Source organism: Cavia porcellus, unplaced genomic scaffold (genome assembly GCF_034190915.1).
Source record: "Cavia porcellus strain 051 isolate PalLab524CR breed Dunkin Hartley unplaced genomic scaffold, mCavPor4.1 scaffold_5, whole genome shotgun sequence".
Taxonomy (NCBI): Eukaryota; Metazoa; Chordata; class Mammalia; order Rodentia; family Caviidae; genus Cavia; species Cavia porcellus.
In genome coordinates this window covers 4,909,358-5,052,499 of record NW_026947488.1, presented here as the reverse complement: position 1 = coordinate 5,052,499, position 143,142 = coordinate 4,909,358, and the positions used below count along the sequence as shown (strand labels likewise).

The window sequence follows — 143,142 nt, the reverse complement described above, 5'->3', positions numbered from 1 at the left end:
AGCATGTCTCTGGGTCCCTGCTTCCTTGGTCCCGGGAGAGCCTCATGGGTGACTAGCGGCTGGGAAAGGCTTCTCTGAGACGCATCAGCCCAGCGCAGCCCCAAGAGGAAGGAGGAGGTGGCCGTGGGCGAGCCAGCGAAGGAGGCATGGCCATGGGAAGGGTAAGCTCTGGGGGGCTGTGTGGCTGGAGCGAGGGCAGACGGCACAGACCCGAGGCCACGTCCACTCAGCTGGCCGTACTCTACCTGGGAGGGACCCAGCCTTGGAAGGGATGAGAAGGGGTCACATGTTGGAGGTCTCTTTTTTCCCCCAATTTGTATTTTTTTATTAGTATGTGCTTGTAGTATGATCACATTCTTCATGAAGAGGATATTTACATATGTATATCTAAGATTATAATATATATAATATCTTAATTATTTTTTTACCCCTTCCCTCTTTTCTCCATCTCTTGATTCCCTTCCTATTTGCAAAAGGTCTATCTGCTTACTTCTTACTATCTTTTAGTTTGCTCTTTATTTCTATCTTGGGCTTTTCACAAAAGAGAAGCCTCATGATTTAAGTTTGTATGTCGGGTTTATTTCATTTAACATTCTGCTCTCCAGTGCACCCATTTTCCTACAAATGACTCAAATTTATCATTCTTCAAGGGAGAGCGATGTGGGCGCATACACACCACGTTTTCTTTTTCCATTAATCTGTGGATGAACACACAGGCTGCTTCCAAAATGTAGCGCTTATGAACTGCGCCCCTCTAAACACGGGGTGCAAGGGTCACTGTTTCAGGAAGACTCCTAAAAGGAGAATAGCTAGGTGAAGCAGGATTTCTATTTTTAGTTTTTGAGGAACATTCATACTGATTTCCATAATGGTTGTACTAGTTCACATTCTTACAATGATATTGGAAGTGTTTTATTTTGCCCTCAACCTTGCCAGCATTTATTATTACTTGATTTTCTTTCTTTCTTTTCTGGTACTAGGGATGGTCTCTTGTCTGAGAAATGACGAGCAAAAAATTCTTTGTCTCATCGCTCTGTTGGTGTCTTCTTTTGCTGTGCAGAAGCTTTGAAGTTTGACATGGCCCTAATTTTGGATCCTTGGCATTGTTTCTCGTGCAGCTGGGTTCTGTGCAGAAAGTCCTTGCCTACATCTCTGACTTTAAGAATTTTATCTGCTTTATCTTCCAACAGATTCAGGTTTAACATTTCCGTCTTGACCCATTTTGGTTTTAGTTGAGTACATGATGAGAACTATGGATCTAGATTCAGTCTTCTGCACTGGTTTTCTAATTTTCCCAGCACCATTTAATTTTTAATTTTAAGTTTATTGGTTCAGTTTAGGTCCACAGAATGACCACATTCATCCTGCGGAATCTGTATCTGCCCGTGACATTTGCCGATTCCTCTCTTTTCCCGTTCTCTCCCCTATTTTCCAAACCCCTCCATGAAGCTCAGTTTTCTTTTCTTTTATCATTTTTCTCTTCCTTCCTTTCCCTTCCCCTCCCTACTTCTTTTTGAAGTTTCTTCCTATTTCACAATATCTATTGTACACTTACGTTCTTATTTACATTTTCAGTTTCTCACGCTAGAGAGGGAATTTGATATTTACACATGTGCGTCTGATTTATTTCACTTAGGATTATGGTTTCAAGGTCCATCCATTTGGCTATAAATCTCTCAATTTTATCTTGCTTTATGGCTGAGTAATACTCCATTATATAAAAATGAGCACTTTTAAAAAATCCATTCACTGGTTGATGAGCATTTGGGTTGCTTCAAAGATTTAGTTATTATAAACTATTTATAACCATTTAATTTAATAATTTAAAACCATTATAAACATGGGTGTGCATATATTGCTGTGGTGTGATGCTTTTAATTCTTCTGGGGAGATTCCCAGAATGGAATAGTTGGGTCAAGTGGGACCACTAATCCTAGCTTTTGAGAAACCTCTGCACTGATTTCCACAGTGGTTGCACCAGCTTACATTCCCACCGATGGTGGAGAAGGGTTCCTTTTTCCCTACAGCCCCACCAGCATTTGCTATTGGTTGATTTCTTGATGACAGCCATTCGTTCTGTAGTGAGACAGAATCTCGGCATTGTTTTAATCTGCATTTCTGAAATAACCATGGATGTTGAACATTTTTTCATGTTTTATTTGCCATTTTAACTGCATCTGAAAATGTTTATTCATCTCAGGTGCCCATTGGACGGGGTCTTTGACTTTGGAAGATCTGATATTTTTCGATTCTTCATATGTTTTAGATATTAGTTCTTTGACTGAAGAACAGCTGCCATAAATATTTTTTCCCATCCTGTGGGTTGTCTTTTTCTACTCTGTTGGTGATCTTTTTGTTTTTGTGCAAAAGCTTCTTAATAAGATGAGATGCCAGTTGTTGGTTCTTTGCGATATTCCTGTGCAATCTGATTTTGTTTAGAAAGTCTTTGCCTACATCTATGTCTTCCAGAGTTCTACCTATTCTATCTCCCAGCGGATTTAGTATTTCTGTTTTAATATTAGATCTTTGAGTCATTTTGATTTTCGTTTAGTACATGGTGAGAGACATGGGTCTATTTTTAGTTTTTGGCATATAAAAAGCCAGTTTTCCCAGCATCATTCATTAAAGATGCTGTCTTTCTTCCAGTGAAGGTGTTTGGCTCCTTTATCAAAGATCAGGTGGCTGAGTGCACTTGGAGTTGTTTCTGATTCTGCTAGCCTGGCTCATGGACCCTTAGGTCTGTTTTGTTACTAGGACTAGTCTCTTTTATCACAGTACCTCTGTGGCATAGTTAGAGATCGTGATGCCCCCTGACTTGCTTTTGTTGCTCAGCTGCTTTTGCTATTCTAGTTCTCTTTAGGCTCCAAGTGAATTTTAGGAACGTTTTCTCTAGTTCTATGAGCTGTGATAATGGTATTTTGATTGGGATTGCATTAAATCTGAATAGCAATTTTGGGAGTATGGCCACTTTCACTGTTAGTTCTTCCTATCCAAGAGGATGTCATTTTCTGACATCATCTTTGATCTCTTTTTCCAGAGCACTGTAGTTTTCAATGTAGTGATCTTTTACTTCCTTTGTTAGATCAGTTCTTAAATATCTCTCTTTTTGGATGCCATTGTGAAGTATGTCGTTTCTCTAATTTCTCTAGCAGTGAGTTTGTTATTTGTGTACAGGAATACTAAAGCTTTTTAAGTGCTGACTTAGTATTTAGCTATCCTACTGAATCTGGTTATTAAACCTAGAAGTTTTTTGGTGGAATGTTTAAGATCTTTTACTTAGACTATTATGTCATCTGCAAGTGGTGAGAATTTAACTTCTTCCTTTCCTATCATTGTTCCTTTTCTTTCTTTCTCTCGTCTAATTGGCCTGGTCAATGTTTCCAGAACTATGTTAAGTGGGAGTGATGGTGGAAATCCTTGTCTTGTTCTTACCTTAGAGTGAAAGCTTTCAGTTTGTGACCATTTACTATGATGGTGGCTCTTTGTCATAGATGGATTTTATGAGATTGAGATAAAGACCATCTATCTATTCCAATGTTCTGTAGCTTTTTCTTTTATCATGCATGGATGTTGGACTTTGTCAAATGTTTATCTGCATCTAAAGAGACGATGATGTGATTTTTGTCCTTTGATCTGTTGATATGGTGTATTACTTTTATTGATTTGCATATGTTGAACCATCCCTGCATTCCTGGAATGAATTCTGCTTGGTCATAGTGTGTAATCTTGATGATTTACTTCATTCTCTTTGTCAATATCTAGTTAAGGAGTTTTGCATCTGTGTTCATTTGCAATATATTCTTTTTGGTTGGATCTTTTTTTGGGTTTGCATATCAGGGTAATTCTTGCTTCCAGCAATCAGTTTGGGAGTATCGCTTCCTTTTCTATTTCATTGAAGCATTTGAGGAGTAATGGCATTATATCCTCTCTAAATTTCTTGTCAAACTCCCCTGTGTATTCCTCAAGGCCTGGGGATTTTGTTAGTTTTTTTATTACATTTTTAATTCCATTGACTGATATTGGGTTATTCAGAATTTTATATCTTCTAGATGCAGTTTGGTAGTTCATATATATCTAGGAATCTGTCCATTTCATCTATGTTTTCCATTTTATTAGAATAAAATTTCTTGAAGTAGTTATTGATGATCTGGATTTCTGCAGGATCTGTTGTGATTCACCCTTCTCATTCCTAATTGTGTGAATTTCAGGTTTTTCTTTCCCCTTTTCTTGGTAAGGCTGACTAAAGATTTGTTAATTTTATCTAATCTTTCAGCAAATCAACTCTTTAATCATTGATTCTTTGTATTGTTTTCTTAGGATCAGTTGCATTAATTTCTGCTCTGACATTTATAATTCCTTATCTTGTACAAACTTTGGGTTTGACTTGTTCTTTTTTTTAGAAGTTTGAGACTCAACATTAGGCTGTTCATTTGTGCTCATTCTTCTTGCTGATAAGGGTAAACGTCCCTCCCAGGACTGCTTTCATTGCATCCCATAAATTCTGGTATATCAGCATTATCATTTATTTTAGATACTGTTTAATTTCTTCTTTAATTTCATTTGTGACCATTTGTTGTTCAGTAAGGTGTTATTTAATTTCCATGTATTTATGGAGTTTTTGTGGTTTCTTTTGCCATGGATTCCAAGTTTCATTACTCTGTGGTCAGATAATATGCAAGTGCTAATTTCAATTTCTTTGCATTTATTTAAGCATTTCTATGGGCTAGAATGTGGTGTGTTTTGGAGAACGTCCTATGCCCAGTGCCATTTATTGAAGAGACTACTTTTCCTGCAGTGCCTGTTTTTGGCACCTTTGTTGAAGATCCAACAGCTGAATGTACCTGGGGGTGTTTCTGCATCTTCTCCTCTGTTCCACTGACCCACAATCCCACAGCTCTGTTTTTCTTACTTTTTTACAATGCCGTGCTGTTTTTATCACTATAGCTTTGCATTGTAACTTGAAGTCATGTACAATGACGCCTTCTGCTTTACTCTGCTTGCTCAGTACTGGTTTTGCTATTCTGGGTCTGTTCTGGTTCCACATGAATTTTAAGATTGTTTTCTCTAATTATATGAGAAATTCTGCTTTATATTTTAGTTGAGATTGCCTTAAATCTGTTTATTAGTTTTGGAATTATGACCATTTTGATCACATTTGTTCTCTCTGTCCAGGAACAAGAGATATCTTCTTATTTTCTGACATCCTCCTGGATCTCCTTTTTTGGGATATCATACTGAAGTTTCCATTGCAGAGATCTTTCATTTCCTCTTTATACTGGTTCCTAAGCATTAACTTTTCTTGATGCTATTGTGAATGGTATGTTTTCCTGTTTTCTTTCTTGGTGAGTTTGTCATTGGTGTACAAAATTACTGTTGATCTTTGTAGGCTGATTTTGCATCTTACTGTGCTACTGACGTGGTTATGAGTCCTGGAAGTCTGTTTGTGGAATTTTGGGGTCTTCAATGTAGAGGTTATGTCATAGGTAAATAATAACTTAACTTTTTGCCCTATACATGTCCCTTTTGCTTCTTTCTCCTGCCTGATTGCTCTGGCTAATGTTTTGAGAACTGTACTGAACAGGACTGATGACAGTGGACCCCTTTGTCCATGCTCCTGATTTTATAGGTAAACCTTTCAGGTTTTACCATTTAATATGATATTAGCCATTTGTTTGTTATATAGATGGCTCCTCTCAAACTGTACCCTTCTATATCTATTTTATTTCATGTTTTTATCTTGAATGGATGAAAGATTTTGTACAAGGCTTCTTCTGTGTCAGTTGAAATGATTATATGATTTTTGTCCTTGCATCTATTTATTGATGAAATGAATTTATTGATTCACATATGTTGAATCATTCTTGTGTTCCTGGGATGAGTCCTGTTTGTGCATGATGTGTGATCTTGAAAATTCATTGCATTCTGTTTGCCAGTATCTTGTTGAGGACTTTTGTACATATGTTCATTAAAGAGACTGGCCTATAGTTCTCTTCTTTGGTTGGATCTTTTTCTGGTTTTAGAATCAGGGTAGTGCTAGCTTGCAGGAATAACTTTGGGAGTACCCCTTCCTTTGCAATTTCATTGAAGAGTTTGGAGAATATTGGCATTAGATCTTCTGTAGTGTTCTCACAGAATTCAGTGGTTAAAACAATCAAGCCCTGGATTTTTTTGGGTATTTTTTGTTTCTTTTTTTTTTTCTTTTATTACTGCTTCAATTTCATTGCCTGTTATTGGGTCATTCCGAGTTTTTGTACCTTTTTGGTTCAGTTTTGGTAATTCATAGGTATCTATGAATCTATCCATTTCTTCTGAATTCTCCAATTTATTGGAGTCCAGGTTTTCAAAATAGTTACAATAATCTAGATTTTGACTTCACCTTTTTTCTTTCTCATTGTATTGATTTCAGTCTGTTCTTTCCTGTTTTTGCTAGGACTGGCTTAATGGCTTGGCTATGTTGTTTATTCTTTCTAAGGCCTCTCTATTCATTAGATTTACTTTTAGCGTCCATTTCATTAATTTGTGCTCTAATCTTTATAATTTCTGTCCTTGCAGTAGCTTTGGCTTTAGATTTTGCTAGTACCTTGAGAGGCATCATTAGGTTGTTTATTTGGACTCATTCTGGTTTTCTGCTATGGGCACTCACAGTTATAAACTTCCCTTTTAAGATGTTTTCATTGTTTCATTGTGTCCCATAGGTTTTACTATGTTGTACTGACACTTTTATTTGATTCTAGGAACTGCCTAATTTTTTCCTTGGTTTCTTCTGTGATCCATTTATTATTCAAAAGGGTATTGTTTAATTTCCATTCACTTATCTCATTTTTGTGGTTTCTTTTTTGTTGATTTCCGATTTCATTGCACTATGATTTGACAATATGCATGGGATAATTTCACTTCTTTTATATTTATGTAAGCATGTATTATGGGCTGGCGTGTGGTGCATCTGGAGACAGTTCCATGTGCTGTGCAGAGAATGTGGGTTTTGTGGTGGTTGATGAACACTATGTAGATTTCTATTAAATTCATTTGCTTGAAGGTTTGGTTCAACTTTGATGTTCCTTTGTTGACTTTTTTTGCCTGGTTGATCATTGGTGACAGTGGGGATTGAGACCTCCCTCTGGAATCGCGTTGATTCTTACCTGATCTTTTACCATTCAGTAATGTTTGTTTTATGAAGTTGGATGTGCTTGGTTGTGCTGGGTTTATAATTGTTATCTCCTCCAGTCGAGTTGTTCCCTTAACCGCTGTGTAGTGACCTTCTTTGACTCTTCAGATCAGTTTTGGCTTGAAGTCTACTTTATCTGAAAATAGGATAATTTCCCTGCTTTTTTTTTTTTTTTTTTAAGCATGCGGGGTGGTGGTGGTGTTCCTGTTGCAAGGAGTGTTATTTTCCATCATTTCATTTTTAAGTATAAATTTTTTTAGGTTAAATGTGTTTCTTGTATGTGACATATTGTAAGGTTTTATTTCCTGAGCCCTTCTGCCAACCTTTGTCTTTTGACTGGGGAGTAGAGACCACTTACTCTGTGAGCTATTACTGAATGGTTTTGGCTTTTTCCTGTCCTTGTGTAGTTTTCAATGGCTGATTTTCTTCTTCTCTCTGCTTGTTTACTCTGCCTAGTGTATTCATCCTATTAGACTTTTTCTTTTTGCATTGTAAACTCATTGTCTCTTTCTAGAATATTCTAGAGAATTTAAAAAAATATTAATTTTTATTAATACATATTGAAACAGAAAATGTTTATCATAGGGAATTTTTGCATAATATGAGTTGATTCTTTTTTCCTACTCCCCTCCCCTCCTTTTAATGCTTCCCTATTTACAAAAAGCTTTCTTTCCATTTTTCCCTTCCATTCTCTTTATTTATAATCTTTCTGCCTTCCCCTCCCCCTCCCTTGTTCTTCTTCCCATCGGCACCTGTCCTGCCCATTTCCCAATATCTATTCCTCTGTTTTGCTATTTATTGACCCTTTGGGTTTCTCAGGCATGAGAAACAACGTGATACTTAAACTTGTGTGTCAGATTTATTTCACTCAATATTATGGTCTTGAGGTGCATTTATTTACCTAAAAGTGACTCCAGTGTTCCCTCTTTATGGCAGCGTAGTGCTCCATTGTATATGTGTGTGTGTGTGTGTGTGTATATATATATATATATATGATACATCTAATTTATTCATGTATCTGTTGATGGGTATGTGGGCTGGTTCAAAGATGTACCTGTTATAAATTTTTCTCTAAAAGTGGGTACACATGTATCACTGTGGTGTGATGCTTTTCACTCTTCCCAGAAAATACCCAGAAGGAGTACAGCTGATCCCTTGGAACCTCTAGTTTCCGTTTTTTCAGGAATCTCCACACTGATTTCCACAGTGATTGTACCAATACACACTCTCATCAACACTGGAGAAGGATATCACCCCCCACCAGCTCACCAGCATTTGTTATTGGTTGATTTCTTGATAATAGCCATTGTTTCTGGAGGGAGATGGAATCTCAGTGTTGTTTTAATTTGCATTTCTGTAGTGGCCAGAGATGTTGAGCATTTTTCATATATTTATTTGTTGTTTGTACGTCTTTATTTGAGAAGTATCTATTCATTTCAGAAGCCCATTTTTGGATTGGGTTTTCAAATTTGTGGGGTCTGATTTTTTAAAGTTCTTTATGTATTCTAGATGTTAGTCCTTTGTCTGAAGAGTGGTTGGTAAAATTTTTGTCCTGTTCTGTGAGTTTTCTGCTCTCCTTTGGGGGTTTATTTACCTGTGCAAAACCTTTCTAGTTCAGTGTGATCCCAGTTGTTGCTTCTTTGTAATATTTCAGATTTTGTTCAAAAGTCTTTGCGGACACTCAAGTCTCTTAGAGTTTTGCCTGTTCTGTCTTCCAGCAGATTGTTTCTGTTTTCATACTTAGCTCTTTGACCCATTTTGATGTTAATTTAGTGCATAGAGATATGGGTGTAGGTACAGTCTCCAGCATGTGCAAAATCAGTTTTCTCTGCATTTAGTCAGAAGCTATCTTTCTTCCCGTAAAGGTGTTTAACTCCATTGTCAAAGATAAGGTGACCGACTGTGTTTGGAACTGTTTCTACGTCTTGTTTCATTCCTTTGATCCTTTCATCTGTTTCTGTGTCAGTACCATGCTGTTTTTATCATGGTGGCTTTGTAGTATAACTGCAAATTGGTGAGTGTGATGCCCCCTGACCCTGCCTTGCCCTTTTTGCCCAGAATTTCTTTTGCTATTATAAATCTCTTCTGGTTCTAGATGAATCTTAAGATTGTTTTCTATAGTTCTGTGAGGTATGCTATTGTTTTTTTTGTAGTACAGCAGCTATCATTTAAAGCTCTGTACCAGCCATAGTACTGTTTCACTTCTGTGACATATTTCTTGAATCTTTGCAGCATTCCTTTGAAGAAAGGAGCACCATCATCCTTTGTATCTTAGATGTGCTGTGACTTGGGCTCTAGGGGGGTAAATGGCTCCCCACAGTCATACACGGTCAGGGGCTGCAGCGAGACTTGTTTTAGTTCAGGATACTTGATTCTTAGCCCATGTATGACAAACCCAACTATCACATGCAATGTAGCCTCTTTAGAAATAGAGAAGCATAAGATTCTAACAACAACGGGCTGGGTTTTGGAAAAATGAAAAGAAATTTTACAGGCAAATTGAACATTTGGAGCATTGAAGTCAAAAACATGAAACAAAATTATAGGTTCCAGGAGTTAATAAACCACCTACCTTTGCAACATAGCACTATTTTCTTACAGCTGCTGATCGCTGAAAACACGAAGTTGTACTTTCAGGAAAGGGAGATAAAAGAAATCTCAGTTTCCCTGTTTATCAGGGGAGGGTGGGAGCGGCACTGTTAGTGCCAATCCGTGAGGCAGGGCTCAGTGAGCTGAGGAGAGTAAGTAAGTTTCTGCTGGTCTCCGGGCCTGGGGCTCTGAGGAAATGGTCACCAGAAGGGGCCTCATTTCATTCTGCATACTGCTAGGGGGAGCACCAGAAAAATAAATTTGGGGTCTCTGTCAAGTTTCCTTCCTAATGAATAAGACAGGCTTTGCAAAGTGGCCACTCTGTGCATGGACTTCAGCTCTTCTGCAGGCCAAGGGCACTGATGAAAGCAAGACAGAACATGAGATGAACTCAAGTGTGAGCCCAGAAATGACGAAATGGTGGCCCTTGTTTTCGGGGGTCCAGTGGGAATGCTAAATGGCTCTTAGGTGGGACGCCAGCGGGCTGCAAGAACTTTGCTCGTCTTTGCTTCTAGGACGTGGAAATCCCACATCTAGCTGAGCTCCCGGGTCTGACCTTGACCACCTGTTACTTTAACCTTCGTTCAGTGCTGTGGGCTCTAGCATGAGGGCTGGTGACAATTTCATCACAGGTGGCTTTGAGGCTCAGGCGAACTGTGACACGCAGCAGAGCTCAGCAGGGGCTGACGATTGCTAGGTGCCTCAGCCACCTCTTTGTCATGTAGTAAGGACCAGGTTCCCTGCAGTGGCCTCCCAGCACTGGGGTGGCTGCTTCCTGCTGGGAAACTGGGCAGGCACCCCCGGCTCCCCCATATTCTCACCTCCCTCCATCCTTTCTTCCCATCTCCCCTTCCTGGTCACCAACACCAGAGTCACCACATCCCTACTTAAAGTTCTCCTCTGGTCAGGTCTCGGTGTCCTTGGAGCACGGGAGCCAGGCTCCCATGATGGTGGTGGTTGGTGTGGGTAGTTTGTTCCCCTGTGGGGTCTGGGTTCCAGTTGGCACATGGTAACACACACCTATGCTGGCTCAGGCGCTATCACATTGCACCTGGTGGAAGAGGGGGCAGCATGCCCTGCCCACGGACACCTGGATGGTTGGTCTGGCTCCTGAAGCCTCAACCTGGACAGGCTGCTCACGTCATCACTGTCCTGTCCCAGGGGTGAGCTGAGCTCACACCTCCCCCACTGCACAGGTCCCAGCCCCATACATGTCGCTTTGAGTCTGGTCCTCCAGGGACCCTGGGTGAGCTCCTGGTGTAGCCACAGGAGGCCGGAGGCAGCGGCACCTGCCTCAGCATGACAGCCCTGCAGAGCCCTGGATGGACGCCCAGAGGCAGGATCATCTCCCAGCCAGCCATGGCAAACAGAAGTCTTTAGAATGAGGCTTTCTTTGTGGCTCATTAAATTCGCTTGCTTCTCAACATGGAAACTGCTTTTATTGTACTTTTTCTGATTATAAAAATGATACACGATCATTGTAAAGAATTTAAACCACAGAGGAAGCCATAAAGATGAAAATTAGAATCCCGTGGGTTCTCTCTGCGGAGGGGTCACATGTCGGTTCTGTCTTCTTACTGTGGCCAGGCACACGTGTGCCCCGCCGTATGACTAATTTCTCAGTGATCAGAACATTTCCTGAGTTCCTCTGGAACTTCTGTTCTGGAAATTGGTCTGTTTTTTGCCCAGCCATGCGATATGGGTATCTTTCTAAGTCAAAAAGCAGAGTGTTACATTGGCCCTTTAGACGACTGCCTTAAACTTCAGTACACGAACGTCCCATTACTTAGCTGGCCGGCTGCTGCTGTTGGAGATTTAATCATTCTTCGTTCATTGTCTGGCTTCGACAAACCACCCCGTACTCATAGATCGTGAATTGGTCTGGTTAGGTTGTCAGAAACATTCCTAGGTGATTAATGGCTGTATTAGCTTTGCCAAATTCATGTAGAAGTTTTGCTCTCTGGCGTGCTCACCAACAGGGCAGAGGGGCAGAGCGTCCTGCCTCTCCAATCCTCAAGAAGCCTGGCATGAGCAGGGTTCTTCCTCATCTCGAGCCTGGGAGAGGAAAAGACCGTTGCATTTCACCTGCTTCTCCTTCAATGGGCGGAGAGGGGAAGCATCACTTCCTCTTCTCCTTGGACACGGGCATCATTTCTTCTGGAAGTATTTTCCCCATTTTTCTCCCATCGGGCTCTTTCTCGTATTTTTGTGAAATGACTTGGTTGCTAACCTGATGAGTTAAGCCAAATGTCTTGTAGACTCTCAGCTTGACCCTTGGCATCCCTTCAAATAGAAGAAGCTCCTCCAGGACAACCCTCAGCAATGGGAGAACCAGGACACCAGGAGACCAGCGACACCCAGGAGAACCAACAGCAGCGCACTGGCTCCTCCCCAGTTCTCCCTGTTACGCTGGTCATCACCCTCAGGTGGGTGGTCTGTACTCAGCACTGTGGTGATTCAGCTCAGCTGGGGGTCACAAGTTGACCACCAATTGTGAATCCACCACAAGGAGTGAGCAGGCATTAGGTAACTGAGGTGCTTCCCAGGGAGGAGTGGAGCTGGCTCTTGTGGGAGCCCGGTTTGTTCTCAAGAGAAGGTCATTTTAGAAGAACAAGATTGGCCCCTCGGCCCTCTCACCAGGCAATGTCTTCCCAGGTGTCCCTGCCACTGTGATGTGATGTTAGCAGGCCCTCACCAGAGCAGAACCAGAACCCTTGAACCTCTAAAAATCTGATCAGAATAAACCTTTTTTTCTTCACGTGCTACCCTGCTTTGGGTGTCTTGTTGTATAACAGAAAATGGACCGATGAGGTTCCTTTGTTCAAGTTTGGTTACTTCCTTGTTTCTGGTCCATCTCTTCTTACAGGGACTGTGACCTCCTTGCTCATCATGGGAACTGAGTACCAAGAGCAGAGCCTGGGGATTTAAAGGAGCCACAGCCGGTCCTCTGCACCAGCTCTCACCCAGCTGAGACAGGGACCCATCAGCCTGTGCCTTTGTTTTCAGAGGCCCTGGGTAAGAATCTGCTTCCCTGTGCGTTTGCGTAACCGGCAGGATTCCAGGTCATGTGGCTGAAGGACGGAGGCCCCCTTTCTCTTGTCCTGGACTGAGGGACATGCTCAGCTTTTGGAGGCCTCGTCCTTGGTTTGTGGGCAGCAGTGGTGGTCAAGTCCCCCTCATGCCTCTGACCCCTTTTCTCCCCATTCTGCCTCTTCTTCGGCTCCTTCCTCTGCTTTGAAGGGCTCCTGTAATTGCGCTGCCTGCATTTGCATGATTTAGAATAGTTTTCCTATTTTAAAGCCAGCTGGTTAGTAACTCTAATTCTGTCTGCTAAATCCCTTTGAAGCTATTCCTAGATTAAAGTTAGATGGGATAATCAGAGGTCAGAAATCTTTGCGGGGGAAACTAAGAATTCTGCCCTCTAGCGATGGTGGTGCGTGCTTGTAATCCCAGCATTTGGGAGGCTGAGGCAGGAGGATTGCTGTGAATTCAAGGCCAACCTGGGCTATATAGTCAGTTAAGTGCTGATTTGAACTACATGGTGAGACTCTATCTCAAAAATAACAAACAAACAAATGAAATTTGCCTCCATATTTGCTTTCCATATTTACCCAGCGAGTGAATGGTGGGGCAGGCCCACGGCTCTGTCCTGTGACCCGGAGCCTGGGCTTGCTTATTGCATGTTCATGAGCTCGTGTTTACACCTGCCGTGATCATAGCAGTAGATACTGTAGCCCCCTCTTGATTTCAGTCTCCAAGCCCCCCGCTCCACCTCTGAGCTTTCCTCCTGACAGGTGCTTGGCTCATTCTAGACAAGAAATATTTAACTAGGTCATATTTCGTTTCTCCCAGACTCCTGGAGGGCCACACAGCATGGGCTAGAAATTGTCCCCCAACATGTCTTCCTTTGGTCTCGTAATAACCATCTCAAAGTTGTAGTTGGGTACGTGGTTACACAGAATAGAAAAAGAACTTTCCAACTATTTCACAGCTGGCTAGAGACTAATGACTAAATTCTGACCAAAGAGCCGTGAGCAGAAAGGCGTTGTGCGTTCTGCTGCTTCGGTGTCCGGCCTGTAGGAGGAGGGGCGTGCTCGCCTCCCACCCCTCATCCATCCTGGAAAGGGGTGGCACACTGTCCTGGACCACGTGGCCAGCACGTTAGCCAGGAGGAGCACAGCCAGCTAGACGAAGCTGGGTCTTTGTCTGTGGCTCCACCACCAACCCTGGGCTGCCTGCACTGTGCTGTTTCATAGAAGAAAAACAAACTTTCCTCTTTCTTAAACCACTATTACCTTGGGTCTCTATTACAAAAGCCAAGTTTTTTTTTTTTTAATCCCCAAAAGGCAATGCCCAGATTGTTGACATGTATACTCTTACACACCTTTAAGATACTATTAATACATATTCTGGATGTCACAGGATGCATCATGAAGACCAGTATACAAGGTAAAGTACCTCCTCTTTCCCGCTGTGTCCTATGGACTGAATCTCTGTATTTTTGTTCACCGATGCTGTCCTGATGGAGGAGTGGGAGCTCTAGGGAGTTGCCTGGTGTCCCTTGTTCACCCTCAAGCTCCAATTTTTCCAGCTTTTGTTGTTGGTTTTTCATGGCCCTGGTTTTCTAGGAGTATCAAAGTTGATGTGCCTCTGGCCTACAGTCCCCTGTAGCTTCCCTGATGGCAGAAGTGGTGAAGTTATATTTAACCTTCAGCCTCTGACACCAGCCGTGGGGCAGGAGCCCCGGCAGTGCTAGCAGGTTCTTTGGACATGGTTGCCTTATTACAACTAATCTAGGACCCCCTGACCCTGCTCTGCACCCCTACCCCTTTATTTTCATGTCTGTGTCACCTCTGTCCCATCTGAGTTCACCGTCTTGGCTTCCTCCTCTCTGGCCATCCATGAGGAAATTTGATAAGTCCTGCGGACTCCACCCATTGGCCACCTGCTTTCAGAAAGACAGGATTTTCAAAGTCTCAAGCACCAGGTGTTAAATGTGTATCAATTACTCAATGTTTTTAATTGCAAGATGAGCCCTGACACACAGGAATGTATGTAAGGACATATTACATGTATTATTTTAAAACGGTGATTAACACCAATTTTGGAAATCTAATTAAATGATTGAAAGCTACATTCTGCCTCTGTAATGTTTGACCAACAAAAGCATTTGTGGAAATTAGGTGTAATTCAACCACCTCATTATACAATTAGGTGCCTGATTTTGCCTGCAGGCGTTTGAGGTCATAGTTAGGGTTCCCCTTGGAGGTGCTGTGGCCTCCAGCACTGCTGGCCTCCCTGGGCACTGTCACCACGCCCATCTGTGCTCGCCACACTTGTGGTTGCCCCGCTCCACCTGTGAGGCCTTTGGCGCTGCTGTTCTCCAAATATTTTTGGTTCTGCTCTCAAGTATGTGGGGGGGGGCCTGCACTCCACTCCCCAGCCTCTCGGAGGGAGGTATCCCTAGTAACTAAGGTACCGTGGGCAGAAGGGACGTGTGCCGTTTCTGGGCAGATGCTTTCGGAGCCCCGTGGAATGCACCCTTTTCCTTTCCCTTTACCATGGCAACTGGAGATCTTTCCAGATGGTGGCTTCTCTATCAACCTTGGGTCTGGACATGAAGAAGATGCTTCAGCCTATTTATGGACATGCCGTGTCACCTAGAAACAGCCTTTGTGGCTCCCTGCCTCTGAGATGCAGCGGCTGTGTCATGCGAACCGCTCTGGTGGTGCACTCAGGGGTCCTGCCCCCAGATTTTCCTTTGGCCAGCATCTCAGAAGGGGACCTCTCTGTCCTCCTCCCCAAGCCACCTTTTACTGTGTTTCTTGCTGTTTGTTCCCCATACTGATCACCATCTGATGTTATTCTATGAGTCCATTTTGGGTGCATTTCATTAACTTGGAGGTGTTTTCTCGAGTTTGTCTTTCTCTTACTGCCCCAGGAATGCTGTGAAGGCCAGGACCTCGTGGAGTCGCTGCGCATGTGGGAACCTCCAAATGGCCAGCTGCCACACCCGGAGCCCCGTGCTGTGGTAATCACGTGTTATTAGTGTGCAGTGGGCCAGCGTCTCATGTGGAAAGAGAATGCGAGCTTCAAGGCTGCAGAGACAACTGGGTAGACACTGGGCAGATCATACATGATTAGGCACACGGCCTCAAGGGCACACAGGGGAGAAAATGTGTGTAAAGCTTCACATTTGCTTAAGAGCCTGCGTGCAGAACCTTGCATCCTCCGATGGCCACTTGAGGATGCGACGTCATCAGAGCTTGCGGATGGGTGCAGAGGGTGATTGCACGAAAAAATCCCAGCTATGGAGGAGTTTGAGCCAAGTGGCGATATAGAGGAGTCGGGCTGGGGGAAAGGGACTTTGAGGAAGAACACCTAATTTATTTCACTTGTATTTTCATTTTTCTATATGCACAATAGTGATATGTGATAAAAATCTGTCTAGTTAAGTCTCAAAGAGCTCTTTCAATAAGTAAAATTAAAAATCCTGAGTGATAAGAAGCCATTGTGTTATGGTTTAATTGGCAGCATATTTTTCTTTCACAGTAGAACAAAAAAGTGATGGTGCCCCTTGCAATTGCGTGTCTTGGGGCTGATGGAACGTGGTGTTTTTGTCTGGGATGGCACCGTCACAAAGCCATCTGCTGTGTCATTCAGTTCAGCTTTGGCTGAGCTTAAATAAGGTCTCTGGTCAGTGAGGAAGTTGAGTCATTTGGGTGCAGAGGGAACTGATTTTAAACTTGACTTGACCTGGACTGGAGAAGAGATAGGATTTTATCCCTGATATCGTTGGGGGCGGAGGGCTTGGCCGCCTGGAGCTTCTGCTCCTTGGCTGGGCCGGCACTTTCCAGGCCTCAGGCTTGTGTGTGTCACTTATTCTCTCTCTCTCTACACACACACACACACACACACACACACACACACACACACGCACGCACACACACACACCTGATTGTAATGGGTAGTGGAATTCTTAAAGATTTTCAATAATTATAGGCCCAGAAAATGTTTAACAAATGGTAGGTCTGCACACTCTTCACACTCTGCCCCAGCTCTCCAATGTCAAGGTTTTACATAACTGAAAAATACCAGAGGAGGGAAACTGATTTGCTCACACACAGTGACCTGTGCTCAGACCCACTCAGAGTTCACCAGGTTTTGCGCACACTCGTCTGCATGTGTGTGTGTACTTCTATGTCATTTTATCACGGATGGGGACCCCTAAGACCCAGGATGCCGAGTGGCAGAATCAACATGAACGCACCCAGTCCCATCCCTAACCCCAGCAGTCACAAACTGCTTTTCTCTCTGGTTTTGTCATTGTGAAGCTGTTACACACATTGAATCGTAGTGCACAAGACACTGGGCCTCACTGTAGATCGTGCCCTTTGGTTGGTGAGCAGGGTTCCACAGTCTGACTATTGACCTAACCACGCCTCTTGGAGGACACGGGGGCTGTTTCCAGTCATTGGCTATTGCATATCAAACATACGTTCATAGTCTGTGGAAACACACTTTTACTTTTCTGGGATATACGTGTGCATGTTTATGAAGGCGCGGTGTCCCGTAAGTATGTGTTTAATTTTGTAGCAAGCTGCCAAACTGGCTTTCAGGGTGACTGCCCATAGTACTCAGAGCAACAGCCGCTGGTTCCTAGGTTTGCCCGAAGCTCTCCCAGCACGGGGTGTGCGGCTTTGCTGATGTCTGTCGTGCTTACAGGTGTGCTTGACAGTTCTCTGTGCCTTTCATGTGGCCATCTTTTGGGGTGTGTCTGCTCATGCCTGCTACCGTTTCTGATTGGATTATGCTTCTTTATTGTTGAGTCTTGAGGGTTCTTTGTGTAGGCCCGTATGAGTCTCATCTCAGATACGGAGTTCGTGAATATTTTCTTCCAACTTATGATTTGTCTTTCATCTTAACAGGATCTTTTACAGAGCAAAAATTTTAAATTTTAATGGAGCCTAACTTAATGACTTTTATTGATGATATTTTTGAGGGCATATCTAAGAACTCTGCCTTAACCCTAAATTCCAAAATTTTTCTTAATTTTTCCTTAAAATTTTTGTAGTTTTTGTATTTAAATCTATAAGCTGTTTGAGTTATTTTTTTGTATAAGTCATGAGGTTTAGGGTCTCTTTGTGTCTCTGTCAGTCTCTGTCTGTCTGTCTCTTTCTCCCTACTGAATCTAATTGCTCCAGCATTATTTGTTGAAAAGATTTTTCTTCCTCCATTAAATTGGTTTTGAACCTTTGTCGAAACCAGCCAAGCATAGCTGTGTGGGCCGATTTCGGGGTTCTTTACTATTGATTCAGGTGTTTACCTTCATGAATACTGCACGATTTAATTACAGTTGCTATATAGTAACGCTTAAAATTAGATACTGTGGTTCGTTCAACTTTATTTTTCTTTTTCAAAATAATTTTATTATTGCAATAACTTTGGCTTTCTATGTACATTTTACAATAAAATTAATACTTTTCTTTAACTGGTGGTACATTTTTATTAAAAAGAGAACATACGAGTTTGCCGTGTCTAACTGTACTATCAAAGTCACATTAAGAGAAAAATATTACTATTACACTTAAAAAAATCTGTGTGCGAGCCACATTTAATGAGCTCGTAAATCAGCGGCCTGGCCCACACCTTCCTCTCCTGACGCTCAGCCTGGAAAGTCCGCGGGACCGGCTGTGTCTCCCTGGGGAAGCTCACTTATTTCTGCCCCTTGCTTGGTGCCGACTCAGTGGGGACCGACGGCCCCACAGCTGCCGTCTTGAGGATGGATGACCGCTGATGGGCTGGCCCAGATGTCCAGTTCTGCTCATCTGTGGGCTCCATGCGGCCTGGGGAAAAGTGGTCAGATGCTTGCGCAGCACAGCTGAGTGCTAGATGGACTGACAGACCGCAGCGGGCGGTGGGGACGGGGGAGAAGCCAGGAGGAAGCAGAGCCAAGAGCGAGCCAGGCATGCGGGAAGCGGTGGACTCTGATGGACAAACCAGCGGGTTTCTCTGGGTGGGAAGTGCGCTCGCATGTGTCCTCTGCCTTGGCAGCAGCCTGGAAAAAATGAGGAACTAGACGACCAGGCCCGGGAGCTGTCCTAGGTTCTGAACCGCCTCCTCCCTCAGGGACCCGAAGTCCGGGGTTGAGCTCCCTCTGCCGCAATGCCCTACTTCATCAGGAGCCATCATGCGACATGAGATGACCTTAAGGTGCATGGGACCTGGCACTGAATGGGGACACATCGCAGGACAGGAAATCTGCCCCCTCTGTAAGGCCCTGGGCCAAGGGCAGTCACGGGTCATCAACATCTTGCTGTTCCTAACCCCTTTCCACGGAGAGAGATGGCCTCACCTTGAGGTCTTCATGAGTAGGACTCCCAGGCTGGAACTGAGTAACACTGTTCTATTTCCATTGTGGTTTTTGATAGTAATTTTTCTACCCATGCCTCCCCCCCCCCCGCCCAGCCTGCTCCTATTATGTGGTAGAGGTTCAAATTGTCAGCCAGTGACTGATTGACTTGGATCTTTTGAAATTGTTCTTTGAGTTTTGATTTTTTTGGTTTTCCTCTGACTATGAAGTTAGTGAGCCCAGAGGCCAGGCTTCTGTTCTGTTCTTTATCATTTTGCTCTGTGGCCCAGAAGGTTCTCAAGTGCAAGGCCACAGCGTGTCCTCAGGAGCAAGTGAGCCAGGCAACAAGCACAGTTGGGAGAGTTGAGGTGGCTGGGTGGGGCGCAAGGTTTGCATCCAGGCCTGGAGGAAGCTGAGGCAGCTGGACAGCACGAGCCCTGCTGAGAGGCCACGCCAGGAACTTGGCTGGCTGTCCCTTCCTCGAAAGCTGCTTTGAGAGGTGACAGGCCACGCATGTGACTCCTCACACACATCCTCTCTTCCTTCCTTCCTTCCTGAGCTGGCCTTGCTGTTCCCCCTCTGCCGCTGGCCTGGCCCTACCTGACTCTGCAGACCTGGCACTCACCTGGGACTTCTCAATGCTAAGGAGGGGACCCTTGCCCAGGCCTGGGCCTGAGTATGCCTCAGGGGTCCCATGGCGGTGGGAGACCAGCGTGGAACCTGAGCGGATCACCCTCCTGATGCTGGGCAGCTGGAACATCGCTGCCGCTCGGATTCCAGTCTCTTTTGTTGGCCTTGCTGGGTGCTGAGGATTTTATTGCAACTTGGGCTGAAGATTTTCTTAAAAGAAAGTCCCCAACCAGGCTGGACGCATTAGTGTTGTCAGCACGACCGTTTGCCTCCTTCGGAGTGGAGGTCAACAAATAATTCTCAGCTTTGTTTAAAGCCTCTTTAATGGATTCTATAAAATGCTCTAATTATGAATGATTATCTACCAAAGTGCTCAGGTGCTTGTTAGGGCTTTTCTATACCCGTTTCGCTCTGTTCACACAGAGTTCAAGTTGTCTGATATGCTTAAGCAAGAGGAGGCATTTCTTTTATTTCCTTATTTTTTTAAAAAATAAAATCCTGTAATTTTGAGCATTTGTCAGGTAGGCCAGCGCTCTCTCTTTCTTTCTTTGGTCTGACGCAAGGAGTTTTTAACTTCACTCTCATTTGCTTCCATGTTGTCACCTAACAAGAAGCAAAAGCCACTGAATGAACGGAGTCTCTCAGGAGGGAGATTACAGATGGCCTCGGTATACACTGGGTGCTGGTGCACACGACCCCATTTGAGTTCCACCAGTGGGTACTGGAGGAGCCATGAGCCCAGGGTCTGTGCCTCTGCACCGGTGAACTGTTTGGGGCTGGACTGCCCTCAATTGTGGGGTCCCATGCATTGGAGGCCTTTCAACAGCAGCCGTGGTCTCTGCCCGTGCCCATCCCCTCCTCCACTGTCACAATCCAGATTGTCTCCAGACATTGCCCAGTGTCCCTGGGACAGCAAAATGGCCATTGGTTGGGAGCAGTTGACTAAGCTAGTGGTGGTGAAAGTTTGGCCCGTGTGTCACAGTGGGCTGTTCATATTATTGAAAGCTCCAAAAGCCATCACTGACTTACACCACTTTGCTGATGAGGAGGCTGAGGCTCAGGTGAACAGAGGGCTTGGCAGTGGCCCCACAGCTGGTGCATCGCAGGGCAAAAGCCTGCCGATTTGCTTGTCCGGCGGCCCACATAAACCTCTGTACCCAGCTAGTCCCCGGTGTCACCTCCCCTCTCCTGTGCTGGCTCCCCTGCCATCTTCCTGGTGCAGCCATCCTGGCGGGAGCTCCACTGAGCGTCATCTTCCAGACTCTGACTGCCACACTTCTGCCTCATCTTCAGGGTGTGCCCCTGGTCTGTGGGGTGAAGGGACCCCTCTGCTGCCCCATGCTGGTCCTGGGAGTTGCTCCTGCGCCCCCGTCACAGGCTGCCCGTTCCTGGGCTGGGGAAGTGTGGAGGGTTTGCTCTTGCAGGGCGACGAGATGGACCAAAATCCACTACGGCTCTGAGACATTGGCATCACCAGACCCACTGTAGCTCTGTTCGGTTCTGTTCACAAAGCAGAACCACAGTCTCAACCCACTGACACCTGTCTCTGGCACCAGTGTAGACACCAAACTGAAAATGTGCTGAGCTAAGAACCTTGACAGCCCCCATTCCTCAAACTGATCTTTTCCTGTACTCTTGCTGTGAGAGTTGATTTATGTAATGTCACCCTCAGGGCGAGGGGCAGAAGACGGGGTGAGTGTACTGTGTACGTGTGTATTTGTTTTAAGGGGGGGAGGATCCTTTCATCTAAGGTTTGACACTTGGAAATTGTTGGATTAAACAAAACATAACAAGAATGCTTTGCTGCAGGACTTCTCAGAGCCTTTACCTATAAGTGTCCTGTGGTTCCCCTGAGCAGGAAGGGTACATCATTTCCCGAGGTACGTTGACCACATCCTTTTCTTGTCATGGAGTGTCTCATCCCACTGTTCAAAGAATGTTCCTCGGGAAAAGTGTCACCTGCACGGGAAGTGCCTCTCACCCTGCTTTTTGGTGGCCAGTAAGAAAGTGGGTTACACGAGACACCAGCAGATCTTCTGTGTGTTGGATGTTTCTCAGCGGCTGGATGCTAAGCGGGGACCCCAGAGGAGAGTAAACATTTCTCAAGTGACTGGGTGCTCCCCAAGGCCTGTGGGCGAGCCGTGCAGCCCTGGTGTACCTGTGCGCGGTGGCAGCAGCCTCTGTGCCAGCGGGGCGGGCAAGGATGGGGCGGGGGGGGGGACCCGTGGGGAAGTGCCCACCCTGACCCTCACCTTCCTCAGGAGCTGGCGAGGAGAGATAGAGGGGAAAGAGCGTGGAGAGAGGAAGGAAAACAGAAGTTTCCATTTGTGCCCGATGGTTTTGTTTTTTTATCTGTTTGCAAATGTTCAGTGTAATGGTTTGAAACCCAGCCGTGGAGCTGCTGCCGCCCACACGCAGAGCTGCGTGCCACTGAGCTCTCGCAGGCAAAGCCACCTCGCCAGCGTCGGCCATTACCCCCGAGCCCACACCAGGGCAGGCTGCTACCACCCCCCGGGGTCCCCTGCTCCCCACCGCCCCTGCACCCCGACACCCACCGCCCTCCACACACACAGTTCTGCTTTTTTTAACTCTCCAGCACTCGATTTTCTCTAGAGGAGACATAAAAAGAAGGCAGAGATGGGACGAGCAGGGAGAAAGCTCCTGCCTCACCGGAGCCACCAGGAGAGCGCGGCAGCCGCCCCCTGCCTGGGGAGTGACCACTCAAAGGTGAGAGAGGACTTTGTGATTTCTTTGTGCACCTGGAGGTCTGGGATGCAAGGCCAGGCGAGGGATCTTAATCACCGAGCCTGGGCTGCTGCCTCTGAGTGTTCCTGGGAGGCAGCGTGATGGCTGTCCTCCCCCACCACACAGTCGTTCGTTCTGACACAAGCCCCACGGAGGGCCTCCACAGACCTTGACCCCAGGGGCTCCCTCTACTCCCCTTCACCTTCCAGCCCAGCTCTGAAACCCGAGGTGTGGATTCAGGTGTGATCCTGCCTTTGGCTTGACCTGTTGATTGCTAGCCCTTCCTCCCTGGAGCTGGCCGTGACCCACACTTCAGGGGCCATGTGGAATGGTGCCCCGTCCAAGGGGCTTTGGGAAACCTGTTTCCCTCGTGGCCCCGAGCCCGGTAATCAGAAGCAATCAGACCCAGCTGTCCAGCTAATCTGTATGAAATAGGCTTCCTTCCTTGCAGAAATCAACAAAGTTTAAAATAGAAGGGGCTGGAGTCGGAAACGAAGCTATAGAGTCCTGTGTGTGATGCCACAGGCAGAGACATCCGCATGGAAAATATTAAGTGCAAATGACATGGCTTACAACCATGGGAGCCAGGAAGAGAAATGATTTCCTTGCTTATTAAGCATGTTTGTGGGTCGGAGGGTAGCTGAGTGGGACATCACTTCGGAAAGGTTGGAACCTCTCAGCACGAAGGAGAGAAACAAAGCTCAACAAAGATGGAGAGGAAGGGGGAACAGGCCATAACGCAATGTACATGTAAAAGAGGAGCAGAGAAAGAGGCTCCCCGTTCTGTGCAGTCAGGGGATGAATCAGTTGGCAAAGATCTATTTTTAGTCTCCAAGATCTGCTGTTACATTTTGCCTGGCATTAATTAATGTCACAGGCATGTTTCATACACACTTCTGAAGGGCCTTAGCATTGTCAGTCAAGCTGGAGGTGTTGGTCGTCGGCATGGGCACTCCCCAGCTCGCCAAGGTGTGGCCTCTGACACACACGGGCATCCAGAATGTTCTGCTCTCTGTCCTTTCCTCTCTGGGTCTATCCGTTACCCTCCTGGCTCCAGTCCTTGGATGTCTGGCTATTGGCCACGTGAGAATTGCAAGTGTTGTGCTTTGTTTTGAGAAAAGGAGAGGTTGTACCATATATATATATGTATATATATATGGATCGAATATAGATAGATAGATCAAATATATATATGATTGGTCATGGCTTGGAGTAAAACATCAGGAAGACAATAAGACCCTACTCTCCAAACAGGCTGATTTTGGCAAAGTTGATTTCATAACTTGGGAACGTCTTCCGACATAATTCAGATAATGCCGTGAGACAGCAGGGGCTGACCACAGGACCCGGCTGGTTGGAGATTGGGAGAGGTTGGGTGTGAGGCTCATTACTCCAAAAGGCCCCTCCTGTATTTAGGAGGCAAGGTCTTCATTCTGGAGAGCAACGTCAGAGCAGGAGCCACCCGGCTTCCTGAGATGGTGACAGAGCGGACTGTCTAGCTAAGTCAGAGGCCATAGGAATGGTGAGAGGCCAAGTGGTAGCCAGCCAGTTGGGGCAGGTGCTTTTGTGTATTTATTCTTAGGTCCATGAGACCACAGGGCTGCATCTCACGCCTGATCAGGCCTCCCTTGCATGCTTCTTAGCTACTCAGACTATTTCCTGTTATCCTAGAGTTGGCCCGAGCCATGGAGGACTCAGTGTCTAGCACCTCCTGTCCAGGCTGGGGTGCAGTTTTGTCCGTCTGTGAGTCATTTCTGGTTGGCCTACCCAAGCTGGGCACCTGGTGAGCTCTTTGGAGCGGGCTGGGAGAGTTTCCGTTGTGCCTCGTGATATGTGATTGGAAGCGGAGAAATTCAGAGAGTGCAGAGGGGTGCTGGTGACTGCCGGCAAAGCTGGCCTTGAAAGGGACCACCACCCCCGAATCTCACAAGTTCTTAGAATAAGGGCATCCTTCTGGGCATGGAGAGGTCTAATAAGCAGAACCCCATGAGGGGGTTCTTAATCTCTGGGTGTGGTCTTAGTGGGAATTAGAGTTCCTGTGAAGGAACCTGGTGTGTGGACCGAGCAGGGGCCTTGTGTTATCTTTGCCGCTGCCCAGTGGGAATGGTGCTGCTATACGGCCATCTTAAGGAACAAAAACGGACCAATGTCTTTTGTTGTAGTTGTATTTTATCTTTAAAAATCCAAAAATGTTGCTTTGGATGCACAATATGTCCACAGTCTTACCACATGAGCTGTCTCTCAAAGAGAAACACCTTGAGGGCAAACGGTCACTCCTGACTGTGGGAGGTGCTTCACGGAGGTCACCCACAGCCTGGAGCATTCTGAGAGCACCCGTGCTTCAGGGAGCGCCCTCAGAGTGGCCCTGTGCATCCCTCAGGCCCGATGTGGGTGCCAAGGGAACCCGAGAGCTTGGCTGGAACCTGTGTGCCCAGCTCCATCCCAGCCACAGGATCCTGCAGCACAGCTGGGGAGGACCCGAGGCCCAGTCGTTGCACGGCATGCTGGGAAAGGTTCTGTCTGAGCCCTGCGTGGTGGGGAGGTCTGGGCCAAGGGCTCCCATGGCTAGAGCCTCATGCCAGCCGCAGGGCTGATCGGCCCAGCCTGCTGGCCCCCCTGCCGCAGCTCGCCTCTTCCTCTGCGACCTGCCCTGGGCCTCACATCCTGAGAGAAGCCCTAGAAACAGGCTCTGTTGATGAAAACACACACAGACTTCGCCACAGGAAATGTAGCCTCACATTTGCAGCGATAACCACCGGGCTCCACACACAGACCAAAGGGGGACAGATTGTAGATTTTAACTAAATTAGGAAACACGTGCTCTTTCTCTCTGCCTCTCTGTCTCTCTGTGTCTCTCCCTCTCTCTTCCCTCAGCAATTCTCAATTTATCTCATTTGTATCTCCCGCCTTCTCTTCCCATTCTAGACTGGGAAGCTGGACATTTAGGAGCTAGAGGCTGTGTTTCTCTGAGCTGGTAAAAAGCTGTGAAAAAACAGGATATTAGTAATAACAGAAGCCGATGGGCCTCTGGTCACAGGTAGGGTTGTCAGACAAAACGAGGACTCACAACTAAAATTTGAGTTTCAGGTGAACAGTGAATACTTTCTCACTATGAAAAGATTGTTTAAGACATATTTACTGTTCCTTTGGAGTTCAAATTTAACTAAGCATCCTACATCCTTAGTATATTTTTGACACTTTGAAACTGTAGCATAGGAGACCCATACCATGAGGCTCAAACATGGCATCAGAAAAAGTGTTGGGAAAAACTTTGAGAGTTGATTTCTCCTGGCAAGGGCAAGGTTCTGAGTTCGATTTCTGGCACCAAAAAACCAGAGTTGATTCCTGACCCTGCAATGAGACCACAAGTACTCATATTAAGGCTTTATGTGTGGGGAGCTCACTTGGGTCTGCCCATGGATGTGGGTTGTTGCTTGTTGTCCAAGGCGAATCTAAGGCCCAGCGAGACTGGCATGAGTCCCGGGAAAGCTCTGCCAGTTCCTGGCCTGTCTCCCTGCGTAGTACTCGTTGGCAGTGGGTGGGTGAGCAGCGTGAACACTGGAGGAGCAGTAATAACAGCTTAGCTTGGAAGTGCTCTCTGCAGAGATGGGAGGGGCTGTGTCGACACATGCAAATTATATGTAAATACACTTGGCCGCCTGGCGGCCTCCCTACCTGAATGGGAGACCTACCTGCACAGTCCCCAGCCATCTGTGGGTGTCTGGCAGAGCCAGGGGCACGTTCCTGGTACACACAGGTCGGGGTGAATTCACACATGTATTTTCTCTGTGTGGATTCGAATGCCAGGGAGCTGCTGTGGAGGATGATGCATGAGACTGTGGGGTGTGTTGGTGTGTGCGTGACCTGCCACCATGACCTATGTATCCCCAGCAAGCCACATGGCCCCTGTCTCCCAGGATGACCTTCCCTGAGGCTCTGGCTAGACGGAAGCTTTTTTAAAAATCTGGGCATTTTCCTGCTGACCGGGTTTGTGACAGGAGGAGATCAATTCTAGCTGAGGAGGGGGCCCTGGGGACCTTTGTTGAGAAGGTGACCTTTGAAATCCACCTTGTGGGAATGACAGTCTTTCAGTATGCAAATCCAGGAAAGAGAAGGAATTCTAGGTGGCAGCAAAGTGTGAGGAGAATCTGTGGGCTGTCTGGTTTGACTGGGAGGTCTGTCCATCAACCTACCCATCTATTCACCTATTCATCCACCTATCCACCTACCCGGTCACTCATTCACTATCTACTGGACCATCCATCCATCCATCTGTCCAAGGCCGTGGACGTAGAACAGGCAAACTAGAAAGACTCTGACCTCATGGGAACTGCATTATCAAGTAAGTAATGGTTCATCTAATAGTGTAACTCCCATCAGATGGGCTGGTGGGACTCTGAGCTGGTCAGGGAGTGGCATCTGAGCAGGCTTCCTAAGGCTGTGGTCACTGAAGTGTAATAGTATGAAGAGGGGCTGGCAGGCCTTGAGCTTTCTGTCTGGGATGCTGACATGGACAGCAGTTGAAGGGTCTGGGGGACTGGTGTGCGTCTGGGCTGTGGGTGACCAGAAGGAAGGCTGAAGGGGCTGGGCAGGTTGGCAGATGCTGCACACCTGGGACCTCATGTCCAAAGGACATGATTTTACCCTGAGAGCAACAGGACTGTTGGATGGTTTTAGCCAAAGTGGGGATGTGTGGACGTGATCTTATGTTTTCAAAAGGCCCCTCTGGGAATGGTGGAGGATTATTCTGCCTAAGCGGGAGGGTAAAGGCAGGTGACTACTTTGACTGAGATACAGTTGGCCGCCACACCCTCATCAGCCCAGTGTACCCAGGGGCGTGCTAAAAGGCATCCTGTGCACTCGGTCCTTGAGCTCAGCACCCCATTTGGCTTGTCACCCTCCTTGCTTCAAGGGACACGTGCATTGGCTCCTGGCCCCCAAACTCTGAGTTCTTCCCGTTTGAGCCAAATCTTGAGGACCTGGACCCAGAGAACAGGAAGAAGACAACAGATACTAAGCGTGCTTAAGACCTGCTGCCCGACTTGAGGACTTGAGAAGGTCAGGGCTTGAGTTCTGCTTGGCTCTCCTCCCTGGGCTGGGCGTAGTCTCACAGGGTAGATCCCTGGGGAGTAGGCGGCTTGGCAGGAGCTCAGCATTGCTCCACCAAGGAGGAGTGCCAAGACATACAAGGCAAAGTGCTTAATTGTGCTGGACGTGGCCCAGACAGCTTAGATCTCCGGCAGCCAAGACCTGATTGCAAGGCTGGAAGAGCATGTTTAACTGTCCCGAGGGCCTTCAGAACACCCTAGGAAGGGCGAGGTGGGGAGGGTCAAACTGAACTCCTGAAGGTCAAGGACGGGGCAGCAGGAGGCTTTGGTTTTGGAGAGCAAGCGACTGCCCTGCTACTTTGTATTCTAGTGAAATCTTTCTTTGAAGAAGCCACAAGTATTTCGTGTTCTTGCAATCAGTGGAGAGGTTTCATTTAACAATTATTCACCAAGTGACTACTTGGAGTTAGGCTAAGAAAATAATATTCTTGTGCACATCATCAATGCAGTGTTTGGTGAGTGAGACCTATGTGCAAACCAGTTATTAAAATATCCTGTCCTTAGGTCTCCAGTGGTGCAGAATGTGCTTGAGCTCTGGGACTTTAGAGGTGCACGTGACCCCCATTATCCACCTGGCAGGTCATATCTTACCAGGGTGGAGCACTTGAACAGGGTTTGGGATTTTGCGCTTCAGCTGTAGGGAAACAGATGTATTCCGAAAATCGGCGCTTCTCGGAGGACATGCCCAGCGATCTCAGCACAGCTTGGTCAGTCCCTTACAGATTTCCTGAGGCCGAGGCTTCCTTGTTCCCAGGGTTGGCTAACAGTTCGCTACCCTCTTCCTCACCACCCATTATGGGCCCCCCTTTTTTCCTTTTTGGCCATCAATCACCCTCTAAAGCAGTCATGCACTTTCTTGTTCATGGCTTTCTCTCACACTGGAGGATCAGCCCCATGAGAGTACGGATCGCACCCATCCTGTTCTCTCCCTCACCTGATGGCTTTGGTGAAGCCCTGGGCAGGTCGGGCTGGGTGAATATTTGTTGGACGTGTAACTGTTGAATACAATTTTCCTGACACCTGGGACAGAACACTTCTTCTCTCATAGGTTTTTTTTGGTTAGAATCTGCCTGTTTGGCTCTTGTCACCATTTTGTTCTCCAATTATCTTGATTATGCATCATACAAAAGACGGTAGCCGAGTCCAGTAAAGACGAAACCTCTCAGAGGCAAGAGGAAGGAAGGGAACAAATTGGACAAAGACAAAACCCTTTTGAGTGGACCGGAAAGCAGGCAAGGCTGGGCACGTGATGCTCTGATATTTTCGTCTCTGTACACCTGTGTGTATTCGGAAGACCCTGATGTGAACGGTGCTGGCAGGGGGCCAGGTGAGGGGTGGACCTGCCTCTACTCTGCTTATTAACTGCTGGTCAACTTTCCGTGTGCCGTGACCTTTAAAATAAGGGGTAGCAAACTGATTTTAGCTCAGGCATTTAAACATGAAAGATCAGGTGAAAGCTCACCTCAGGAGCTGGGGTAAAGGGGGTTTTGGACACCAGCGCAGTGGCAAGGAGAACCATGGGCGGGCACATCTACCCTGAGTGCTGGGAGAGTGGAGGAGCGCTGTCCTGTACTTCATCTTGCTTGAATGGATGAGCCCTACAGCACCTTTGGCTCTAATTCTGGGAGTCTTCCTCCTCTGAGAGTGTTAAACCTGAAGGAAGCGGGGATCTTCACTTCATCCTCCGAATCTGGCCTCCAGAGCGGTGATGGGAAGTCCCTCCTGGAGGATCCAAGCTTTGGGGGGACCTAGAGGATGCACACGTGAGATTTATCTTATTCCTAGGGCCCAACTGAAGATTGAATTCCTAGCACTGAAAAGGAAGCCCTGTAAAAATCTGCATACTTTTTTTTTAAAATTTTATTTTAAAAAATTTTTGTCTTTTTCCTTTTTATCGGTACTGGGGATCAAACTCATGATCTTGCCTGCTTGCAAGACAGGTATTTATGCCGTTGAGCTAAATCTCCAGCCCCTTTCTGTACACTTTTAATGTGCACTACTCTCTGATTTGAGGGTTAAGGTTGACACACACGGAACCACCACCACCACCAGGGCTGTCAGAATGTCCATCACCTCCTGAGGTTTCCTCCGGCCTCCTTTGTTACTATTATTTTCATTATCTGTGGTTAGAAAACTTAACATAGGGTCAACCTTTCAGAAAATTTTCAGTGCCCACTGTGTATTAGGCACAGCATTGTGCTGCGGCATGGATCCCCACGGCTTCCCCACACACCTGACCTGCACCATGGACGTCACGGTCTCCATCCCCACTTCCTCCAGCTCCTGGTGGTCACCACCCTGCTCTCTGCATTGATACCCTTGATTCTTTTTGATTCCATATATGAGTGAGACCACACGAGCCTTGTGCTTCTGGGCCTGGCTGACTAAACTTAGTGTGAAGATGCCACTGCAGTCCACCTACGTGGCCGCAAAGTCCGGATCTCCTGTTTCTAAATGTTGAATAAATACTTCAACAAAAGGGTTTTTAAAAAACGAAGGAGAAAACAAAAATAAAAACAAATCCGTCTTGAGTGGGGCTGCAATCTTCATACTCAGGGCCGAGCTGAACTCAGGTCCTGATTGCTGCCTTAGGAACCCAGTTGAGCAGTTTAGAATTTGAGCCTCTGCTTCCTTCCAAGAATGATTTGAGGCGACTTCCAGCAAGGGAAACTCACAGGCTGGGCAGTTGGAAACAGCCAGAGGGAGCGCTCAGCGGCCGTGCAAAGGAAGAGCAAACCAAAGCCCAAGGAAGGGTCGGGGTCTCCCAACCCAGCACTTGGATTCGAGGGACAATCATCGTTGGGTTTCATAAGGACAAAAGTATTGGCTTGGAGAAGCAGCTGGCAGAGGCTGATACACAAATCTGTGTTTTAATCTGTGTACTGGAATATTTCAACACACCGTTTGGTAAACACGACCTACAGATGTTGGTTGTCCCGACCCCCGAGCGAGAGGTGTGGCAGCTCGTAGCCTGCCACAGTCCCCATCTGAGTCGGGAACCTCCACTCTGAAAAGGAATAAGAAAACCAACTCTTTACATAGGAAACTTTAGGGGAGATAGTGGGGCAGGTTTTTCTCTTATAGCTGAAATACCAGGCTTTTTCTTTCTGGTCTAAAAAAGTTAATCTGCAGGAGCAGGCCAACAGAACCACCTCAGGCGCTGCAAGTCATTTCGTTTGTTACACTCTGCATTAGAAGTCTGACAGCCAAGAGCTCAGGAGCCCTAAGGCGGCTTCCTACGCGAGATCTCTGGAAACAAAATGCCCTGCCTCTCCCCCCAGGCGTTTTCTGATGTGGCTCGGGTCCTTTCATGACATGGGATGCCTTAAGAGTGCGGCCTGCGGTGATGGTCTGGGGAAATGAGCTGCGGAAGGCAGTTACCAGCGAGCGGGAGGACGTGCGCGTGCACGTGTGTGCGTGCATGCGTGCGCGTACGGGAGCGTGGAGAGGCGCCAAATCCCCCCCACCCCACCCCAAGTGCTGCCAGCCTGGCCTCGTGCAAGCAGGCAGCTGGCTTGATGGAGCCAGCGGCATCCATGTGACAGGAACGGTTCCAGAAAGGGTCCGGGGAGCATTTATTTCCCAAACAGCCTTCAGTGCCCAGGAAGAGGGGACGGGGCTGAGGGTCAGGGGAGGTGAGGGCAGCGTGACTGGGGAGAAACGATCTGCTGTGAGCCAGAGGGCATGATTTTGGCTCACTCTCTGCCCACTGAGCTGCTGGTAATGGGGACAGAATCTTGCATCTTTGCCCTGCCTCACTTGATCATCCCAGAGGAGGTTCGAGGCAGAGAAATCAAAACCAACCTCCACACAGCCTGTCTGGTTGCTCAACATGTCAGAAAATTTAGGCACGCAGTTTGGTCAGACGTTTCCCCAAGAGTGGTGTGCAAACTCCTGAGGGTGTCGCGCGCATGTGTGTGTGTGCATGTGTGTGACTTTTTACCTTCTTTCCCTTTAGCGAGGGCTTTTTTAAAAACAAAACAAAACTTATTTTAGAATAATTTTATCAGTAAGTGGCAAAGTTACAAGGGAGTTCTCAGCATGCCTTTCACCCAGTGACCTCCTGGGACTTTTGTCAGCGATCCTGGGAGCAGTGGCCCTGCGCCCCGGGCTGTGGGTGTGTCCCACCGACCTTCTGCACACCGGCAGGCACACCTTCTGTTTCTGGGTCCAGACCACAGTTGGAGTCCCATCCCGCTTTTTCAAAGAAGTGCAGTATGTACTGTTACTTTAATGTGTATCTCAAAAAGTGCTATTGTCATGTCAACTGGTGAATTAAGTGATGAATGCAGGTCAGTTTGAAGCAACTCGGTGTCGCTGTGAGTGTGGATGGTGGTGGCCCAGGACTCGGTCATGAGAAGTGTTGCACAAACCCGCAGGGAGGTGGGGGCTTTCTTATCACCACTGGCAAGCTCGCAGCAGAGTCCTGGCCTGGGATTTGCAGTGAGTGCCCTTTCTCTGCTGCACAGAGCTGGGAGGAAGGAAGGAGGTGGAGAGGAGAGGAATTCTCAGTAGAAATAAAGTTTCCATTTCAATTATTCCACTGATCCTTGACCCCCATTACCGTGGATAATCAAAAACTGGCTGGATGCATTGTGCTTTAAATAAAAACATCATTTCAGTGGCCCCGAGGACGCCGAGTGGGGCACTTGTCCAATTACGGTCGGGTGTAGAGGCCTTTGTCTGTAAGCATAGAAATGAGAACAGCCACTGTCACACGCGTCTGTGCATGTTTCTCTAGGGAGGGACTCAGCACGTACAACCTCTTTTTTATCACACGAGGGTGGCACTCGGAGCCTCTTTGGACAGTGGAGAGAGCCATGTGAAGGCTGCTCAGGGGAACCAGACATCCAGAAGGGACTGGCTTAGAGTGAAGCCAGAGCGCTCCTGTCCCCGGGGTGGGGCATTGCTGGGCCCCGGGGTGGGGGGCAGATGGGTGTGGTTGTGCACGCTTTTGGCTGTAGACCCTGGTTTAGAGCCTTGGGGTCTTCCACACTGGGCGAGGTAGCTGCCCTGTGAGATCGGAGGTCTCTCCACGGCCTGTGGGGAAGAGGAGCGGTCGGTGAGGTGCGCTTTGCTGGCAACAGGTGTTAACTGGGACTGAAGGTGCTTGTGGGACCGCTGGGGCTCCGCATCTGAAAGCGAAGGCACACCGTGCCAGGAACGGTGATGGGACACACACCTCACCACTGCTGATGACCCAGGGGTGGGTGCCCTAGGGAAGGAAGAGGAACTAGAGGAGAGATGGGTGGAAGCAGGGTGCCGCCGAGTGTCCATCTCGGGAGAGTGTCCAGAGGAGAAGCAATGACCCTCTGTTGTGACTGGACTTGGTTCTTCTTTAATTACGTCTAAAAAGAAAGGACAAGAATCTCCACTCACGCCCTTCACTTGCCTGACACACACTCTGAGGGCCCTGAGTTCAGTCCTTGGGATCATGGGGTAGGGGAGAGAATTGTTGACAGCGGATGTGACCACCAGGCCGGAGCTCCTGCGAGGCTCAGGGAGCTGGTCCTCGAGCCACGGCCAGCTTGACTCCCTGAGGCCCCTGCGGGTTTGTGAGGCTGTGCCGGTCCCCAGGTCCCTGTTCTCCTCAGATCCACAGCCTGGAGCAGCCTGGGGTCCGATGGCTCTGCTTATAGTTTCCTGACCCAGGTGAGCCCAGGAACATCCTGGGGACCAAACCCCAAATTCTGTGTTCTGCTCCTCCTGCCTCATTTCCCTGAGGGACATTCGTGTCCAATCACCCCAGGCCAATGTGGCATCGTTCTTGGGCACAGCATTTGTCCCACCTGTGTCTCTCTTGGGCACCGAGTAGCAGGTGCACTTGTGTGGTTTGTGGCTGTGTATGATAGTTCTGTCCTAAACAACGCTCATGCAGACAGCAGTTTGCCAAATGACCCTGCTCTTGGCTAGGGATTGATTTATCTTTCTGCTTGTTTCCTTAGGGAAAAAAGGCCCAAGAAAGAAAGATAAACTGTTGAAAATAATTTTTCTTTATTGAAGGTGACTATTCCTGCGTGCCTAGCCTGTTGGTTATCTCTGCATGCTGTAGAGAGTCAGACTATGGTGGTGCTTAGCAAGATGAGGTGTGGATAAGTTACTTATTTAATATCAAGCGTCTGATTCTCCCCGTTAAAGTTTATGGTCTGGTGGGTTTAGTACCAACCACCATGATGATCTATTCCAAAACGTTTCCAAGACCCCCAAAAGAAACTTGGTTCTGTCCCTGGATACCCCTCACCTGCCCGCCTTCCCCAGCTCCTGGAAACCATTAATCTACTGTCACTAGAGATTTACTTACAGTGGATGCTTAAAGAAATGGAATCTTACAGAGTGTGATGTGTGTGTCTGGTATCTTTCACTTATTGTTACGGTTTTCAAGGTTCACCTACACGCAGAGAGGATCAGAACCCAGTGCCTTGTATTTCCTGCCTTGTGGAAAGACTCCATTCATTTAGCTCTTCACTAGTTGATATTTTCACTTTTAATCCAATCTAGTCCAAAGGCTTTCATTTGTTTTCATAAAATCAACGTGTGCAAGAAATCTTTCCAAGGAAGGGGATAAACAGAAGTCCCTTTAAGATCTAGAAATAGATTCTTATTTGAGGAAATCCGTGGTTAGGTCTAAGGCATTGAAGGTTCTGATTCCCTGGAAGGGTGGGTGTAGTTTAGGAGACCCTGATCATCCCTTTCTGCTCACAAATTCTTACAGTCCTGCGGAGCCAGCTCAACTTCTTCCTCAAGGAATCTTTCCCCAACCCTTTCCCTCTGGGCTCCCACATGCTTTGTTTGCAGGTCAGTCACAATCCAGGTGGCACTTACGATACTTAGCACTGGGAAAGGAGCAGGTACCAACACATCAGAGCGAATACTGGGGTCAGACACAGGTCAGAGTCCCCAGCTGTTGGGTTGCAGGGAAGACATCAGGGGCCACGTGCTGCCTGTGAGGGTGACTCAAGGTCATTTGCATGGACCAGCTTCACTGCAGCTGGCTTGGACTCAGTCTTTTCTGTTCTTCACTGCACACCGTCTGTGGTCTCTTGTTCCTACCAAGGTCTGTGTGGTCCAGGTAAGCTGGGCATTGATGCCAGGGCTCACGGGAGTGCAAGCCACCTGAGACTGCATAATCTGGTTCTGCCAAAGCCCAACTCGTTGTGACAGATGAAATTTTCCCTAAAACTCAATTTAACCATACATGATGCTGAAATCCATGGCCAGCTGGATATTTATTGATGTCAAAATGGAGCAAAGAAGCACCCTTCTCTCCAGTGAAAACTGACACATTTCAACGTGATGGGAAATCAGCTGAGTGGGTTACTGCTCTCCAGGTAGCCAGTTCTACGCGGGAGCTGCCCTGTTTCCGATCTCAGGGTATCGCCTCCTCCTGCTTTTATTCCCTTCACTGGTCCATTGGGCCTCTCGGCCCCCGCCATTTGAGTAAGGAAGTGTTTTTAAGGAGAGGTGAGGTGTAGCCACATCCTTTACACCTGTCTTCGGACTTCCTGGGAGCAGAGAGAACAGGGCTGAGAATCGAGCAGGATAAGATGGTCCCCTTGGTGGGGGGTGCAACTGAAGGGTGATCAAAAACTCCCCACTGAGAAAAGACCTGAGCCACGGCTGTATACTTGTATACTGAGATACCTTGGTGCAATATTTTAAAAATACAAATTAATGCCAACAAATCCATACAAAGCAAGATATCAAGATGTAAAATAAAGATCATGTCACAGAGAGCGTGGCTGGTTCCCAGCCCTGCCGAGGCTGTTTGCAGGGCATTCCAGGCCTCAGGTACCTGCAGGGTCGTGGTGCAGACTCTGCAAACGCCTGTGCCAGCCACAGCTTGGGAGAAGCAAGCGCCCTGGCCGTCACCTTATTCACCTGCACAGCCTCAGGTCTAACACTTTTGCACAGCTACATTTCTGGGCAGCAGCCTCTGTTTATGAGTTGTTAGGTCAACAGTCAGAGTCACTAAAGACCTGAGCCACGGCTGTATTTTTTTTTCTGTTGTTGTTTCTGCTTCTGTCTCTTCCTGTTTTCTGAGAGTTGCTACTGTCACATTAAATAATATACAGAAAATAATTTACTTCCCCTTTCTGGGCCAGCCCAAGTTTCATCTCTGCTTGAGTCACCGCCAGGTTACTCAGAATGATACTTTTCTCAGTTAAACACAGAATTGACTCAAAGGCCAAGCCCTGAGAGGCCCTGCTCTTTTATTTCATTTTCTAAGGCACACAGGACATCTTTCTGTGCTCTGAGATGCTGCCCACCGAGCAGGAACCGGTAGAGGACACCAGGACGCGGTCTTGGCGCAGCATGTGGGCAGGGGCACCCGAGTTCAGCTGTCCTCCGCTCGGCCAGTCCGGCGGTCCTTTGTGGGTCTGTGGGTGTCATCTCAAGACTGGGCCGGGCCACTGGGGTTTGGATACGAGCATCTCTGGCTGAAAGCGCTCCACTCTTCAGGAAGGTACGTAAATTCTCCACGCCATCAGATGCCAGGTTTTTTTAACCAACAAACTTTTCTACCCTGCGCTCTTAATGATATATTTGTCTTCAAGCACGCAGTTAAAAAGGAAAACTGCATAAAACTGGGTCTGACCCAGTTCAGTAATTCCCTCGTGTGTTCACCACCGCTGTTGCGTTTGTCAAAATATTTACTGTAGTTCATAATGGCTGTCAGAAACCAGGCCCACAATCCATGCTCTGCTAAATGTGAAAAACATTGAGAGGGGAATATAGGGCCTGAAAAACTGTTTTTTCTCAGTGTTAGATCTAATTAAACTGAAGGTGTGAACTGATTAGAACCGTACATTATATTAGCCCAAGAGTTTTAAGTACACACACATACACACACACACACACACTCGCAGGAACCCGCGCAGAGTATAATCTAAGTATCAAGGTTTTCAGTAGCGATACCATTTGTAGCAATTCTGATCAACCACCCAAAGGTAGCATTTTTCAGAGAAATCTACAGGGGTCAATGAAGCCTGTATTTATATACATATTGGGCTCCTCAGTCTCCAAAATACTAAGGGCCAGAGGGAACGTCGGATAAGTCATGGAAGCCAAGTGCTGAGAGGCATCAAGCCTCTCTTTTCCTGCAGCAAATCTTTCTCTAACGGTGAAACCAGAGATGTTATCTGCTGAAGTGTAGTGGGGGACAGGATGCAACTTTAAAAAATGATGTCATTAGCCAACAGGGAAACGCAGAATAAACATCAGGGCCGGTTTAACAGACTGAGCCTTTAACCATCCTGGCTCTATTACTCCTGGCAGGAGCCCATATCAGGCTCGCAGGCCAAGCTTAATCAGAGTGAACCTTTGGGTTTTGTGGCTGTGCTGGGTTCTGTGAGGAAACTCCCAGAAGCTGGGGCGTGAAGATCTGATGCCTTAGTGACTTTCATCTGGGAAGCTGTGGAGGGGTCAGTTCTGAAGGAGGAGTCCCATGTGAGCAGGGTTACCCAAACTGACCTAAGTGACCACGGCGCAGCTGCCTAGGGAAATGAGCTCATGGCCAGGGGCCAGGGGTGACCCGCCAGAGAGACCTAGCTCCTGGCAGTGGACATAGACACCGTGTGCACAGAGAACTGAGACTGTAAAAACACGTGGGAGGCCTCTGGGATGGGGCGTGGTGGAGGGGACGCATGGGGATTCTTTCCTGTGTGGACAGTCACAGCTGCTGTGCCGTGCAATCCTCTGAATAGAGGAACAAACCCACTCCAAAGAAAAGAAGATGTGGGGAGCAGGTGGGGAGTTGAAGCAAGTTATTCAGGATCACAGGGTTTTGTAGCAGCCACGGTACAAAGACTGAGCTTGTCTCTCAGGTCTGGGGATCTGCTAGCCCTGGTGACCTCGGTGGAGGTGCAGCAGAGGGCCGACCCCGGCCGGGAAGTTGCTCTGGGTCATCTCCATGGTGCTGGCTTGGGTACAGGCGGGAAAGCTCAGCTTGGCTGTGGCCGGTCACCAAGCATGACATCCTCATGGGTCTCCATGGCTTTTGCTGTAGTTTCTATGGCATTGCGCAGGGTTCAGGGCCACAGCAAAGCTTTCTATGGATGCTAGCGTGCAGACTGCCTTGGACTAGAAGGGAACATAGTGAAGGAACAGTGAGCTGACAGAAAGAAGATTATGCTGAGGAAACAAACGGTCTCTGCGGCAGTAGGCAGGGGGCTCGAGGCTCCCAGCGTTGTGGGTGGACAATAGATGCTGCGTTAAAGCTGTGAGCTCACTCGGGAATGTTGTTTCGATTCATTCTGTGTATTTATTTTCACCCTAAGAAATTAGGCTCTTTGTTTTGGGATAATTGTAGACTCATGTGCAGTTGTAAGAAATAAAACAGAGAACTCCCCTGTGCCTCTCCCCCAGCTTTCCTACCTGGAGACGTCTTGCCGATCACAGGTGGCCACTGGCCAGTGCAGAGACAAGGTGGAGAAATTTCCATCTCTGGCAGGACGCTCGTGCCCACGGTGACTCCTGCCTGTCCTGCGCTCCCGTCCTTTGCCCTTCGGTCCTGGCCACCACAGATCTGTTCTCCAGGGCTCAAGTCTGTCATTTCAAGAGCATTGTAAAAAGGGAATCATCCATTACATAACCGTTAAGGATGTGCACTTTCTTCTGCATATTTCTTTGGAGATTCATCTGAACCGTTTCCTATGTCAACAGTTTGTTTCTGTGTATTGCTGAGAAGTACCCTAAGCTATGGGTGCGCCCAAGCTGGTTTAGACATTCGTTGGTTGAAGGATATTTGGGGTGCTTCCCATTGTTTGGCTGTTACACATAAAGCTGCTATGAACATTCGCACACTCGGGTTTTGTATGAACACATTTTCTTTTGTCACCCCCTGGGTGAGTGCCCAGGGGCACAGCTCTTAGGTTGAATGGTAGTTGCAAGATTAACCTTCTTTTGGCCATACTAGAAATTAAACCCAGGCCTTCACATCGAGGTACATTGCAGCCCTTTCTTAAGGTTTTCTTTATTTTGAGACAGGGTCTCACCAAGTCACCAAGGTGCCCAGCCTGGTCTTGAACCTGCAGTCCTCCTGCCTCAGCCTCCCAGAGCGCTGGGATTACTGGTGTGCACCACCACACCTGGCACTATGCTTCACCTTTTAAAAGGCTCCGCCACACTCTTTTCTGAGTGGCTGCATCACTGCACTTGTGCCAGTAGAGCATCCCGGATCTCCACATCCTCACTGACAATGACTGTCACTATTTTGTGTTTCTGCCGTCCTGGGTGGGAGTGCAGTGACCTGTCGCTGTGGTTCTAATTTGCATTTTCTTGGCAGTTGAGATGCGGGCCAGCTGCTCACGGGCTGTTATCCTTCAGCACAGCCTCTGTGGGGAGATGTCTCTTTCATTATTAACTTTATTGTTGAGCTTTTTGGTTTATTTTTGTTTGTTTTTACTGTTCAGTTTTGGTAGTTCTTTTTAAACTTTAGATATCAGTCCTTTAGCAGAGAGGTTGTTTACAAACATTTCTCCAATTCTATAGCCATTGCTATTCCTCAGATATGCCAAGGTCTTGACACACTGCACTGTAAGTGTGTGTGTGTGTGTGTGTGTGTGTACTGGATTGAACTCAGGAACTTTGCACTGGCCTACATTCCTAGCCTCATTTTTATTTTCTATTGTGAGATAATGGCTTGCTAAGTCACTTTTGCTCAAGTTGAGCTTGATCTTGGCATCCTCCTGGTTCAGCCTCTCTCTGAGTCTCTGTCTCTGTCTCTCTCTCTCACACACATGCACTAATCAGTTGACTGTATTATGCACATCTACTTCTGTTTTAGGTAGTACCAGTATTCTGTTCTGCTAATCTATGTGTCTGTGCCTCTGATGGTACACTGTATAAGTTTTCAAATAAGGTGGAAGACTCTATTTTATTATCCTTTTACGTTGTTTGAATTATTATAATTTATTTTCTATATAAATTTTAGACTTCAGAGAATCTTACTGGGGATTTGACAGGAATTGCTCTAAGTTGGTTTGGGAAAAATTGACATTTTTACCGTGTTGAGCTGTCCAACTCATGAATATGTCTTCATTATTTACATAATCTTTGGATTTTTTGGCCTGGGCTTTGTAGGTTCCATCATAAAACGTACACATATTTGTTAGATTCATACCTAATAATTTTAAGTTTTTGAGTGTGTATAAGAAGCACTGTATTTTAAGTTTTAGTTTTCAGTTATTCACTGTTGCATAGTGAAAGAGAATTGATTCTTGTGTGTTGAACTTATGCCTTATCGAACTCACTTCCTGGTTCTAGAAGGTTTTTAAAGAAATAGATACCTTCGGATGTTCTACACAGACAATCATGCCATCTGCAAATAAACAGGATTTTATTTTTTCCATTCCCACCATATGTCTTTTCTTTCCCTGTGTTAATACTGCTTCCGTGATTTACCGTGCTGGCAGGAGCACCTGTCGTCTTTGGATAAGAGCAATGAGAATGGACATCCCAAAGGACCCTTCTCCAAGAAAAAGTGTTCAGTTTTTACCCCGAGTATGATGCCAGTGCTGTTGCCCTTCTGTAGCTATAAGGTTTCTCTCTATTCCTATTTTTTTCTGAAAGATTTTTTCATGAATGGGGGTTGAATTTTGTCAAAGGCTTTTCTGCCATCAGGCGGTATGTGACAGTGTGATTCTTTCCCCTTTACTGCGTTCATGTGGTACCAGGAACGCCTTCTTGGAGCTCTTGATTATGCTTTGTAATTCTTTTCATGCCATAGAATTCTATGGGTAATATTTTGCAAAAGGTTTTGCATCTCTATTCATGAGGCAATCGGTCAGCAGTTGCCTTTTTTTCAAAAATACTGAAAGGTGTCGGTAATATCTACATTCGTAAATTTAATTAAAAAATCTGCCCTCCATTTTTATGCTCTAGAAAAGGCTCTATAGAACGGGTGATAATTTTTCTTTAAAAGTTAGATAGAATTCTCCACATCAGGGCTGAGATCTTTCTTAGGTGGGAGTTTTGAAATCACAAATTCAATAAATAATTAGAATGCTCTTCATTCAGATTATCTATTTCTGATTAGGTGGATTGAAGTAGTTTGCACCTCTTGATGAATTGGTCCATCTCATCTGGTGATCAAATGTGTGTGGGTAGAGTTATTGTCTTTTCAGCTTTTTGTGTCTTCAGGGTCCTTAGCGATAGGCGCCGGTCCACTCTTGTTATTGACAGTCTGTGTCTTTTCTAATTTGTCCTTTGTCAGTTTTTGAAGAGATTCTAAATCAATTTTATAGATTTGTCTAAGAAGAAACTTTTTCTCTCATTGATTTTTCTGTATTATTTTTGTTTGTCTTTTATTGACTTTCCTCATTTATTATTTCCTTCCTTCTGCTGGCCCTGGGTTTGCGATGCTCCTCTTTTACCTGGTTGGGACAGGAGTATAGAGCTTACTTTTCTAATGTAAGCGCTTAGGGCTATAAATTTCCCTCTCTGCACTGTTTAAGCTGTGTCTCATAAATTTTAAGATGTATTTTCATTTTTGGTCAGTGTATTTTTTATTACCCTGGAGATTTCCTCTTTGACCCATGCATTATTTCGAAGTATATTGTTTAGTTTCCAAATATTTGGAGTTTTCCTGTTATCTTTGTGTTCCTGTTTTCTCTTTTGATGCCACTGGAATCTGAGAATACATTCTGTTGGATTTTAGTTCTTTGAATTTATTTAGCTTCTTTTATGGGCTGAGATGTGGTCTAACAAGCTTTCTGAATCCAATCGGGAAGTAGAAACTACACAGTAGATCAAATGAGAGAGGTTTAATGTAAGAACAACTACTTACACTTTTTAGTGATCCTAAGACCCAACAAAACTCCCCAAGGTGCTCTAGGATTGAGTTTAGGACATTAGACCTCATTGTGGAAGAGGTGATTTGGCCATTCTGGTTTAACCAGGCTGAAACTTGTATGGCATTGCTGGGCAAACAATAGGCGTTATTCCAGCATGCAGGCTGGACACGGGCCATCTATAACTGGAGATGTTGGGTACATTGTAAATGCAGGTACCAGGCCCCGTGGGTTTTCAGATTTCACAGCTCGCGTGGTTGGAAAGTCAGGTTCTTTGGCGTACACACCTCAGTCACAGGTGCAGGCTGCTGGGACTGCAGATGGGGTGAACCTTCTGGGCTGCAGAAGGCTGACTGGAGTCTGAACAGCAACTTGAGTTCCATGCTATGGGGCTGCACAGAGTTTATAGCTAAGCTGAGGCTGTAATGATGCTGAGGGGCACGTGGCTGGACCCACAGACAGAACCCTTTGCTTGGTCCTTGCTGGAAGGTTCAGGAATGCTCTTCCTCCTGCAATGGCCCTCCAGCGTCTTCTGTTGAAGACTTACTTTGCACTCTCTTAAACAGCAAAAAGTGGATGGAATTTGCATTGCTTTTTATGTAGCACGTATTGAAGGGTGCATGGGGAACTGAGAAGCGGCCTTTGCATGATTAGCACACGTGCACCCTGCTGCACCCGTTTGAACTCTTTCACAGCCACAGACAGCTCGGTGTTTGTCTCTCACAAAATGCAACTGTCCTTACAAGTGAAGACCTTCTCTCTTACTCTCAAGATGAGAAGCAGAGTAAGTGCACCCCTGAGGACTAGAGTAATTGCTCTTCAAATTTGGTCAAGGTCTCACCGAAGGTTCTGTTCCCTAAAGACTAAGCTGTAAGGTTAAGCCCCAGTAAGTCATGCATAAAATCTAAATAGAGGAAGTAGGAGAGAGAGGCAGAGACTGACTAGTATAGACAACAAACCTACCCACAACTCAGCTCTCTGGCTTTTTACCTTTTGGTGTACCCAGCAATGCCTGAGAAACTTGAGTATGTTCTTTCCTCCCAAATCACAGCCATTGCAGTGTGAGGCCACAGGTCCTTTCAGGGAGCTCAGAGGGAGCTGCACAGCATATCTTTGTGGCATGAATGTAGGGTCCTCTTTCGGATGACCCTAGGTTTCCCTGCATCCCAGTGTCTGTGCTGCATCTCCATTCTGAAGACCAGGCAACTCAAGTCAAGGTACTTGTTCCTGCATTTGGAGTTTCTGCCTCCCTCTCCAGATACATACACATGTACTCTGTTAAATAAAACGCACAGGAGGTCATGGGTTTGGACTAAACCAAAATGTAGGGTTTTTCTTAAGGAACAGATCGAACAGGTAAACTAACTACTGGACCCAAGAAAAGAGCAGATTTTGGGAGGGGTGCAGGTGATTCACTGGACTTAGAGCCATAGTCATTGGGGGTTAGGATGATGGCTCCACATGACACCTCCAGCCCAGTATTCGCACTGACCTAGAGTTTTGGGTTCCTCCTTCTGTGTCATGTCAGGGGAGCCCCACATTCCAGTCTCATTAAATGCAGGTCACCATCATGTCCAGATTCCAATCAACCAGCTGAAGAAACTCTTAAAGCCATATCTCAATGCACAATAATACACTCAACCAGGAGTCCTTGGTACAGGCACTCATGCTATGTGTGATGACCAACTGATTGTGTCAACTTGAGTAAGTGACGCCCAACTGAATTGGATCAGCATAGTTCTGAGTGTGTAAGACCCACCCTAGGGCGGCTTGTCACCTGAATGGCGTAAAGGGGAAATGAAGGAAGGCTTTACCTTCAGAGCCCTAGTCTTCTTCACCTTGGATGTCACCTCCTGGCTTCCAGTGCAGACTCTTCAGTCATCTGATACAGGATCCGATGGGACTCTGCAGTGAGCTCCAGGCCTTTGACTGAATCCTTCAGATCTCCAACATGCAGAAAGCCAAAACTGTAAATGATTGTGTATTTGCATCTCTTGCATTAAATCTGTTTCTCTAATAAGCACTGACTGATACACCATGACTTTTGCCAAATGGCTGAAGTTTTCCTGTCCTCCTCGGCAGAAATCCTCAGAGTCTGCTTCTGCACATCAGCCAGGCTCCTGCTGATACATCAGCAAAGGCTTCCTTGATGTGTAAGCTACTTCTTTTGGGTATCCTGAGTGCCTGTTAGCAGGTCATTCTGAGGTTGGGCACTGGTTATGGGGCTCATGGAAAAGGGAGCGGTGGTGATGTGCTCTGAGAAGGGGCAATATCCTTGTGTAAGCAGCTTCCTCAAGTGAGATGGGGTTCCCAGGTGAGAAAGGCTCCTCTCCTTGAGTGTCTCAGTGGTGACAGATACTGCTACTTTTGAAGGAGGCTCAGAGCAAATCAACGATGTTTCTCTATGGCTGTTAAAATATCCTGACCCCGTGCTTCAGGATCCCATTTTTCCTGATTAATGCTTTAATTTTCACACAGGAAATTTGGTAAAATGTGAATCCAACTGCCCTTTTCATTCAGCTACTTGCACCATTAAACCAGCGTGTTTGATTTTCAGCAACGTTAGCCCTGCAGCTGTAAGAAAACAAGAGATCTGTTCAGGGTTGTCCTGGAAGCTGCCTGATTGTTGGGACTGTGACTCGAGGTGAGAGTTAATGGGCCTGAGCTTGTTATTTGCTCTCTGTAAGCGCTCCAGGACACCCGCAAGGCTCCGTTTCATACACCGTCCTTGCAGCCATCATCTCCGCTGCCTGCAAGGCTGGGCCATCAAACTCCCAAGGCACATGCCCCAATTATCGCTGATCACAATCAACCTCAGGTGATAGCTTGATGAGATGTCACCCCGTGGCACATCGTGGGTTGCAAGAATCACATTTCTCATTAGAAAGGAGCTCAACATCATGTTCAAGTCCAAGGGCAAGACCAAGTTAATCTCAAATCCCACGTTTGGGGACCTAAGACCAAGGACAGAGTCTATAGTTGTCTGTGTCCAATCAGGAGATAGAGACCACACAGAAGAGTGTAACATAAGAATGATTAACCAGAATAAAAGAACACTTACATGATGTTAGGAAATTCCAACAGTTGCCTGAAGTTGAGGGAAAATGCTCCAGGAAGGACAAACTGGAAAGGGGTGCAGAGCTTGTTGGAGAAGCTATGGTTTTACCACCTGTCGCAGGAGACCCGAGCTGGTCTGGGGATCCTAGGCAGATGAATGTCAGCCTCCAGAGTCCATTTGGAAAGCAGGCAGCCAGCAGATAGTGATGCGGTGTGTGTTTGCCAAGCCTGGGCACCAGTGAGGTCAGAAGGCTCAGGGATTCTGGGCTGCTCGGAAGGGACTGGGGCTCACTGAAGGAATGACCCCCCTTGTGTGAGCTGTTGGCCTCAGCCAGGCGGGGTGTTGGCTGCCATAGATTATCACCCGTCCATCCCCGGGGCTTGCAGAGAGATCACTTTTGCCTCCTGAGGTTCAAGCAGGTTGTGGCAGATGGCTTTACACCAATTTTGTGGTTGCTGTAAGCATTACATTATGTATATCTGGCTCACCACATCTGTTGGTTCTACGCATGTGGATTCCATCAGCTGTGGAAGAAAAGATTTGAAAAAAATTTGCATCTGTATTGAATATGAACAGATTTATTATTATTATTTCCCAAAAAGCACGATAACAGCTGAGTACATACTGTTTACGTTATATTAGGTATTCAAAGTCATCTAGAGAGGACTTATGTCCATGGGAAGACTGCACGGGATCTGTGGAAATACAATACCCTTTGATGCAAGGGTTTGAGTGTCCTTATCGAGTCGGTACCTTTGTAGGGTGGCACAGTCCTGGAACAGCCCCCGGGACATACTGAGGGCACCTGGGTACATGCTGGATGGGACTTCTTTTACGGTCATTATTTTACAGTTAAAGTGAAGTATAGAAACCTCATCTCCCTTTAGGCTACCACATGTAGATTGTCTTAGCTGTTTCTTCTATATGCATTTAGAACTACATGAAATGGGATTATAATTTTTGTTTCAATCGCCAAACATAATTTGGAAACTCAGTAAGCAATATTGTCTTTACCCATATTTTCGCTCTTCTATCATGGTTTTCGAAACTTCCTGAGGTTCTAAGACCCCACTGTCATTACTCCCTCTAGAGAGCTTCCTCTAGCCATTTCTCATGGGTAGACCAGTTGGTAACAAATCCTCTTCATTTTCCCTTATTTGGGAGTGTCTTGATTTCCATCCGTTATAGAGAAAATTGGAATCTGGAACTAACATTTCTTTACAATTGGACAATGTCCTGCCTTTTTTCCTGACCTCTGCTCTGTGATAGGAAATCTGCTCCGGTGAGAATATCCTCCACGCAGTGGAGGTGTTGCTTCTCAGTCACTGCTTTCAAGACTTTCAGATGTTCAAGGTTCAGAAGTTAACTGTGCTGTGTTTTGGTGTGAATTTCCTTGGGTTAATCCTGGCTGGGTTCTCAGTTTCCTCAAAGCATAGATTTATGTCTTTTGCCACGGTGAAGCTTTTAGCCATTATTTCTCACTCTCTACTCCTGTTTTCCGTGTCCTTCTGGGACTCCCTTGGAGGGGTGGTAGATCCTCAGTTTTATAGGTGCCTGAGGTGCTGTGCGGTCCTTTTCATCCCGTTCCTCTTTTGCTTGGATGCAATCATTTCAATTGTTCAGTTGTCAGTTTCTTGGATTCTTCTTTTCTGTCCTTTCTGCTGGTGAGCTCATGAATTGAGTTTTAAAATTTTTGGTTGTTATGGTTTCTATCGATATGTTCTCCAAGAGCCTCGTTTGCTCCTAGGCATGGATTCTGGAGGGTGTTTGGGTTAGGGGGAGTTACAGCTGACTCGCCGTCAGGAGATGGAGTCTGGTCTGAGGAGGTGTGTCCCTGGGAGTGTGTCCTGGAAGTTCCTCCCTGGGTTCTTTCCGCTTCCTGTCCACATCCTGTGGACAGTTCTCCTCTGAGGTTGCCTTCTGCCACACTGTTCTGCCTTGGACCAGCAGCTGAAGTCTCTGCAAACTGTAAGCCAAAATAAACCTCTCCTCCTTTAAATTGTGGGTATCAAGTATTTTGTCTCAGTGACGAGGAAAGTAACTAAGACAATGACAGTATTTTTTATTCTAAAATTTCCCTTTGGCTAGACTTTTACTCTGTTTCTCTGTTGGACTGTCCATTCTTCATTTGTTTTAAGTGCATTTGCAAGTGTTCATCAAAAACATATTTATGATGGCTGCTTTAAATTTCTCAGATAATTCAGGCACATCTTCCATCTATCTTGATGAGGCATCTTTGGACTGCCTTCCCCATTCAGTCCGAGGTTGTTATGGTTGTTACCTAAAATGACCCCACAAGAGCTCACTGTGGTAAAGGCTTGGTTGCCAGCGGATGGGCTTTTGAAGTTACTGGGCTGCGGAGGATCTACCTGCATCCATGGAGTAATTCATTGATGGGACCATGATTTGATCTTAGTATTGGGAGGTGAAGAACCAGGAAGTGAGGACCAGTTAAAGGGAGGGGCGCCCTTGCGGGTTCCCATCTCTTTTCTCTCTGACTCTTTCTGTCTCTCTCTGCTTCCCAGCCAGCATGAGCTAAGCAGCTCTCCTCCCCCACGCCCTCTGCCTCACTTCAGCCCACAAACAATGGAGCCAGCTGACCAAGGACTGAACAGTGGCCCGAAATAAGCCTTTCTTCCTTTAAATTGCTTACCACCGTGATGGGAGGCTGAAGTCTTTCTGGTTCTTGATGTAACTTGTGACTTTTTATTGCAACTTGAACATGTTGCATATGCTTTAGTGAGAGGCAGGCTATACTGGCTCCCACAAGGCCTGCATCTGTATCTTGCTCTCTGAGACAGGGAGAAAGGCCCGTCCGTGCTCCCGTATGGCCTGCTCTGATACCCGCCCAGCGAGGAGGGTAAGGAGGTGGATAGAATGTGGCACACTCATACATGGGAATAACACCTGGAAATAAAAGAGACTGGATTACTGAAGCATACAGCAATGTCAGTGGGGCTCAAGGCATTGTCCCAAGCCGCGGAAGCCGGATGGAGCATGCTGTTGGTTTACGATTCTGTTGACAGCATTCTGAAAAAGGTAAATCTATAGGGACAGAAAACAGCACTGTGGTCAGCAGGGGCTGGAGGGTGAGCCAAAGGCTGATCACAGCGAGGTCTGGGGCCATGTGAGTGTGACAGTGTTCCTTTGTGTCTTTGTTGGAGGCTATGCAATTGTACCTGCTTAGCAAAATTCATAGAGCTTTACACTTTGTGTGTTTGACTGTATGTCTGTACTAAAGTTAATTAAAAACCAGTGCCTGGTGCAGGATGGAGCTGTAGAGATGGAGGAACCGAGGTGGGGCTTGCTTGCCCCCTCTCAGCGTCAGTATGGGTCCCCACTGCCTGTATTTTAATTACAAACCCATAGTCCTATGACTTGTACCTGTGTGCTGCATGCAGTGTACACACTATGTGTATTAGACAGCTTTCCGTTGCTGGGACAAAATACTTGACACCCAAAGTTTCAACGAGGAAAGGTATAATTTGGCTTACAGTTTTGTGGGTTTTGGTTCATTGTTTGCTGGCTCCAAGGCCGACACATGGTGGTAAGGCGTGATGGAGGAAAGCTACTCATGGTAGTCAGGAAGCGGGTCAAAAGAGCCCTAGGAGGAAGGGGACAGGGACCAAAAACATTGTCCTCTAGGTCATGCTCCATGACCTGTTTTGTCCATGTAGGCCCTGCTTCCTAAAAGCCCCGTCAGCTATGGACTCATCCCTCACGATGCACCCACCTCTCAGGAGTCTCCAACAGTCAAGGTGGCAATCAATGAACCGGCGTGTACTGTTTTTGAGTACTGAGTACCCATCTGTGCCTAGTGCTTCCAAAGTGGTAGTTCAGCATGAAAGTGCTTTCTCTTACTGTGCTCTGAATCATGCCAGTCCTGGGGGGGCTCTTTTCCCTGCCCTTCCTTTGAATTCAGCATCGAATCTGTTATTTCCCTGGCTAATTATTATAATTACATAAAACAATAACTATTGCCAATACAATATTCTGAATTTCATTATTTCACATCGTAAACAAATCTGTTTATAACCTGCCCGGCAGTTGGGAATTGTGGTATCTTGCAGCATTTTGTTTTATGCATTATAAGCTGCAAGGGTTTGTGGTAAACTCCACCATGGCCAGACCCACAGTGCAAAGCTTTGGCTTTGCTGTCTGTGGAGCCAGAAAGGTCACCTTCAGTGTGGCATTCAGGGAGGGGAGAAGGGCAGTGCCGGGTGACAGCTCTCACCTTTGTGCCAGCCCTGTCTTGCAGCCTGCATTACAGCTCTGAGCTTTTCTTTCTCCAGCTGCCAGAGAGGAGACCGAGGCACAGAGCAATCAAGGCTGGCCCCTTACTTGTCATTTGACTAGTATGATGCCCCTGGTACCTATAATTGCAGGCCACTTTATCCCTACACATCATTCTTCCTGTTTTGCAGATGAGGAAACAGAGGGCCAGGGATGGGAAACACTTGTCTAGAGAGAATCACAGGATGTCGCTGGGCAGGCTGCGGACTCTGAACACAGCACGGCCGTGCCTCATTCCTCGGTGGCTCTCATCCCTGTTGGCCCGTGCTTTGCCTAGAACTCCTCCTGAGGTTCCAGCACGGCTCATTCCTTCGCTGGGCCGTGTGTTTGTGTGAATACCACCGCCTTCCCTGAGGCTGACCGGGCTCCTCCTGCGAAGCAGCTTTCCTGCTTCCTCCCTGCCCTTCTCCCACGCTCCTTCTCCGTCTCCGCTCCTCTTACGCTGCTCTGTTTCCCTCAGTGCATATCATCTTCCAATACGTAAGATGTAATTTTCCAATATGTAATTTATTTCTAGAAACTACATCTTGCCCGTCTCTCGAGTTAGAATGCAGTTCCATAACACAAGCTCCTTTGACAGCTCACCTTATTTCGCCCTGGGCTTGCCTGGTTTTACAGAGTCCTGCAGCCCAGCAAGCCGTGTGGTCCCAGGTGAAACAGGACCCTGTTACCTCCAACACCAAAGGGCTGCTGGCCACAGTAGGTGCTCAGCAAGCATCGGAATTCATAAGCAAAGGAATTTCAATAGGCGGACACTAAATTTGTTTTTGGAGTATCACGATGTCCCACTTAGTGACCTGGCGGAAGAGTATCCAACCACTTCTTGTGTGCTACTCCACTATTTTTTGTTCAAAAATATTTAAATATAACATAATTCTTTGTGAATTTGTGTGCCCCGGGCAGTGACCTGTACAGGACACTCATGTCCATTCTGTGCTGCTTGCTTTCTGGGAGTTCCAGCACCAGCACCACAGGCCCACGCCCCTGCGTGCTCTCTCTCTGTTTCTGTCTCTGTCTCTGTCTCTGTCTCTGTCTCTGTCTCTCTCTCTCTCTGTCTCTCTCTCTCTCTCTCTCTCTCTCTCTCTCTCTCTCTCTCTCTCTTTCCAGCAAAATTTTATCCTAAAATGAAAGGCAAAAAGTGCTTGGACTGGACTGACCCAAGAAACAAAGGGAGATAATTTTGCCTTATGCAAGATAATTTGCCTAAAATGCAAATTAGCGAGCTATTCAGGTTTTTCAAACAAATGGATGAGAAGACAGAAGGAAGAGAACCATAGGTACAAATGGAGCGTGCTGCTTCACACCAGTAATTCAGGCAGTCTGGGAGGCTGAGGCAGGAGGACCACAAATTTGAACTCTGCATAGACAACTTAGTGATTTAGCAAGATATTGTCTCCAAAAAACAAAATAGAACAAAACAGCAGACACAGAGGCTGTCCCTGACAACAAGGCTAGAACCCTGACAATGGCCACAGAAGGGACTCCAGACTGTAGTGTGGTGTGTTAGTACTCTGAGATACCCAAGAACAGCAAGTGCAATGCTATGGCCAGAGGGACCCATCGGTAGGGACCCTCTTCAATACCGATGTCACATTTGAGCAATGAATCATGGGAAAAACCAACAACCATGCATCTTGGGAAAGTGTTGTGTTAGCCTGGGAGGTGTGATGGTAAGGTGAAAATCCCCACTGGCCAAAATCACCCTCCGATTCCTTGGGGTGGGCATCATGTTGAAGTCATACTATTGAGCTGGCTCTTGCTATCTAGCGACATTCCCCAAACACAGCGACTTAAAATGACAACTGCTTATTTATTTCTCGAAACTATTGGAGGGAAGATGAGCCTGGTTCTTGCTGTCTTGGCTGGTCTTGCAGTATCTGTGGTTGGCTGCCAGATCTGTTAGGGCTTGGCTAGACCGGAAGGGTGTCCAAGGGATGACTTGGCTTGGATCCATAGGACCTCTGATTGTCCAGGGGGCCTATCTTACTGCTGAGGAAGAGCAGACTCCTACAGGCATCTTGAGACCAGGCACATCATTACTAATGGCCCAGAGCTGAAGAGTAGGGAGAAAGTCTCGAGGTCTCATCTTTTTTATTTGTTTTTGAGACAGGATCTTGCTAGTCACTAAGCTGCTTGGGTTGGCCCTGCCTCAGACTTCCAGAGCCCTTGGATACAGGTGTGCACCACTTTGCCTGACTGGGAAGAACCCAAATGTCCTTGTAGAGGTTGTGGAAACAGGGATAGAGGAAGATACTGGGGGTCTTAGTTGTTGTTGGTATGTTTTGTTTTGTTTTTGAGACAAGATCTTATTATGCAGTTCAGGCTGGTCTTGAACCCACTATGTAGCCCAGGCTGGCCTTGAACTCTCCTCCTACCAGGATTACAGGCATGCACCACCATGCCTGGCAGATGCTATTTTTTTTTTTTTTTTTTGCAGTCTATGAACACAATTTCTTAGTATCTCAATTTGGTCAGTTTTTTCTTTAGTGTTGGACTCTGCTTCAGCTCCTTGTTTTAGTGACAGATAATCTGGGGACTTGTATTTTTGGTGTACATTGTACCCCAAATTCCACAGACACTGGAGCTGCTAGTGGTGTGAAGGCCACTGAGGGCACTGAGGGCTGAGCCCACTTGAGGGCGCCGGGCCTAGGTCCTGCTGCGTTCACACGCAGCCTTGCTGCTGACTGCTGGGGTCCTTGCCGAATCATGGAAACTGCTGTGTTCTTTTTTGGTCCAACCTGTGACGGTGGAAACCAATGATTGTGTTTGCACGTGGAGGCTCCGCAGTGCAGAGCTTCGGGAGTTTCTGAGAAATGAAAGATGACAACAGCCTGGGTGGGTTTAAACCAAGCGAGGAATCGGCCTCAAGCCGATCAAAGCACGATGGACTGGCTCGGAAAAAGAAAAGTATGTTAATAATTTTCAGCAGATTGCTCCCAGGCTCTGTGGTAAGTGCTTATGGAGGCTGTTTGTTTAATCTTCATTTATCCCATTTTACAAGTGAAAACCCTAACGTTAAAGGCACTCATTGAGCCAAGCAGTGGCCCAAGGGTAAACTGGGATTCGAACCCAGGGTTTTTACTTTTCAGCTGAGGCTCTCCTAGGTTCCGGGCCATCCTGACCTCAGGCTTTGCCCCCTAAACACCTGCAACCTGTGGACCATCTACAGGGAAGCCACATCATTTGTGTATGAAAATCAAGTGATCACAAGCATGCACTTCTGCTCAGACTTGATTGGGCTTCTGTCCATCGTGTGTTTATAAACTCTTTGTTCTGCTCAGTTGTCTTAATGTGTTTAAGCAAAATATAATCTCATCACCAAATGGAATCCATTTGGGTGAAGCCCTTGTGAAAGCTGACATGTGATCCACCGTGACAGGAGGCGAAGCAGCTTTCGGGAGGGGAAGGTGGTGCTCAGAGCCAGACAGCTCAAGCCTCACATAGAACCTTCCAGCCCGTTCTGGATGCTCCTGCTGGATGGGAAAAGTCACCTGGGTTAAGATCTCAAATTAGGGCTGGGGATTTAGCTCAACGGCATAAGCACCTGCCTTGCAAGCAGGCGGTCGTGAGTTCGATTCCCGGTACCGATAAAAACGAAAAAGACAAAAAAAAAAAAAAAAAAAAAAAAAGATCTCAAATTATAGACATGTTCCACAAAGTACAAGACCATATTATGGTGGCCTACAGTAGCATATTGTAAAATTTTAACAGTTACATATTTATTGTATTAGTCCCTTGGAAAAACTGACTTTCCCTTGTTTGGTGATGATTTAGTGTCCCCCCCTTTACTACAAGTGTTTCTTTTGGTCCCCACTCCCCACTCCCTTCCCTGCATAGACAAAATGTTGCATCACGGTACATACCTTGTGTTTCTTTGCTGGTGGGAATGGACATCTTACTGTGTATGTCGCTTTTTTTTTTTTTAGAAAAGATTGTTTGGATTTTTAAAAGGTTTTAGAACACATAGACTTCAAATTTTAGGGCAGTTTTCAGTTTATTTTAACAAGAAGCAAAGGTGCAGAGTTCTAAAAAAAAGCGTTAAATTCTCGTACCCCATGTTAACCTCCTCACCCGCCTGGTTTTCTTACTGTTAACATCTTGCATTAGTGGGGTACATGTGCTATAATCGATGAGCACATTGGCACACAGCTGAAGTCCATATAGTTTATTTTCTGTATGGTGCTGGGAACTGAACCAGGACTTTCACCCTGGGCTCCGTCCCCTGCCTTCTTTATTGTTTTTGAGACAGTTACAGCACTAAGTTGGCCAGGCTGAGCTCAACTTGCAATCCTCCTGCCTCAGCCTTCCATACTGCTGGGATTGCCTCACACACCACTATCCCCAGAAGAGGTCCACTCTTTGTAGTGTACTGTATGAATTTTTTTCACTTTATGAATTTTGGTGTTTAGTGACCGTGTGACCCTTCTAACAGTATCATACAGAATGGCTTTGCTGCCCTGAAGATCACCCTTGATCTTCGTATTTATTTTCTCTCCCCATTTTCCTTTGGCAACCCCTAATTTTTTAAAAACAGTTTTGTCTTTTCTAGAATTTCAGAGTTGGGATCACGCAGTACCCAGCCTTTTCAGCCTGGCTTCTTTCACTTAGCATCATGCATTTAAGATTCCTTTGTTTCTTTTTGTGGCTTGATAGCTCATTTTTCTTTATTGCTGAATAATACTCCATTGTCTGGGTGTACCAAACTTTGTTGATCCATTCAGCCTGTGAAGGACATCTCTGTCACTTCTATGTTTTCACAACTATGAAAAAACTGCTATAAATACCACGGTGTGGTTTGTGTGTGTGTGTGTGTAAATGTAAGTCATTGTGTAGTGATGGTTTCCACCTACTCTTTTTTCCCAAGCTTTTAAAAAATTATGATGAAATGCATTTAACATAAAATTTACCTTTTAAACCATTTTAAATGTACCCTTCAGTGTTATGAAGTATATGGTGTACACAGCTCCTATTGTACTTACTTTTCTGGTTGGTGAGACACAATACCAAACACCCACAAATGGAAGGAGGAAAGGTTCATTTCAGCTCTTAGCTTCTGGAGGCTTCAGTCCATAGCTGGCTGGCTCCCACGCAGGGTGGCCTGGCAGGGAGGTATCACCGAGGACAAACCGCCCATGGCAGGGTAGGCAGGAGGCAGCAAGCAAGCATCCCTTTCTTTTTTTCCTATCCAGGCTACAAGCCTTTTGGGTGATTTTATCACCCCAACGGAGGGCCTTCTCATTAACCAGAATCAATTAGTGGACTGATCCAATACCACACACCTTTAATCTCAGTACCATACACCCTAGAACCAGCTACCTCTGGAAAGCCCCACCCGTGAGCACAGGTAGCTTTTGGGGGACATGCAGATACAAGCCATAACATTTCCCTTTTAAGTGATGTATGAGTCAGTGAATGATATATGAGAGATGAGAGGAAGGCAGAAGAAACTTTTGGAGAGGGGAAAAGAGATCAACAGGAATTTGGAGGAAGGGAAGATGAGTGTAACAGGACTGTAAAGACTAAGATACGTGAAATGCACGTACCGACTTCCCAGAACTAACCCCAGCATTCTGTAACACTAGCATTCACTAATTTTAAAAAAAATAGCAGCGATACTCCTGCAAAAGGTGTCTAGGTAGGGATGGGAGGAGGTCAGAGTCTCGGTGGTCTTCACTCAGGGCAGAGCCTGTGATGGTGGTGCAGCAAGGGTGACGTTTGGAGGGCCTTAGCAAAAGCAGCGTCTTTGCATCCAGCTCCTTCCACAAGAGTGAATTTATTCAATATGAACAGTGCATTTACCATGGTCTTTCTTCCAGGACCCTGACTATGACTTTGTAAAATCTGTTTGTGGCATTTCAACATTTCAACTGCCTGCCCAGGCCCACTTAGAGGTTGGTTGTGATAAAGTTTTGAAAGTTACCATTTCTTTCCTTTGTTTTTCTCCCTCCTATGGGATCATTTCTCCTCCGGGAAGTTGTACATTTGCGTTGGAGAATATGACCAGACTGGGGGCCTGGGGGGCTGATGAGCATGCCTGGTGGGGTAAAAGAATCCATCTTGTTCTCTGCGTGGTGGAGTGGTGGGATGGTGACAGGGTGGGCACTTGACCCTAGGTGACCAGATGGTTATTCAGGACCCTTCCTTGTCTTCTTAATCCTTAGAATCCCCATCAGTCCAGTGGAGACAATACAACTTGCCATCCTGGACTCAGAGAAAAGCAAACTTAGCTGTGGGCCATGGAGGTTTTCTGACAAAAAGTGCCATTCATCGGAGGAAGCCGTGAGCTTGTAGGGATCAGCTATTACTAACAGGCCTGGGTTTACTCTAGTCACAGAGCAGGCTGCAGAGAGAGACAACAGATGTGGTGGCAGGTGTGATGGGACCTAGTGCTCTTTCTCTGAACTTCCTGTTTCAAAAGCCCCAAGCCTCCCACTCTTGGAGAACCAGCTGTCTTCTCTTCCCACACCTCTGCCCGATGAAGGGCTTAGGTTTGCATGGGGCATGGAACGCTAGACTCAACTCTCCACCAAGTTTCTGCAAGACTCCCTAAGGTGGTGTCTCTTAGTTCTTACCCACTTTCTGGTCAGTCTTGGGGCCCTCGTGGGGTCTCTGGGACTCACACTGGGGGCTGCCTCCACCCCTGCCCTGAGTTTGGCTGTGGGTGATTTGTCCGAACCCCACTCTTTGTAGACTCCCCAAGAATGGAGTCCCAGTCATCTCACCCTCAATTCCTCATGGAGGCTGAGGAGCACCCCTCCCCTTAATTCTTGTTCCCACCCAGCCACTTCTTCTCCTCCTGGGGACCCCAGAACCTGAGGATTCCAAAACCTGGCTCGGGTTCCTCAGATTGCTTTCCTTAGCGCTTAGGATTCTGGAATTCGGAGGTCTTGACTCTGTTTCTGACAAAGGGGCTCTCACAGAAACCCTGCTAGGGGTCCCCTTGGTCACCACTTCAGAGCCACTGCAGGCAGCACCAAGCTGAGGCCCCAGAGCTCCCTCCAGCTCTCACGTGACTGGGTGCAAACTCAGGAGTGCAGGTGCCACAAGTGGCCCATGCAGCAGCTCTGGGTCCACTGTCCCCGTGGGATTAAACTCCAGTTGCCCATGGTGGGGGCCTGAGGGATTACGTATGCACCCCAGCTGCCTCCAGCCTGGTCCTCCTTCCCACTCCCCACTGAATGTTGCCCGGGATCTCCTCCCAAATGTAACGGGGAACCCGGGAACCCAACCTGAGACCTCCCTTCCCAGAGGCGGTGAACGGAGCCTGCTGCGTTCACTGATGGGGGAAGAGACAGGGTAGGAGGAAAAGCGGGTGGAGGAGGAACTGTTAGTTAATAGTTCAAAATATTATGGCGTGTTATTGAAAACTCAGAGAAACTGAGCACTTATCTTGTGCTGGGCACATAAATTATTTCATCTGCTCCTCCCGGTAGCTCAGCCATAATTATGCTATTCCTAGAGCCAAAGGAAACGAAGTCTTAAATGGTGGCATAGGGACGGGCTGTCAGGCCGGCCATCCCGGGGACTGTTTTTGGAGGTCCTCAGCTAGTTTAAGGGAGTCTGCATCATCCATATCTATCAGTGTTGCTGGGTTCTAGCAGCTGCTTATTTCTCTTTCTAGAGATTTCTGCCTGTTGATCTTTTCTTCAAAAACCATAAGCTCTCAGATTTCTTGAGGCAGGGCCTTTTTCAGATGGCCTGGTGCTGTGAGATCAATTATGCTGGCCAGATATTTGTGTGAAGGAAACACAATGGAGATGGAGATGACCCCCTGGTCCTCTTCTATATCAGAGGTGTCCTGGTCAGTGTTGAAACCAGCTCTCAGGATTACAAGAAAACTGATTGGTAGCATTCGCCAATTTCTTTGGTGTCAATACACCTACCACGGCCAGTTCAAGCAATGCATCTACCTTGGAATGGAGAGGAGAGGGAGATGTAGAGTCCTGTGCTATTCCTAATAACTCACCATGCGGGCACCGTCCATAGAAGCCACCTCCAGAGTACGGGAGTGTTTAATGTCCGTTATGGATTGTTGTTTGTGTTCCCTGTTGTTTGTGTTCGATGAAATTCTCACCTGCAGTGTTTGGAGCTGAGGGTGATTAGGTCATGAGGGGGGAGCCCTCATGAGTTAGATTAGTGCCCTTGTAGTGCTCAAGAGAGCTTTATGCCTCTTCTGTGGTAGATGGAGGCAGCAAAAAGGTGTTACCTATAAGCTAGAGGCGGGCTGTCACAGACACCCAATCTGCTGGTACCTTGACTTTAGACTCTTCGCCTCCAGTACTGTGAGAAATAAACTTGTCGCCCAGGATAGGGTACCTTTTGCTGTAGAAGCCTTAAAATACCTTTCTGTCCTCTGAGTACTTTTACTCAAGAAAGACAATGCTTTTGTGCTTTGCTCCGAGCCAGCATCTTTCTATATTGAGGTAAAACCCCACAGAACCTTAAATTCACTGTCTGGACTATTTTAAAGAACAGTTTAGTAGCATTTAGTACACACATTGCAACTACCACCTCTATCTAGTTCCAAAACTTTCATTATCCTTAAGAAAATCCTGAACCCAAATTAAATGTTCATGCCTCATTCTCTCTCATCTTCTGGCAACTGCTGTAATCTGTTCTTACTTGTATAGCTTTGCCTGTTCCAGGATTTTTTATGCAAATGCAATCACGCACTATATAACCTTTTGGGTCTGATTTCTTTCGCTCACCATAATGAATTCAAGGTTCCTCTCTACAGGAGTGCTTTCTTCCTCCTTGTGGCTGAATAGGACTTCTGTGTCTGCATGTTGCTAATCTACTGGTCAGCTGATGGACAGTTGTGTCATTTTTACCTTTTAACTATTTTGAATGAGCCACTCTCCTCACGTCTTTGTGTACAAACCTGAATATCATTTTTTCAATTCATTTGGGTATATACTGCAGGTTGAATTACAGGCATATCTGCTTTAACTTTTTGAGGCACCGCCAAACTATTTTCCAGAATGGCTACATCATTTTTCCCTGTTCGTAGTGTTTAAGATTTCAATTTCTCTAAATCCTTACCAACATTCATTATTTCCAGCTTATTATTCTTACTGTGGTGGTACTAGTTGGTGTGAAGTCAGATTACATTGTAATTTTGATTTACATTTCCCCAGTGACTAATAGTATTGTGTGTCTTCTCATGGGCTTAGGGCACGATCGTTTGTCTTCCTTGGAGAAATGTCTACTCAAATCCTTTGCTCATTTTAAAATTGGGTTGCTTGGAGTTTTTTTGTGACAAGAGTTCTTCATACATTCCAGATATATTAGATATGTGATTTGCAAACATTTTTTTTCCCTTTCTGCATCTTTTCACTTTCTTGAGAGTTCCCTTTTGTACAAAAGTTTTAATTTTGAATCGAAAATTATTTTTTTTTCTTTTGCTGGTTGGGTTTCTGGTTTCATAGCCATTATTAGAACCCATTGCTAAACCCAAAGTTTGACCCAAAATTTAATCTTATGTCTTTTTGTCAGAGTTTTGTAGTTTTCACTTGGGTCTGTTACCCATTTTGAATTAAATTTGCATATAGTGTGAGGTAGGGGGCCAACTTCTTCTTTTTTTTTTTTTTTTTGCATGTATATATCCAGTTTTTGTAGCTTTGATTTTAATATAATTTACTTAATTATAAGTGAGTGTAACTTAACTTTGAGTTAGGGACCACATTTCACACGCAGTCTGCAAAATTCCTGGAAATTTGATAGTCAGCTGTGTGGAGGCCTCGGTGGTGTGAACTGGCCCCACCATGCTGCTGCTTTTACCAAACACTGCTTGGACTATGTGGCCACTGAGGGCTGGGATTTGGAGGTTTCCTTTAAAGGAGCTGAGCTGGAGGATGAGTGAAGTTTGCTTGTGGAGCTCTGGGAGGATGGGTGCCTGCCGACCCTATAGGCACCGTCCTGCTCAATATGTACTGCTGTATCTGGCTTTCCTTTTGTGACTTAAAGACTATGGCCAGCTCCCTTTGTCCCTCTCTGTCTGTCTCTCTCTCTCCTCCTAGTATGTGCACAGCTGCTCCTTCTGGCTTCAAGGTGACCAACTTCATCCCAACTAGGTCTCAAGGAGCTCTAGAAGTTCTGCCTGCATGCGGGAATCCAAGCCTTGTCCTGAAGCTGACAAAGAGGTCATTACCTGGGAGCATCGTTAGATCCAAGATGGAGCTCCCAGTTACATTTGAATTTTAGATAAGTCATGTACAGTATTTTCATATTAGTATGAAAGATTCGAGACATATATATTTACAGGAACAGTAATTCTCACACTAATTGGGACACACTGATGATACACCAAAAGAACTATGCATGGTTTAAGTCAAAGTCAAGTGTAGCTGAGAATCCTGTGCTTTTGTTTGCTAAACCTGGCAAGCCTCCTCTGAGGTCAGTTTTGTTTTTCACTGCTCTTATCCTATAGCAGAAACTCAGAATCCCAGCATGGGAAGAGCCTGATTCCTTGTCCATCTTACAGATCTTGAAAAGAAGGAAGTAAAAGACAGGCTTCAAGGAGGCTTGGGTACGAGCTCTATTTTGCCGTGTAGCTACCACATGGCAGGCCATGTCTCAGCTTCCTCTTTGCTGACTTGGGGACAAGAGCACTTGTGGATGGCTGTCAGGGTGCGTGAAATGCCCAGCAGGGTCAGGGGAGTTTTCACTGACGGGGAGAAAGGTAGCGGTGGTAAACTGTGCTTGTCTCCTGCAGGTTGCCTGACCTCTTGGGCTGTGCAGATGATGTGGAATGGAGGCTCCAGAACCCACCTGCCCTGCTCCAGCTGCCAGGGACCAGACAGTTCCTACCCCTGGCCCTCTGGGGGCCCCAAGTGGGCAGGCCTCTCCTCGTCTGACCCTGGGGCCCATCATCCTGCCTTCAGAGCAGGGCCTGCCCCCTACCATGATCCTGAAAGCTTTGCCCATCCCGCTGTACCATACAGTGCCTCCTGGGGGCCTCCAGCCACGTGCCCCGCTGGTGACAGGCAGCCTGGATGGGGGCAGTGTGCCCTTCATCCTCAGTCCCCTGCTGCAGCCTGAAGGGCCTGGGCCCACCCAGGTGGGCAAGCCAGCCACCCCAGCCCTGACAGTGAACATTGTGGGCACCCTGCCTGTCCTGTCCCCGGGTCTGGGGCCCACTCTGGGCAGCCCAGGCAAGGTTCGGAATGCTGGCAGGTACCTGTGCCCACACTGTGGCCGGGACTGCCTGAAGCCCAGTGTTTTGGAGAAGCACATCCGGTCCCACACAGGGGAGAGGCCCTTTCCCTGTGTCACCTGTGGCATTGCCTTTAAGACCCAGAGCAATCTGTATAAGCACAGGAGGACACAGACGCATCTCAATAACTCCCGGCTGTCCTTGGAGTCTGAGGCGGGCGGGAGCAGCGTGTTGGAGGATGGGGACAGGGCTGAAGAGCCCTCTGCAGCAGAGAGTAGGCAGGAAAGCTGGAACCAGAGAGCGGGTGATGCAGCACCAGGAAGGCCTCTTTCCCCAGGTGCCCATCTGTCCCTTGGGGTCAAGAACCCAGATGTGAAGGCAGAATCTGCTCCCCGCCTAGGGTCCACACCTGCTCACAGAGAAGCCCCTACAGACTCCTCCCAGATGGTGTCACCTGGGCTCCCGCTGGCCAGCATGCAGCCCTGGAGGAAGCTTCTAGAACCAAAGCCATGCTCCCTGCAGCGGCAGCAGGAGGTGTCCGGGGAGAAGCCCTGGGACGCCAAGGCCTCCGAGGGCCGGCTGAGGAAGTGCGAGAGCACCGACTCAGGCTACTTGTCCCGCTCAGATAGCGTGGAGCAGCCACCGCTGCCCTCCAGCCCCCTGCACAGCCTGTCGGAGCACAGTGCAGAGTCCGAGGGGGAGGGAGGCCCGGGCCCGGGGCCTGGGCACAGCAGGGCCGAGCCCCCTGCATCAGGGGCCAGCTTGGAGCTGGAGAAGAAACGGCTGGAGGAGCGCATTGCCCGGCTCATCTCTCACAACCAGGCCGTGGTGGATGACCCCCAGCTGGACCACGTGAGACCCCGCAAGACCGTCCTGTCCAAGCAGGGCAGCATTGACCTGCCCATGCCCTACACCTACAAGGACTCCTTCCACTTTGACATCCGGGCACTGGAGCCTGGCCGCAGGAGGGCTGCCCTCGGCCCTGCCTCCTCTACCTTCTCGGCTCCGGACAAGTCGAGGCCCCTCTTCTTCCACTCCGTGCCCACTCAGCTCTCCGCCACTGTGGAATATGTTCCTGTCACCAGGAGCAACTCGCTGCCTTTTGTTGAGGCCTCTAGCACGTGGCCAGAGCCCCGAGACCTGCAGGACACCTGCCCCAGGATGCAGCAGCCGCTGAGTCCCAGGCTGGCCCCAGTCCGACTGAGTGACCACTCCAGGCTGACCTTGGTAGACATCCCCAGCGGCCACCCCCGGGCCCTGGTGAGACAGGCTGCTGTGGAGGACATGCCCTGTACCTCCACTGGAGAGCCCATGGCCCCCGCAGAGGACCTGGGTGGCAAGACAGTCGCCTCAGGGGAAGGAGTACCCTGCAGGGCCAGAGTGGCCAGGAGGAAGTGCGGCCAGAGGAAGCCGAAGATGTTCTCCCAGGAGAAGTGGCAGGTGTACGGCCATGAGACGTTCAAGAGAATCTACCAGAAAACGAAAGCCAGCCATCAAGGAGTGCAAAAAGCCAGGGATGGGCAAGCAGTCCATGGGACGGAGCTGGACCCTCCTCCACAGAAAGAGGCAGCAGGGTCCAGGGGTGCAGCCCCGTCTCATGACAGTGGGACAGCCATGCTTGGGGACGTTTCTATAGAGGCCAAGCCAGGGTCCCGGGGGAGTCTGCCAGCTCCGGAGGGCTCCTTAGAGACTGAGTCCCCTACACAGGGGAGGACAGTGGCCGGAGCAGGAGGCAGCGACCAGCTCAGGATGGCCAGGGCTGGGTCATCCCCCACCCTTGGCAGCAGAGACAGCCCTGGTTCAGGCAACAGGAGCCCTCTAGTTCCTCCAACTGGGCAGCCAGAACCGAGGTGGCAGCCGCCCTCTGTACCTGGGTTCCTCCATGAAGGCGACCTGGGAGCTCCTGGGCCAGCTGTGTCAGACCTCCAGCCTGAAGGGGGGGCTCTTGGGGGTGGGGGTGTAGTAGAGACGTGCCCACGGGCTCCAGCCATCCTGAGAAGGCCTGGGGGTGGCTCTGGGGAGTCCTGGCCAGCAGAGGACAAACTCCCCTCAGAAAGGAAGAAGCTGAAGGTGGAGGGGATGAGCCCCCAGAAGCAGCTGGGGCCTCTGGGAGCAGACACTCCAGGCGGCTCTGCCCAGTGTGCCTTTGTGACCTCCCAGAGACGGGACAGTGACCCGGGGGAGACAGCAGGGCTGCCCCGGGAAAATGCCGAAAGGGTGGCCGATCACTTGGCATCCTCTGGCACCTTCTCCGCTGCCCCCGGGCAGCATTCCCAGCTGGCCACCCAGCCTCAGGCTCCTGGCGCCTTCTCGCCTACGGCAGACAGCAGCTTTCTTCCCAAGTACCTCCTCAGGTTACCTCAGGGAGCCGTCCCCTCCCTGCTGTCTGTGCCCCTGGTGTCCACGCAAGGCCAGCACTCTCTCTGCACAGCTGGGCCACCCAAGACTCCCTGGTCTCCTAGCCCAGCCCCAGACCCGGTCCCCAGTGAGGTACACAGCAGCCTGGAAGAGCCCAGCTGCTCCAGGGCGAGGGATGGAAAGAACGAGAGGCCAGCAGGAAGAGAAAAGCAGGGAGAGGAGAGCGGCGCCCAAGTGCCAGCATCCAGGGTGTCTCCAGGCTCAGCCACAGGGGCCCCTCAGGGGACGGACTCCCTCATAGTCCAAGGCAGTGGGGGTCAGACCTATGCCACCTGTCACCCCTGCACAGGCAGCACATCAAGAACGGCTATAACCTCTGGGGGTGCCCTGAAGTCCCAGGCATGCATCGGGGAGCTTCAGGGGCCTCCTGAGAATGCTCCAGAAGACCATCCCTCAAAGCTCAATCCCTACGGCTCCATCCAGCCTGTCTCCTTCCTCAAGGCCCTCACAAGGCCACAGCCCTTGTCCTCGAGCCAGTCAGAACTGTCTCTGTCACCTGATTTAGGGACTCCCAGGAGCTGTGGGGCCCAAAGTCGCTTCCCCTCGCTGAAGGCTGAGCCCCAGCTCACGTGGTGTTGCCTGAGACGCAGCCTGCCCCTGCCCCAGGAGCAGAAGGAGAAGGCTGCTTCCGTGTACTCTGCTCTGCACTTCCCTGGCGGCAGACTCCGGGATGGAGGTCCTGATACCCGGACCCTGCACAGTGGCGGCCATACCAGCGTGGGCCCTGGAGGAGCTGGAGGAGGAGGAGCAGAAGGAGAAGGAAGGCCGGCACAGACGTCCCAGGTAACCCCAGCTCTGTCCAGTGTGGTGGGCTGAGAAAGCATGCATGAAACCCTCTTGACTAGCAGCTGCTCCTGTTCCGTCTGCTCAGCCTCCTCCCAAGGGAGGCTGGGACTGCCATACCTAGGGAGGGAAATAATAAAGACTTTACGCACAGACAAAAGCAAATCATGGAAAAATAAGTTTCAGAGTAAGGAATTATTGCACCATAGATTCTGGGTGAGATATTGTTCATAAAGAGATGTAAGGTTAGTGCTGAGCTTCCTGGTAACAGAAGCAAAAACTTTTATTGAGTGATAGACTCCAGGCCACAAAACAAAACAAAAGGAAGCAAAGCAAAAATAAAACCCTTAGAGGGATATAGTCAATACCCCGGGTTGGAGCATAATTACCATCATCAGATCCAGACCTAGCACCCAGTACAGTGGCTCTAGCACGCTGTTCCTTGGTGACCAGATAATAGGTGTCTGGCCCTGTCTCCAGAATGAGCCACCCGTGCCTCAAAGGCTTAATCACACCCCGGTCCTGCCTGTTCTGGGGTCTCAATTCTGACTGAACTGCATGAGCGATGTCTAGCGTTTGAGCCTGGCAAGCTGTCCTGCTTTTCTCCAGGTGGGGTCAGAGGGTGGTGCAGCCCTTTGCTCATCCAGAAAGCAGTGGGACTGAGAGGGGAAACCCAAGTCCAGCTTTTAGGCCGCCTCCCTCCAAGAAGAGGGCTGGGAGGGTGACACCAACCCAGGTGTTCCCGAGGCCTTACAGGAGGTCTGGGCTTTTCTCTGGGAGCCAGCCCAGGCAGGGTTCCAGAAGGTTCCATCCAGGTACATCCTGCAGGCACCTAGTTGGAACCCTCATGGGAGCAGGTGCTTTGTCACTCCCGCATTGCTGTGTCTGAGTCCCTTCGATGGCACCCGGTCTGCAGGAAGAGAGCTCTTCAGAGAGCCAGGCCTGCCGTGAGGGCTGCGCGGTACACTGCTAACACGCCTGCTGTTTTCAGCTCTCCTGCCTGGCAGTCTCGAGAATGAGGTCCCAGGACCGGACGTTGGACCCAGAACAGAAGAAAGGCCTGCCTCGCAGGAGGGCAAGGATGACCCGAGGGAACGGCAGGCAGAAAAAACTGAGGATCAGTCCCAAAAGGTAGGATGTGCGTTAACCCCACCCCTTTCAGACATGGTGGGGTCAGGTGAAAGCTGGACCTAGTTAAACCCCAATGACTAGACATGGGACCTGCGGGGCTTCTCTGAGCTCTAGGAAGAGGAGTCCCTTTTGTAGGATCTGTAATTTCATAAAGGACTGACTTCATGGCTCGCAAGCCCACCCTGTAGGACTCCGTTACCTGTGTGTTTCACTGGTACCCCTGTAAGCTTGCCATCCAGCAAATGTTTGCAATAACTGGGTTGAAAGTGCATCCATCCAACATCAGTCCTAAAGAGAGAGCCTGTTAATTATTTACAGTGTTTACTACTTTTTGAATTCTGTAAGCAATGTGTGTTCATTGTAGAAAACTAGAAAATACAGAGGAACAAACAGAAGGCAAAAAATATCTGAGGAATCCCAGCCCTGGGGGGTAATGTACGTCAACCGCTGTGTCTGTCTCCATGACATGTGGCGGGACACAGATTTTCACACCACTGTTTCATCATGTGATTGTCTTGCTTCCTCGCTTAAAACCCTTCAGACTGCTTATCATACGAAAGTTAAAAAGCAAGGTCTTCAGCCTATCTTACCTGTTACATACAGCCTTCTCCATGCCCAGCCCTCAGAAACATCTTGCTGTTACTCTCCCATGATGTTTCTGTCCCTGTCAGTGCGACCAGGTCTGCCTCTGGCTTCACCCATTCACAGCCCACCTTCCCTGACGTACGCACACACTGCCTGGTGGCCCGGCAGTCTTCCCTCCCTAGAGCACCCTTGATCTTCCCCTCCCCTGTGCAAACTTGATCCAAAGTCCAGGTGTTCCTCAGGAGGCGACCCAGACTCCTCATTCTTCCCCGCAGACTTCTCCGCCGCTTGGCGTCTCCTCCTGCTGTCATCAGTTGTCTGCAGGACTGCGTGTCCTGAGCTGACCCCGTGGTGCAGTGCTTGCTGTGTTCCCAGCACTGTGCCGTGATGTGATCACGTGTGTTAGGTCACTAGATCCTTCCGGGCCTCTGGGAAGTAGATGCATCATTAGTGTTGTCTTTCTCACAAGGACAGAGAGACACAGCGAGGTCAGATTTGAGCCGGCAAGACCCATGCTGTGGCCTGTATGCCAGTATGCCCTGCTCTCCAGCCTGCCCCGGGTGTGTCAGGTGCCTGGAGTATTTTTGCTCTGTGTATGGTACCCAGTAGCCCTGGGAAGGGACCTGAGAGTCTGCATTTCTAATGATGCTGGTCCTGTCCAAGGAGCAGGACTTCAGGCTGCTCCAACCACATCTCATCTTCCCCAGCGCCCATCATTTTTGATGCATGTTCTATTGCATTGGTCATGCAGAGCTCTGGTGAGGCAGGCCCAAGTGGAAACAGCCTGACCAAAAGAAGGACTCCTCTAATGAGCAGCATGGGTAGAAATGGTCCAACAAAGGAAGCAGATCTCAGAAAGAGGGAGAATGCAGACTGACCGGACCAAAGGGTATCTGCCTGTGAAGTTCTGGAAGGTAGGGACATTGGGAACGGGCTGTTACTCCCTCCAGGAATCATATGGCTAAGGAGGAGGGCTAAATCACCTCTGTGTGAAAAGTTGAAGTTTGCAAGCGGCATGAGGACCCCAGCAAGTGTTGGGAGGGCGGGAAGCAAGGGGCCTCTTGAGGGTTCCCAACTTCCGCAGACCACCTTGGCTAAACCCAGGCTGAGGCCCCCAGAGGCTGGGGATAGCTCTCCAGGACACCTTGCAGACCCATTAGCAGCTCTTGGGCAAACATCATTCATGTAAGAATGCCATTATGCAGGTGCTCAGGCTAAAGGTTTTGGCAATCAGTAGCCACATAATGAAAATCCAATTTCACATAAAAATCTGGGAGTTCTCACTTCTCAGAAGCTCTGAAGACACTGGGCCTGGCTTCTTGTTGGCAACAGGGAGCTGGAGCTGAGCAGTGGCCACTTCTTGTGGGTGCCAGCTCGCCCCAGTGCCCGCCTCTCCCCTTGCCTTCATTTCAGCCTGCCTGTCTCGGTTTTCCACCTGGTGCTCCTTACCACTGGAGTTTGTAAATCTTCCTCTCAGTAGCTGGCCCTGTGGGAGCCAAAAGATTGCCTCCTACTGAAGGAGTCTGTGAGCAAGAGCCTGCGGAGGCTTCCAGTGTTTATTAATTGGCCATGACTCATTCATCATCTAGTCCCTGTTAGCTCATGACTGTCCTTCCGGTTAATTCCAGCGTGAGAGCTGCTGTGCTTGCTGGTCCCTGTGGCTCCATCGTGTAGTCCCAGTCTGGCTGTCCTTGCATCACCAAAACATAAACACAGCGGGCAGCTCTGTACCCTCATGGCGCTCCCTTTAGTCTCCGTCCCATCCTCGGACTCATCTTCTTCTAAAATCCTTCACTGTCTCTCCATCTGTCTGTCTGGATGCTTGTTAGCCAATGCCCTCCTTCTGGGATTAAAGCCCCTAACAACAGTCACAAATACCTTGCTCATCTCTGTGTCCCCAGCATTCAGAACAGTGGCCAGCACAGCAACGGGAAGCGTCACTGTTGTTAATGTGTGTTCAGTATTCTCCAAGTTTGGCAAGTAGGTACTGAGAGCTAGGTGAACTATCTGTTGCTGTGTAACAAATGACCCCAATACTCTGTGGCTTCAAATGATATACACTTATTTCTCAGCTTTGCTGTAGGCCAAGGACTGAGGAGTGGCTTAGCTGAGTAATTCTGGCCTGGAGTCTCTCTTGAGATTGCAGTCAAGGTGTTGGCTAGGGATTCAGGCATCTGAAAGCATCAGAAGGTCCAAGCTGGTTCCCTCACATGGTGCTGATTCCCGGCAGGAGGCCTCAGTCCCTTCCCATGCCTCTCCTTGCCCAGCTGAGGCATCCTCTTGATGGGTTGGTCGGTTCCCAGCGTGATGATTCTGGAGACAATCCGGCAAAGCCACATCCTCTTTTATGACCTAGTCTCAGAAGTCACATCCTATTATTTCTGCCATATCCTATTGGTTACCCAGGCCAGTGCTATTCTTCAAGGAAGGGAAGTGTACAGGATATGACCACCTCAAGGAGTTGAGGCCCATCTTGGAGGATGAACATAGGAGGATATGGTCTTCAATGCGCTTCCAGTCCAGAGAGGGAGGGAAGAAGATGAAACCTAACCATGAGATAAGGCAGGTTGTGATAAGACAAAAAAAAAAAAAAAAAAACAAGACGGGTCCCAAATGCATTCGCCATGGAGTTAAGAGATGGGAGTTCCAGTCGTGGACACATGGCCCTGTGTCAGCCGATGTTTTATGTTCTCTACTTATATTAACCCATTTAATATGAAAACTGTGTGAGGCTTCTGGGGAGAGGGGGAGCAGGATTCGAACATAGTCCCCCAGTTTACCAGTCCCTGGTGGGCACACCTGGGATAATCCCCGCCTTGGGTCTGAGTGCACCTGAACTCATCAGGAGGATGCTTCTAAAGGGTGGCTGGAGTCAGAGCCCAAAGTGATCTGAGAAACTGGAAGGCATGGCCAGCACCCTGGGTTGCCTCCGATGTGCACGTTGACAGAAATAGCAGGCAGCCTTGAGGGGTCACTCCCTCAGCTCCCACAACACGCCAAGAAAATCGTTCTTCCCACAGCCAGGAGCATAGAGGAAGTCTTGGAACTTTGGAAAGGAAGGAAGCCTGGGTGACACCTGAGTTTTTTTAGGCTGATGAGGTCCTAAGCTGAGATTCCAGCCAAGCTTAGCCTGGACACGTGAACATCAGAAACTGTGAGATGGTAAACAGGGTCGCTTTCTGCTGCTAAGCTTACGTTAACATGGGAGGCAGGCGGGTCCCATTTGCAGAGTGAGAAATGGAGAACTAGAAAGTAGAAGGAAATCAACCAAGGCCCCAGGCTCTCTAGGGCCTGTGCCCGAGGGCCCGTAGGGAGTCCCGAGGTCAGGTGTCCTTGCCCCCGCAAGGCCCTGACGCCCTGGAGCCTTGACACAGCTCAGTGTCCTCATGGTGCACAAGAAGAAGCAAGCCCAGCAGGTAGGAAGGGCTTGTCAAAGGGCTCACAGGAGCCCGACCCGGCACCTGTGCCTTGCCCCAGCGCTGCCTCTGAGCAGGCATCTCTGCAGTCTCTGAGTGTGACCGGGTAGGTACAATTGTCCTTCACGTGAAGGCCACCAAGCTGGCGTCAGGGCAGGAGAGAGCACCCGCAGGACCCAAGAACTCGACTGTGCAGCTACCTTCGTGCACCCAAGCAGAGAGGGAATGTGCCCCCGCCGGGCCCAGAGGCCCAGGTTAGTTACCTTGAGGTGACACCCGTTCCAAGGTCTGACTTTCAACAACTTTTGACATTTGAGTTTTAAGAAAGGGTGTCTAATTTATGACCTTTAAAACGATGCTCTGATGTGAAAATTCTCATTATCTGTCCTACAGATAAAGGACTAGCAGGTCAGAGACCTTTAAGAGTGTGTTCGTTCTTTATGGCAAGTGACACGTGGCCATACTGTGTCTTAAAATAATGTCCAGGTATTAGCTTACAGTTTCAGGCCTTCAGAAGCTGGGCACGGTTTAGTGGGCTCCTCGGTGGTGATCTCCCAAGGCTGCAGTCAAAGTGGGGACTGGGGTGCATTCTCATTCCGGGACATAACTGGCGGGGGAGGGGGGACAGAACTCAGGCGATTGGCAGAGCTCATTGGTCTGAGGCACAGAATTCATGGCCAGAAGAAGAGACTGAGTCCCTGCAACCTCCACTCTGAGCTCTAAGCCAGCTGTTGAAGGGCTCTTCTGTTTAGATAAACCCCCTCCCCTAACCTACCTTTCATTAGAGTCTGAATTACACAGAAAAGCATCTTTATCTGGGCGGTCTTTCCTAGTTAGGGTCAAGTCGTAGGTTCTGCCTATGTCCAAGGAGAGGAGATTACACAGAGGTGTGATTACCAAGGGGTCACCCTGGCACTCTTGCCATACGTGGCTTTTCTGAGCTGGCCATGCCTGCAGAAGTAGGACGGCTCCCTGAGTTTTCTATAAGCCGTGTTTTCCATTGCCACCGAGGGTGCATGGTTTCAGAGATTTTCAGTCATTGACCTGGAGGTGTTCGTGAGGGAATGATACCAGACACAGGGCAAAAGCATTTCCCTGAAAAATAAATTAATTTCTCACAAAGCCACTAGTTCCATCATATGTGACGTTCAAGGATTTGACAAGGAAGCTACCAATTTGTATGACCCGCATGGAACTTCAAATGTAATCAATTTTCTGTGTTGGAGTCTCCTCTTTTACAAAAGCTTTGTGTCCATTTTTCTCTTCCATTCCTTCTTTTTTCTTTGTATGTTGCTTTTTCCCGTCTTCTCACTCCCCTCATTTCTAAGGTCTCATGTGATTAGATTGGACTCATCGCTAGTGAGGTCCATTCCTTAGCACACCATTGTCAGGTCCTGGGGATTGAAAGACGCACATTTCGGGGCACGCCCACCCACCAAGCTCTGCAGATCTATCTACCATCCATTACCTGTCTATCACTTATCATCTGTCTGTCTGTCATCTATTATCATCTATCTTCCTTCTATCATCTATTTAGTTACCATCTTTCTATCAATGTTTCCATCATTTGTCTAGCTATCTTCTATCATTAATCTATCCATCATCAACTGCATATCTATCCTTTAGTACTGAACTTTTTGTTTTGTCTTTAAGAAGGAATCCTGCATCTTGATCCCTTTTTGTTCCAGTTGTTTTAACTTATGTTGAAGGCGGGGTATGGCAGCAGAGATTTCCCTACGGATATTGATTCATGCATGTTAAAATTCATGCATCACAGCATCTCTTCTCTTACTCTATTTTTTGGGAAAACAAATATTGAAAATATAAGAAAGTTGAGAAAATATATAGCAAACTTCTGGCAAGTGATGGAGCACAATTTAAAGTATTAGCATTTCGCCACATTTTCCTCTGAGCCTTAAAAATAAAGTGTAATCTTAAACATTAATTAAATAAAATGTAAAGCAATTAAAATAAATAGAATTAAAAAGATAATTATGTGGTCTTACATATGTATCACAAGTCAGTTCAATCCACGTTTTTATACTTTGGTTAGAAATCCATGTATGCACCAACAGTATATAGTGTTTTTCAGAGATTGTGCTGAATTTCTCATGTTTCGGTTTGATGTTTAAGCTCATTTTAATGTTTTGGAAGATTTAAGTGTGTGAGGACTCCAGGTGAAACGTGTCCCCTCATCTACTATTGAGTCCCATCAATAGTGAGGTTTGCCCTTTCAAAGTATTCATTGTTACTGGGTTTTTTTTAACAGCAAATGTTTAGGACATCTCCTACATTTGCATGAATGCTTACCTGTTATAAAGGCTGCAAATATTTTTTCAGATATGGTATTCATTTTTAAAAATCTATTTATTTGTTTTTACCCATGTGATTGCCCATCTTACCTTTTTGTTCTGTTTTTTAGCTGTTTTTTTTTTTTAATTTCAATTTTTTTTCTGGGATTGTTTTCTTCTTCCTAAAGCATATTAGTAAAAGTTTTTTTAAGAGAATAAAATTCTCTCCATTTTTATTAGCCTGAAAATGTATGAATTTCCTCATGGTTGTGGAAGAATGTTTTTGCTGGGTGCGTGATCCTAGGCTGACAGCCTTTCTCGGGGGGCATCAAAGCCGCTCTTGCATAATCCTGTGCCTTCCATTTTGTGATGGAGAAGTCAGCTATTAATCTCTTCCTCTGCCTTTTAAAAGTCTTTTATCTCTGGCCACTTTTAAGATCTTCTTTTAATCTTTGGTGTTCTCTAGCTTTACTTTGATGTATGCAGGTGGACATTACTTGTTATTTATTCCATTATAAATCCATTGGGCTTTTATGATCGTGGATTGATGTCTCCCCAGAAAACTCTCAGCCCTCACTCTTCAAACATCGTCTCTGATCTGTTCTCTCTCCTCTTTCTAAAACCCAGAAGTAACTAACGTGTCTTCAAAGTTTTCTCTCTTATTTCTCTGAGCTAGTATCTGGATTCTTTGTTCAGATCTAGCTTTAAAATTTTACTAGTTTTCTTAATTCACTAAGTTATGTTTGTAAGGCTTTTTTTTTTTATTTTTTTATTTTTATTTTTATTTTTTTGTCTTTTTCCTTTTTATCGGTACCAGGGATCGAACTCACGACTGCCTGCTTTCAAGGCAGGCACTTATGCCGCTGAGCTAAACCCCCAGCCCCCTGTTTGTAAGGCTTTATCGCAATGTAAGTGCATTCAGTAAGTTGCATGTGAAGCATGCGAGTCAGCTGGACCCATAGGGTATGCCTATAAACCCCAGCTACTTAGAAGGCTGAGGCAGGAGGATCACAAGTTTGGGGCTAGCCCGTATGTATTAGTTGAGACCCTGTCTCAGAATAAAAACCAGGGAGGCCTGGGGAAGTGGTCAGTGGCAGAGCACTCCCTGAGTCTGATATTCAGTACCAAAAGAAAACTTCAGTTCAGTAAGTTTGGGGACAGGCACACACCTGAGCAACTAGCAATATGACCGAGACAAAGGACAGACCCATCAGTCCTCAAGATTCTCCATCCCTTTGGGGCTCCTCCCTCTCACCCAGCCAGCTGCCCGGGACTCTCAGGTAACCCTGATGTGCTTTCTGGTTCTGTCCCTACAGATTAACTTGCTTCTTCTAGGCTTTTTAGAAGCAGAACCACACAATGTGTACACGTCTTTTTCTTCTTTTGGCATAGCTGCTTCAGTGGGCATGCGTATTTTGTGGTTTACCCATGTTATTGTGCATGTCAATAATTCACTTCTTTTTATTGGTAAACCCATGCAACTGGATCTGTCACAACCTTTTAATGTATTCCCTTGTTGGTAGACCTTTGGTTTGTCTCAATATTGGAAAGTTATTAAGAAATCTGGAAAAAAAGTGAAAACTGAACTCATATCCTGTAGTGATTTAAATCAATACCAATCAAAGATCAGTAGCAAAAAAATTCATTTAAAAAGTAACCAGATAATGGAAATTTTTATGAGACAAAAGTCTTTGCAAGTGCCTCATAGAATCTGGAACACATAAAGGATGGATAAATGGGCCACATTAAACACAGGCATTGTGCACAGCAAAGCTAAGTCAAAGCTCAAGGTGCGGAATGCTTGCTATCCGTATAATAATATCACAAAGAGTATGCCAAATAAAGAATCTCTAAATTGGTTAAAAAATCAACAGAATAAAATGAGCGAAGTAGCAGTCAACTCATAGGAAAAAGAATAAAACTTTTCTTGATACAAATGAAAAAGATGCTCAAACTCATTTGTCAAAAGAGAAACTGCAAGGAATGTCAATTTCCACATGGTGAAAATGTGGGAGACTTCAGGATATGGCTTGAGAATGTGTCAATCTGCAATATTTATCACAATTAGTACCACAGTATAGCTGTAGCTATTTATATCACCTATATCCACAGGGATTATATCCCAATAATAGAGAAATTGTTAAATACATTTTGATTATCTTCTATGGAATAGGAGAGATTTTTAGAAATAAGAGCTATCATAATTATTTTGGTACTAAACCATTTCTAATAAACTTGACATAAAATTTTAAAAGCTACCATTAGGGCTGGGATGTAGATTGGTGTGCTGTGCCTGCCCACCAAGCCCAACGCCCTGAGTTTGATTTCTGGGGGGAACAGCCTACCCTCAATATTCCTATCAGGTCTTTGTGTGGACTTGTGTGTAAAATGTATTTATCTGGGGTCAATGCCTCATGGCAGAACAGCTGAACCACGTGATAGATGTGTCATTACCTCATTAAGACAGTGCCAAACTGACTTCCAAAGTGACAGTATCATTTCATGCTCTTCCTGCACTGTCCTAGCTGACACTTGGCAGGGTCAGTTTTCTTTGGTTTTAATCATCTTAATAGGGTACATTAGTAGCTCTGGCTAATTAGAGTTTGCATATAGTTCTAGTTACATTATGATTCCAATTACAGTTGCAATTTGCATTTCCCTAGTCACTGATGACATTGGACATTTTTATTTACCATTTGTGCATCCTTTGTGGTGAAAAATCTGCCTAACTCTTTTTCCCATTGGAAAAATTAGATTATATTCTTACTGTTAACTCAAAAATTTTTTAAACATATTCTGGCAATAAGTTCTTTTTCTAAAAAAAATTTTATTTAAATAGAAAAACAACAGTGAAAAGGTACAAGTAATATAGAATTTCCAAAAAATAAACAATAAGAAATCACTACTTAATAGATTACATATTGTCATCTTAAAAATAGTTGTTCAAGTTACAAAATTAAAGCACACAAAGTGGACATTCAAACAGGGAGACTGCAAACAGTTTTGTTCAATGATCCAACAAAAACTTAGTAATATGGTCATCTATCTTATACACTTTAATATACATGCAGCTATATCCTTTAGAGCACTTTTTTTCCTCTCTTTTTTACAATAACAATTACACATTTTGGTTTTTATTATTCCCACAGTTCTTATTACTTTTTTTCTTGGAAGAGAATAAAACCAAATGTGACAAAACAAAGCAGAGTCAGTCAAAACAAAGGATGGACATAGCACATGATGTAAAAACAGAATACAAGGTAATCAAAAATGGTTACCATAATGCCTCTTGCTATCTTAAAAAGAATTGCCTATATCATCAGGTATAATAAAATTGAACAAAACAGTACAAAACAAAACCAATAAAACTTAAACATTGGAGACACTACAGGACTTCAAAAGAAGATAATAGTCAAACCAGAATGGGCATCATAGTGAATCTTATTGCCTTCACAGTGGTTGCCTATACCCTCAAGCTTGATACTATCAAACAAAACAGAGTAGAGTAAAATCAGTCAAAACAAGATGGTGAGAGCAATACAGGGCTTCAAATCAAGTTAATAGGAAATCAAAAAAATTACTACAATATATCCTGCTATTTTTTTTATTTATTTAGCTATAAGTTCTTTATCAGATATGTGATTTGCAAATATTTTCTTCCAGAGTAGTGTGATTTGTTTTTCTCTTAACAATGTCTGTTAAAGAGCAGACATTTTTGATTTTTTAATGAAATCCATCTTTTAATTTTAATTTAGATGAAATTTATTATTTTTCTTTTGTTAACTATGCTTTTAGTGTCATAATATGCATAAACACATGCCTGGTCACAATTGCCAGGATTTTCTTTTGTTTCCTCTAAGGTTTTATGTTTCAGATCTACAATCCACTTTTGCCTAAGGTTCATGCATGGTGAGCTCTGCATGGATCAAAGTTTCTATCTTGGCAAGTGGCTATCTCGTTGTTCTAGAGGCACTTGTGGGCCTGTTTGCCTCTCTTGATGCCACTGTCACACTGTCTTCTCCATACAGCCTGACTCTGAGGCTGACTCTAAAGCTAAAGTTTTCAAGACAGTGTGGGGTTTTCACCCACATGGACCACGGTCAATGGAGAGAGAGCAGAGTCTGACCAAAAGCGTATGATCAGTTGACTTTTGATGGACGTAGAAAGGAAATTTGATTGAGAAAGTATAACCTTTGTGCGGGACCTGAGAACATTCTTGAGCCCACAGCTTACCTGTGTTCTCCTCTCTTGGGGACTGGTACTCCGTGGCTTCGTGTCTGATGTCCTGAGGGGCCACCCATCTGCCCAGCTTCCATTTGGGAAGGCACACCTGTTTACTGCTATGCATCTGGGCCAGATGGAGCTGGCGCATTACAGTGGCTCTGCTTTCATGGTCTACTGCGTTTTTAAATATAATTGCTAATGGATATTGTTATGTTTTATTTCTAAAAGGTTCCATTTAATTAGTTTTCAGATATGCTTGGTGATTTTGTATCATAAATTCTTTGCTTTTAATTCTTTTTTAAAAAACACAATACTTTGCATCCAATTATGCTAACATATGAGGTCTCGGTGTGTCTGGCACTATTTTATATATTATCTCTAATTTATAGCAACTTGATTTCTTGTTCATGTTAGTATTGTTGACTGTGAGTTGATGTTTCTAGAACTTTGAGAGTTGAGTTGAGTGTAGAGAATTTCTCCAGTAAACATTTGTTTTGCTTCTGCTCGACACCACTTTAAATGGAATCCTTGCCTTTACATTTCTCCTAGTTTCATGTTTCCTGTAAATTCAGATCGCACACCCAAAAGAAAGTTGTGTTATTGTTATGAAATTAACAGGAAAGAAGTCCTCTCCCTTCGCTCAGCGGTAAATGTTGAGTTGGGAGTGGTTTGCTTTGTACGTTGGCCAGGTTGTGAGAGTGGGGAGCAGATATTCCAAGTCCTCCAGGTGTCGAGGGTGTGATTTTTGGAGGTTTCAGCATTATACAGGAGGGAGGCTGGACCCTTCACTTGATTATCACCTGTGCATGTTCTGAGTTCAGCACCCCAGAGCATAAAAACCTCCAATTGACCTGGCCTGGCTTAGCAAATGACCCTCATAGTGAAAACAAACTTGCCTTTCCAGGTTTCAGTTTTCCCTTGGTTTTGGACTTCTATTTCTTATCTTCTAATCAACATTTCAATAGATTTAAATTTGTTTAAATGTTTTATAATCCGTATTTATTTTTCAGTCCGAGGGTGAGTATGGTCACAGTCAATCTGAGTCTTTACTTCACTGCACTGTTGGGAATGGAATTCTTATTTTGCACTTGCTGTCTGTCTTTTCTTGTTGCTGAGCCAGTACATGACACCACAAATTAGAGGAGGAAAGGTTTATTTAGCTCACAGGTTGTGGAGGTTTCAGATGATAACCAGTTGGCTCCAAGGTGGGGTGGCAAGGCAGAGGGGTGGAGGAGAAACAGTCCATGGCATGGCCGTGGAAGCAGAGAGGGACCAAGGGAGGAGGAGGGAGCGCAGTTTTGGAGGTGTCATCCCACCTCCTGCAACCAGGCTCCCCCTGCCAACATCACATTGAGCTTAAGACTCATGCGTGGACTGATCCACTGATGAATATCACGGCCTATGATCCTATCACCTCTTCAAAGCCCACCTATGAGCTCATGAGGCTTTGGGGGGGACTTCCAGATATAAACCATAAATCCTCAATGCTGAGGTTTTTCGTCATTAAGAGGATATATTTTGTTTGTCTGTCTTTTTTTGTTGTTGTTGTTGAGCTAGGGTTTTACTGTGCTGTCCAGGCTGTTCTTGAACCTCTGGTCTCAAAGCCATTTTTCCAAATACCTGGACCACGGGTACTCAGCACCATATCTGCCCAGAAGTTGACTTCTTAAAGTCAGCTAATGTTGCCTTTAGGATTACTACTTCTTGTCTAAGAAATCTCTTTCTACTCCCAATAACCCTAACCCTAAGCCAATTTCACAGTATACAAATATATTCCCTTATGTTTTCTCCTTAAATGAATAAATATATATTCATATACAGAAATATTTATTTTTATTTAGTTACACAGACAACTATGGATCATGGGTCAAACATGACCTTTTATCTGTTTTAGTACACCCTCATGAGTTTGACATGGTGTCTTGGTAACTTTTCTCTGGTGGCTGAGATGAAATGATACCCAGAGTTAAAGAGGAAAAGGTTTTATTTAGCTCACAGTGTGTGGAGGTTTCAGTCTGTAATCAGCTGGCCCCAATGCCAGCTGGCATGGCACAGGGGCAACACTTTAAGGCGGCAGAAATCAGCAAAATCAGCAAGAGCAAAAGAGGGAGACAGCAAGCCTATTCTCCTCCCTTATGTCGTGGCATGTTACCAGTCCCCGAGTGGGTGTAGCACTCAAAATTTCCCTGCTTTCCTTTTGCACAGGCTCAGGATATTTACAAAGTGAGGACTTTGGCCTTTGCTGAGTTGCTTAAACTTCTTAATTTCTAAACTTCTCAAGTTGACAAATGTATCAACCATTACATATTTTTTTTATTTTTAAAGGAGATATTCGTGTAACTGCATACATACACACACATGACCGAGGTTTATGGCATGCAAACTCTAAAATATACCTGGAATTTACATAAAAACTTGCCAACTTTCATGTGAGTCCAGCTCTCTCAGTTATTTGCTACATATGAGCTTCTAAACTCTCAGCATTGGGAGTTTTTCCCGGTCTACCCTTCTGATGTATTCTTCTCTGTTTGTTGTCAATTCCAAATACCACACTGTACTGCACATGGCTGTTTTCATTAACGGAGCCACATGAGGTGGAGGAGAGGGATTAGAAGATGCAGAACCCATTTTCAGACTGGAAATGAAAAAATGAAGAAAATTCATCTTTAGATTCCTAACTGGTCTGACACTAACTAGAGGCCTAGACGCTCGGAGTGCTCACAAAATTACGTCTTTACTGCGCCCCAAGCAGGCACTGGACCATGGAATTGGATTTTATTGATTAATGTGCAGCTGTATTTGGTGCTGTTGGAGGCAGGAGACACTCAGGGACTGGTTCTAGGGTTTCCAACTAGGGAGAGCAGAGGAAGAGCAAGCCCTTGCTTGGGAACAGGATTCTGTTAGGAGCAAGGATTTTCCTCTTCTTGCAGACTGAGGGGTGGGCCTGGTGCAGTGCCCTTCGGCAGCACTGAGCTCATGTGGCCTCTGCTGCATGTGGCCCCTACACGTGGTCAAGGCCGTGGGTCCCACTGACTACAGCCCTGGGCTTTTTGTTGGTTTGTTCCAGGCTGGCCTTGAACTCACGGCAGTCCTCCCAATGTGAGGGTTACAGGCGTGCGCCATCACAGCAGGCTGTCGCCCTGCAGTCTCAGGTCCTGCTTAGGGTGTGCGGAGGCTTCACTGTGCATAATCCACTCTACTTCTCTGTGCTGTTATCCCCTGAGGAGGAGAGAAAAGCATGAGACTCATGAGAGGCTGGCCTGGGACCTGCAAGGCCTGTCTGTGGACCTGGGCTCTCCAGAAAGGGAAGGGGCCGCGGGATGGTGCAGAGAAGGCCAACGGATTCCAGTCCAGATCAAGATTCTAGTGTAGCCTCACCCGCTTCTTTCTATGCACTCCTGGGAGTGCATCCCAGAGCTCCTGGCCTCAGCCTACAAACCTTCAAGTGTCCCTGCTGGGTCAACGGGGCAGGACTGGTCTCTGTGAGGCCTGGGGACAAAGGTACTGTGTTAGTCTCAAGCCTGCAGAGAGAGGCAGGAAGCCAGGTCCACGAAGCCTAGGAGCCAGATTTCACATTGGGACCTTACGCAGCAGCGGATCACAAAAACATAAATCGCTTTATAGGTCAACACATCATACATAGACACAGACCTTAAACTGACCTTAAAACACAGCCTCAAAAATAAAGCGAGCAAAAGGAGTTTTGGGTACAGCGTAAAGGGCCATGCACATGTGTGGGCATCTCCCAGACCTGCCTGTGCTGAGACTCTGAGAAGGGAGTGCTCCCCTGGCACCCCTGGGGTGCAGGGCCTGAGCTGGGGATTCTGTCCAGGAGACTGGCAGAGAAGGTGTGAGAGACTGGGCCGGGAAAGACCAACAAGGGGGAGCAGGGGGGGACCCAGCCTCAGCCTGTGCCCACGGAAGCTCTGAGGGGCAAATTGCACCACCAGGTTTTCCTGCTCAGAGGTGAATGGGCCTCGGTGGTTACACACTGTGACTGTAGTCTGTGGCTAAGGAATGACAGTGTCCAGATTCCTGCTTGCTGAGCTCCGAGTTCAGGGGCTAGGACTAGCCCAGCAGTCTCCAGGTTATTTGATCGAGTGGAGTCCACGGTTCCAACTGTGCTATTTTTAACACCTGCAAGAAAGTGACAGTCACCTGCCGACTGCAGGAGCAGAGGTGACCACAGCACACAGGGGAGAACTGTCCCAGCAGGTCCTTGCCTATTTTGTCTCTGCACTCTGAAATCGCTCTTCCTCCGGGCTCTGCAGGAGCCCGGCTGGTTCAGGAACTGGTGATTAGCAACACAGCAGCCTGGGGCTCCCTACCCCGCCTCAGATAGCTTCTCTGGGAACCTGTCATCCTGACAAGTGCGGGTCAGCTGCTTCAAAGGATGAGCTGAGGCCCACTGGGGATGACAGTTCTGCCCCAGGCACAAAAGTGGACACTGGGTAAAGAGGAACAAAGAGCCACTTGCCAGTTGCTGCCACCAGGAAAAGCCAGCACCTAAGAGGATCTAGCACAATGCAAATCTTCTTTAAAATGCTGGTGATTAAAGTATTGTGACTGGATCTTGGCAGTGGCTCCACAGATGAGGAAGGAGAGCAGCCAAGCAGGTGGCCTCACCTCCTTCCCCAGAGGGTTCTGAGGGCTCACCATGGGAGGCCGGTTCTTATAAACTGAGGTTGGCAAGGGAAGGGAATTTCTGCACCTAAGCAGCAAGCAAAAAATATCTTAAAAGAGCATAGGAGCCCGATGTGGTGATACCTGTCTATCACATCTCAGCTCTCCAAGAGACTGAGGCAAGAGGATCGTAAGTTCAAGCCTGGCCTGGGAAACTTAGCAAGACTGTCTCAGAATATGAAAGATGGCTCAAAAGGAGCTGGAGATCTAGCTCAGTGTGAAGGCTTTGGCTTCACTCCCCAGTACTACCTTAAAATAAAAGACTGCTCTGGGGACATGGCGGCTACTCTCGTTTCTACCTGATTACCTGCAGACTGGTCTAGATTAGACTGCAGCTTCCCATCAGTAGGACACTGCAAGCCTGCACCCTTCTCAGTCCGTGGCATGTTTATTCATCTGCACGGCATGTGTATGTTCTACTGTGTGTGCTGTGTGGTGCACCTTACAAAGGACATGCCATAGTAGCGATGAGAGGGTCTGGGTAGGAATAAACATCAGGAAGGCCCTGTTTCCCTCTGCACCCTTGCTTTCCCGCCCTTTGGGACGTGAGTGCCCTGAAGCTCACCAATCAGGATCCCTGATTGGTGGGAGGGCCCTTCCTGGTGGGAGTCTGGGAAGATTTTAGCCATGGCTACTTATAGTTATTTAAATCCATGAAATTATTCACGAAACCCAGTTTCTTGTACATGCTAATTACATGTCAAGTGCTCAGTCGCCACAGTGACTACCGGTAAATGTAGATTGGAGAACATTTTTGTCATCACAGAAAGTTCGATCGGATGATTTTTGGCAAGTAGTGACCGCCATCAAGTTTAGCATTTAACTGCAGTAACTTTCATAAAAGCTCTTGCCAAGTAGCATGGGAAGCATCGTAAAGCACTGGTGCGGGTAGTCCCCAATCCTCTGCTGGGAGAGGGTTGGGGGCGGAGGGGTCAGAGTCACAGTGCAGCCAAGAGTTTCCCAGGGAACCCCCAGGATCCTCCATGACTTCCTGAGCGAGCACCCTCCAGGCAGATTCCCACACTTGTGCTTCTCTGTCCGACAGGTGCGAAGGGAATTTCTGGCAGAGCCGAGTTCAGCTGAGAGCCAGCAGATTACGCAAGCCACCCTGGGGACCAAGAAGAAGCTGCCCCCCACCCCCACTTGGACCGCGATCACCGGAAGTGGCAGGTAATGCTGGTCTTGGAGGTGAAGCTGGACTGGGGAGGTGAAGGTACCAAGCTGACATCGGGATGCAGGAAACTCAGGAGCCATCACGGACCTAGCACATGAGGGACAATGACAAAGGCTGACCTTTGAGACCCTTAGCATGACTCTAAATCAATTGTAAGGGCAGGAGGTGTGGAGAGAGACCATTCCACACTCAGCCCAGGCCTGGCGTGGGTAACGATTCCCCTAGACCCTGGGGGACCGTGAGCCTGGACTCTTGGTGGGCCTGCCTCACCGTCTGGGGAGGGCGGTTTGCTGGGTTCTTTTCACTCTGCCATTGTGAGGCTCTGGGGATCCACAGACAGCGTGGGAGCCCCTGTGGGCAGATGTCTGAGTGGTTCTATGGGCAACACGGTCCTTGGCTGCCCCCATCCTTTCTGTAAGTTACTTGTTGCTGTGGACGCACACTGGGTCTGGCTGCTTCCTGGCAAAGGGGAGCGTAGGCCGTAATCACCGGGCACCCAGGGCCACTCGCCACCTTCTCTGCACCTCCGTATCTTCTCCCTTCCTCCTCTCCCCAGCAGTAGCGAGCCTGGCCTTGGCCTTGCTCGGCGTTCCCTGGGAAGACTGAAGGAAGACCTAACGGGAGAGGCCGCTGGACCCCATCTGGCTAACCATGACCAAATTAGCGTCCTTTTGTGGCTCACTGTAGTCTGGTCAAGGGCTGACCCTGGGCTCTGTCTGATGTCTGAGGTTTGTGGTCCTGCGGGACCACGTGGATAGTGACTTCTTCTTCTGCCTTTCGTGGCTCCAGCGCCCCCTACAGGAAAATGACACTTGCTTCCTCTACTTACCCTTCAATGCCACCCCACTGCCACGCTCAACCTGGGTACTCAAAATCCTCTTTGGAGGCAAGGAAAAGGAGCAGCACTTTGTTACTTGGAGAATTTAAATCAAGATAGGTCTCTGTTCCTGAAGTTGGATGACAAATTGTAGAAGACAAAAATACAGATTTTGTTAAGGAAGGTCAAGGGTCAAAATCCAGAGGGGAAAGATGGGTATGCAGTGGGGCAAGACTAGGTAGAAATATGTTTAGGGCACCCAGCTCTGCTGCTTCTCCATGTCCTGTGGCTGTCACCTCATCTGTATCACATTGCTCGTTAGCCAAGGGAATTTCCCAATGGGCCATGTTTGGTGACGCACCCCAAATAGAGCATCTCAGAGCTGAATGGGATCTGTTTTTTAGGACAGGAGAGAGGTCTCCCACAGGAAGGGCCAGAGGACACTGCAATTCTCTGCTGTGTTGCTGGTTCTTATGGTGACAATAGTAGGTGGTAGCAAAGTCATTTCTGTTTCTTAGATCCTCTGTGTGTGCCCCTTTCCCTCTCCTGAGATCATCTCAAGCTTGCCGTCCTCTGTCAGTTGTCCAGGGCCAACCTAACAATTTCTGAAGTGCAGGCCATAACTCAGACCACCTGGAGGATGAAAAATTGGGGACACAATGTGGGGAGCTTGGGAGCCCCATGTGGGAGGGCGGCCCCGGAACAACAACCCTTGTAGGCTGGCTCTTCGTTCTCTGATTCCATGATCTTGCCCTGACCCTTGGCTCCATCGAGTCCAGCTCTTGAATGTTCCTTTGCATAGCTGTAGGACTGGAACTCTTGCTGTGGCACTGGCCGGGAGCTGGTAGCCACGGCTGTGGAGGGGTGGGCTATCACCAGCCGTCACTAGTGGAGCACACCAAGCCAACCATAATGCTGCCAGTTGCCCCATAGGATGAAGTCTCCACCAGCTCTCTTCCCAGAATCTTCAAGGCAGCCAGCCCAGCTGTGGCTGGAAGCTCATGCTGGCCTCTGTGGAGAGTTGTAGGCTCTGTATCAGGCCCTGAAAGGTGGGAGAAAGACACTCCCTGCTCTGGATAATGTCATCAGGATGAAGACAGACAGACTAACTGGCTGCCCATCTTTGACTAAATCCCACTGGGAAGGACAAGACGGTTCTCTCCAGATGTCTCTTGGTTGTGTGGCTGGGACGTTGAAGTTCTGTCTTAAGGACCCCATTGGTGCCTGTAAGAGCTGCCGAATGTGGCCTTGCTTGGCAAACTCTGAAGCAGCTGATGGCACTGACTGCTTTCATTGTCTGGTGGAGGATGAGGACCCCCTTGTTACTGTTAGGGGTGCAGCACAGAGGGGAAGTTCTCTTGGGAGATCAGTTTCCTCTGGAAAGGTGGATGTGGGAGGAGAGGAAGAGGCCTTCTGGATGGGGACTGGGCATGCACAGGCTTGGGGTCAGGCAGGAGGAGGCTGGGGATGGTAGGCGATGTGTCAGGGTGGTGTGCAGTTTGGACTCAGGAGAAGGATGCTGCAGCCAATGAGAGGTCTCATTTGTGTAAGAAGTCTGTCTGCTCACCCAGGCTTGCTATAAGAAGTTGCCCAACATATCCAGTAGCTTGAAACACCAAAACCTCACTCTTGGTGGTCCAGAGTCCAGGAGCATTGAGTTTCCCCCAGAGGCTCTGGCAGAGGACCCTACCTTCCTCTCCCGGTTTCTTGTGGCTGCATCATTCTGGTCCCTCGCCCTGTCTCCATGTGGCCTCCTCCCCTGTGCTCCTGCAGATCAAATCTCCCCTTGACTTTCCCTTAGACAGACACTTGTCATTGACTGTAGGGCCCATGCTGAATCCAGGCTCATCTCATCTTGAGAATTTTGAATGAATCTCTTCTGCAAAGAGAGCCTTTGGCCAAGGAAGTCATTTCCATAGGTTTAATGGGTTAGGACTTGGAGGATTACTGTTCACCATTCTGGAGAATTCTTCCCTGACTGAGCCAACCATAGTGGTCTTAAAATAAACACTAAAAGTGCAAAGTGCTGGCAAAGTAGCTCACTGAGAAGGCTCAGGGGTCAGTCCCTGGTGCTGAAAAAAACCACGGTTTTGAGTAAAAGTGGTGTCGCTCACATGGACATGCCATTTAAAATGCTGCACGTTACCTGGCTCTCAGTATTTGCAAACTGCTTTGCAGAAAATTTAATTATGAACCTTAATCATAAAAATAAACCCCCCACTCAAACTCACACGCACCCTGGCAGAACACATTCTGTGCTTTGGAAAACCACACTCTGAGCAACTACAAGTGGACTCGATCTGATGATGGTGGGACAAGCTAGCTTCCTGAGGGGAGAGGCTGGGTGGCTGACTGGCTAGGACCTCTGTGTGGGGCTGTGTAGGTCACACCAATCAGGTGAAATCCAGCCACTGCCTGGGTGTCTTTGCCACTGCCCAAAGCAAGTGACACCTGCTCTTTCCTCTTCCCCAGGGCTCCGGGTCACCTCTTTACAATGCTTCTTTGCATCTGGTGCAGGTGCCTGGCTTGAGTATATGACCCTGGGCCTCCAGGGCAGGCACAGAGACCACTGGAAAGCCTGTGGCCTTTGCTGTCCTTTCTTCCCTCTTGAGCTTCTCTCAGTCTCAGGGACAGCCCCTCCCCGTCAACAGGACCAGCGGAGGAGCCCCAGAGGCCCCAAGATCCTCTCCAGCTGGGGGAAATCCAGCTTTCTATACACTTCTTGTGTCAGCATCGGTATCTCACAGCTTTATCACACTATAATCCCGGAGCTGAGGGACTTATTTGTGCCAAGGCACAAATAAGATGAGGCCCAAATGGAAGAACCCCCGAGTACAGGGCTAGGAACTGAGGCTCCCCATGGGTCAAATTCCTGCTGGGAAGCCAGTGGCTCCTCCCATCCCCTCCTGGGTAGATATGCGAAGCAACAACCTGCAGTGGTGACAAATGTCTGCGCTTTTATGTTTATTATTTAAGCAATGAGCGGAGCCAGCGGCCTGGCCCCTAGTGCCCATTTTCAAAGGCCTCCTGCCCCAGCAATTAGGGGGAACACAAAGGATGTTCACCGAAGGGCAGGTGCGAGCCCGGGGTGCAGTCAAAGGACTGGCCCAGGGAATATTAATCACTGCACACTGTTTATTGAAGTGTCAGGATGGGCTTAGGGAAGGCGGGAGCCAGCCCAGCAGGCAGAGTCCACTGATCACGATGGACACCGCGGAATCAGAAGGGACAAGAGTGTGTCAAAGCAGAAGCCACCTGGAAATCAAAGGGTCGCGGGAATTTCATTACCACTGCTCTCCAATATCAGTATTTCACGGCTGAGTGACAGGCACTCACAGGGTGTCGGTGTGGGAAGACAGAGTGCTCGAACTTCAGAGGAGCCCGAAGCAGGGCCTTAGTAAGGGCTGCCACTTACAAACGACTTTCTTGGTCCCCTGGTGTGGCTGGTTCAGGAGAGAGATCAGAGCTGGTCTTCAGTGTATGTGTGTGTGTGCACATAAGGGTATCCTGGGTGTGTAAGGGTATCTTGGGGGCCAGAGAGGAGGATCTGTTTCCCACAGCAGGATGATGACTGGATGGTCCGTTTTGGGTTGCCTGAGGGGCTGTCATGTGGGAGAATTTTAATTTTTTGATCTCTTACTCTTCTCCTGCTCCTTGTTCTCCTCCTCCTCTGTCTTCTTCAGGAAATTCTTCCCGTCAATAACCTAGGAAGAGACAGAGGATGTCTTAAAAAATATTTTTACAAAGATGTTTAATTTCTTTATTCCAATGGCTTGAGACTAATCACTGGAATTGACAGATGGCTTGACAGTGAAGTCTTCTGCAAACAGAAGGCCAGAGGAGTTATGCAGGATAAAGACCTAATTTATAAGATTTCATCGATTAGAGCCTGTGAGACAGTCTGGGGAACTAAGTTCCATTTTCTTACACCGAAACCTCGTGGCCCATCTCAGTGCAATCTCCAGCAAGGTGAGGGTGGCTGGGAACAGACCATTCTCTTTAGATGTTAAGTTGGGGCAACTTACAAGACACCCGGGTTAAATGTGACCCCTCCTTCCCTCTAATTCACTCGAGGGCCAGGGCTGTATGTGTGGTGGTGAGGTGGGGCAGGTTGGAGAGACTGTTTCGTAGATAACAGTCACTGAATACCCCAGGGGAGCAGGGGTGTCCCTTATGATCCCAATGGTCTGTGTGGGGTGCCCCCGTGGTGAGCTTGATGAAAGAGAATCTTTGGGTGTAAACTAGCTGCTGGCGCATTCGAGCGCCATTTCTCTCTGTCTCTGTCTCCATCTCTTCATCTAGCATTCATTCATGCCCTTCAGCTGAATTTTCAGTCTGATACACGGTAGAAAACTACCACATAACTACCCTTATCCACAATTTCACTGTTTTAGTTACCTGGCATCCACCATGCAAGTATTAAACAGAAGCTTTCAGAAATGACCGAGTCATAAGTTTCAGATAACATTTATCATGGTATACTGTTGTAATTATTCTATTTTGTTACTGGCTGTTATTGTTAATCTTTCATTATTAATTTAGAAATGTGAAGGGAATCATTGCAGTCCATCTAGGGTTTTGTTCCAGCCACACTTTCAGGTCCCCTCTGGAGCCCGTAGAACGATGGGGAGACCACTGGACATTGTTGCTAAGTGAAAATTATGCTTAGGGCGTCAGTGTCAGTCATGCTGATGGAAGTGATCGTTGGAAGCCTCCTGAGTCACACTCACTGGTGAGATCAGACCAGGTGACAAGTTAAGAAGAAAAAAAGTAAGTCCAAGGTGACTTTAACATCCAAAGCTTGGGAAACTCTTGGAAGCTGGGTGACGGAGCACATATCTGTGATTCCGGCACCCTGGGAGGCTGAGACAGGAGGATCACAAATTCAAGCCTATCCTGACTTGTATTTAGAAAAGAAAAGCTGTGGTGGGCTGGGATACAAGCTCAGGGCACAGAACTGGGTTCAGTCCCCGGTGTGGGGGTCGGGTGGTGGAGATGCTGCTTCATGATGTGTTCTGTGTCTGGGAGAGAAACAAAGCCCCTCTTGGTGATCTTGCTATGAAGTAAATGCAGGCCGGCGTGGTGGCTCGTGCCTGTAACCCCAGCACTCCCAAGGCTGAGGCAGGAGAACCACTGTGAGCTTGAAGCCAGCCTGGGCTCCACAGTGAGTTCAAGGCCAGCCTGAACTGCACATGAGACCTCCATCTCAAAAACAAACAAAAGAGAGAAAATAAATGGAAAACGAGAGAAAGCCCATTGATCCACCCTGCAATTTTGTGTAACAATATATTGTGTTCTCATTAATACTTAATTCCCATTTACAGATTTTAACAATTCATTCCTCGCCTGCCATTGTAACCTTTAGACTGAAGATTTGCTTTTGCTTTATCTTGGTAGACTTTGCAGACTTCTCCTTTCATGGTTTCTCAGGAAAAATCCTCAAAGTTGTTTGTTTTCTCCTTCTTACCGCTGTCCCCACTGTAAACCAGTCCATCTTAGGCGAGCTCAGTAAGAAAGGACCCTCTTCCCACGCGGAAGTGATATCTGCTATCTTGGCATCCAACCGCCCCACACAGGAGCGCCAGAGCGCAAGAACAAACCTAAGTATCCTTACTGTGAGCTTCCTAGGAGCTCAGTGTTAGCTGGAAGGACCACAAAAACAGCTCCCAAATCTTCAAGAAGAAAGAAGAACGGTCAAGCAACCTGGACGCTAGGTTTCTGATCACAGTTTCAAGTTGTCTCCATGATGGAAAATTCCAGAGGGCGTGGTGTGGATGCAGTGAACTGACCAGTGTGACTCAGCTTCATAGAATCACCACCTTAATTTTTTGGAATCATCCGACGTGACCTTAGGCTTCATCGGGAAGCTCTGGGGATTGCCACAAACGCAAGGGTATCACTTCGCTGCTCTTTAGTCTGAAATGTCCTTTACTCTGCAGCGGGACCATGTTGTAAAGGGAGGTGGGTTCATTGCCAAAGCCAGCCCCAGGGGCAAACAGCACCGATAGTGAAAACTGTCTTTGGAAATCCCGCAAATCCATCCCTAGGGTATGATTTGGTATACAACTCCAACCAGAGGCGTTCACGCGCAATATGTTTGAGGACTGCCTAGACAAAAGAAGAACAGCAAAAGGGCCATCCATCCGTCCAGGCTGCTTTGAAGATGAACAGCAAATCCTCCCACGGAAGAGGGGAGTGAGAAGCTCTCAAGTGTCCCTGCCTGGCTGGGTGGCGAGCCAACGCCATTTGGTTTTAGCAGTAAGCCTCTAAGACAGCTATGACATCTTAATGGATTGGGGTGCTGTGAAGAGGATTAGGCCAGATAATGCAGTTGCGTCTTTCTGGGTCGGGAGGCGAGCCTTGGAAGTGAGAATGTTGATTGAGTGCGTGTGTGCCGTGAGGCCCGGTGGGGTTTCTCACCTCACCTGGAACACCTAAGCCTTCTCTGACCACGCAGGAATCAGGAGGGGGCTGGTGTTCCACCTGGGCAGTTATCCTCGGTGACCTGAGTGGGCTGGTTCCAGGGCGCCAACGGCCATCCTTCCCAGTCCAAGGAGAAGTTCTCCCAGTGAACCTTGCATTGGGAACGCTCTGCTCCTCATAGCAGAGGATTTGGCAGGTGTGTTTGCAAGCAGGCACGCGGGTGGCCAGGTAGATGGGAGTGCACACAAGCTCTTGTGTTAATGTCCCATTAGAGAAAGCAATTGACAAGTCCAGCGTCCACACAAAGGCCTGACACTTCCTGGTGAAAGCTGCTAATGATTTTCTTTTGTTGTGGTTAGTTATACAATTCCTGACGTCCACCCCCCCCCATGAGGTCATGGCTCTGAAGTGAATACATTTCCTTTCAGGTTGTGGGGAGCCATGGGGATGAACAGAGCATCACTGGATTTTGTACCTTGAGTGGGGCATTCTATTCTCTAGGAGCCTCAAACCTCTCTGCACCCGCCTCATTATCAGCCTCCTAATATCACAGTTATTGACCCTGGGCTGCAAAAAGAATTTCATAATTAGGCTGGCTGTTCTTGTGTTTATATGCTCAATTCTTCCTGGCGGATGACATATCAGCTCTTTATTAGTAGTATTATTATTGAAATCCCTTGTACTAAAAGGACTTGTCCCATTAACTGAGACCTGTTCCCTTGGCTCCGATGCTGGGGTGCATTAAAACATTCCGAGGTATAAAGAGCTCTTATGTATTTCCTTAGAAACGCATTTTGTGGAACAGAGAACACTGATGTGGTTGAGGTTAATTATTTGGGCTTTTGCTGGGCACATTGGAAGTTGTGCTGCTTCTCCCGGTACACAGACTAAAATTGGAACACTGAAGAGGAGCTGAGCATGGCCCTGTGCCCGATGACACATCTGAAGTCATATTGATTGAGGGAGATGTTTTATTGAATGATAAGAACTACCTCGAGTTTATGGTTTTGTAATTTCCTGCAGCTGGCGTGGCTCGTGACGGGAAAAGCGGTGAGGTTTGGGTCCGAATGTCCAAGGGAGATTTTAGAAAATGCTCTCAAAAACAGGAGTTCAGGAAGTACCTCCAATTTGGGGTGCTCACCCTCAGGTCACTCTGAGCACACTCTCTTCTCACCCCCTAGATGGAGAAACGAGCTCAGAATGTTGTCCAGTGACCGGCCTGGGTGATCTGGGTGATAAATCTGGCAGTCAGTATATGTCCTCAGTGGAGAGCCTTCCTGTGGCATCTGCAGAATTTCTCTGCATCTACATGTCACTTGCGTGATATTTACCTAACTTTTCCTTCAGAGTCACTCCAAAAAAAGCTAGAAAATGCATTTTTCTTTTCACGAGAAATTTTATCATTTATATAAAAAAACTGGAGCGCCCTAGTCACAGACCATGAAGGCAGTGTTACAAAGATAAAAACACGGTGAACAACGTATTTTGATAAGTACATTCTAGCCAGAATCCTTTGTGAGTTCCAGTCCATGAGTCCTAGGTACATTCCATCCGCTAACGAGATGGACAAGAACTGGAGAAGCTCTAGACATGCAAGAGCCTCGTTGAGACTTTCTTCTTTCTAAAATCAAAAGTTTAAGAGAATATAGCAAAAAGAATAGTGTTCCCAATGTGTGATTTAGTTTTGTTTAACTCTGTGCTTGTGAATCACCCAAAACCATGCTCGCCCTCTCCCCCAACGGCAGGAGACCTTCCCTGGGACTCCTGTCCCACCTTCTGTCTGTCCATCTGACCCTCCTGACTTGGGTTGTGTGCTGTAGTGATTCCCCAGCTCCTGTAAGGTGATGACTTACATAGCTGTCCAGTGTACATTCAGCACAGCTGGCTGGGGGGAGAGGGGGGGCACAGGCGACATTCTGCCAAGACCCTCCTTGAAGAGCCTTCCATGGATTATTGGGGTGGGGTTTTCCAAAGAGCTTCAAACAGTGTCTTTCTAAAAGTTGGGGGACTCCGATTGGGTGGCTAGTTCCAGGTATGGTGTCATGCAGGAGAGGTGGCCTGAGGGTCCGAAGCCAACGTCTAACCAGTGTGCCTGGAGGTGGGTGTGGAACACCCTCGGGGCTTTGCCAGTCCTAATCTCCCCGCAGCCGCAGGTTACAGGGCCCCTCCTTTCCCACTGACGTAGGGCCTTGTCTTGGACCCTGCAGATGGGGGCAGGATGCACTTCCGGTGCCCCGAAGAAGGCCCCCCCACCCCCTTGCTCTTGTGGATGCTGCACCCCCTCCCGCCCCATTCTGCAGTGGAGGTCATGGACATTACCCAGGGCGGAAAGAACATACAGAGTTGATGAGGCTATTTTTCTTCTTTTGATCACAGAAAAGTGAGTTTCTCTTGACCAAACTTCAAGTCTACTGGGCACAATTTGATGTTCTTTTCAAATATGAAGAGATTTGTTCCTCAGCAGAGGCGAGATGTCTCAGCCTGCTCTGGGAGAGTCTTGTCACTGCAAAGGACACCGAGCCTCGCAGGACTTCCGATGCGCCTCACCAATTCATTAGAGCCGGTGAAAAATTTGCAAAAGAGATTAATTGATTTGCAGGCTTCTGAACCCTGAGCGTTACTCAGCTACCTCCCAGCCAGCTCGGAGGAGCACAGGCCTCCCGGGAAGCTGAAGAAGCGTCTCCCTTTCCTTTCCTCATCACAGACAGCAGCCCGAGGGATGAATTCCTCAGCCCCTGTGCTGCAGGATGGGATTTGGGGCCACAGTCTAGACTCCTGGGATGAAATGGGAGAGCTCACAGAGCTGTGACTGCCAAGATCATAGCATGTTACTTTTTAAAAAGCTTTTATTATTCCCAAGCAGTTACCGGGTTCTCTTGTTTCAAAATGTTCCTCCTGGAGGCAGAAAGTTACAGTCTATACACCTGGGCTAGGAAGGACCCTCCGGGCCATGAGGGAAACGGAGTCAATTCAAATTTGCTTAGACAGGAGGGAGACAGTAAGCAAACGAGGAAGGAAAGAAAGAAAGATGATCATGCAGCAGAGAGAGAAAGAGATGGAGAGAGACAGAGAGGAAGTGGGGGGTGGGTGGGGAGAAATGGCTTCAGATGTGGCTGGATCCAGTTTCCACCAAGGCCAGCAGGCCTCAGCCTCTCTGTCTCTCAGCTGACAACTCTGAGCCTGCCCAACCTTTCAGGGCTTCTGTAACTTTGATCATTTTTCATAACCCAAGTCCCCAGCTGAATTTCTTTGGGTGGCATGGCTGTCCCTGACCCAGCCACTTGGATGTTAAGGGTCATCTCTGCGCTGAGGGAGGGGCTGGGGCCACTTGTCCTAGCCATGCTGAGGAAAGGAGAGCTGGTTCCCCAAAAGAAGAGGGGGGTCAGCCCGATAAACACAGGTCACTGCCCCCCTGTGTCTCTCTGGCTCTAGTGGGGTAACTGAAGTGGTGAGCACTGACCCCTCCAAGCCCCAGAGAAATAGGAGGGCTGGGCCCCCTCCAGGAGCTTAGGGGCAGGGTGAGGGTCCAGAATGCCTCTGGGAAGCAGATGGGGTACTCAGCCCGAGGTGCACAGGCCGCCCCTGTGTACGCTGTGTGCCCGGCAGTGTGTGGGGGCAGAGGAGGGGCACAGGCGAGCAGGACGTGGCCCTCGTCCTTTGGGAGAGCACGGCCTGGCCAGGAGAGCTGGCGCAGACTGGTAAACAAGTCATTACAAATGCAATGCGGTGAGCTCGCTGATATGATTAAGCTTCCAAATGAGAGATCCTGACAAAGCCGCCTGGAGGAGCGGGGACGGAGCGCGGGCGAGCAGAAACGGGAACAAAACGGGGCGGGCGAGCGAGCGGGCGGGCGGGCGGGCGGCGCGCTTCCGACGCGCTCCGGTCCCCAAGGCCCCTCGGCGGCCGCCACCGCGGGCGCTGGGGCTGGGGGCGCAGCGACGCTGTCCCCCCACCCTGGGGTCCTCCTCGGAGCATAGAGAATTTTTGCCATACACAAAACCGGCTGGAGATGGAGGCGCACAGCACTTAACTACTATTTACTTATTTATCTAAAATACCAAGTGTTCCCCTTGGCGATCGCTAATAGATTCCTGTAGAAAACCCAGCAGCCCATTCAGAATCAGCCCATTCAGGATTCAGCTGGGGAGGTGGGGTCTCTGGGTGCGAATCACTTAGGGCACAGCTGAGAGGTGGACATTTGAAACACAATGGTTTGCTGAGGTTAAAAGTGGTGGTGAGGGGAGACTCCGGAACCTTCTCCGGAATCTGCATAAAGTTTGCTTTTGAAAGACTTTCTGCAAGCAGTTCCCAGAGGAGTTTCAGCAGGGTGCTAGAAAGCAAATCTGAGTTTTGTTCTAGAACTTTCTTTGTGAGGTGCTGCAGTCAGTGGGGACGTGGGGACATGAAACCAGAGGCACCGAGCCCAGGCTTGGAGCTCAGAATGTGGGGCGCACCTGTTGGGCCCTCTCTTACCTGCCTCTGCCTCCTGAGGTGGGTTCTGAGGGCAGCAGGAGCTTTTGGCGTAATTCTGACTAAGGTGTTGATGACAGCCCGGGGCAGGGTGGTATCACCAGTAGTGAGCCTAGAGGAGAAATAATTTCAGGTTGGCACTGCCAACTTTAAGTGACAGAGTCCTGATGGGAAGGTAATTCGCACCTCGGTCCCTGTGAGCCTCTTCGTGACTTCCTGGAGAAAGTCTTATTTTGATGTTTTGGTCTCGGACTCTTGCTTAACCCTTTCCTCATCTCCAGTTTGATCCAAGTCCAGCTAGAACCTGAGACTGTGATTCTAGTCTTTTTGTATTTTTATAGGAAAAACACCTCCTCCCGCTGCCAGCTGCCCCCAAGTCTTCTCACTACGGCGCCCCGCTGACCTCGGAAAGCCCAAGCTGTCGCCTTTATGCCTCTCCTCCGGTCCCAGGGTGGGTCGGGGCTACAAAGTTCTGTTCGGGTGTTTCAAGAATTCGACAAGAGTCCTGACTTGCGCTAGTTTTGGGGCCAGGGACATCCGTTCTCTTCGCCTCGGATCTCGGTCTGAGAAATGGGACAGCGTCTGGGGGTGGGCTCGACCCCTTCCACCCGGCCTCGCGGTCCAAGAGTCTCCGACTCGCCGGCTCTGGGGACCGCTGAGCGGCGCGGTTGGGGGCAGCGCAGGTTCCAGGGCCTGTGGATTACAAAGGACCTGGGGGTGCTGAGGTCCTGGGGTCCAGCTGGGCGAGGCTCTGCCTTGTCACCTGGGGCCTGGAGAGCACATTCTGACCCTACGGGAGTGGGTTAGGGTGCAGGGGCGCTGCAGGGGGCCGTGCGGTGGGCGTGGGGCCGAGGCGTCTGGGGGGATATGCAGGACCCTCGGTCCGGCTGTCGCCCCCTCCCCATGCTGGCCCAGCTGGGGCGGGTCGGCCCTGAGGCGTTGGGAACACAATGGAACCCGAGGACCCCATGCGTTTCAGCCCATCCCGCTCCTAGCAGCGGGGTGCGGGAGGGGGGCGGGGGGCCCCCAGTCTTCCTCGGGACAGATGCTCCCGCCGGCCTTCACCCCAACCCTGGACGCTGGCAAGAATCTGCTCCAACAACAAGCACGCTTCCTGCCTCTGCGGGCTGCGTTTCCTCCCCATGTTTTTCCTCCCTGATTTTCAGGGCGGCCCGCGGGGGTCAGCGGTGGGTGGGTGCGCGGCCAGTCCCTACCTAATTAGGAGCCCTGCCCGCGCTCAGACCTTAGAAAAAGAAACTCGAGCTCGGTTCCAAGATGTTTCCTCTGCTAGAACTCTTTAAAAAAAATTTTTTTTTTGCTTGCTTTTCTAACTTGCAGAGGTATGAAAAGAGGGGTTTGTACCACCCCCCGCATAGGCATTAACGACCATTTTCACTCATATTCAGCTTTCTGTTTTTGCTACGAGGTACCTGGCGTGCGGGAATGGACAAAGGCATTTTTCTGAGCACTCGCGTTTGAAATTATTAAGTGATCATTAAGCACCCCCGGGTGCAAGGCTCTCTCGGAGATGTTTGTTTCTCAATTTTCCATCATTTTCTTATTTTTTCCCCCTCGCTCAAAGCAGATTGAAAAATGAAGCCCGCGCATCTGAGTCTCTGAATCATAGTTAATGCGCGACGCCCCCTCCCTTAACTGCGCGGTTTTCTTTATGCTTCCCCCAGTTCCTTTCTTTTCAATACGATAAAGTTCTTTTCAACCCCTCCTCGGGGACTGTAACTTCGGCTTCACTTCCGCCTGCCTGTCGGGGAGAGCGCAGCCCAGCGGCCCCGGCCAGCCCTCGCCCCCTCCCCAGCCATGGAACAATCTAGAAGGCGCGGGACGCAGCCCCGCTGAGCCAATGACGCAGTGTGCGCGCTGGGCAACGGTCCGCGACCTCCCTGGCCCGGCTGACGGCATCCAGGGGCCCGGGTGGGGGCCAGTCTCGAGGCGGTCTGTTCTGGAAAAACACTGAGCCCGAAGCCCCCCTCCTCTCCTCTCCGCCCTCACCGCTTCGTGACTCCGGGTCTTACAGGAGCGGAGAGCGAGGGAGAAAAAAAGAGCTGTTTTTCTCTTTTCCTTTCTTTTTATTTTTTTGACAACAACCTCACATAACCTCAAAAAAGTTAGCCATGAATTTACCAAAACTTTTTATGAAACTATTTTAACCTCTGGTGGGGGTTAAAAAACAAGCTCTGTGAATTTATTACCCGGAAAAAAGCGAAGGATGACTATGTATTTGCTGGAAAATCGTCTTCCAAGCTTCAAGGGCGCCCCCTAGCGCCGCCTCGCGCAGCCAGAGACCAGCGCAGCACCGCAGCCGAGCGGTACTCGGCCCGGTGCTCTGGTCCTGCCCGGTCCGATGGTTCGGTACCCTGGCCTTGTCTGGTCTCCCAGTCCCTGGTTCGGTTCCCTGGTTCGGTCCACTGAGTCCTGCCTGGTCCTCTGATTCAGTCCCCAGTCCTGCCCGGTCCCCAGGTTCGGTTCCCCGGTCCTGCCCGGTCCCCAGGTTCGGTTCCCCGGTCCTTCCCGGTTCCCTAGTTCGGTTCTCCGATCCTGCCCAGTCCTCTGGTTCAGTCCCCAGTCCTTCCCGGCCCCCCTGGTTCGGTTCCCTGGTCCTGCCCGGTCCCCAGGTTCGGTTCCCCGGTCCTGCCCGGGCCCCTGGTTCGGTTCCCCGGTCCTGCCCGGTTCCCTGGTTCGGTTCCCCGGTCCTGCCCGGTCCCCAGGTTCGGTTCCCCGATCCTGCCAGGCCCCCTGGTTCGGTTCCCCGGTCCTGCCCGGTTCCCTGGTTCGGTTCCCCGGTCCTGCCCGGTCCCCTGTTCAGTTCTCCGGTCCTGCCCGGGCCCCTGGTTCGGTTCCCCGGTCCTGCTCGGTCCCCAGGTTCGGTTCCCCGATCCTGCCAGGCCCCCTGGTTCGGTTCCCCGGTCCTGCCCGGCCCCCTGGTTCGGTTTCCCGCTCCTGCCCGGTCCCCCGGTTCTGTCCCCTGGCCCTGCTGGTCGTTTTGGAACGCGACTCGCGCTCGGCTCAGTGCGGGGTTCGAGGCCTGGGGAACCGGTTCGGACGCGAATGCCTGCCCGGTGCTGCTTGGCCTCGCTGGACCCCAAACCCGCCACCCCGGCCCTTCCGTCCCTCTGCATTGCTGCAGACGCAGCGGGGGGCAGCGAGCCGGGTGCCCGGGCCGGGGGGGGGGCAGCTGCCCCTCGGGCGCGCCCCACATTTGCACAGCACGGGGAGAAAGCTGGGCCGCGAAGGTTCTGGAGCGGAGGAGCGAAGGCGCGGCGGGCGGCGCGGAGGAGGCGCCCTGCGGGCCTGGACTCTCGGCCGCGCGCCGTGCCTTAGTTTCCCCGTCTGTGACAAGGGGTCGGGCAGTGTGTCGTTGGGAACGGGGCGCGGCGCCGTGTAAGTTTCGGCTGCGACGCGGGGAGAAAACCGGCTCGCTGCCTGTTTGTCTCTGCAGAGAACCCGGAGGCCGGAACGGCAGGTTATGTAAACCTCCCGCCTTCCCGATGGTGCACACGCGCGCACACACGCGCGCACACACGCGCACACACACGCGCACACACACGCGCACACAAGCGCGCACCCCACCCCAGCACCGCCAACCCGGGTCCTCACGCCCCAGGCCTGCAGGAGGCCGCAGGAAGACTGGGGGGGGGAGTATGGGGGAGGAGCGGGACCCCCGCCGCCCCGTCACCGTCACCCCCACTTCCGGCGGCCAGAGCTAAGCGCTGACACCGGCGTGGCCGCAGCTCTCAAGGGGGTGAATCAGTTTTGAGGAAACGCATCCTTTTTGCTCTCCCCTGGAAGAATGTAAGGGACACCCACTTCCTGTGTGCACCCCGAGAAATCTGCGGGTTCCTTTGGGAATGTGAAGGCTGGTGGGGTGGAGGTGTTCCCCTTCCGGGGCCCGGAGACGGCGCCCCCTCCTGACAGGTGTGTGTTCTGCTCCCCCAGCTTCTCATCAGCTGGGGTACTTGGCAACCTTGACCCCTCAAGGGACAGGTGGCCTCTCCTGTGTCCGAGGCCCTCGGGCTGCTGCCCCTGGAGGAGCACAGCGTTGGGGCGGCGTCTGAGGCCCAGTCCTCATCTGGGCCCTCGTGGCCCTTGCAGATGGCATGCCCTGATCCCAGTCCCAATGCCCTGATCCCATGTCCCTCGTCTATGCCCAGTGGCCTCTCCCGGTGGTAGAGTTGACCCCTTTCATGGGTGCTCGCCCAGGATAGGTTGGCTTCATCTGCCGGGGTGGACATCACTGTGCACCGGACTTTGTTTCTTGAAGGGCCAAGCTGACCATCTCGCCCAGTTCCCTTTGTGTCCTGTGGAGACTTTAAAGCTCCTCCAAGTTTACAGAGAAAACAACAGAGATCCCTTGCCACAGTGACTCCGAAAAGCATTACAGTGGAGGACCACGGAGAACCAGAGACATACATCCCCATTTATCTTTGTTCAAATGGGTTAAATACGTTATTGATAAAAAAAACACAATAATGGTTCAGAAGAAATTGGTTTGTATGTTTTAATACAAAGGTAATTATTTTCCTTTTCAAACTGCTTCCTGGGTCTGTAGGGTTTTAATATTTGTGGGTTCTTTTCCTCTTTTTCGCTCTGTAGGACAGAATACTGCATGCTGCTAAGTGGTGGGGGAAAAACAATTCATTGTCACTTATTAATTTCTGTTCTGTCTGTTGTGTTCTGTTGTGTTGAATTTTAATTAATTTGATTCATTTAAGTAACATTTCATTATAGGCTTAATGCATAACATTTTTTTTTTAACTAAAAAACGGGGAATATTTTTAGTTGAGTTTAAGTAACTCTGCCACTAGGCTCAGAGGACGCGCCTGACCCGGCTTGCTCCGGAAGTCCCTGTGGAGGGCCAGGGGCGGTTGGCATTCTGTGTGGCTGTGGGTTTTCTCCTGATTTTCCACAGCCAGTTTAGCAGAGTTCACCTCGGTCCTGGCAGCTTGAGTCTCTCCATGCGTCTGAGGACACGGCATATTTCTTGTTTGCTTCTCATTTTGTCACTCAATAAATTGGAGGAGTCACCAAGCAGTCATCTGTGTAGTTAGATAAGGAAGGAAATGATGATTTCTCTATTAGTTTGCTCAGAAGAATGGGCAACTAGATTAATCAATGTCAGCTGGAAATGCCTCTTTATAGGACGGCCTGGCTTCTTTCATCAAAGCCCTGATTTGTTTCTCAGAAGCAGAAGCAGTAGGTGCCCAGGAGACAACCACCGATAAGGCCTTGAATGTTAAGTCCTTTGTTAGGTGACGTTAGGTAAATCTTAATCCCACCTCTCCTATGGGCAGGAGGCTGCAGGGGGCCATCCAGGAGGTCTACCTGGCTTGTTTTCTGGGACATTAAAAAAGAAAAAACATCTCAGTGTTGTGAAAGTTGGGACAAATGTTTTGGTGTTGTTGGTCACAATTCTTGGTATCAAAGCGATAAAGGCAAACTCAAAAGGGTTTAAGCAGAAGATGGGATTTGTTTGCCCATAAAAAAGCCCAGGGTAGCTCTGGCAGCGTCTGGGGGCTTCAGTGCTGTCTCTAGAGCTCTGCGTACTGCTCAGTCACAGTTTTCTTTCCTAGAATGTTCCAGCCTTAGAGGTGTGGTGGGGCCTACTGGGGTGTATTCCGCCCCTATGCGGTTGCAGTAGGCAGATTCCCAGCGGGAGCCCCACGTCTCCCCTCCTTGAGCGAGGTTTGGGTTACCTTCCTGTCACAGCTTTGGGTCTGATGCCAGTGGTGGCCTACCCTAGCCTCTTCTGGACCAGGCACCGCCCCTTGGCATCCCATGTGTTGTCTGCCTACAGTGTTTGCCTGTATCCGTCCCCAAAGGATTACCCTTGGCTGACGGTAGCACCCTGTACCCCGATATATACCCAGACACACCCGGGGCTGGGAGTGATATAGCCATTGGGCATTTTGCTTTGGGATGGGGAGAAATTTTGGGGTGCAGTCCGCACTCCGGGCACCCAGGTGGGTCAGCCGAGATGGCTCCCCTGGAAACCACGTGTTTGTCTAACTCTCTGCTCCCTACAAGTCTCTGCTGTTGGTGCTCCTCGGCCATCACCTCCTCAAGAACCCACGACACAGGCTACCTGTAAATCCTGCAATGTAGCTATTTCCTGTCACTTACTAAGTGCCCCCCGTTAGGGTTTTTGAGCCCAAAGAAGAGAAGGAGTTTGGGGTCCACCCTGAAACACACTGGGGAAAGATGGAGATGAACCAGGCCAGTCTCTGCTGGCAGCACGTAACTTCCTCATCTAGCTGTCTGTGTTCCTTTAAATCACTGGTTACATAAACTTTTTGTTCAGGGACATGATGTGTTCTGCTCACATTTCACAAAGCAGTTCTAGCTGAACTTGTAGCATGCATCTTTGATAATGTCTTTGTCATCGGTAGAGCCACTGGTTTGAGTCATCTAATAGGGCTTTCAGAGCACAGCATTTCACTGTCATCTGAGCTCTTTGAGATTTAGTACTTTTAGAATCTGAGTACAATGGCCTCATAGAAATGGTCTACAGCCATAAGTGCCCATTCATATGACATTAGGACAGCGGCCCTCATTTCTGCAGTAGGTACCTATTCACAATTTCCACAAAATAAACATGTTCTATTTTGCTTTTAAAAGCAGCCTTTAAGGGATTTGTTTACAACATCCAGTGCTTATAATTGTATCCCAAATGCCTGGGGATAATGACTCAATTTGTGTGAAAGGTCCCTCCTCCCGTCACCTTTTTCAAAACCAATTTTGTCAGATGATGTTTAGGAGTGACTCAGGCCAGCACTGATTGGCGTCATTTGGTCTAATGTGCTTTTCTAAATAGGATCCGAGCAAGGTACAGATGCTTCTCCACTTGTAATAGGGTTAGCTCCTGATCAACCCATCGGTGAGCCCAAGGTATCTAAGGTCCAGAAATGCACATCATATTCCTCACCTCCAGAACATTCTACCTGAGCACGGTGGCACACAGTGGAGGAGCAGCTGTGTCCCTTGGGCTGTGCTGGGTTGGGGCAGGCTGGGACCTTCCTGCATGGCTCTCCCACCATCTGGAAAGAGTATGGTACCACGGACAAAAGACCCAGCTTCAAAATGTAAAGTACCATCCCTGCTGACTGCATAGGAGCGTGGCACCATCCTAGGGTAAAAACATCATCAAGCCAAACCACTATAATTGAGAAAGACCAGGGGATAGCTCAGTGCCTCAACCCCTGCCTGGGGTCCTGGGTTCAATTCCCGGTTCCACCCCCCAAAATAGAGAGGGAAACTTTGTATAGATTTAACTGTAAGGCAGTTATCTTTTCTGAAGCATAGCTTTTGGGGTAAAGAACTCTTCACTGAGACTTCCTAGTACAAGGGGTTCTCTGGGTGGTCAGGGAAGGGGCCAGGGCAGACAGTGGCTCTTGGGAGACTAAGGTGCTGTATTCTGGAAGTGGAGTGAACTTTGGCTGGACAGGGAGGAGAAATAGGTGTTAAGCTTTAGGATAAACAGTGGTAGAAAAAACTATTTAAAGGATAATCCAATCCTACAGGGGTATTTGGGTAACTGTCTATATTTTCCCGTGTGTTATTTTAAGTAGTCATTCATTTTAACCTAGTTTGTTGTGAACATCTTTACTCTCGGATTTCAGTGATGTTAATCACTCAGCTGTGTTATAATTGGTTTCTATTGTCTTAGATTATCTAATAAAAGCATTAATGGGAATAATCTCAGCTAACAGAATGGGGTGTTTACTCCATGTCGGTCACAGTAATGAGTCCTTTTGTCATCTCTTTTAAACTTTTTGACAGAAATACAAGTGCTATAATAATATTTTTTTAAAAGATGAGAAAATAGTCATTGAAGTTAAGCAACTTACCAGAGAGGTTCTATGACAAGCGAAAGCTGTAAACATAGGCAGGCTGACTGTAGACTTCGTTCCTAAATGCTTTGTGTCCATTTCAAAACATATCGTTGTAGTTAAAAGTCCCAAAGTGTAGTATGCATACCACAGTGGTTTGTAAATAAATCTTTTAGAAAGATTATAATTGTAAATATATATTAATCATGTCTTATATCAAAGGTAACCATGTATTACACACACACACACATATATGTAAATATATATATATATATATATATATATATAATAACCATATACGTATGGTGTTATTCAGCAGGGCTCGCCTGTGATGGGTAGTAGCTACTGCTGTGTAACAAAACATCCCGAAACTCAGTGGCTCATAACAGTAAATGTTATTACTATTGCTCATAGATGTTTGAAGCAGCTAGTGCTCTTTCTGGTTTGAGTCAGGCTTGGCTGACCTTGCTGGGGTTGCTCCTGCATCTGTGAAGTCACCTGCAAGATTGGTGGGGTTCTGGGGAGTACAGGACAGTGTCTTGAGCATGGATGTGGATTGTGCAGAGGCCTGAGGCGTGGATGGAGTGATGCCTCTCAGCCTCCCATGGAAGATGATCATGGGGAGAAGAGGAAGGAAGGGGAGAGGGGAGAGCACAGAGCGGGGAGGGGAGCTGGGAAGGAATGGGCAGAATCCTGGGGACCGGGTTTGGAGTTGGCCTGACCACTTCTCTGGTGTTCTGCTGGCTGAGGACAATCACAGCGCCAGGCGGATTGGAGGTGTGGGAAAATTGACTCCACCTCTGATAGAAGACCCTGAAAATCACGTTGCACAGGATATGGATAGAGGAAATGGAATGGAGGGCTTTCCCCCAGCCCATCAGCCATCCCTCCTATGGGACATACGTAGCAATTTAGGGAACGTTCGCTAGAAGCTTCTAAGAAACAAGTGGTTCAGTTGTTAATATGACAAAGATGTCAGTTTAACCCCAAATGTCAGTCAAATAACTGGGCACCACATAGCCCAGTCTAGTTGACATAGCATTATTTGTAATGTGCTGCAAGCATTGATTTTGGGATACAAAAAAGCATTAGTGAGTAGGAAGTTCACAAATACAGAGCCCAACCAGAATAAGGAGCAACTGTATTATTATCCATCCGTGTGCTGAGTGGGCACATACCAACTTCTTAAATTTTCTAAAATTTTGCAAGCTGGACAGGGGATAGGAGTCCGAGCTCCTTCAGTCGGTCAAGGATCTTTGAGTTTTTCTGTCCCTTCCCTGCAGTTTGCATTCTGTGAGTAGCACGGTCACTTCCGTACCAGTTGCCAGACAACTTGTTCTGCCTGCGGTGAGGCCGGGAGGAGGAGGAGAGCTCCAGATCCCTGGGGTTTGCCCTTACCCCAGCCCTCTGGAGGGCTTTCAGCCATTCCTAGTTACATCGCCAGACTTGGGCTTGGTTACTGGGTTTTGGTGCTATCAAGGCACTAATTTCCTGCTCGATGAGGCTGGCCCCATGGTGGGGGTCTGAAAAACACCGGTCAGGGGAACTCTACAAAGATAAAAAAGAGGGGTGAACGAGAGTGGACAGGCAGATCAGCGTCCCCCTTAGCAAGTACAGTTTTCTACCCAAAGCAATATCAAGTTTATTTTAAAAAATAATCTTTGCTAAGTGAAAAAGGGAACAAACTAGCCATCTTTGTATCATGAATAGTCTAGACCAGGGATTGATAACCTTTTTCTGTAGAAGACCTGATAGTAGCTGTCTTTGATTTTGCTAAGTGTACAGTTGCTATGACAACTACTCAATTCCACCACCATAGGGGAAAAGCATCCAGTATGTAAATGAGTGGGCGTGGCTCTGCCCACTCATTGGCTTACGAGACAGTTGATAGGTGAGAGCTGGCCCACAGGTTGACCTTCCATCCAGATAGTATTTGGAGATGATGGAAAGGTGAAGATGCTTAGTGATACAACCACTCAACTCTAAGGTGTAGACTCTTAGCACTAACATTTCACATCACTGTCTGTTAAGTATGATAAAGACAGGGCTTCTCTCCTGAAGACTGAAAGTCACCAGGGGTTTAAAAATATGCATAAAATTTCTCTCACAGACAACCGTTGGGTATGAGTAAGCTAGGCCTCAGATAGCAGCTACATGGTGTGTTGGGGACCTGGGTTCCTTCTGTCTTGGTACTCTGCTGTTTTTCTCGCTTCCGTTTTTGTGGTCTAGAATGGCTGCTCCAGCACCTGCCATTAGAACTGAATTCCAGCCAACAGAAAGGAGAAAAGAGGAAAGAGAAAGTACCCATTTTTCCTCGAAAATTACATTTATTAGCTCCTCTCACTTCTCTGGCCAGCTGTGAGTTACTGGTCAGTGTGGCTGCAGATCAGAGAGGCTCCCTGGGCAGGAGGTGACAGGGTCAGAAATTGGCCATGCATGCACCCTGGCTCCTGAGGTAAGATGTAAGCGGGACTATAAAAAGTCCGGTGTTTCTTCCTTAGAGCAGTTTCAGCTAGTGCTCAGGTCAGCGTGTTGTTTTGCAAGAGCTATTTAGGCACGGAGGTTTCTGGTTATGCCTTGGGTGCGAGAGTCTCCAACAGCAGTAAAAGCTTATTCATTATCAAACTTCTGACACCATAAAGTGTCAGATTTTTTTTAAAAGACAGAACTTTCAAGTGCTAGTTAGAGAAAAGCATGTCTTTGTTGTTTATTTAAAGAGAGCGATAATCCTCCGAGAATCCCGTTACCAAACACTCAGGACCGGGTCCAAGCGTGGAGGTGAGCGCGGAGCTGCTTGCGTACACCTCCCAGGTCCAGGTGCCATTTTCAATTCTCTGTCCTGACCGCCCCGTCTTACCCGACCCCACTGGAAACAAGGCCTGAAGCCTCCACCAGGTTTCCCGCCTTGTCATCTCATGTCGTCCTGCTCCCTTCTTGCTGTCGCCCCCTGAAGAACTCTCAGATTACAGAGTGAGCCTGGTGATAACAGCAGTAAGAACACCTTGCTGTTATTTACACGGAACAAGGCGTGAGGCTCCCCAGAGCTGCAGCGAGGGCCCATCTTCATAGGATTCACTGCTCCTTCCCAGCATCCCTGCCGATCATGGGCTTGGATGGACCCCTGAAGGAAGGGAGGACTCGGGAAGAGGCTGAGGAGTAGGAAACTTAATTTTCCTCTGCTCCCAAGACCTTCAGACATCGCACCTGTCACCTTCAAAGCTCTGATTTTGCCTTTAAAGAAAGCTCCCCCTTTAAGGAAGAGGAGGGAAAAAACCCTTGATGCATGCAAATTGACATTCAATGGAGTTGGAAAAAAAAGATCAGGGTTTTTAAATATGATTATAATCAGCGAGAATAGTGGTGCTGAGTCCTATCATTATTGATCTCTCACGGGGGCGGAAGGAAAGAACTGCTGTGCATTAATCAGAAAAGCAGATTTTCCTTAAGCGCCTCCAACTGTGAACGCCTCTTGGAGTCTGGGGCCCTGAGATGCTGACCCGCAGTTAACCCTTTGATGACCTCCCTTGCGATCTACGGCTGTGCAACTTGGGGGGACCTCTCCGTGCAGGAACCATATTTACAGTTTTGCAGGAAGCAGTGGAAAGCAGGCCATGCTTAGGGGTCAGACTAATTTTCACTCATTAAGTTCATTTAATGGCTTTTTAATGAGCACCTATTTTGTACTGCACAGTGTTTTAGGTGTTGGGAAAACTGCGGCGATGCAGACTGACTGGCTATTCAGGGGGCTGATGACCCGGCTGAAGGGCGATGAGGCTGGGGGTGTCGGGTCACAGCAGAAGTGGGGGTCAGGAAGGCGGGGCCCACCGGTGCAGCATTACGTTTCAGATTCTGAGCTTGGCACTGTGGCACCAACCTGTTTAATTTTCCTGACTTTCCTAGCAGGTAGACTAGGATTCACCCTGTTTTCTATTCATCCCCTGAGGCAGAAGGAGAGAGACCTGCCCCGATCGGCTGGCAGATGCCAGGGGCAGGATTTAAACCAGCAGCCTGGCTCAGAAGTCTAAGTTCCTGGCTGCTCTGGTGTGACTCTGCCCGAGGCAGGATGCGCCCTCACCCCGACAGGCCAGGTCTAGGCTTTTGCTCCCCCTTCCCAGCTGAGGGCAGGATGGCAGCTGGCTCCCTGGCTCGCCTGCATGTGGGGCTTTGCATCCCACAGAGCTGCTGCTTTGGCTGGGGTCACCCCTCAGTCTCTGCCCTGATCCCCTCCCGGTGAGGCTCACAGGTACCCGGGCGCCTGAGCAGCATTCCTGGGGACTCTGGATTCCGTTTTGGCAGTGGAGAGGAGGGGAGGAAAAACAGCAAAGTGAACTCGGGCCGACCGCTCTGATCTGAGGAGCTACATCCCGCCATAGGCAGAGTTCCCCGCTGGCCGCTCTGCGGGAGGACAGTGGAGCTGGACCGGGCCCTCGTCCCCTCTGGACAACCTGGAATCTGACCTGACGAGTGCCTGGTCCCCCTTGGGGGACTGCAGTTAGTTCCCAGACCCAAGTCACTGTCCTGCTCCATCCTAAACACACGACAGGAAGCAGGGAGAGAAGCTCGCAGGATTCTCTGGACTTTCCCGATGATCCTGGGGGTCGGAACTAAGGACTGTGCTCTGGGGTACACTGCCACCAGCTAATCTATGAGTGTGTGTGTGTGTGTGTCCTGAATGTTGCCTCAGAGTCAAAGGGAACACGCCACCCTCCTGTGCCCACCACCGAGGAGAAGTTGGCCAGGGCTCTTTCCGGGTGGTCTCGGGAATCCAGGGTGCAGAGGGACACAGCCCTGGCCTCCTCCTCCTGCTCTGCGGTCCTCCTAGAGTTGTTCTGATTTGGGTGTCATCTTTGGTATTCAAAACTGTGTCATGAAAAGCAACAAACATCTTAGAGTTGACATCCAGAAGGGTCCCCAGGGCACCCCCGTGGCTGTAAGACCAAGGCCCCAGCTCAGGCTGAGTTGGGATTTTAGTCATTTTGTGAGAGCCTCTTCCTCTGATCTGGGATCTGCCTGTGAGTTTGTCCAGCTAGTACAAGGTCCCGATTCTTGTTAGAATAGGGACACGCATGGGTTCCAGAAGGTTCTTTTTTTTTTTTTTTTTTTGTATCAGGAATCAAACTTAGGACCTCGCACTCACCAGGCAGGTTCTGTGCCACCAAGCCACATCCCTGGCCTTGCAGAAGGTTCCTAGAGTCAGTCTAGGCTTGGAGACACTCAAAACAGCAGAAGCAAAGACGCCCTGTCACCACCCTCCAGCACAGTGTCCCCTTCAGGAGACGGGAGTTTGCAAAGTCCTTTTAACAACACCCGGAACCTGGAGTTGATATTTATTTTTAAATAAATGTTTAGAAGTTATAGATTTATTGTCAAGTTGTAAAGATAATACAGAGTTCCCCAAACTCTGGGCTGTTTTCCCTATGATTAGCATCTCAGTTTGGGTACAGCTAAAGACATATTAATCACTGATATTGATTATTTTTATTATGTATTTTTATTAGTATATGTTTGTAGTATGTAATATTTACACTCTTGGTGTGGAGTTGGTACATGTGTATCATGTATTTAGTTAATTATTAAACAATATTTCCGATTTCCCTGGTTTCCCCCGACCATCTTTTCTTCTTAAGGATTCCATTCAAAATCCCACATTGCATCTTTTGTTTGTTTTTTTCAAGTGGCAACAATGGTACATACACTGCACATTGTCATCCTCAAATCATTTGCTCAGACCACAGGACACTTGCATTCAGTTGTCCCAGTTACACCAGCACAAATCTTTCTCTTCAGTGAACTCAGAGAAAACAGCAGTATAACTATCTTAACTGCTTTTTATATACATTAATTTTTTATTAGCAGCCTAAATTTTTATTTTCAGCTTCGGACACTAATGGGACCGTATGATGTTTATTTATGCATGTCTCATGTATTTCACTAGTTAGTATGGTCTCAAGTTGCATCCATTTACCTATAGAAGTCTCCAGTTTATCTTTCTTTAGGGCTGAGTAGTACTCCGTTGTATAAAAACACCACATCTTTTTTATCCATTCCTCAGTGGATGGGCATGTAGGTTGTTTCTAAGATCTGGCTATTACAAACTGTGCTGCTATAAACACCACGTTACATTTTTAATTTTTATTTTATTTATTTTGCAGCACTAAGGATTAAACCCAGGACCTTTGTAGGGAGATGCACCCACAATCCTTTTGTAACTTTTTATGTTGAGACAGTTTCACTAAATCATCAGGTGGTCCAGCCTGGGCCCATCATTCTCTCTGAGGGTGACCAGAGGGGCCCCACTCGGTGTCCTGCAGGACGAGCTCTGCTGAGGTTTGCCTGCTGACTTCAGGTCACAGAGGAGGGAGCCCTGGGGTGGACCTGAGCGGGAGCCGTGTGGCCGAGATGCCTGAGCAGTGTTGGGGTCACCCGGCCAAGGTTACAGTTTTCAGGTTCCTTCTCCACTGGGCTTTGTACCCACCGAATTCTCCTTTTTTCTCCCAGAAACATCCTCCAGCCACCTCATTTCCCCGCCTTCCACTCTTGAGGGTATCACTTACCAATCATGGTCCTGTGGGCACCGTCTCGTTTGTATTTCTGGAGTGAAGTCAATGCAGGTGCACTGTAATGTTTACCCCAATCAAATCATTATTGGAAAAATAACTTTTCAATCACTTGTGTTTTACCTGAAAATATTTGGTAGGGACTGCGCTAGAATCCTGGTGGAGGAAATATACCCTACACCTATAATCAGAGGACATGTACCTAGAAAGGGACCACAGGGCGCATTTCTGCACAGAAACCAATTTTACCGCTTGTGATTTACCCTGTAGTGCTTCACTGATGCCCATCTTCGCTGCTGGCATTTCTCAGCAGGTCAGCATAGCATTCTGCCCCTCCGAGGACCACTGTGATCGTGGAGCATGCATCGGCCTCCTTTCTAGCAAGCACAAGGCCAGAGGATGCTTAGTGTGGAGAGGAGGGGAGCCTTGGGTCCTCCTATCTAGGGGAGAGAAATTTTGGAGGTAAATAGACCAATACTTTTTAAAAATAGGATTTTTGAAGGTTGTTTTCGCATAGTGAGGCTCACAATGTCAGCAGTGGCCAGGAAGGGTATAAGGTGGTGACTCTGCCCTGTGGCTATCTGCCAGGCCCTGCCTTGCCTCCACCTAGTGTGGCTTCCTGGTCCCTGTGCCGTCCTAAGTCCCTCTCTTCTCTGGGCCGCTCCAAGCTCCTTCCGAAGAGACTCTATGACATCACGACACTTTTGTCTGCCCATGTGATGCCACGGGATGAAGACAAATTAAGTGTCTGCAGCCCCAATCCGGCCCGCTCACCGGGGGGGTCATGCAGTCCATATGAGCCTCCTGTGTTTCCTCTCTTGAATATTTGGGGTGCAGAAATGAGTGCGAATCTCTCTCCGCGGTGTTGTTCTGTCCCTTGGAGGTGCTTCCCTCTCCTGTGCCCACTCCAGCCCTCTGTGTGGGGCGCTCTGTCCTCGAGTGATTGGCACAGACTTTTCTGGAGGGAAGAAGCCTCCCCTGGTCTCTTTCTGAAGTACCTGCTTTTGACAAGTTTAACAATAAAAGCCCGGATTCATGTTCTTTTGTTTGTTTCCTTTCCAACTTGACAGGAGAAATCTGCCTTTCTGTCTGTCTGTCTGTCTTCCTATTTCTCTCCCCACTTTACAGATCTTGAGGGAGCAGTTAGGAGCACAAGACTCTCACGTAGAAAATGTCCCCAACCCTGTACTTGCGGGAGTGTGTCTGGCCACTCAGCAGCGAGGCTGGGTGTCTTACATAATGCTGTTTTTAAAGGTTATTATCTGCATCCTGCCGTCTTGCGCGCTCTCATCCTGTCCCTCTCGCATGTATTAGAGACTTGCGCAGGCTTCTCACCTCGAAAGAACCTTCAAAAATAATGAACTCTACTTAATAGTGTCTCCTAGTGGCGAGGGACCATTTGGGGAGGCAAATGGACAGCCGTGGGTCCTCGATAATGGATCGAATGTGAGAAGTATTTTTGAGATCAGATGGGCTAATAATTGTTCCAAATAGACTTTTTGAAGCTTGTTTTTTCACAGTGATCTTAAAAAACTTAGAAAGGGCAGGAGAGCTGCAGGATTCGGGTCTCTCTGTAGCCTTTCCCACCATGGCTTTTTCCTGTGGGCTTTGTCCCCTGAGTTTGGCTGCCAGAGCCATCTTCACACTCAGTGTACTTGTGGGTGACCCCTGTGCCCCTGAGGACATCTCTGTGGCTAACTGTTCTTCCCAAGTTAGCACAGTACCTCACAGCCTGCTGTGGCCCCACATCCCCAAAGGCACAGGGCTAGAGCTGGGGGGGAGGGGGGGGGAGAAGGGGCGGTCCTGCTCAGCCTTTCTGGGACTTGAGACTCGCTTGGTGGTCAGTGCCGCCTGGTGTCCCTGCCCTCCACCCTGCAGTGAGCTAGCCAGGTTTCCATTTCATTTCTGTGCAGGATACCTGGTTAAATCCAAGTTCTACCTAAACAGCGGATACACATTTCTAAGCATAAGTATGCCCTAAATATGGCGTAAAGCATACGTAAAAATGATGTTTCCTGAAATTCAAATGCACAAGCCTTCCACATTTTGTGTGGCAACCTGCCCCAAAGGCAGGGCAGCGGGAGCTGCTGACCACCATCCTCTCTGACCTGGTCTCCATTGAGAGGGGCGCCATATGCTTGAAACTTCAAATCTGACTTTGCTTCTTTGGGATTCCTGCTCCTGCCAGCCTGGACTAGCTGGGGCCCTTCTCCTGGTCAGGTTGATTTCCGGGCTGCCTGTGTTCCCAGCGCTTAGCTGGTTACCTCGGAAGAGGGGGACGTTGGTTCCCACCCACGAGGCCCCTTCTCCCCCAGGGTCCTCCTCTGTCAGTGCCTCCTGCTTTCCCTCCTGCTTTCTTTTTTCCCGGGACGGCTGGGCTCGGGAGGCCACTCCTCAGAGCCAGCATCTCGCCTACACTCCCTGATCTTTACCAGAGGGAGAATGCATCAGAGCCACACGGTCCCGCCTGGAGCCTCCATCGTGTGATCTGGTGGATGGGTGCGTGTCTCCCTGCAGACCATATTAAACTTTATTATGTGCCGTGCCCTGTCTCCTCTCCTCTCATCCTCTCCCCCGTAATTATGAGAGGCTGGGTATGGACGTCTTTCTGAGAGAACTTTCATAATAATGGAGCGTATTTGACAGTTGCCTGTGGTGAATGCCGGATCCGGGGATGTTGAGCTAGGGAGATGGATTTCTTCCTTTTCCTCAGAAGGAGAGACCTGGCTGAGGTAAACCAGACTACCAATCCGCAAAGCAGAACTTCTGGAGGCTGCTTTTGCATGGCAGGGTTAAACCCCTCTAGATGGTGACAGCATCTGGGGTTGTAATTATTACCCCGGCTCCTCTGCAGGTGGCTCATGTCCCCGTCCTCCCTTTCCTCCTCATCGACTTTTTCCCAATTTGCAAGAGGGCCTGGAGCGGGAACGCCAAGCACAACCCACTCTGGCTGCTTCCAGGCCTCATCCTCTGAGACGAGGTTCTCATGACCTTTCGGCCAGCATTCATGCAAATGGTGTAAACTATTTTATTTTGAAGCCACGGTGTGTGTTTCCAATCATTGAAGCAGAGTCTTTTCTTTCTAATTTAATACCGTATTTTCAAAGACGAGTCAGGAGGATTTCCTGACGATGTGCTGTGACAGTGACTACGTCTCAGGGCCAGACATCCCCCTGGGCTGCTCTTTCCCTGGGGCCTTAGGCAGTGAGCTTGGGTCTCATTTGTCCCTGTTTTGAGCAGACCCAGAGCCTCTCCCGAGAGCTGCTCCCTGGACGGTAGCTGTATTTCCCCTGTGTCTCCTATTCAAATCCCAAAACAGAGAGCTGTGGGTTAAGGGCTCTGTCACCTACTGCTGCCCAAGGCCACCAAAAGATGAGTCAAGGAATTGCCTCCAGGTGGGGAGGTTTCTGAAGAGGGTCTTCTCTCCTGCTAGGAAGGTTTGGTACTCATTACTGAGTTCCTTCCACGGCCCACAGACTTCTTGGTGTCACCTCTGCAGACTGTGTCTGCCGTGACACCCGTCCTGCTCCCCACCTGCCAGCCCCGCTCAGGGCAGATGTTTCTGGGTGCAGGAGTTTACATCCTTCTGCAGACCAGCACGAAACTCTCCCTCCTTTCTGCTGCTGGCTCACGGGTCTCCTTAGACCTGGGCAGAGGCTCCCTTGGTGAGGAGTGGAGCAGAAATCTTCAAAGGGGAGGTGGGGTGTTTCATGCACCTCAGGGGTAAACTGCTGGGGGGTCTCCTTTGTTCATCGGTGTTCTCGAAAAGCATTTTTTTTGGGAATCAAAGTTCCTGATTCATTTGGTGGGTTTAGAAATCAGTGCTGAGGTTCTGTTCTCTATTTGCTGCTGTTACTTTTTGTTTTGTTTCTGACTCTTTCCTCACCTTGTATTTTCTGGTGGGCTTTGGGGCTTGTGCACGGCCGAGCTTAACCAGACCGGTACATCCGGGGAAGATGTGCTGCCCCGAGGCTGGCTGGCGGAGAACACCCTCGAGTCCCAGCTCTGAGTCACAAAAGAGAGAATTTCTAAAGCTGGGGTGAGAACAAAGGGGCGACTTCACAGGAGTCTGCAGGACTTTGGTCCCGCTGGCTCCTCGCTTCTTCCTCTGGGCTCCTTTATTACTCAGCTTCCGAGTTCTTTGCAACCTTGAAGTTCAAGTCCCCACAATCTCTTCAGAGTGGGGCTGAGCTAACTCTTGATATTTTATTCTCTGCTCTGGCCCGAAAGCACTTACGATCATCCTCCTTTATTTATTTTTTTAATCAAAATCCATAGAAACCATGCAAAGGCTTTTGCTGAGAAAATACCACTCGAGTCGCCTTAGCTGTAGCATTGCAGGCACCTGAGGACATTTTCTTTTGAGGTAGGAATCTTGAAGAAAGATGAAGCCAGACTGGAACCATTTCAATTGTCCCATCGTCCACCTGGCTGAATTCCTTTCATTAGTAAGAGAACAACACCTTCAGTCTGAAAGCATTCATCGTGAGTGCATTTTGGCGGAGGCTTTTGTAAACAGTGTTTTGGACAATTTATTCCTTTCTTTTGATCTCGGTCCCCGCTCTGTTCAGTAGTGTTTAAAGCAGTTCTGCTCAAGTTCGCCCTTGTATAAGACTGTACGTTGTTGAGGTATTTCAGATTGGCTCTTCCACTAATATTTTGTAGGTGCAATATCTGAGAACACAAAGGTTTTTGGCTTTACAAGCACTTGTCTCTTCCCTATGCCACAAAAAGTAAAAGAGACTGGGATGGAGGCGCTCCGAGACAGAAAAATTCACTGTATCACCAGATGAAGTAAGATATCTGTACTTACTAGGACAATAGGGCTGTATTCCATATAGGTTTTACTGGTTTTCTCACCAAATTAAATCTGATAGCTTGATATTTTGTTTGAACAAAGACCTACATTCTCCTTCAAGCTTTATTTTTCCCAGAGATTAGACTTCGAATTTTTGCTGTTGTTTTCACGAGGTCCACTCCCATGTTGTTTCTACAGTTTAACATGAGCCCCCCTTTCTCGTCTCAGTGTTAGGGAGAAAGCACAGGAAATATTTCTCCTCAGCTATTATGATGGAAATGGATTAATTTCTGCTTTTAGAGAATGCAAATCATGAGAAAAAATGAATTCGCCCAAGCATCTCAATTACATTTTGAGAAATAGACTGTCATTTATGAACTCATTTAGTAATAGGAAAATTTGAAAATAATAACTCAAAGGATAGATAGTCTTGATTTCAATTTTGGCAAAGTAGATTTCAAATGGCGTTTTCAATAACAGTACTCTGTTCCACCTTTCTTCATTTGCCCATCGTATCTCAGGTACGGGTTATGGTTTTTGGCACAAATTCTCAGGACTGATTTTTGAACATGATTTTCCATTATACATCTCTCAGGGAAACAACAACAACAGAACTTTTAAAAGAAAATCTTAAATTGATTACTTTCATCAAAGAAATGGAAAAGAACTGAGTACCACTAAAAAAATGTACTTTCTGAAATAAAATGTTTGATTACTTCCAAGAGACAAAATTTCAGAAAATCATATTAGAAACAAGAAATAGCCTTGGAGATAGCATGGAGTTAGATTCTGAGAAATGCGTTTCTCTGTTCTTCCTCTATATGTCTCTGAGGAACTGAGGCTGAGGCTTCGTAGCCACGGTGGGCTCCCTGGATGACTCTAGTGAGTTTGTTAAATTATTAGTAATAAACCTGTTTTAATTCCAGGGCAAGGCAGGGCAGGGCTGAAGAAGGGGTGGCTTCTGTTCTGTTTCCTTCTCACTGGAATCTCTTCTTTTGAATTCTGTACTAAGCTTTTAAGTGACTGAAATGTTTAATTGGATATTTTTCTACCATCATGGGTTAGGGAAAATTCTTCTAAGACTAAAGTTAACAGAGTAGTTAGCTTCCATTGAAAAAAAATTCCTCCAGGTCCTTTTGGAGGTAAAGGTTTACCTAATTATGTGGAAGACATGGAGGAGCTAAGTATTACCGGGCGGTGATGATGGCATGCTCTGAAATCATCTAGAGAAGAGTTATGTCAGCCTTTAGCCTTTTAACTTGTGTTGGTATGCCATGAGGAGATGAGGGATCTGGGGCTGATCCATGCTGTCTTACCTGCCTTCCTCTCGGTGACAAATCACCTGTCACAAATGTTTTCCCAAGAAGAAACAAAATGGCGGCCTGTACTCCAGGCTCCCTCATCCACCAACTCCCTCCTCAATTCTCTGACTAGCGCTAATGGCTCTGTACCATTATTTTTCCTGTCAGAATTAATAGGGAGCTAGTCTCTTTCTTAAAGCTATTAGTTAAGTAATATTGCTTACAGAATTGCTGGAACAGGATAACACCTCCTTCTCCAGGGTGTAAATCTTAAGAAATGATGAGACAATTGCTTAAACACATCCATTATATTCAAAGCCTGAACTTTTCTCTATACAATTCTCATTTAGAGTTAAGAAAGTTTGAAATTAATGATCCATAAAGTAGATTCTCTTGATTTAATTTTGGCACTAAAGAATTAAAATAATATTAGCAGTTTCTCTTCATTCAGTCTCTCTTCTTCTCTACAATTTGTCCTCTTTTTATTTTATTCCCTTATTGTCTGGGCATGATTAAAGTTTTGACTTACCAAAAGATTTTAAGTATACTTTAGCACTAAAATTTTCTTCTTTTTGGAGAAAATGGTAAGTGAAGTGTTCTCAAAACTGATTGCCTTTCATCAAAGAAAGGGAACAAAAATGAGAACCGGAGAGAAAAGTGGTTTCTGACAAAAGAGATTGAAATGATTACTTAGAAGAGGCAAAATTCCAAAAAATGGTAGTATAGAAATAACTCTAGATTTGGTTAGAAATGGAAAAAACCATATTTTTCTCTTCTTTTAATGACTCTCTCAGCTTCTCTCTGCCAGAGAAACTAAACTTTAGTTACTGGTGTATAAAACTTTATCTCCTGGCATTAGTTGGTTCTGACATTCTAGTGGACTCTGACTTAACGTTAGCTTTGCCTGAACACCGTTGGGCAGTATCTGGGGATTTTCTCCTTATTTAAACCCAACTTTTATAGCCAACACCATAATCTATCTTTTTATTTTTCTTTCTAATTAAATGAAGATATATTGTGTTTGTTGTAACAAACACAGCAAAACCAACATGTCAAGGAAAGCCTAAAAATCCCCAGCCTTGATTCCCTCTAAAATAACCTGAGTTGTGCTGGTACACACCCTGCACCATATGTCTACCAATGTGGACAGATGCTTTTTGATTTCATTGGTTTTCCACAAAAACAAGCCTTTGCTGCAGTCAAAGGCTTGTTCAGCTTTTGAAAGAGTGATTGCTAGATCAACTGTTCTATAATTGCTTAGTTCATCTTATAAGATACTAACAAATCACCTTTCAAAAGCAAGCTCACGCTTCCACAAATATGTTTCCGCGATGTTTTTCAAAGGAAACTTTGCTTTGGCGAAAGGGTAGAGCTTGCACGAAGCCTGGAGACCGTAGTCATAATCACTCTTGAGCTTGCTAAACAAAAAGGGCTGCTACCCTGGCCTCCCATCGTCAAATTCAAATTCAGAACTTGGTGTTGTTGTTTTGAAAACTAGTTATCAATATTTAGATGATGAGATGGCAAGTTCTGCCTTAGATCCTCTTGAAAATGGGCGGATCTCTTGGGCGGGAGCCTAGGTCCTTCTTGATGCTCTGCTGGAGCTGAGGTCAGCTGCCCCCCAGTTCCCTAAGTGCGGGCCCATCGTTAGCCCCCACATTGTCAGCCCACTGCAGGCCTACTCTGTCCTCCGTGTGATTTTTCTGGCTCTGGTAGCATCTGAGTTAATAGTCCTTGGTTTAAACCAAGACTTCAAAATGGCACTGCTAACATTTTGTACCAGTGAATTCTTTGTAAAATTCCATTTAAAATGTATAGAAGCATCCTAGGTCTCTACTACACCCACACCCACCCACACACACCCACCTACACACACACACACACACACACACACACACACACACAGACACGCGCGTGCATACACACGCTCCCAGTTGGGACAACCAAAAATGTCCTCAGACGTCACTTCTGATGGAGCACGACAGATTTAAACAAACACACCCAGCATATTTTCCTCAGTAAATTTTGAGAGAAATTTCCAAAAGATGGTTCCTGGGCAGTTTTTATGATTTCACTTGCTGAAGAAAAAGCTTGGTTGAATTCTGTACACGAGCAAGATTTAAGGTGCAGAAATGCTCCAAGCCAGCCCCAGTCGTGAGTTGAAACTATTGGAGAGGATAAAGCGATCAAAACCTGCTCCTTTCATCTCAGGAGCAGAGAGGCAGGACCGTCGCGATTACAGGTGACTTCTGAAGCAAAAGTGTCACCTGATTACACACACATGAAAGAGGCCATTTTCCAAACAGTGCATGAAAAGGCTGGAAAGGTCCCGGTGCAAAGGTACGCAGCGCCTTTGCTCCCGTGTGTTTTTGGGTGGTCTCTTTTGTTTGCTGGTGGGAGGCCCGGGGGAGCTCTCCTGTCCTGGGGGTTCTGCTCTCCCTGCACATGGCACCCCAGAATTCTCCTCCACGGGGATTTCTGAGGTGTGCAGTGCACAGGAGTCTGTGGAAGCCCTCCCTCCTGCCCCCCTTTTCTGAAAGGACTTCCTAGGTCTCTTCAAGATGACCCCTTCTTTTCTCATTAGGATTAATGGAGAATTATTAATTCATCCCCCCACAGCTATTAGTTAAATCACAGTGCTCTAAGATTGCTGGAATAGAAAAATTTCTCTTTATTCTGGGGTGTAAATCTTGAGGAAGAAGAAGAAGCCGTTCCAGGTGTATCGATTATATTCCAGGGAAGAGACCCACATAGACGATTTTCATTTAGCGACAAGAAACTTTTAAAAATGACACGTGAAGTAGATTGTCTGGGTTTGGTCCTGGAATTTAGTGTTTCAAGCAGCATCTCCTTTGTCATCTTGCTTTTTTCTTTCTGCAGATTCAAAATCCTATTTTGACTCTGCATTGGAAGGCCACAGTTTTGTTGTCTGGACGTGATGGCGTTTTAACGTAAAGCTGGAGTTTAAACACCATTTTGCCCTAAACATAGTTTAGGTGAGGGGTATCCAGGACCATTCATCCTGATCGCCTTTCATCAAAGAAATAGAAAAGAGATGAGATTTGCTGGGAGAAGCCACTGCCGGAATGAGACATTGGTTTATGATCACTTAGAGGCAAACTTTGAAAGGCTGTGTTAGGGCAGCGCGGGAAGACCTGTGGGGCTGTCCTTCAAAAACACACATCTCTAGCCCTCTCCTGGGTCCCTCGCTGCCTGGGGAGCTAAAGTCTGAGGCTGCTTCTGCCCACTTAGCATCTGCCGACTTCTGATTATCGTCTGATTGGCATTGACGTTTGACGTCTCTGACGTCCCTTGCTGGGAAGGAACAGACCCCCTCTGCCTCTCTTTCAGTCATATTTTCCCTAAAGAGGCTCCATAAACAAAAACTGTAATAGCATTGTGGAGACAAATGAATTTACTGTCAAATAACCCTGTGACAACACCAGGCATGCAGCAGGGACTTAAAGAAAATGGGTTGAATAATTACATGATTGAACGACTCAAACTAATTAGTGATAAAACCATCAGCAAAGGAGTTAGTGGCAGGCAATCTTCCTGTTTATGGTTTTACTCTTTTTCCATAAATATAGACTGGGTCAGGCCCTGTCTCTCTGACTCTGAACATCTTTTTGGTATTTCTTTCAGAGTGTTTACTACATTTGCTTGGTGGCTTTTTGTGTGCAATTATTTGCTTACTGAACTTCTCCCCTACTAGACGGTAATTTCCGTGAGGGTGTCCTCTGCCTCACTGGACGCCAAACAAACTCCTGCTTTTAGGCCAGCTGTCAGCGCAACGTTGGCTGCGCCGGTGTTCCAGTAACTACTGGGCTCCGTACTTCGGTCTGCGAAACGGGCTCCAAAAATATGGGCTTCAAGAAACATGAGCTCAGTAAATATTAGAATAAATGAGCAGATCGCTGTCCACCAAGTGGTTACTTTTCAAGATCTGCCCTGCTTTCTTTAATTGCAAATTTTAATTGCCAGCACATTGTGCATTCTTTAATGGCAGGGATACTTCTGAACAACCTAATCTCAAATCAATTAAGAGGAGGAGATTATTACAGCCTTCGTGTTTATACTAGCAGCTTGCTTAGGAGGCTTAGCCCTTGTAATTTAGTCTGTGGACTTGACGTTAATGGAGATTTTGATGTGCAAAGACAAACCAAAAGAAATGCTTCAAATTACTTATATTTTCAGATAATGATATTTGAATAATACATTTATTAGCATTTTAATAAAGCCTAGAAATTAGACAGCCAGAAGCAGGTTTGGCATTAAAGATGTCTATAGTTGCATTGTAAGTTTCATTATATTGTATCTTCACTTCATTTTCTTTTTAATTATTTTACAGTTTCCTGTAGCCTTTTCAAGAGGTCTAAATTTACACTTGCTGTAATAGTTTAAGCTTTCTCTTTCCTCCCAATGTGGTGGGGCAATTATTTCTGAGAGAAATTATTAAAAATGCAGCCTTTAATCAGGGAAAGGACAGAAGAGCAGAGCTGTGATGAGAAATGGCTTCTCTAATAAGATTCACATAATTGTATCAGAGCCGCTGAATTTCTGAAGATCAAGATGGTGGCATCCTGCGATCTCTGAACACGCAGGAAGTGATTCATACGGTATGATGCTGCAGCCCAAACGGGACCACATTATGTGCTTTAAAATTTGACCAGAGCGTGGCTTAGTTTTTGAAAAAGGCCATTCACTTAAAAACAAGTTAGCGTCTTGCTTCAATAATCCAAATTAGTTTAACACACTTCAGTGACATGATTTTGGCATTTTTCACAATTACTAGAGATAACTCACTTTTCTCTGTAGACTGTAGGGTCAAAAGCAAATTAAATCACTGGATTTTCTTCCTTTGCTCTCTAACATGAGCCAGAAGTTATTTGTCAAATGCGCGCATGACCTTTCTGCATCAGCTGAAACACCCAGGCAACTTGTTGGGAAGATATTTGGCTAATCTGATTATTTTTTCTATACTAATTGGTTTTCCTTCTTCATTGGATTGAATGAATTGCCAGGTTGTCTTGTCACTGTGGGGACAGAGCATAATCCACTTAGGGTGAGAAGAGCTGGTTGTACGTAGACGTGGAGGCTGTAGAAATGTTGGTCATCATGATCACTACGTGGTAATTTGTCATGGCTAAGAATGAAAATCTATTCAGAATCACTCCGCTTTCTCCATTTCTGCTTCCTCTGCCCTGATGAGTCAGCCGCTGGCCCTCAGAGCACCCACTCACCTGGTGACTGGCCTGCCCACCCCTCTTCCTCCAAGTTGGTCTCCTGGGGGCAGTGGGTTTAACAGTGGATACGTCAGCTGCCCTGCCCTGCTGATGACAGTGGCTCCTTTCTGAATGCAGAACAGAATTTGAGCTCTCAACCACGGCCAGTTGGACCTCACGAGTCCAAGCTGAGTGCCTGCCTGGCTCCCCGCCTTCATCCTGAACCTGCACCTCTGCTTGAGCTCTTCCCCCCTCACTGCCAAGCTCCAGCCCCCTGGACCCCCAGACTCCTTCCTGCCTCGGACCCCTGAGACTCTCAGAAAAATTACTAGAAATCAAACACAGGATAGCAGGACTAGACTATGCAAGAATTAGGATTCAAAGATGTAGGAATTCTGCCACAAGTAAAACAAGAAGACAAAGCAATAGATAATAGATAAGAAAGAGGCAGATAATCCCAGGAGGGAAAGTCACCTAATAAAAATTACATAAAGAAAGAAAAGATGAACTAGCGGTATCAAAGTAATGATACCTAAGATCAAGAAATTTATTGTACTACATCTCACTATTGTTTAGTGAAAAACAATGAATTGTATTCTTGAAGATTGCTGAGCAAGATTTTATGTGTTTGTACTACTCTCCCCACCTAAAAAAAATCATATGCTAGTGGACTTTTCTAGCCTTTCCATTGTGTGTAGATATTTAAAAACAACCCTTTATGCATGGCCATTAACAAGCATATTTCTCTAAAATGAATGTGACTCAGATCTAAAAGACCCATTTTTAATCGATAAGTGTATGGCCTTGCTGTTCAGGGGACAAAGGGGTGACGGAGATCAGAGACTGTGCTCCAAACCGAAGGCAAGTTGAGAAGTGACACCGTAAGCAGTGGTGGTCCTCTGTGGCCCGTGTGGGCTGTCTGTTGTCACTGTAAGCTCTAAAAGGTTCACCATCACTGTTGCAAGCACAGCAGGAGAAGTGAAGAAGGCAAATTTCAAAAGAATTCAAAGTGGGAAAAGATGAGTGGATGGGCAGGGGTTTCTGGGTTTCTTAATGAGTAGAAAAGTTTGACTTTTCAAACTCTAAGTGTATAATTTAAAAGTAGGCTCCATGCCTCTAAAGATGCAGGTATTCTCCATGCTTTTCTTGATTCATCTTTGAAATTCTGGGTCCTTTTGACTGGTACCCTGAGTTCCTACGAGGAAATAGAAGAAAGGCTAAGGGACGAGGAGACTGCAGTTGTGACAAAGGCTGCTGTGTGGACAGTGTCAGCTTCGCCCAGCTGTCCTAATCATGACCGCCCACATCCGTACCACAAACCCAGCCTCCTGCCCTGCTGCTCAGGGCGTCGGTGCAGGCTGAGACGCAGGGTCCAGAGAGAAGCTTCTACTCCGGCATCTGATTTTACAAGTCAGAACATTCAGAGTGCCCCACAATCAACCTAAACATGACCAGGGAGATGAGTCTGATGAAGAGATGCATGCAATATCGTTTGCAATATATATCATTTAGGGATTTTTCTCCTTGGGGTTTGCTTTCTCATCTCTCAGCAGAAGTGTGGACTATTGGACCACACATAGACTGCTTAAGGTAAGCTGAGTTCTCATAACACGTTCTGTGTGGGGTGAAGGGGAATGAGCTTGAGGATAACCCTGAATGCACGGATGACCCCCCAGGAGACTATCCTTTGCTTGTTTAGAATTCCGGGTGGATGTGAACATGTCTCCTTTCCAGGTCTCAGTCTACAAGGAGCGCCTGCTTGTGTCACCTCGCCATTGTCTCCTGTGTGTGGGGATGCAGAGAAGGAAGATGCCCGCAGACCAACCTCAGAAATGGTCTCTTCTGTGACGGGTTCAAGGGCCAGCAGGGAAACAGATAAATTAGCCAGCAAGGTGGGAATTATGATGGTGCACTGTTGCTGTTTGTCCCTTTTATAGATTTTTGGTTCTCTTTTCTTGTCATTGTCCGGCGTGGCAAAACTTGCAAGGACCACCTACTGGAACTTCCTGGAATAAAAAGTCCACTATCAACCCCCCCCCCCAAAATTCCAAGCCTTCTGCATTGAAAAATCGGGTAACTGATTTGTGAAACTGTTGAGATGATTTCTTGAAAACCCTAAGTACATTATTAATTTATACCCAAAGAGAGACATTACCATTCTTCAGACATTACTGCAGCATGACATCACCCCCAGGGAGATCGTGGGGCCGCGTGTAGAAAACCACTAAAATACTGATGTTAATCTGAAAAACACTTCAGTATACGGAGCAATAAATTGTACATCAACTTTACGAGTGGTGGTGGTTGAAAGTAGGAAGCTTAGGGCTGGTTGGATAATTGAGTGGCTTTATTTTTTAATAAAGCCAGATCAAAACACATAGCTGTCTCAGTAACCTACTTTGTATCAATAATAAGCCTTTCTCGAGCTAATGCACCAATTAGTTATTAATGGAAACTTCCTGAGGGTCTCGTGTTGAAGTTTATGCTCAGCAAAGAATCACGAAGACCTCGAGACCTCGTTTTCATTGAGGACTACTTTTCTGACCACATTTTCCTTGTACCAATTAACCTTTCCCCCGCCATTTCTCCTCCTTTGTGCTTTACTGCAGGAGATTTCTCCATCTGTGGGTGAGCCCAATGACTGCTCTACTCAGGAGGACATTGTCACGCTGCTGGAATCATCGCTGCAGTCTGATGCCCGCTTGGCAGTGCCCGAGGAGGACTCTTTGCCCCCTGGCCAAGGTCTCGCTGTTGGATTGCTGGAGACTCAGCAGCTGCCGTCGCAGGACCAGGTCTCCAAAGACCCCATGTCGTGCACTTTCTCAGATGCTCAAGAGCCTCCTCCTGGACCCAAAGAACCTTCGGCCTGCCACGCCGTGGATACCCCGCCAGCTGCCATCTGTATTTCTCTAGGGGTAAGAGCAAGTCACACCAGGCCGGGAGTTCACAGTTTGGAGCCACGTGACCACAGCCGGGTCACAGGAGGGTCTCTAGCACAAAGCTCCCCGCATAGAAGGCTCATAGAAGAGAGCACATCACAGACACTCTTGCCGGAGAAACCTTCATCTGGACAAACTGTTTCAGGTTTGGCTCCGTTGGACTCCACTGGAAAAACTCATCTTGAAATGTCAAGTTCAGTGAGCTCCTACCAAGAGGAAGGGAAGGCTTTTCCTGCTAGGGGCCAGTATGGGTGTGGGGACACGGCCGTCCCCTCCCCTGCTGCAGGAAATCACAGTGAGGAAAGCCACATGTCTGGATTCATCACTGCAAAGGGTTGTGTGGTCCCTTCTAAACCCGGGAAGCCTTCAGAAGTCCCTGAAGCTCCTTTGAAATCCATCAGGAAGAGGAGTTTGGAGGGGATGAGGAAGCAGACGCGCGTGGAGCTGAGTGACACCAGCAGCGATGATGAAGACCGACTGGTCATAGAAATCTGACCCTCCGGAGAAAGGTGGCGTCCACGACCTGCGACTATCAGCGCTTCTCAATCAGGAGTCATTGTGCTGGTAGATTCTCTGAACTCTATTTATCAGACACCTATCAGTCCGAAAGCCATTCCGTATTCCTTCAAAGCCAACTCCAGCCAACTCCAAACCTCCGGTTGGGCCACACCCTTTCCCAGCTCCTCCGGTCCTGATCGCCTTTAGGACACTCAGTAGGACAAAGGCAGCCCATGAAGCACACCCAGCGAAGGCCCACTGTGCACAGTGACCAGGCCTTGACTCACGGCATCAGCCCCGCCTGCTTCACTCTGGTAGAACGGCATTAGCTGCGAGGCCCACCGCGGTACATCTACTGGCAAGTGGACTCCGCCAAGCCAGTGCCACCCACTTCTCCCTTAGTGAGCTGAAGGTTTGCTTCAAGATGGGAAGCATGCTTGGGATGACTGGGGTGGCTTGAAAGAAAGACTGCGTGTGAACTGAGCATCAAGGTCCTTCTGTTCCTTTGGGAGACAAAATTCAGAGTCCTGCACAAACCGCTTCGGTGGTTTCTCAGGAAAATGTCCTCCTGGTGGAAGCTGTAAATACATCTCCAAATGCCTATGATCTGGTTGATGTTTTTTAAGTGTTGCACAAATGACCAATGCTCGTGTCTGGTCCAATAACCCAAGCACGTACTGCTTTTGTACCTGGTGCTTTTTCTGTGAGACCCCTAAGACTCTTTTTTTTTTTTTTTTTTTTTAGCTCTTGCAAAAGAACGTTGTGTTAAAAGTCAATAGAACAATCTGTCATGAGTCACTTTTTGAGGGGGAAAAATTCACTTATTTTTCTCTGATTCTTTTTGTCATATTGTGCTCTGAGCAATTTCAATTAGAGGGTTACATTTTGGTAATCTGTGCGGCTTGAATTGATGCCTTCTCCTCATGACGGGAGCCTTTCAGATTTCCTCCAGAAGCTTCAAGGATACAAAACTAATTGGAGTTTTGACGCTGTTTTACATCTCGGTAATTTTATTTTGGGGGCTTGGTGTTACTTTGCTGTCAAATTAAATCAGCCTCTGTATCGTGCAAATCGGAACAGCGAGGATAAAATTCCCCAGTATTCCAAGCCAGGGCACCCTGGGCTGAGAAAAATAGCAGACCGACCTCAGTCAGCCCACAAGGCTGAGCCCCGAGTTTCCTGCCTTCCCTCCCTCTCCTTAAATGGGAAAGGAAAAACTTAAAGAGGTTTACACTGATGCATTTCAATATGATTTTATACTTGCTTTTGTTATGATTTTGTACAATTTGAAATTTGTAGCCAAGCTCTTTTGGCTTAACTTTGATGTAATAATCGTTCACACTATTTCTTGTACTTCCAAGGCAAGGAACAATGCACAGCATCTCAGACCTCTGAATACACTTCAGTGAGTCCTTGCCGTGACTAAGTAGGGTTCAACTTCAATATCTTCATTCGTGCTCGCCAGTTTGGGTGTTATTCATAGAAAATTTCAATGCAACGCCACGTTCTCCTGATTATTTAGCGTAGGTCTGTGGTTATTTCATATGCACTCATAGAAATCTTAATGATTACAAGCCCAGGTAACAATGGCATTAAAAGGGAGGTGAAAAGCACATTAGACATAAGCTTAGTACACTTTAAAACCAAACAAAAGCAATGCGGGGATTCTTTATCCTTTGAATGATCTATGCCCCTGTGATGAGAAGGGCAGGGTAGGGAGCAGCCTACCTCGGGGGAGGTAGATGAAATCAGGGCTGTCTCTTTAGCTGGAAAATCAGGGATTGTTGTCCTTGTACCCCAGATTCCTTAAATAAGAAAGAATTGAACATGATGAGGTGAATGAAAGTCTCGACAGGCTCTGATCCTGGCGAGAGCTAATGACAGACAAGGTACCTTTCCATTCCAACATAAGTTCTCTGGCTTGGAGATGGAGCCCAAGGAAAACCATTGTCCCACGGTATCTCATGGGAGGAATCGGGGTGGGATTGTGAGGAACTGAGACTTTCATCAGTTTTGCTATGCAGAATTCGAGCTTAGTGAAACTCCATCTAAGGCTTCTTCAGAGTCCCAGGCTTTAGGGAGCAATCATACAGCTTACAAATGTTGGCTCATAATTCAGAAAATTAAGAAGCAAATCCAGAACACTAATCATGAATGGAAGACAACGTAAGTTGAATCAGCTACTTTTTCTTGGGAGATGCTGATCAGGGGTAGAAAACCATCTTCCGGTTCCTTCTGTTCCAAATTGTGCATTGAATCCAAATCAGTAAGTCACAGCCCTAAGGAACTCTGACTTCAGGATAGCCATAAAAATACTGTCCTCCTATGAGCCACATGGCTGGCTGCCCCAGCCTAACCCTGAACCAATATGGCAGAATGTGGATTTCCATCTCCTTAACAACCCCAGTTGCTTACAAAGGTAGGCAGTTTGCTGCCTTCCTGGTCATATAGCTACCGTGTGACGATGTTCCCAAGATTTGTAAAAAACTATATTTCAGTGGACTTTTCAAAAAATAATTGACCCTAGGGGAGCTGGCTGTAGAAGATATTCTAATCACCTCTCACTTTTTTTTTAAAAAAAAAAACAGGATCTTGCTAAATTGCCCAGGGGTGCACTTGAATTCACAACCCTCCAGCAGTCTCAACCTCCCTGGAAGCTGGGATTAATGGAGAATTCGTCCATAAAGCAATAATCTCTGATTTATATAAACCTGATTTTCCTATGGGTTTTCTTAAAGTGAAATACAATTATTGAAATGCATTTGAAGGGTAACACCAGCAACCCTTAACCCAATTTGAGTTATGGAAAATAAGATTTCAGTCTTATCAATTGATAATTACTGCAAATTTTACCTCCTACAAGTACATCCTGCATGATGATTAAGAGAAAAGAAATTTTATTTAAGAACAAGGCAAGCCGGAGGTTGAAGACTAGAGAGTTCTTCTCTTCCCTATGCTGTTTATTTTCTTGTGTTTCAGCTAAGGGTCTGAACTTACTGGTTCTCAGTTCCTCCATGGAGCGTGGCCCCCGGGATGTGGGCAGAGTTTGAGTGAAGGACCCTTTGCATTCTTTGGCCTGCTCCAGGGCACTGGTCCATCTCGCTAATTCTATCTGTGACTGGTCTCATCTCACTTCTAAAGATGTGGGGAGGAAAGCAGTGTCACTTCCTCCCATAGAAACATAAACCCTGAACTGACCCTTAAAGCCATGCAGGTTTTGGTGGATGACCTGAATCCGCCTTGTTTTAAGCGTGATGAAGAACAGCTCGTCCTTCCTATTAGACATAAGCTTTGGGGTTCTAGATAAAACCAATATTCTTTTGGTTCATATAGCAACCAGGAGAAACTGTGACTCCCTTGCCAAGTGATCCAAAGAATAGGGCGGGATGTTGCTGAGTTCACATGAAACCGTGGCCGTAGCTTGGTGAATAACCACTTCCATTTCCAAGCTGAGTTTGGAAGATGGGGCTTGCAAAGTGCATTGTGACCACAGTTCTTGGCTTGAAACATAAATGATTTGCAATCTCATGCCACAAAGCATCTCCTTGCATTTCCATTCATTGCTTAGAATGGTCACCTTATTCATTATTTCCCCGGTATGGAAATTTGCATTTCACACGAAGTTTTCCTGGTGCGGCAGGTTTTTATAGCCGTGGAAGCTGTCATCACTGTGGGACTGTGCTGCTGCTCAACTTGCCAGACATAATTTAACATGGGGAGGAGAAAACGGCCTGCCAGTTGGCTCTATGGGCGATCGTATCCCCACTACAGCAAGCAGGGCTGGGGTGTTTTTCTTCTCTCCAATTGTTAGTCCCATGGGTCACGTGGGAGAGACACTTGGCTTTTGAAACACTACATTTCTCCATCTTTAAGCTCAATTTCTTGCCCTTATCTTTCAGAATTCATTAAATATTGGTGTCAGGATAGAGAAAATCTGGTGTGCTAGATTTCTACCTTGTATGATTCTTTTCAACCGTGCTTTATGTATTTGGGAATATATATAGTTCTAGCTTCATCATTGGAAGAAATAGAGACAGGGAAAATCGTTAGCTGTTGTCACTTGGAGCTCTTGAGGGCAGTCAACCATCAAGATTTGCGACTCTACTGCTGGTTCATAATCAGGGGAAGCAATTGGCTTCTTGGTTGTTTGTTGAAATTTACTTCTTTATGTGGTTACACTATTTTATTTTGATAAAAATAAAACTTAAAATAAAAATGCCTTGTGTGACTTGTTAACGTTTTAACTGAACAAACAACACCTTGTAGAATTTTGACATCTGATTATTTCCTACCAGTTGGCCAGCCAACCTGTCCGCCATATTGGTATCCCATTCTGCTCAACAAAAGGATTCGGACCTGGTGAATTATCACATTTTCTTGAGCGGTTTCTCTTTCTCATGTGCTTTCTTTGTCATTATCTGTCATGTCTTATCGTTTTTAACAGAAATGAGTTCCTAAATTCTTAAAATGTAGCTAAACTTTGAAGCCACATGAGGGCACTAGCCACAGTGCAAACCTTTCCCCTTGGAGTTGATGTTTCTTGGGTATTTAATATTATTCGTCAACAGAGAAAATATTCTTACATCAAAATTATTCCTTCTTATGAAGATAACTCATGCATTCTTGGCCAGAACAAGTAGACTTATTTGTCAACCGAACACAGCATTATTCTTCTGCGTATATCTATCTCTTGAAGCCTCCTGAAGTCAATGGAGGCACAATGTACCGGAAGAAGAAGTGGGAATGAAAACTTCAAAGGAACAGACAGACGTGCTAATTGGTGGCATGTAATTGCTTTGTTCCTCACTCATCAAACTCTAATAGTAATAATTTAATCCATACTTCTAAACATCAGCCATCAGAGGCACATCTTACTGCTTTTTTCCATACATGCCAGATCTTCCCCCAAATAAGGAAAGATCTTATATTAACTTTTGCTTCAAAAGATGCAATAGGGTTTATTTTCAGGGGATTCTTATTTTTTTCATGTACAAAATCTATATTCATGCACAGAGATCTACATTTATTCAATATAGTCATGTCACATTTTTTTTTCTTTTTTTGGTACCAGCAATTGAACTCAGGACCTTGCACTTGCAAAGCAGGCGCTATGCCGCTGAGCTATAGCCCCAGCCACCTAGTTGTGTCATTTGGTGTAACGTCATCATAACTCTCCAAACTCCAAATTCTGGCCTGAATTTTTTGTGACCCCACTTCCTGTGGAACCACTGGCCCCAGCTTTTCATGTGTAGCAGCAGAGAACTCCTTCATGAGCCCTTCTTATCCACGTGACCTGCTTGGCATCCACACAGCTGCCAGCGATGCTGCCCCATGGATTCTTTATCCAAAGCAAGACTTCTTGCGGGCTGGGCTTCACAGCTTCCATTCCATCGAGTGTTAACAGGAGTGGCCATGAAAATCATGACAGCTAAGCATGATGGCCCACCCGAAAGAGATGAATCAGTGCAGGCACCAAGATGCAGAAGATGTTTCTTTATTTCACATGAGGACATTACAACACACAGTGTAGCGAATGGCGAAGATTCATACTGGACCCAATCGCAGCGTTTGTTAATAAGCGTACATGCTATTGGTGCATTGCGTCTGGGCTCTGTTTGGTCAGTAGGCAATAAATCTGGAGCTCATCAGTTTGCATAGGCCTTTGCCTCTCTTCCAGTGGTGTCTGCTTCATATTTACAAATATTTAACTTATCATGCTTAATTATAATTTACATATTGATGCTAACAATTTATTTATATTTAATTATATATTAATTATACATGAGTGCAATTATATTATAAAGTAATTATATATTAATAATTTATATTTAATTACATAGTAATAGTATTATCTTATAATTTGATATATCTTGTGCATTGCAGTGAATGTTCTAAATACATCCAGCTGGCTGATGATGTTAACCAGGGATATTTTGGGGGTAGGTTTGATATTATGAGTGTCCTAAAAAATCATACTAGGGTTTGTTTTCTAGTTAAATCTTATTTTTGAGGCAATACAGTATTGACGTGTTACAGATAGGTATAACACTTACACAGTAGTTTTATACAAAGAGTCCCTAAATTGAAGAAGAGTTTGCGGTGGGAGCAATAGTATCTGTGAAATATCAATTTTAATTTGTGACCCAGGTACATTTTCTAATATGCATCAAAGTACAAAAAGCTGTTGAAAACTGTCCATTTATGCACCTCTCAAAGATCATCTCTATACCCTCAGGGGCATAAGCATCACAGTTTGGGGAAACACTTAGCTAATCTACAAAATCATGTGTTGTGAGTCTTTGCTTATTTGAGTTCATTTTAAGAGCAGTTCTGTTCCCATTTTTTTCCTCCAAGACAATTGGTGACCACAAGTAGAATGTAGGTATACAGATATATTTCTTTGAGTCAAAATTTACAATTAAATAAGTAATATTTCAAATGAAAGGATTATCACATCATTTAGTCTCAAAGGAATATGATATCTTTTTTTTTTTTTTGAGACAGGCTCGCCCTTTGTAGATCAGGCTCTCTTCAAACTCACGATGATCCCCCGGTGCAACGTCCTGAGTGCTGGGATTACAGGTGTGTGCCACCAGGCCTGGCTGGAGCAATCATGAGATAATCTTTTGTGTAAATACGTGTTTATGTCTTGGTGTTTTTTGGGCTGGTGAATACCAACGGGTGCACAAAGTTAGTAGAGTTAGGAATTTACACGGATGGGCACTGCTATCAGTTCTGCAGGAAGACCTGCTTGTGTACTTTCAGATGCAAAGCCAATGGATTTGGTTGTCCTAACAACCACAGAGAGCAACTTTCAAGCCTCCTGCGTGGTGATAGCTTGCTGATCTCTGGGTTGTGAATGCAGAAAGGACTTGTTTGGTGGCATCTGGGAGCTTTCCTATAGCTGTGACAGACATGTTTTCAGTTTCCATCCTTTCTGTTAGAGGCAAACTCAGTGCCCTTTATCACTCAGAAGCCTGCAATTAGATCACGGCTATTTCATCCGAGAGGTAGGTGAGTGATGTATCTGTCAGCGTGCGAGTGAATGGGTGGTTTTTTAAACACGCAGCATATGAGCCCCAGAGACCCAGACGTGGCCACGCGTACACTGCATGCAGCAGGTGATCTCTCAGCAGAACTGAGCTCTGTGGTTTCATCATAAACAAAAGGCCAGCTGTCTAGCTTGCTAGTGCTCCAGTTAAGCAGAGTTTGCTCTGGGCGGACCCACTTTAACACTCCCTGTCCCCAGCTTACACTGAAGACCTACCTGAAAAGTTCTCATGTTAAAATAAAGAACTGGGCTTACGGAGGCCACTGAGCTGGGAAATGAGACAGATCTAGATTCAGCCCAGAAGGGACTTCATCATGGCACCTTCATTTTGATTTTCTGGGCCACCAGAGCAGTGCCTGGAGCTAAGTAAACAAGTGGACATGGTTCCTCAGGAGTCCCAGGGACAACAGGAAGGGAAATACTGCTACCTGAGCCCTCTCTCCCTGCAGACCCACCTCATCCTTGCAGACATACAAGGGCCTCTCGTGCATAGTCCCCCCCACAGCGCCCCCTTGCTTATTCCATCCCATTGCCTTTCAAGCAGTGTGCATCAAGTCCCTAAGTCTGCCGTGGGCATGAGGACAGGCGTGGAAGGGCCCACAGATAAAGAACAGAATAGGAGAGGGGTAACAGGAAATAGGGAGCAGTCCAAATACTTCCCCCAACCACAACCCATTGTTTTAGAAATTTTTCAATATATATGCTAATTGGTTTCATTTACACTACTGCTTGATACAGAGAGAAAGATTCGTGTTGTTATCTGTTTCTTTTTTGTAAGAATCTTTTTGTTTTGTACTGAGTAACTACTTTGGAGATAATGATGCTCAGTGTAATAACTACTGTCATTCTCTTATTATTTGATTATGAAATTTAGCTTTATTTTTCATAAAACAAGAAAAGAGTGAAAGGGTGTTAGAAAGTGTACCTTTGCCCTAGTTCAAGATATTGAGTGGAAGTAAACATTTTTCTCAGATTCTTCAGGAAAGGACCAAGCATCCTCTTCGGCTTCCAGCTAACACCTTCCGTTCTTCTCACAGAAGAAGTTGTAAGACAGAGTCTCACTAACCTTACGCTTTTAGTTTTTCTTACCCTCTGGGGAGCTGCAATTAATGTCACTGAGCGTTCCTTCCGGCTGGGCACAGTCACTTGGGAGTGTCTGCTCCACAGTCTGTTTTCAGTTACTCTAGCACTTAGGGCACCAAAGCTTCTTGAATTCCCTGTAGCGAGGAAGGCCAGGTGGGCGCGGGGTTAGATCTAACACATCCCTTGAGAGAAACAACAAATATTTGATGCACAATGGGATCTGTTCAGATTTTCTTCCCTGAGAAGGCCATGAGGTGATTCTTTAAGGTCCTTGTCATCAAGAGGGGACATTTTACTCCTCGGAGGGTGTTGGGCAGTATTGGGAGGCAGCCCTGTTTTATAGACAAGTAGAGGCCAGGAGTGCTGCTCAGTATCTGGCAATGGACAGCGAGGGCAGCACCCATACTAAGGAAGTGCCAGGTCCACAGGGCTAACAGCACTGAGCCTGAGAGGTCCTCATCTCAAGAGACCACGGCTGCAGGCTGTTGAAGATCCAGGCATGGCTCAGCCCTCACACTGCTGCTGAGATGGAGACGGACAGAAAGCTTGTCTGGGATGGGACCGGAGCCCAGGTCCTTGTCCGGGCCTGTGTTTTCTCCACCACCCCCCAGCGGAGCTTTCACACTTGCATTAGGATGTGTGTCCAAGTCTACACGCAACAGGGCATCCTTTGGTGATGCTTCGCTGACAGTGTACCCTGTGCCCGCTTGCTACTCCCCAGTCCTCTCTGAGGAGAAGGAAGCGGGAGGCAGGAAGCCCGCGTTCTGCCTGCTACTGTGCCACCACCGAGGGTACTTGGCCACCGAGGAGACTCGCAGATGGTAGTGACGGATTTGAAGAGAGGGTTTCCCCGTGAGGCCAAATGCAAGCCCAAAGGCTTTACAAACCTCTGCAGCCAAGTGGAAAAGCGTGGGCCTGCATGCCGAGCTCGAGGGAGCATCCAGGGGATGACCCAGCTCATTGGTTTGTGCCACCCTCCTTTTAGGGAGAAGGTTTTGCTCTCACTTAAGTAGAGACAAAACTGAAGCCTACATTGGGGTTCATCCCCAAATCCAGTGTTTTTGCCACAATCTGTGTTGGGACCACACAATGGCTAATTTTGCTTACTCCCTAAGAGATAAAGTAGACACTTGGGGTTATCGGTACCACCCATCTGAGATTTCCCATTGGCTCTTCTTAACAGAAGATCATCTCTGCCCTCCTGAGCCATCCCGGGGATTTTCTTGCCCACAGAGTCATAAACCTCTGATCTCCTGCTGACCTGAACTCTTTTGCTAGTCCTGTCCATCACTGTGTACTCCTAATAAGTAGTGATTGCTGAGGACTCTGAGGCGAAGGAGTCATGGGAGACCCTGGCTTTCCAGCCACTTCTGATTACTAAACTTGTCTCTGTTTTTTATTTTTCTCTTCATATCCTTAACACAGACAATCGGGACTCCTCCTCCTCAGGTCCCCGGTAAACATGATCAAAACCAGCCTCCAAACTTTTCCATTCTGTCCTATGATCCTTGCTACGGAGGGCGAGAAGAACAACGCCTTTAAAAAAGATGTTCTACATCAGGATTTCCAAGTATTGGCGGATTTTTGGTTAAGTGGAAATTACCCAGAAAATCAAATTATCCAGAACTCTCCACCCCTGAAATGTTCCAGCTAATCAGGGTTGGATTGTGTTGGTTTTGCAAAATAAAATTTCTCTCCTAAGACATTTAGACTCAAATAGATGTGAACAGTTCCTATGTGGTCTCCTAATTTATGCACTTGAGTGGCTGTTCTGTGGGCAGGGATCACAGGCACAGACAAAGAAGATGTTAACAGCAAAAAAAGACACCAGAAAGCCTTTGGAAGACAGGCACTTCACATCTTCAATTATGAGACAACCTGATGCAGAAAGAGAATAAATTAATTTAAAAACCTCCTGCACAAAGAAAATAATGGAAAAGTACATCACAAGTAGTTATCCCTTTTATGCTAAAAACAAGTGATTTGGAGAAAATAACTTCATGGGACTGAATGTGTTCATCTTATTATCTTTTGAAGTTCTTAGGGGAGAAACAGAGAACAAGAAAAAAGAAGCCTTCATTATTTCAACAAACACTTAGTGGGTATTTAGTACGTTTCCAGGTACCAGGCCATAATTTTTGTAACTTGTTCTTCTCTTAAAATTACCTTTAATCATGGGAAAGAAAATTCTAGAAGTCTCATTACTGATTCCACTAGTGGCCCCCTAAGGGCCATCTTATCTGAGAGTCTGGACAGCACTGCTATGGCTTACCTTAGGGTGCTGGGAATATCACTTAGTGTTTTTCTACCTGGGAATTTGAAGGGGACCGATTTGTGCTTGGCCTTGGAAGGACTCATTTGTAAGGAGATAGCTATGGATTCCTAGGGTTTTGAGTGCTTCCGGTTGAGTTTTCTGGGAAGGGAACCCAAGTGGAGGTGTCCAAGGTACGCTACCCAGGGCTACCTAGGCCTGTGTGAAGGAGGTGAGGGCCAGGACAGAGGAGGGGGACGCTGCTCCTGACAATAGGAGCCAAACATAGGATGCGTCAGAGCTAGACTGGCTCTGTACAGCTGGCTAAGCCAGAACATGAGACCCTGCATCCATCAGTCACTGGGCAGGGCCAGCTGGGGCTCCCTGAGAGGGGCTGTGTCCTTGGGAGAGGCAGCTCTCTGTGGTGGAAGTGATCCCTGAAGGGACTAAAGAGAAGGCCCTCTTCTGACAGCACTCCCAGCCCCTGCCCCGGCTGCAGCCTGCCACTGAGGGGCGGCTGGGCGACCCCTGGCAGTAGCCACCACTGCGGCCACAAGGGGTTCCATTTAGGGCTCTTCCTTCCTCCTTTCTTCTTCCCTTTTTTCCTTTCTTCCTTCCCTCCTTTTTTCCAAGCACCCAACAATTTATTGAGTCCTGCCAGCTGCCTGGTACAGCCTGCCACTAAACAATGTATGACAGCCATTTATTGACAACTCCATACATTCTAGAAGAGAGCATATCAGGGGAGAAGAGAGGAAACCATTGGGGGAGCCCAGAGATTGAGGACACTTTCCCGCTGAGCTCCAAAGAGGAGGGAAGGCGTAACCAAGGTGGAGGAACCAGAGAGTAGTGCTGTGGGCCGAAACAGTGCAGCGGGGAGGAAAGCAGGCTGCTCTGCGGGGCTGAGGGTCAGCTCTGGAGGACTCTGTAGGCAGATGGAGGAGGGCTCTGTTACCTAAACGCCATGACCAATTTGGGGGTCCTGAAGTTTTTCAGTTCTTCATATGATCTCGGTAGAAGCCCTTTGTCTGAAGAACAGATGGTTTAATTTTTTCCCACTCTGTGGGTTTTCTTTTCACTCTGTTGGTGCTTTCTTTTGTTGTGCAAAAGCTTTTTATAAGGTGAGATCCTATTTGTTAGTCTTTGTAGTATTTCCCTTGCAGTCTGGGTTTTGTCTATACCTCTGCCTTCAATTTTCTGCCTATTTTCTCTTTCAATGCATTTAATGTTTCTGTTTTAATGTTTAGATTTTGATCTATTTTGATTTTAGTTTATTGCATAGAGGTAGACATGGGTCTAATTTTGGTCTTTGGCATGGGCTTCTGAGATGAATACATACTTCTCGGATGAAGAAATACAAACAGCAAATAAATACATGAAAAATATTTAACGTCATTGGTCACTTGCTAGTTGCAAATTAAAGCAACACTGAGGTTCTCCAGAAAGAATGGCTGTCGTCAAGAAATCAACGAATAACAAATGCTGGCTTGGCTGTGGGGAAAAAAGAACCTTTTCCACTGTTGCTGGGAGTGTAGCCTGGTGCAACCACTGTGGAAATCAGTGTGGAGATTTCTCAGGAAACTAGGATTAGAGGTCTCATTGAACCAGCTATTTCCTTTCTGGGGGTCTTCCAAGAAGAATTAAAAACATCATACTACAGCGATATATGTGTGCCCATGTTTATAGCAGCACAGTTTGTAAACCTTGGAAACAGGTCAAATGCCCATCAACTGAGAAAAGGCTAAAAAAGATGTGTGTATGTGCTTGGAGTGCTGCTCAGTCATGAAGAAGGATAAGCTTGAGACTTGTAGGTAAATGGATGCAAACTGAGACTGTATCCACAAGTGAAATTAATCAGACCACAAGTGTAAACATGGTATAGTCCCACGGGTGAGAAATTGAGCAAAGAAATGAGATCCAGAGTGTGCAATAGCTATTGTGATTTGGGAAGAAACTGGTAAGATAGTTATACTGCTAGTTTCTCTTAGTTGATTGAAAAGAACGGTTTGAGCTAGTATCCGTTGGATGGTGTTTCATGCCTATATCTTATACTCTGGGTAATTATTGTGAATATAACAATATGCAATGTATTATTGTTACCTCTTACTAGCCTGTTTTGAAACTGTTTTGTTGCTGTTTTTATTTTTTCTCTTCAAAATAAAAAAATCAAGGACCAAGAAGTCTACAGCACACTCCAAGAGCACAGAATGAAGTTCTTCAAGACGGGAGAGCTATAAAGCGGCTTAAACATTATTAGTATTGTTAGTTGTGCTGCTTAAGACTGAAAGCAGAGTCTTACACGTGTTAGGTAAGTGATCAACCCCTGAGATACACACTCAACGCGTGGCTTAAAATGGGAGGGCACACTCCTACCAGGAAGATTTGCCTTGTTCCTGAAAATGGGATCAAAGTCATCTCATTCAGTGTGCCTCAAGGGCCCGCTTCTCAGAGAGACGCACAGTGACACACAGAGCCATCTGGGCTTCCATCTCAGTGTCACATGTGCACTGACCATTGCCATTTTCACAGCAGCCCATCTAAACAGGACAATCTAGACCCCCAAATGAAACTCGGAAAGTGTCAGTCAACTACCTGATTTGAGAGCTGCTGTCTATATACCCTCTAGTAAAAGAGACGACAGCTCGGATTGTTTGGTAAATGTTGCCTTCTTCTGGATGGTAGATGAAAGGGAAAACTGTGGCATCACTATAACATCCAGAATTTCCAAATGTCTGCCATCTACTGTTGTGTCTTACGGGACCCAGAGAGTAAAAAGCTTCTCTTCTGACTTTAGGAACAGAATTTAAGGGAATAGGGATGTGAGAAAATTCAGAAGCACGGGAGCATATTTGGGGTTCATCTCCCCCATCTCGTCTTCTTGTTTTCCCTTCTTGCAGAGACTGGGGGAGGACAGCAATGTCTGTGTGGGGCTTGGGACAGGACAGCTGTCCGCCTCTGCTGGATCCACTTAGTTCTTCACTGGCGGGATGCCTCTTTTTGTGCAATGTTCTCCAACCTTATTTAACATAGATTTAAAATTTGAGGAGCTTAACCTTTTCAATTAGTAGCTGTGCTCTCCCCCATAGAGATCATCCAATTAAAAAACCTATGCATGGGTCACCGTCTAGGAGTCATCTTTGATTTGGTACTTATAAAAATGGGCCACATCTGCCAAGGAGCATGCGGGGAAATTCATTTCACAGCGCACTGTCTTCTAAGTGTCAGAGATAACACTTCAGGGACAGCCTTGGGAAGGAGGATGCATATTGGTCTTTAATTAAGGGAACTGTTGAGAACCAAGAACATTTAACATCCTAAACCACCAGTGGTTTCGAGGCGGCGGGGAGCTCATGACTAACAAAGATGGGTTGTGACCCGACATCCTGGTACCTGCCTGGATAGCTGACCCAAAGCTAAGTGCCTCCCAGCAGGAGGGATCATAAATACCAGCGACTCTCCTGCTGCGACAACTCAATTTTCACAAGTGGCAAAGGAAGTAAATCTGCAGGCCCTTCTCGTGGGACCCTCCTGCCACCGTGCATTAACAGAGCCAGAGAAGGAACTGTCCTCTGCCAGGAGAGGCCCGCAGATGTGGGGAAGCGTGGGGAAGCAGCGAAGGATCAGAACCTCATTGTGAAAATTTTATCACTATTTCATCTGGACAAGAAAAAGCCTCCCAGAGCACGGAGCCTGGTGGGGGATATAGATTGTATTCTGATTTTATAATCAGATTGCTGGAAATTACTGACAGATTGAATAAAATGATATGCTTCGGAGCAGCAGGGAATTTAAAAGTAGAAATTTAATTGACTTCTGCCCCAAACCTAGGAGCCCGGGGGGGCGGGGAGAGAAACTGTATTATTAATCACCACTGCGGTCCCTGCGTGGTGGTTTCATGCATGGCAAGAGGAGACATAGCTGTCAGTTACACACATATGAATCTCAAATGACTGCTTAGTGCACCCAGGAGGAGAGTGTGTGCACGTGGGGCGGCAGCCCGGTGGGCCTCCGGGCAGCAGAGGCGCCTACCTCTGGAAGGTGCAATTAGAGATCAAGGGTGGGCGCCACAGGGCTGGAGGCCCGGTCCGTCGAGGCCCGCTTGTCAATGTTCTGGGAAGCGCATGCTGTCCCCTTCCTGCAGAGCCTCCTCGGCCTCCGAGTGGGTTTCCGACCTCCCTTGAATATGGAGCACTCTGGTCGCCTTCCGTGCTGAAAGTCAGAACAAAAGGTCGATTGTGTCTGGCTTGAAATGATATTTCAGGAGTTCTCTAAATGCCAAGATACAAGTAGGGGTAGCCTAGGAAGGCTTTTCCTAATTAGTAGGAATTCTTTAGCAGCTCGCATGGTGGGGTCCTTCTATATTAAGAGTTTTCTCCAGAGTTTTCTAGAGTTTTCCTCTAGTACTCAAGTAGAAGACAAGATCTTCACAATGAAGTTGATCTGAAGAACTAGACCTGCTTTCCTTTAATAAGAAAGATTTTGCTTGCAGGGAAAAGAAATTCCCCTCTCACACAAAACCAAAACAACACGAGTAGCTCCCGTGAGGTTGAGCTCAGGGCCTCCGTGGTCAGCACTGGTCAGTCCTGCACCTCGGGAAATGTAGTTCGGCCTGGCACAGGGCCTGTCTTGTGGCAAGTGTGGCCGTGGTCTGTGGGATTATGCTGCATATGCTGACACCCTCATTTCTTCACTGATCCACTTAAAAACCTTTTTCTGAGTCCCTACTTAATACCCACAGACTCCTAGACAGCAAGCCACTGGGTGATGCAAAAGATTAATTGAGAACAAATTCAACCTCTGGGGAAGTAGATGGGAGTTTGACTTGAGTCTGGCTCTGCTCGAAACTCTGGCTTTGGGGGTCACTCTGTGCTTCAGTGTCCACTTCTGCAAAATGGGGATAATATGAACCCCTCCTAAGTTTATCATATTCAATGTAATACCAGTAACTGGCCTTCCATGCACTCTGAAGTGTTGCGTGACAACTAAGTCAGCATTTGCGACCTTTGGCATTCTTAGAATGATTTAGTGCTCTGGGCAGCTTTTGTTGCAAAGTTTCTATTATAAAATAGCCATTTGTTTTTATTGTATTGTAAATTAAAATGAAAAACATTTAAATTTATTTTTTAATTCATTTTGAAATAACAGTAATAAATCTATTCCATATTTTTAAATAGAAAACAGTTTTCAAAAATTTAGCACATCTCTTTTAATGTCTGTTGCAATACTGCCTTCCACATTGTCTCTGGAAAGATCCACCAAGTGCCCCTCAGAGCGTTTCTATACAAGGCCACGCGTATCTTAGCACTGCTGCAGAAAGAGAGTCAGCTTCCTGGAAGGGGTCGGGGACTGGCACCTCGAGAGGACCACGGCATTAAAGCCCTCCAGCCCTCCAGCTGCTGGACTTTCACTGCTAGTTTACGGCCCACGAAAGTGAGGCACAGAGAAGTTGAGTAACTTGCCCACGGCAATGCACTGAAGAGTGGCCCAGCTGTCTGCCCTGGGGTCTGCGCCCTCCTCCAGCTCTGGGATAATCAGGAAGCACCGTGGGCCTCCCATCCTCCAGGTGCCCCCACACTGCTCACTGAAGACACAGGGTTGCCCTTTAGCGCTGGGATCCAAACTTTGGAAAACAGTTGGGGGATTTTGAATACTTCTTTAATTAAGCCTCATGTGAGGTGCATCTCCAGGTACAAACCACTCACGGAGGAAGAGTGTGTCCGTCTGGCAACCTGGGAAGCTCTAGAAATCCCTTAACCATCAGGGCTGCTCTCTGCCTCACTTTACCTTTGTGGCGAGGCCAACTCACATGAACACCACAGAGAAGAAAGAGAGCAGGGACAATGACGCGTGAGCACAGAAACCCCGCCGCCGTAGTGTGGGTCTCGCTGCTTTGCTCATTTGGTCAACAAGGGGCAAGTAGGTGACGCAAATGACTTATTCCAGGGGTACACTGAGGCCAAGTGCAAATGAAATTGTTATTTCTTTCCTTCCTTCCTTCCTTCCTTCCTTCCTTTCTTCCTTCTTTCCTCCTCCCTTTCTCTTTTATTCGTGGGTTATTTACTCTTTTTGTCTCAAAGTACTGTACAGAGTTTGCAAGTTACCTGTTTCTATTTTCCAGCTAAAGAGAAAATTGGGGTGGTGGTGGTGGGAAACCACATTAGAATTCATGGGAAGAAATGGGAATTTTTAAGACTCTGGCAACTAGATTTCTCTGTTTTATTGGTAAAAATGAATGATTAATTCATCACAGAAAAAGCATAAATCTTTGTCATATAAAACGCCATCAGTACAAACACAGACCCTCGTGCACCAGGATGGTGAAACCGTCTTACTTTCCCTGGTACGATGCTTTGCAGTGTACGGGGCCCAGTGGCTCTGATAACTGCGTGGAACAGGGTTCTTCCCTGGGTAGAGCCTGCAAGAAAACAGGGATTTTACTTCTTTACCAGAAGCACCTGGGGAGGTGGGGAATCACTGATATTTAGCATTTTAAAATTGCTTTCCCAAGCTTAAAGTTTTTCAGAGCTGGCCTTGCGGGGATCCAGGGGCCCAGGCCCAATTCTGAGGAGTGAGCCTGTCTGAGTCCTCTTGGACAGCTTTTCTTTCTGTACTAGCTGGATGGAGTGATTTGTTAGGGCGGCCACCGTAAAATGGCTGCACTGGTCATTTTTCATATTATCACTTTGTATGCCTCAACATATAAGTGCAAATCTTCCACATAACTCTTGATAGATCTCATGTCTGTACTTGAAGCTGCTGCTCTTCTGGGGTCAGGCCTTCCGGAGCCCAGAAAGCTCTCTCCTCCCCTCTCAGTCATTCCTAACTCTTACCCAGAAGTAACAAGTTTCCGGCTTCAGTTACCTAGGCTAATTTTTTGCATGTGCTTTTTAATTTATGTAAACGGCCTTGGTCTGTATGTTGCCTGCTTCCCTAATTTCTTCCACTAAGTTATGCCATTCTTTCCCGTACAGGACACTCCCTGAGTGGTTCCATCTCTTCTTGCTCGTCTGCATCTAGGTGGCCTTGGGTTCAGATGTAGCACGGCCAGTGTGTCTGTGCATGGACTCCGCTGGGGTCGCAGCTTATTAATTCCGAGGAGCTCAGCTCTCCGCCTGGAGGGGAGACCACGGAAGCCTTGCTGTGAGTCTTCTGCCTGGGCTCCTCCTGCTCTGTCTGTGGTCCCTGCTAGTCTGAGGCGGGATTGGGTGATGAGCTCCTACTCTCTGGATGCAGATTCCTCCTTCCCACTGCTAATCTGGCTCCCCAAACTCTCTCACTGCCTCATAGACATGGTAAGTATGAGCAGCCTGGTGACAGCGGAAATTTGGAAACGCTGCTTTTATGAGCCACAAATAAGAGGTCAGATGCAGTGGTCAGCCATCCCTGTGACGGGCAGCTCATCGCTGCCACTCAGCAGCTGGACAGTCTAAGAGAAGTCGTAAGAGGAAGCCACAAGGTGGGACAAGAGTGGGAGATGGCAGAGCCAAGCTGGACCTCGGTCTTTTGTCATTTCCATCGTGTTAGCGTCAAGGCAGATGACTGAGGACACGGGAGCCATGGCACAACTGAGGTCACTGGCTGCGGCTTACATCCAGTTTGTGAAAGGGCTTATGGAGGTGTGCAGGTGGGGGTGTCACAGAAATGTGTTTTCCTTGCTGAGTCAGATCTCACGTACAAAACAAACCAAACGGGTCCGGGAGCCTCCTCTGTCTGTGAGGCTTTGTGACCCATCCTTGTGCAGCGGGACTTGTTTAGGAAACGGCAAATCCTCCTCATCCTGTGCAATTTTCGGAAGATCAGGGAGGTTGTACCGAAGAGGATTTAGTAGCTGAAGTTGATGGAGAAAGAAAATAAATGAATAAAAGAAAATAATCGGCTGTCTGCCTAGTACGGCATGAGAAGTATCAACAGTACCCTGATTTCATAATAATTCAAGCCAGATGGGGAGACCTTTCTACCCTACCCCGCACACATTCTTCTGATTTCTAATCAGTTATTGTGGAAATTACATGAATGGGGCATCTCGGGGAGGAGTGGAATGTGACAGGGTATGGTCTCTAGGCACAGCGATGCAGGCACACAGAGCTCACAGGCTCAGGATTTAGGGAGGACTGAGCCGAATCCATATTTTTCTATGTATCGGTTACACGCTGTGGGCAGATTCCTTGTCTTCCCCAGCCTTTAGTTTTTCATCTAAACTGAAATTTCATCTAAAATGAAGGTGACATCTGCCCCTGCTTTGCAGAGTTAAACACAACAAAGCTCCAGGTGCTTGGAAGCTTTGCCCCGGCTGCCGCCCAGACACTGGAGGTGTCACTGAGTGTGAGTCCCGTGCTCTGACAGCCACCAGCTCCCATCAGGCGGAGACCCCTCACCAGGGCGGATGTGGGGCTCATCGAGTTCTAGCCACGGTGGTGGGTGAGATTGTTACACATTTTCCTTTCTTGGGTGTCATGTCCATTTCCTGTCCGCATCATTTTACAGAAACCTGCTCACAAGCGCACGTAGACATTTTTGTGAGAAGACGGTGCCGTCTGTAGCAGTGATGGAGTGGGAGCAGCCTGAGGCTCCCCCAGAGGTCAGTGGTAAATACTTTCATCCAGCGGGGAGTTCTGCAGCCTTAAAAAGAATGAGTAAGCTGGTATGCGGGGTGCTGGAGGGGGACCGAGCCCTAAAGGGAAAGGACGTGGCGGTATTTTCAGAAGAAACCGTGATGCATTCAAGTTGAGCGTGGAAGGAAGAACAGCTGAAGGTAATTTCCTTGTCGTGTGGTCACGTGATTGGTCGCCACAGGCCACCTCTGGGAGCAGACCAGGCTGTACACTGCTAAGCCCGTGCAGCGGGACCATCTGAAGCCATGTGAGTCATCTGGGACCCATTATAAGGCATTTACTCTTTGGTAGCAAAGAACTCAAGACCCTCCTCCCTTAGTGACGGATCCAAGATGAAATTGCTGGGCTCCCGCCCCTATTCACTGGAATTGAGATCCAGCCAGGACGGTGGGGGTGACGGCTCTGTCAGAAACTTGGGGACTCGAACCAGCCCTTCGGTGGGGAGTGCAGACCAAGCAGCTATGCAAAGGAGGAGAAGAGGCGCTGGGCAGCTGCAGCCAGCAGGCTCTGTCGCCACCTGCCACGTGTGTGTGTACAGAATGGGGTGCTGCTGGGGGGCAGTGCCGTGGTAGATGCACGCGCCAGACCTTTTGAGAAACCCTTATGGGGAATGCTTGTGGCATCTGAGGATTTGGGGCTGTGGCAGGGTCCGTGAGGGGAGGAGGGAGGAAAGAGGGAGAGCAGCTCGAGATCTTGAAAGGGCGTGTGTGTTTTTCCTCGTACTGGGTGACGGGGCAGCGCTTTGAAGAGCCAGGGGGAATGTGGGAGAATGTGGCGGTCTGGATGGGAAGTTTGCTTCCCTGATTGGAAGCAGCTGTGGGCCTTTGACTTTTTAGAGGAGCAGAAAGTTGGTGTCTTTATAGTGTTAGAGGTTACTGCAGACGACTTCCTGCCACCCAGGCCCTGCTGAATTGGAGCCATTTTTCAAGCCACTCAGGCATCCAAGCCTTACAGGGGTTCTGAGGAGGTAAGCCAACATCCTGCTAAGTCAGTTTCACAGCGTTTCTCTTGGGAGTGCCAGAGGCTCCGACGACTGTGAGACTTTCAGCATCCAGGCCTTGTGGACTCATCTTCTCTCTCCTCAGGGCCATTTGGGTCACTTGTGCTTTCCGAGCAGAGAAATGAACACTTTGAGATCTTCTTTCATGATATAATTCTCAAGAACCCTGGAGTAAACAGCAGCCTCAGCCCAGGAAATGAGAAAGGGCTAGAAGGCTAATCAGGTTAGGAGGCGGTGATGCCAGCTTCGTTAGACAGTCTCCTCACCCACCGAGGAGGGCAAAGTAGTACCCACCTTAGGCTGATATTACTTAGCAAGTGGTTTTTGCTTATTTTTAAAACTTTTAAGTCGTTTTAGATTTGCAGAGCAGTTGCAGTGATAGTGCGGTGGATTCCCATTCACCTTGTACACTGCTAACCGGTTGCTAACATTTTTTGCCTCTGACACATCTGTAACAACAGAGAGCTAACACTGGTGCATGGGTGCATTCCTATTAACCAGCCCTCACGTCCCATTTTGGTCAGTGGTCTCACCCAGGACACATATTATGTCTAGACATCACGTCTCCTAAGGTTTCTCTGTTCTGTGACAGTTTCTCAGACTTTCCTTGGTCTGGGTACCTTGAGTATCTGAGGGCTATAAGGAGGTATTTTGCAGAATGTCCTTCAATTTGGGTTTCTCTGACCCTGTCCTGCCTTTGGGCTTACGTGTTTTGGAGAAGATGACACAGCGCTGACAGGCCCTTTTCATCACATCATAGGCAGTGTCTGTGCTGCCAGTGACCCTGTGATCTTGATGCTGTAGGGTCATTTGAGAACACAGCAATTGCCATGCATGTGCGATGCTTAGGACACAGAGCAAGTCCATGAGGACTGAACGAACAGATTAAGCCTCGAACGGTGACAGAAGAGCATTTTCACTTTGTCATGCAATGAATGAACGTGTCTACTTCAGACCAATATGAATCAAACCCAATTTCTCTCTTCAGGGAACCTGCAGGTCAGAGCTTGAAGGCTTCACCTTTGTTCCTGGAGTGTCCTGTTCTCTCTGGTTTGAGGCATCTTCTCTGCTCTGAGAAGTGCTCTAACTATTGGCAAATAGAGGTGTGGGAAACCAGAATATGAACCAACATGGAAATTTCTGGCTAGGGATGAACAGTTCTGTAGACAAAGGAACAGTTTTATAGCGCGACAGCCCAGCATGTGGTGGGGACAGTGAGACACAAGGAGGGAGGAGATCTTTTTGTAACAGCAAGACAGCCCTTCGGACAGGGTGGCCAGAGGGGACACCTGCTGCGGCTGTCACTGACCTCCCCTGCAGCTGGGGAGGAAGCCCTCCCTCCGCAGCCCTCCCCTGCCCTGCGGTAGGTTAACTCGGAACAGCAGCCCATTTGACTGGTCTTTCTTGCCAGTTCCTGTTCAGCCCAAGGTGATGCCCAAGGCTGTCAGCCACATACAGATGCGGAGCAAAGTCTCAGTCCTCCAGAGGCTCGGAGTCTTGGAATACTGTAAGTTCTGGAAGGCACGGAAGGTGAATGAAACACTTTTAAAGTAGGAAGTTTGGCACAAATGCCTGGCATGGCGCATAAAAGGCCAAAAGAGCCTCATCTGTGTTTTTAAGTGCCTTTTCTTACCAGATTGAAGCCTTTCCTGAGCTAATTTTTAATTTTGAGACAGAGTATCTCTA

General features: G+C 47.4%; 1 protein-coding gene across 3 annotated transcripts; it reads left to right on the top strand.

Annotated features, from left to right (window-relative positions):
• Positions 1-22,074: 22,074 nt before the first annotated feature.
• Positions 22,075-125,675, top strand: Znf831 (zinc finger protein 831). Of its 3 annotated transcripts, none has more exons than XM_004999994.4 (6): positions 22,087-22,463; positions 59,445-63,086; positions 64,078-64,217; positions 80,462-80,586; positions 119,757-119,914; positions 120,632-125,675. In XM_004999994.4, the coding sequence occupies exons 2-6, from the start codon at positions 59,481-59,483 to the stop codon at positions 121,454-121,456; spliced, it is 4,854 nt and encodes a 1,617-aa protein (XP_005000051.1). In that variant the 5' UTR covers positions 22,087-22,463; positions 59,445-59,480; the 3' UTR covers positions 121,457-125,675. The 3 variants fall into 3 exon arrangements, with proteins under 3 accessions (XP_063104173.1, XP_005000051.1, XP_063104171.1); XM_063248101.1 differs by lacking the exon at positions 22,087-22,463 and adding an exon at positions 35,737-36,053; XM_063248103.1 differs by lacking the exon at positions 119,757-119,914 and having other exon boundaries at positions 22,075-22,463; positions 120,632-120,830.
• Positions 125,676-143,142: the final 17,467 nt, after the last annotated feature.

Excerpts from the sequence above, each read along its gene's own strand:
- Znf831 (XM_004999994.4), top strand. The coding sequence starts at position 59,481 with ATGGAGGCTCCAGAACCCACCTGCCCTGCTCCAGCTGCCAGGGACCAG. Across the intron at positions 63,087-64,077 it reads GGCCGGCACAGACGTCCCAG|CTCTCCTGCCTGGCAGTCTC; the intron begins GTAACCCCAGCT and ends TGCTGTTTTCAG. Across the intron at positions 64,218-80,461 it reads CTGAGGATCAGTCCCAAAAG|GTGCGAAGGGAATTTCTGGC; the intron begins GTAGGATGTGCG and ends TCTGTCCGACAG.